This window comes from Enhydra lutris, unplaced genomic scaffold, assembly GCF_002288905.1.
Source record: "Enhydra lutris kenyoni isolate GAN:26980312 unplaced genomic scaffold, ASM228890v2 scaffoldscaffold116, whole genome shotgun sequence".
In the NCBI taxonomy this organism is placed as follows: Eukaryota; Metazoa; Chordata; class Mammalia; order Carnivora; family Mustelidae; genus Enhydra; species Enhydra lutris.
In genome coordinates this window covers 219,042-324,059 of record NW_019154200.1, presented here as the reverse complement: position 1 = coordinate 324,059, position 105,018 = coordinate 219,042, and the positions used below count along the sequence as shown (strand labels likewise).

The following is a 105,018-nucleotide window of genomic DNA, read 5'->3' as shown; positions in this document are numbered from 1 at the left end:
GCTGCCATCTGTCACCATATAGTGCTGTCAAAATAGCATTGAATATACTCCCCATGTTGTACCTTTCTCATGACTTACTCCACAACTGGAAGCCTGTACCTCCCACTCTTTCACTACTTTCATCCTTCCACCCCTTCCCTTCAGGCCACCACTAGTTAGTTCTCTCTATAGATGGGTACATTTCTGTTTTTGGTTCCACATATAAGTGCAATGATATGGCATTTGTCTTTCTGTGACTTAACTCCATTTAGCATAATGCCTTCTAGGTTCATCCATGCTTTTGAAAATTGTAAGATCGAATTCCTTTTTTATGGCTGAATAATAGTCCCTTGTATATATGCACCACATCTTTGTACACTCATCTATCTTGGGTTGCTTCCGTGTTGTGGCTATTGTAACTAATGCTGAAGGACAATCTCTTCTTGAATTATTTTTTTGATATCTGCCCCCTGCAGTTCTATATCTGGAACTCCTACTGTTCAGAAGCTAGACCTCCTTGGACCATTTCTTTAATCTTTTGTCTCTACGTTTCACTTATTGAGAGATTCTCTTAGTTTTATCAGTATAGTATAATAGTAAAATCTGGAGAAGCAGCGTAGATGCCTGCCAGCAGGGAACCGGTTAAGTCAGAAAGGAAGATACAGAATAGAGCAGAGTGTGCAATATTGTTTATAGAAACATTTCCAAATGTATGTGTATATGATTACTTGGATCATTTTTTTCTGGTAGTTTGTAACAAATTTGATAATATTGGCTCTAGGGAAGGGGGGTTGTAGGAGGGAGGAAGAAGACTTTTTATTCTGAATCTTACTGTAGAACTTGAAATGGACATACCACTTTTTTGTTAAAAATTTTAACTTAGAATGGTAGGTTGTATGGTTCACACCACCTTGTCTTCCCTTGGATGGAGTTTGAGGATTTGTTTTCATTATCATTAAGCCTGGGGTAACACATGGAAGAGTTTTATCATAAAAACCTAACTTGTGGCACACCTAGGTGGCTCAGTCAGTCAAGTGTCTGCTTTTGGCTCAGGTCATGATTCCCAGGGTCCTGGGATCCAGTCCTGCATCGGACTCCCCTCTCAGTGGGGAGTTTGCTTCTCCCTCTCTGCTGCTCCTCCTACTTGTTTTCTCACTCTTGCTCTCTCTCTCTCAGATAAATAAAATCTTTAAAAAACAAAACAAAACCTAACTGCCTTCCCCCTTTCACTAATATTTGCATTTCCACCTCATTTACAAAACACCCTTAACCTTTGTGATCTTACTGGATCCTCACGGTGGCCCTAGTGAGGTAGATACTGTTTGACATAAGATGGAGACTTTTGGAGACTGACTTTCTGAGGCCACTAGCAGAAGTGCCTGGGCCAGACTTCACTCTCTCAAGCGCAAATACAGCCTACCATTTTCTACAGTAGTTTTTCCTCTTCTTCAGTTCTCAGGTGCTGTTGCTTTTACCATATTTCCCATTGTTTTGCCCACACAGATGTTTTCGGTTCACTACTCAGTTTTGCTCTGGTTAACTAAACACTTTTTGAACTGCATAAACTGCACTCAGAGCTGTTGTCTCAAGGTGTAGTTGAAGTAGAGCCTGAAGTTGAGTTGGAGGACTCCTCCAGTGTAGGATGTGGAAAGCCTGAGGAAATAAACAGAACATTTTGAGGATGGAAAAAAAAAAGGATCTGAAAAGAAGTATTTCTTCTTTAAGTCCTAGTTAATACTACTCTATTTAGGTTCTATCCCTTCCCACCACACTATTATTTTAGTCTCTTGGAGAAGAGACTGGAGTCAGAAACTTCCTAATCCCCTATTTAGCTTATTGATCACTGGTTTTTAATTTTTATTTATTTTTATTTTTTTAAATAAAAGATTAATTAAATAAAAAAATTTAAAAGATGTTGTTTATTTATTTGACAGAGAGAGACAGCACAAGTAGGCAGGAAGGCAGAGAGAGAGTGGGGGAAGCAGGCTCCCAGCTGAGCAGAAACCCTGATGCCAGGCTTGATCCCAGGACCCTGAGATCGTGACCTGAGTGGAAGGCAGAGGCTTAACCCACTGACCCACCCAGGTGCCCCCTACATGTGTCATTTTATTTTATTATTTATTTATTTATTTATTTAAGATTTTATTTATTTATTTATTTGACAGCGAGATCACAAGTAGGCAGAGAGGCAGGCAGAGAGAGAGGGGGAAGCAGCCTCCCTGCGGAGCAGAGAGCCCGATGTGGGGCTTGATCCCAGGACTCTGGGATCATGACCTGAGCCGAAGGCAGAGGCTTTAACCCACTGAGCCACCCAGGTGCCCCTACATGTGTCATTTTAAAGGAGACTATCATTGACTTACATTAACAAAATACTTAAGATCTTACATTTATAAGATGTGTGTATATATTCTTGCATATATTTCAGATGTTATGATGTAGACCCTTGGCAATATGACACTTTTGGGGTAGAGGTATTCACTTGAAGATTATTGATCATGGTTTAAAAAAATGTATTATTAACCTTAGATTTTAACTCCCATTTTCTCTTTACTGTGTGGACTAGATTCAAGCTTACTAACACAGGCCAGCAGGTGAGCTGCTGCCAACAGGTGGGGAGGACAGCTGTGTGATACTCCATTTAGACAACTAAAATGTTAAATCTCAAAGTCCACAGTGGCAGTGCTTGGAGGAAAAACTACTTCGTGTAATTGGAGTTGTAATCATGCCAGTTATTCTCACTCTGTGTTGTATTTCTTGGGTAATGTCCATGTCTGTGTGCCAGCTAACCTATATATAGATGACTCATAGTTCTCTAACAGCATCCCTGTGTTCCTTCCTGTAACCCCTGTCATAGCTCTTTTGGGAGTGCCAGATGTGAATTTCCAATTGTCACTGGAAACCTTTAGCAATCTAACACTTGAGCACTTGTAGTTCAGTATGTTCAAAGGCAAACTGATCTTCTCTCCAAACTTTAATACTCCTTCACGTTGCCCTGTTTAATGACTTCCATAGGTCATCAAAGCTTGGACCTACAGAATCATTGTTGACTTCCCTTTGCTACTTCATATATTGTATAAGTCACAAGTTCCTATTGATTCAATCTGTGAAATGTCTCACATCTGTCTTACCTTCTTAATTTCTATTGTGGATATGCTGTTTCAGACCCCTTATCTCTCTCACATGCATTCATGTATTCATTCAGCGAGTATTTATTGATTGCTTTTTATGTACCAGGCATAGTGTGAGAGTAGGTCTCACTAGGTCTCATTCAGTAAAGGTTGAACAAGGTATGTCCTCTCTCTTAAATAGAATACAAAGATAGTCAATGCTGAGCATGTATCCTGGACAATGTGCTTACCTCATTTAGTCCTCACAACAGCTTTTGGAAGCAGATGAGGAGACAGAGGTGGACAAAAAGAGGTGCGGCATATGCATACCGTGATAGTACAATAAGACAATGTAGCTGGCTCACATTCTACCGTAAATAAGTGCATTAAGAAATAGACATCCTCAGGACACCTGGGTGGCTTAGTCGGTTGAGCGGCTGCCTTCGGTTCAGATCATGATCCCAGGGTCCTTGGATGAGTCCCACATCGTGCTCCTTCCTCAGCAGGGAGCCTGCCTCTTCCTCTGCCTGCTTCTCCCCCTCTTGTGCTCTCTTGCTGACAAATAAATAAATAAAATCTTAAAAAAAAAGAAACAGACATCCTCTCATGTAAAGTAATTAAAAAACAGGACTCAATGAGCCATATATAAGTTAAACCTAAGTTATAGTTTAGAGACAGCTATTTTAAAACACTTGCAAAGAAATCTGAGAGCAGAATCATGGATGCTTATGGGTTTTTTTTTTTTTCCTGTTGCGTTAGACACTGCTAACTTGACAGCATTTTTTTTTTTTAGTAATTTATCTTCAGAGTCTTTCCAGAGCCCACAAAGTTTTAATGGGAGCATCAACTGTCTTTAATTAGACATTTTGTTAAAATATTTATCTAAGATAATTGTAGATTCTCATGTAGTTATAAGAAATAATACAGGTGGATTCTGTGTACCTTTTAATTTCCTTCAGTGACAACATTTTGTAAAACAAGATACATATTACAACCAGGATGTTGAGATTGGTACAGTCAAGATAGAGAACATATCCATCACCAGAAGGATCCCTCATGTTGCCCTTTTATAGTATAGTAATGCCCATTTCCTTCTTGTCCCCATCCCCATTTAAGCCCTCACAACCACTGATCTGTTCTTTCTGTGACTTGTTATTTTAAGAATGTTATTTTTTTTAAAGTAGACTCCATGCCCAGCATATGAGCCCACAGCAGGGCTTGAACTCACAACCCTGAAATAAAGACTCAGATCAAGATCTGAGCTGAGATCAAGTTAGACACTTGACTGAGCCACAGTGGCACCCCATTTAAGAATGTTATATTAGTAAAACTTATATAAATGGAATCAGGTATTATGTCAGCTTTTGGGATTGGTTTTTTTCACTTAGCTTAATTCTCTGAAGATTTATCCTGGTTGTTGAATATTTCACTCCTTTTTATTACTCAGTAGTATTCCATGGTATAGATGTGCCAGTTTGCTTAACCACTGTTTTCCAGAGAGGTGGTAGTTTAAACCTCACCAAAATATATGAGTGATCCAGTTTCTCTGGTGTCACTTTTTTTTTTTTTTTTGTCTTTTCTCTTTATGTTATTGAATTAACTGTATCAGGCCTCTCCCTACTCTGAACCATCTTCAATGTTATCACAGCTCAGTTTTAGATATGTGCTTTAAAGGATTTGGTTTAGAAACATTTAGAAACAGAAACATTGAAGGCATTTGGATACATCCAGTTCAGGGAAAAAGATCTTGGTTAGAAGCAGTTTTGTGAGTTGTCCCTGTTGAGTTGATGGTTAAAGTTATATAAGTGGATGAAATGACAAAAGCAGGGGCCCCTGTGTGGCTCAGTGGGTTAAAGCTCTGCCTTTGGCTCAGGTCATGATCTCATGGTCCTGGGATCGAGCCCCATATCGGGCTCTCTGCCCTGCGGGGAGCCTGCTTCCTCCTCTCTCTCTGCCCGCTTCTCTGCCTACTTCTGATCTCTGTCTGTCATATAAATAAACAAAAAATCTTAAAAAAAAAAAAAAGACTCTAAGAAATGACAGAAGCAGAATGGGTTTAAGAAAAAGAAAGAGAAGAGGGCTGAAGACAGAGTCTTGAGACGCACCGGTGTTTAAGACTTGGGTGATCAAGTGAGCAATCAAAATATTACGAATATAGGGCGACTGGATGGCTCAGTCAAAGCATCTGCCTTTGCTCAGGTCATGATCCCAGGGTCCTTCGATGAGCCCTGCATCAGGCTCCCTGCTCAGCAGGGAGTCAGCTTCTCCCTCTCCCTCTGTGGGTGTGCTCTCTCTCTCAAATAAATAAATCTTTAAAAAATATTACAAATATATTCTTTAAAACAAGGAAACATTAAAAAAAAAAAGAAGAAGAAGAAGAAGAGCATATAATAGTGTCAGGTACCAGACAGAAATTTTCAGGTGAGAACTGAAAATGTCTCTTGCATTTGGTATCTAAAGGATCAGTGTTGGTTTTTGCTTGGCAGTTTTTCAGTGGGGGAAATGAGGGCAGAACCCTGGGGATAACTGACTGAAGCACAAGTAGAACTAAAGAAGTAGAGACAAGGAATGAAGACCATTCTTTGGAATAAAAAGTGAAAAAGAATGAACAATAATTAGCATTATTGGAGAAAGATTGTCTTTTAACTGGGGGAAATGTTTTTAGGCTGAGGTTGAATTGGTGGAGAGAAAGGGATTGAAAATATCAGAAAAAGTTTTACAAAATTGTTGGCTGTGAGCATATAATTACTCAAATTTTATTTTTAAATTGTTTTTTTAATAGAGTTTATTTATTTGAGAGAGAGAGAGCATGAGCAGGGGAGTGGCAGAGGGAGAGGAAGAGCAAGAAGCAGACTCCTCACTGAGCCCCTTTCCACGGGAGGGGCTCAATCCCACGATCCAGGGATCATGACCTGAGCTGAAGGCAGAGGCTTAACCAATTTAGCCACCCAGGTGCCCCTCAAAATTTATTTTAATGAAAAGTATATAGAAAAGTGAGATTTATTTATTTATAAAAGATTTTATTTATTTATTTGACAGAGATCACAAGTAGGCAGAGAGGCAGGGGGGGCACGGGGGGCGGGGGAAAGCAGGCTCCCTGCGGTGCAGAGAGCCCAATGTGGGCTTCGATCCCAGGACCCTGAGATCATGACCTGAACCGAAGGCAGAGGCTTAACCCACTGAGCCACCCAGGCACCCGAAAAGTGAGATTTATTGAGCAAGGTGCCAGAAGAGATGGAGAGAATTAGGTTCAGATTGGGGATAAGGAGGTGAATAGGGGTAAGCAGAGATTAATTTGTGTTTGAGTGAGTTGAGCCTGATGGCTTTGCTCATTTTTGCAGGGCTCCATGAGACAGGTAGGAGTTTGAGAAGAGTCTTGAGGTTGGGAACCGTTGCTGGGAAATGGAAGATGGTTCTGATCAATGAAGGAATAGGATTGTTGAGCCTAAGAAAAGAGTACACGTGTGGCACCTGGGTGGCTCAGAGAGCTGGGCATCTGCCTTCGGCATGGGTTGTGGTCCTGGGTTCCTGGGATTAAGTCGCACATTGGGCTCCTTGCTAAGTGGGGAGTCTGCTTCTCCCTCTGCCTACTTCTCCCCTGCTGTGCTCGCTCTCAGACAAAAGAGAAAAGAAAAAAGAACACACAGTTGTAGAAGTATTAATTTGCATAGTGGGTCAAGGGTAGACCTAAGTTGAATTGGGAGTTTCAAAGCAGAGAAGGATGTGTAGTCAGGAATGGGTAGACTAAGGATAACTAAAAAAGTAATGGAGTTGGAAAACAGGTGAAGAATTACTGGGGGAGAGAGAGATGGAAGAATAGGTCCTAATTTGAAAAGAGGACACTGGAGTTAAGATTTCAGAGGTCAAGGAGCTTTAGATTATCATTAGTTCCAAGAAAGTGGGTTAATGAAACAGTGTGGAGATGAAAGCACTACATTTCCCATGACCCTGGACTACTAAGCTAAGGAGTTTGAATATTATCTTAAAATTGATGGGAAATCACCAAGGAAGGGACATGACAGTATTAACCTTTAAGAAACATTACTCTAATGGCAATGTGGAGAATGGACTGACGAAGGGGAAAACTGGAAGCAGTAAGAGACATTGCCAACCACTAGGCCATTGAACTTTTTGGGCCAGATAATGCCACAGTGGGTGATAATTGTATAATTCTTCTTGCCTTTCACTACTCTTCTGAGAAGATACAGACATCTTTCAGAAACTCTCAGGCGCAATAGTTTCTCTGATCTCTTTATTTTCACAATTACTCTATAAATACTTTTACATTTGTATCTTTTGTCAGATTTTACGTTCCTTCATAATAACCTGCATGTCAGTAATCTTGCTATAATGTGGAACCTAAATATCTCAGTACTCTGCCCAAAAGCATGTTTAACAGATGTTCAGCGAATGAATGAATGAATGAATGAAGATGGCTCCCACAGACCAAGGAAACCCTGTCCTCCTATGAGCTAGATGATCTTAAGGTCCCAACAAGTCTGCCCTGGAACAGATTCAGTTGTGATGCCCAAACAGTTTCGTACTAACAAAAAGTGCCATTCCCTATAAAGAGATCTCGAGCCGGGTTGTTTCCTCATCTGGGAAGCAGGTGAGGCTGTTTTCCGTAAGGCAGCATGGCGGACGCTTGCCGTAGCTAGTGAGCGCGGTTTCCCTCCCGGGAAGAAGCCATTACTGTTTTCCGTACAGCAGCATGGGGGCAGCCTGCGGGAGCTGCCATAGCATCACGCCCTGAGGGAAGAGGCCGCCGTAAAGGAAGCGCCGCTTCCTCTTCTCGCTTCTCCCGCCTCCCACCGGTTGTCGTAAAAGGGTGAATGGAGAGCGAGTTGTGGGGGGTAGAAAGGGAGGACAGGGGGCGCGGAGTCAGAGTGGCGCAGCAAGTGGCTGCAGGTGGCGACGGTGGCGGGGGGTGGGGAGTGAGGTAGTCTAGGGGTCGCGGAGGAGGAGGCTGAGAGGATCAAAAGAAAAACTAAAGCTGCAGTCTGGCCTACTGGTCCGGGGGCCGCGGAGCCCCCACCCGGGGAGATGGACCTCAACCGGATCATCCAGGCTCTGAAGGGCACCATCGACCCGAAGCTGCGGATTGCAGCTGAGAATGAGCTCAATCAGGTGAGGAGCGGGCCTGCGGCGCCCCCCTGGCGCCCCCCGCGGGCTCACCGTGCTCTCCCTCCTCGGCGCCCCCGATCTCCACCCCAACCTGGGCTTCGGACCCCGACGCTCGTTCCGGCCCGCCCCCCACCCCCAGCCCCGGGGGCCAATTTAGCGGCACTCCCCGGATCTTTCCTGAACAACTCGCGCACCTGTTGGCCACCTTTGCATCTTTTCCTGTCGTTTTCCTAACACGGTGCAGTTTGTTCAGTCCACTGGATCGCTGAAAGAGGCTTTGGAAAGCTTTGCCAGTGTTCGCAGGATGTGTGATTTCCTGAAGTACGCTGATTTAGGGAAGAGGGTGGGAAATTTCACTTAAAATTCGGATCTGAGTTCAGCTTTTCTCCAGACCCAGCCTTTTTTAGGTGTTGCGGTGGGAAGCCCTCCCATCGCCTGCTTCTGTGGGGTTGGTAGGACTGTTTTGACACTGATTGGCAGAGTTTTGTTGGAGCTCTGGGAAAGGCTGCCGGGAGAGTACAGGGGAGAGGACAGGCAGTTTTCATCGTGGTATATTGTACAAAAGACACGTCGAGTAATGTGCGTTTGGAGGCATTTCTTATAAGCGCTAAAATGTCTAAGACTTTCTTTTATCTTCCATCCTCTGTTCTTACTGGCCCTAACCTTGTTCCAGCGTTACCACCGACATTTCGAAATTGTAGTGATCCCAAAATTTAGCTCATGTTTTCCTCCTCACCTGTAAGAATGAATGATAGACTTCTCACTAAAAAGTACGAATTAAGGTCTACTCCCTAGGGTAGAGTGACAACTGGTTAAGGTTGGGGTAATCCTTAAAATGTAAAGGAATATACCTAAATTAGTGGTTTTCAAGGTGCTGCCCAGGATGAGCAGAATCTACATCACCTGGGAACTTGTTGGAATTGGAAATTACTGGGCTTCACATTTAGAGAATCAGAAACTCTGGGGGTGGGTCCCAATTATGTTTTAATTAGCAAGCTGGGTGATTCTGTGCTTCCTGAAGTGTGAGAGCAGCTGTCTTAAGTAAAAGTTTCTGTGGGAGTTCACTAAGGTTTTCCTGGTTGGAGTTGACTTTAAAGTGCAACTGTGCATTTAAATCTTTGAAATCCAGTGGGAAATCTGGATGGCGTTTGGAGTAAGTGTGAATTCAGGATTCCAAGAGATAAAAGGGAGAGTGAAAGCACTGGAGGGAAGGTGGAGTTAAACAGAAGCCTAAAGAGCATGTGTTGTTACCTCGAAAAGAAAAGGACTCTCATTCAAAATAGGGGAATGTTAAAGTCAGTACCTGTCTCAGGATTTGTGAAGCAGGGTACTATATGTTGATTGGCTAGAAGAATAGTAATCCAGGGGTTGCTTAGAAGGAACAAAGCAAGAGCTGAACTTGGAATCTATTAGTATGTCCAGGGGCGTTGGCCTGTTTGTGACCCCCTTCTCTTCACAGTGAGGCCAGATGTTATTTTGATAGTGTCAATAGGGATTATATCTTTGCTATCATGTTGTACCTTCCTGCCTCTGTTCGCCTATCCTTGCTTTGTTTCTGATTCATCAATGTGTAAGTGATTCATCAATGTATAAGTGTCTGTCCCCAGACAGAAGGGGAAAGGTTGGTGGGAAAGCATGCAGAACTAGAAGAGACCCTTGGGACCCAAGTCTACATTTTTCTTCATGGGATTTCAGTTCAAACCCATTTCATCCTCACTGTGCCCTGCCCCATACCCACCCATTTCATCACAGACCATAATTTCCTCTGCAACTGCTCTAAGTAGCTTATTGCTATGCCACTCTTTGGCATTACGTTTTGTATAATGCTTTGGATTGTAATACGCTCTTACTAAGTACCTTTTTTTTTTTAATTGTAAGTAGAAGACAAGTATAATGTCGCATAACCTTATAGTAAAATATGGCTATAATATTGGGTTTTGTGTGCTTATTCTTTATCACCACTATCATGTCCTGCTTTGTTGGACAAATGGGTGGGGAATCTATCATAAGTGATTAGGATCCAGCTTGTTTATTTTAGTCTAGGTCCCCCCTCAGCAACTATGCTCTGCCTAGGAACTGGGGGCAACTTCTGCAATGTACTGATGATCTGTCAATTGCCTTGTAGAAGAGTAGGCAGTTTCAAAACATAACGGCCTCTGTTCTGAGGGATAGATTCTTGTTTGGAGTTATATTTTTCTGTAGTCAACATTTCTGTTACTAGTTATTGGTTCCTTGATTGCTGTGTGTGATACTGTTTCTGTGGGAAAATGCATTTTCATTTTTTCTTTTTCTTTTTTTAAAAAAGATTTATTTATTTGAGAGAGGAGAGCTTGTGAGCCTGGGGAGGAACAGAGGGAGAGAGAGAGAAACTTAAGCAGACTGTACTGAGCATGGAGCCTGAAACGGGGCTCAGTATCATGACCCTGAGATCATGACCTGAGCCAAAACCAGGAGTTGGATGCTTAACCAATGGAGCCACTCAGGGGTCCCCAGAAAACACATTTTCAGTTTTATCTCAGGATATTAAGAATGCATCCTTTGTGCATTCCTCCCTGTCTTTAGGCCCAGAAGTCCCCTTAGCAGCAGCAAAGGGAAGTAGGAATGGGTAGATATCTTGCTCCAGTAACTCATCCACAAAGGTATCTTCTTTTAATAAAACATTCTCCACATGGCCTTAGTAGCGAAATAAAAATAATTACTTTCTTTGCTGAGCTTTGGAATCCCTGCTTTTCTGTGCATCTGTCTGTATCATTTTTATTGCCCTTTAAGAGCATTTGCTTATATGAATAACATTTATTTATTTATTTTTAAAGATTTCATTTATTTATTTATTTGACACAGAGAGAGAGGCAAGGAGAGAAGGAACACAAGGGGGGGGGGCGAGATTGAGAGGGAGAAGCAGGCTTCCTGTTGAGCGGGGAGCCTGATGTGCGGCTCGAACCCAGGACCCTGGGATCCTGACCTGAGCCACCCAGGTGCCCCATGAATAACATATTTATTGAGTTCTCATGCAGACACTAATATAAGGCTCTGCTTTCACAGAGCTTGCAGTCTGGTGGGGGATAGAGATAAGTAAGTAGTATTAGGTCATAAGTGCTATAGTGCTATAGATAGTAAAGTCCTGGAGAGACAGTGTTGGAATGTATAAATAATGTGGTCATTCTCTGAAGAGTGATACTGAGCCGAGACCTAGATGTTGTGAAGGAGTGAAGCAGGTGAAGAACTGGGAGACAAACAGAGGGAAGAGCAAGTCCAATAAAGGCCTTCAGCTTGGCATGTTGGAGCACTTGAAAAGGTAATGTAGTGGGAGCCATGAGGCAGAGAACGGGAGGCAGCAGTCTTTGCTTTAAAATGAGTTCTGGTCAAATGCAGATTTATGCTAAGTAAATACACTATTTTCAGAAAACTTCACAGATACAAAGTAAATATCGAGAAATGTTTTCATTTTTTTCTTAGAAACCTGAACCCCGAGGCGGAAAAAGAAATTGGATAAATATTTGTGAGGAAAAATTGTATGAGACTTTATCTGAATTTACTTCTGGATGTTTTAGCTGGCCAAATTAACATAGTTTGAATCAAGGTTGAAAGGAGGAGACAAAAAGTTGCACAAGGTCATTAAAATGGCAGGCAGTTGCAAAAAATGGAGTTCCAAAATGTGTACAAAGGCAACAGTGTTGAAGTGAAAGCAGTCTCCACAATAACTACTCTAAAATAGATACTATTTGTCTAAGTGTACGGGTTATTTTGTACTTATGTGTAATAAGTATCTACACTGGAGAGATTAGAACTAAGCTATGGATGTTTTAGTCTTGGATTCACCATGGGATCTTTCTGTATCTGAAATGTTACAAACATGAGTTATTTTATAATAATGTACATGTAGAAGGTTAGAAGATTGGGCTAAATCTGTGTTAATTTTGACTCCTGTAAACTGCTGTTAGGAGAAATCTGTTTTCTTAAAAATTACTTTAAAATGGTGGTTTCAATTATGAATGAAAAAGAACTTTATGTACAACAGATTTAAGATTCTGAGGTTTAGATAGGATGAAAGGAAGAGCAATTATAAGATAATTAGGAATTTTTTTTTTTTAAAGATTTTATTTATTTATTTGACAGACAGATCACAAGTAGGCAGAGAGGCAGGCAGAGAGAGAGGAGGAAGCAGGCTCCCTGCTGAGCAGAGAGCCCGATGCGGGGCTCGATCCCAGGACCCTGGGATCATGACCTGAGCTGAAGGCAGAGGCTTTAACCCACTGAGCCACCCAGGAGCCCCTAATTAGGAATTTTTTTAAAAAAGTTTTATTTATGTATTTGACAGGTGTGAGAGACAATGAGAGAAGAAACACAAACGGGGAGAGGGAGAAGCAGGCTTCCTGCCAAGCAGGGAGCCCGATGTGGTTCTCAATCCCAGGAACCCGGGACTATGACCCAAGCTGAAGGCAGATGCTCAACGACTGAGCCACCCAGGCACCTGGATAATTCAAAATTTTATAGAAAGAATTGGAAAGCAAAATGTTCTTGGATGGAAAAGATCGATATTAAAATCTCGATACGAATTTTCCCCGAATTTTTTAGTCCTTTATCTTATTAATGCTGTTATGAATAAATGAGTAGGAAAGATGGTTAAATTAAAAAGTTGAGTGGTGGGCGTCTGGGTGACTCAGCTGGTTAAGTGACTGCCTTCAGCTCAGGTCATGATCCCAGAGTCCGGGGATCGAGTCCCATGTCGGACTCCCAACTCTATGGGGAGTCCGCTTCTCCCTCTGACCTTCTCTCTCATGCTCTCTCTCGTTCTCTCTCTCAAATAAATAAAGAAAATCTTAAAAAAAAAAAAAAAGTTGAGTGGTATACATAAACCTAGTGGTATGTTGAAAAAGATGCCACTGTAGGTCCAGGCTCCTGGGAGAAGGGAAGCTGAACAGATTCTCTTCACTGTTGGCTTTAGCCTTACTGAGAATTTGTGAGTCTTTTCTGGGAATGTCAGCGGGCAAGGCCAAGTGTAAGCTCTGGGAATGTGGCAGAAAGGTAACCTGGTCCAGGTACTTGACATTTGGAGGGAGTATTATCAAAAGGAACCGGCTGCTCTGTATCTTTTTTAATTTTTTTTTTTTTTTTTTACTTCTATAGTCAGCCTGTCAAAACTCAGGGGTAGGTCAAAGTAGAACCGGCTGGGGGAGGCAGGGAACTGACCCAGGCAGCACACACGTCAGCACAGACTTAACTTGGGTGTCAGGTTTAAAAGATGCTTCTTCAGGTGCCTGGGTGGCTCAGTTGGTTAAACGTCTGCCTTTGGCTCAGGTCATGATCTAGGGTTCCAGGATTGAGCCCCGGGTTGGGCTTCTTGCTTATGGGGAGCTTGCTTCTTCTTCTGCCTGCCGCTCCCACTGCTTGTGTTCTCTCTCTCTGACAAATAGATAAATAATATCTTAAAAATAAAATAAAATAAAATAAAGGATGCTCCACCAACAGGGCAGCTGGTGGTGACAACTTTCAACACTGTCTTATGAGGCACATTGTTCCAGCCTGGACTGGTTCTTCATAGCTCATGCACAGATAATTAACATTATCTTGTCTGGTTTCCTATGCTGGATCCATGTTTTCTATGTTTCTGTTTGACAAAAATACTATCAGCAAAATTAAAGCACAAATAAGCTGGGAAAAAACACTTGCAATGTGTAGGTCCAATAAAAGTTAGGATTTTAAATTTATAAATAGCTCTTAGGATTTATTAAGAATGAAACAAATACTCTTCAAAAAAGGATAAAGGGAATAATTTGTAGAAGAAAACAAATAGCCAACAGAAAGGATAAATTTTAACTTAGCAGAAATGTAATTTAAAATATGAGTCAATTTTGAAGGAATGATAATGCTAAACATTGTATTGGATAGATGGGTATATACTACTTTTGGGAGTGTAGATTGCTACACACTTTCTGGAGAGCATTTTAACAATATGTGTTAAAAACCAAAAATATTCATACCCCTTTATTCATCAATTTATTCCAATTTTGATTAGAAGTATTTCAGTAATCTTATTTTTGCCTTGGAAAATTTCTCTCACTTTAAAAGTTTTCCTTTTATTTGGATAGTAATGTATTCAGTAACAGTGCTAACAGTTATTCATTTATATTGGCCTATTTTATAAATATTTCTTTGTAATTTCAGTCCTACAAGATTATCAATTTTGCCCCCAGTTTACTTCGGATTATAGTCTCTGACCATGTGGAATTCCCAGTACGCCAGGCAGGTGAGTAGTTTTTTCATCCTTTATAAAATTATTTATATCTGTGATTTCTTTAAAAAATAGGAAGCACACTAAAGTATTTCTAATGGCTTAAAAACTCTCTTTTTCCCTGGAAATTTAGAGGTAGATACTGAGTTTTTACATCTTCCCTAGTTTTTCCTCTTCTCCTCTCCTTTTCACCTACTGATTTCCTTGCTTCTGTAATTTTGCCATTTTCCTCCTTAGTTTTCACAATTCCAGTGGCTTAATCTCCCTAATTCTTTGATTCCTGGTGGTCCACCCTTTGGGTCCATAGATGAAGACCATGAATTTATGTATGTGGATTTGAGCTCCATTCATAAGTCAGATCGTGGATGTAATATATGTGCACAGGTGTTCCTAAACACGTGTTTGGGGAACAGGACTTTCTTTTTCTTTTTTCTTTTTTTTTTTTTTTAAGATTTTTATTTATTTATTTGACAGAGATAGCAGCAGCAGAGGGAGAGGCAGAGAGAGGGAGAGAAGCAGACTCCCTACTGAGCAGGGAGCCTGATGTGGGGCTGGATCCCAGGACCCTGAGATCATGATGTGAGCCGAAGGCCGAGGCTTAACCCCCTAGCCATCCAGGCGCCCCAGGACTTTTGTTTTAAACATGAGACTTACTTTCAAGTGCTGTGGGACCTTATGGTAGTTCCATGGTGTTGTGCCTTCCTCTTTTTGCCTTTTTAATGAGCTGGTCATTACAGGCCAGAATGTAAAAAATGGAGAACGTCTTGGAGTGTCATGAGTCCTGAAAAGATAGTAATATCAAGATAAAGGGAATAAAATGATAAATGCTAATTTAAAAAGTAGATATTTAAAAACTCTTCTTTTAAAGCTAGGCCACTTGATATATATTCTTTTTTGTTTGTTTGTTTTTTTTGTTTTTAAGATTTTAATCATCTATTTGACGGAGAGAGAGACAGCGAGAGAGGGAACAAAAGGAGGGGGAGATGGAGAGGGAGAAGCAGGCTTCCTGCTGAGCAGGGAGCCTGATGCAGGGCTGGATCTCAGGACTCCTGGATCATGACCTGAGCCGAAGGCAGATGCCTAACGACTGAGCTGCCCAGGGCACCCCAATATATATTCATTATGAATAATTTGGGCAACACAGAAAAATACGAAGATGAAAGTAAAAAAATTTACTCAATATTCATTGCTCAGAAATGGCCATCATTAACATTAGGCAAACATTAGTCTTTGCAGGTTCAGGTAGGGAGAGATCAACAATTTTATACAGGTAAGATTATACTCTACATGCTGATAAAAGTATTTAATTTTCCTTGAGCATAACAAAAAAAGAGGTAAGGAATCATTAGCTTTGGGGAAATACTTGTAGCAATATATATGATTTCCTAAAAGATCCCTTTGTTATTAAGAAAACAGTGTGGAGATTCCTCAAGAAATTAAAAATAGAGCTTCCCTATGACGCTGCCATTGCACTACTGGGTATTTACCCCAAAGATACAGATGTAGTGAAAAGAAGAGCTATCTGTACCCCAATTATAGCCGCAATGGCCACGGTCGCCAAACTGTGGAAAGAACCAAGATGCCCTTCAATGGACGAATGGATAAGGAAGATGTGGTCCATATACACTATGGAGTATTATGCCTCCATCAGAAAGGATGAATACCCAACTTTTGTAGCAACATGGACGGGACTGGAAGAGATTATGCTGAGTGAAATAAGTCAAGCAGAGAGAGTCAATTATCATATGGTTTCACTTATTTGTGGAGCATAACAAATAGCATGGAGGACATGGGGAGTTAGGAGAAGGCATTTGGGAGAAATTAGAAGGGGAGGTGAACCATGAGAGACTATGGACTCTGAAAAACAATCTGAGGGTTTTGAAGGGGTGGGGGGTGGGAGGTTGGGGTAACCAGGTGGTGGGTATTAGAGGGCACGGATTGCATGGAGCACTGGGTGTGGTGCAAAAACAATGAATACTGTTTCGCTGAAAAGAAATAAAAAATTTAAAAAAAAGAGAAAAAGAAAAGCTTATGGAGAGACTCTTAATCTCACAAAATAAACTGAGGGTTGCTGGGGGGAGGGGGGTTGGGAGTGGGTGGTAGGGTTATGGACATTGGGGAGGTGAGTGCTGTGAAGTGTGTAAACCTGGCGATTCATAGACCTGTACCCCTGGGGCTAATAATACATTATATGTTTATAAAAAAATTTAAAAAATTAAAAAAAAAAGTTATGGAAAAACCTATATGTTGTAATTATTTGTAACTTTAACAAGGTGTATAAGACTTATGTGTAGATTTTTTGAAACTGTAACTCTGTTGTTTAATCTTTGTTTTATGAAATAGGGCTGTTCTGAAATCACATTTTGCTAAATGGAAACTATTTTAATAATCTAAGTGTTTATAGGGCCATCACAGAGTTCCTGTGAAGCTTTGTAGAAATAGTATTTTTAAAGATTTTAACAGTTTATTGATTTAATATGTCTTCTTTACATGACATATAAACACTACAAAAATTCATTGGATTGCCCCAATTACACCCCAGAGATACCTGCCATCAACTTTGGTGCAAGGTTCTCCAATTCCTTTTTTTCCTATAGATTTGATAGTTTTAAAATGTAACAAAAATATGTTTTTATTCCACATGGTGTTTTATACCTTTTTTTTCCCCATTGAACCATATACCCTTGGGGGGTGGTTCCATACCGGTGTATATGCATATAAATGTGCTTTATTCTTTGTAACAATTGTTTATTATTTGTTTGTACAGAACTCCTTTAGTTTATTTAAACAATTTGATATTGAAGGATATTTCCTTTATTGTCCCTTTTTGTTGTTATTGTTGATAGAGGCAAAGCTATAATCAGAATCCTTGGACATTTATCTCTGGATACTTGTGGAAATATTTTCAAAGAATAATAAGAAATGGAGATGCTGGGTAGATATTAATGATATTAAAATTTTCAATTTTGAATCTTCTCACCAAGTTGCTTTTGCTTATTTTTTGTGTCATAACTGCAATAATGCTAGGTTCCTCATATCCTCTATACAACTTTGAATCTTAATAATGTATATAACTGAGTTTTTTTTTAAGATTTTATTTATTTACTTGACAGAGAGATCACAAGTAGGCAGACAGGCAGGCAGAGAGAGTGGGGGGAAGCAGGCTCCCCACTGAGCAGAGAGCCCGATGTGGGGCTCAATCCCAGGACCCTGGGATCATGACCTGAGCTGAAGGCAGAGGCTTAACCCACTGAGCCACCCAGGTGTCCCTATAACTGAGTTTTGAAATGTAAATAGCATTTATAGGCAGTTTTTCTTCATAATTTATGTAGATTTCAAATCCGTTAGTCACAAGACAGAGTTTATCTTGGTGGTTAATTTTTTATTAGGACAGTTTTCTCTATTAGAGCATCTATTTTATCATTGAATATAAAATATACAGTGTAAAATTCTACATTATATTTCCCCTAAACTTAAAAATTTTCTGTCCTATTTAATCTATTATTAAAATACAGAGATACCCCAAGAACCTTATGGTGACACCAGACAGGTAATTTATCATTTTGTCATGACATTTAAAAAAGAATGATGTGATTTTTGCTTTAAAAAGAAGTCAGCCTGCATAAAACTATAAAAAATATGCTAATATTAAATGGAAAGACAGTTCTGCAGAATAGTCAGTTCTTGATTTTTTGGCTTGTGGGCAATCCTATAATATTCTTGTTACCATCAATCAAGCTCATTAGTGAATGTCCCTTATTACTTTACTGTGGAGAAATAGGGAAAAAATGTAATATTTTGATATTGATAAGCAAAACAAAATAAATCTGAATGTTCTGTTATTTTCTAGTATTAAGAGGCATAATAGCATTCTTAATATTATTATCCAATGTACAGAGAAAGGAGCCCATCTTAAATTTAGTATAGTTATGATTAAGAATCTCTCAGGTGGCTTTGTTTTCAGTTTTTTACTCCTTGCTTGTGAGGAGACCCTCTACTATACCTAAACCTAGTTTTAGAAATGTGGTTTCTTTAGTAAATTTTGGAGTTGCTATGAGCAGAAAAGTCGTTTGGATTTGAAAGTGGTAGTTGAGGGGCACGTGGCTGGCCTGGTCACTAGAGTGTGTGACTCTTGATCTTGGGGTTATACATTTGAACCCCATGTTGGGTGTGGAGATTACTTAAAAATAAAATCTTAAAAAAAAAGATTAAAAAGTAAATAAATGAAAGTGGTAGTTTAGGGTTGGATGTTACATTAGACCTGATGAAGTCATTGTTGGTGACTGGTGTGGGGAACCTCATTTGAAAAGTAGCATGGGTCTGTTTTCTGTAAGTTGCTTGCTTTTTTGTTCTTCTGACTTTTTGTATATATTTTTAAAAGATGGATGGGGCCGTGTGGGTGGCTCAATGGGTTAAGCCTCTGCGTTCAGCTCAGGTCATGATCTCAGGGTCCTGGGATTGAGACCTGCATCGGGCTCTCTGCTCAGCAGGGAGCCTGCTTCCTCATCTCTCTCTCTCTCTCTGCCTCTTTGTGATCTCTGTCAAATAAATGAATAAAATCTTAAAAAAAAAAAAAAAAACATGGATGGGGGTGCCTGGGTGGCTCAGTTGGTTAAAGCCTCTGCCTTTGGCTCAGGTCATGATCCCGGGGTCCTGGGATTGAGCCCCACATTGGGCTTTCTGCTCAGCAGGGAGCCTGCTTCCCCCTCTCTCTCTGCCTGCCTCTTTGCCTACTTGTGATCTCTGTCAAATAAATAAATAAAATCTTAAAAAAAAAAAGATGGATAGGGAGGGATATAAAAATTCAACCTATAGCTAAGTTATTCACAAGTTATTCTTTAAGGTTAACCTTAGTGTTCTAGAATACAGAACCTAGAAAAAATTGGGAAGATGCCTCTGATCAGTCCAGAAGCATGACAAGAAACTCTTTCATTAAAACCCATGTGTCGCGGCGCCTGGGTGGTTCAGTGGGTTGGGCCGCTGCCTTTAGCTCAGGTCATGATCTCAGGGTCCTGGGATCGAGTCCCGCATCGGGCTCTCTGCTCAGCAGGGAGCCTGCTTCCCTCTCTCTCTCTCTCTCTCTCTGCCTGCCTCTCCGTCTACTTGTGATCTCTCTCTGTCAAATAAATAAATCTTAAAAAAAAAAAAAAAAACCCAAAAAAAAAACCCCATGTGTCTTGTATGTAGGAAGCTCTTGGCTCTTACTCAGAATCTATTTAATCTTGTTTTGGTTATAATTTACATACACTATTCAATTTCCTAGCCTGTAACAGATTAACGAATAAGAGAGAGAGGGAGTACCAAATTACAATGAAAAATGGAAAAAACCTAGAAACGTTCACTCAAAAAGCCCAGCGTTGTGCTTCAGTGAGTTCATACTGGCATCCTTTCCCCTCTGAGGTTGTGGGACCGACTGACCTGTGTAGTTGTGAGTCTGGATTCCTGAGCATAGGGCTTACGTGATGATCTGTTGTGCTTGAGAGGGAGAGAACCGTGTGTATGCGTTAGAAAGTTAATTTTAGGCTTAAGATGCTTGGAATGGTGGATTTCACAGAAAAACAAAGTTTAATAATTTCCATATGACTGGATTAAGATGATATTTGTGTTTTGTTAGCTCTGGCAAATGGTTAGATAGATAACTTTAATTAAATGATGAAAGGAAGGTTTTTAGATTATTGATAGTTTGAATTATCTTTGGTACCTTTTCTTCATTGTTCTTAGCAATCCATGATTGTCTGTATGAGAAATTAATACTCTCTTATTAACTTGTAACAGGTTCAATTTTATTTAACTAATTGAGGATTTAATTTTTTAAAAAGATTTTATTTTTTTATTAGAGAGAGTGCACGTGTGTGTGAGTGCAGAATAGGAAGGGAGAGGGACAAGCAGACTCCTCACTGAGTGCAGAGCCCGATGAGGGGCTCAGTCTCCGGACCCTGCGATCATGACCTGAGCTGAAATCAAGAGTCAGAAGCTTAACTGACTGAGCCACCCAGGTGCCTCTAATTGAGGATTTATTATTTTATTTTTTTTGTTTTTAAGAACTTTAAAAAATATATTTATTTGAGAGAGAGGAAGAGTGTGCACAAGTGGGGGTTGGGCAGACAGAGAGGCAGAAGCAGGCTCCCTGCTGAACTCCTTGCTCAGCAGGGAGCCCCATACAGGGCTTGATCCCAGGACCCTGAGAGTGTGGCCAGAGCCGAAGGCAGGCACTCAACTGACTGAGCCACCCAGGCGCCCCGAGGATTTATTTTAACAATAACAAATTAGTGTGCCTTTTATGTAGGCTATCTTGTATGGTGCCCAGTAATAAAAATATTTTTTAGTTGTAAAATTAATGGTATTTAATGACTGTATTATAAATAAGACCATGATTTTACCATGTCTGTACCTTTGGTATCTGCAAGTTGCTGTTTGTCAAGTTCATAATTTCATTACATTTCAGTTGTACTATAGCCAACGTAGAACATGTTGGTTTATTCTCTGTGTCATAATGCTTCTGTGAACCAATTGAATTTTATGTAAAATTGGGATAAAGGTGGGGTGGGGAAGAATGGAGAGGAGAAACTCAAGGGAACAAAGTTAAAATGCTTTGCAGATCGCATCTCATTTTTATATATAAAGTATATATAAGTGTATGATGTAATAAGTATTTATTTCCATTAATGTTCATTTGGGATAGTTAGAAAGCTTCACATTGCCTATCAAAACCCTATCTCAGGGGCGCCTGGGTGGCTCAGTGGGTTAAAGCCTCTGCCTTAGGCTCAGGTCATGATCTCAGGGTCCTGGGATTGAGCCCCGCATTGGGCTCTCTGCTCAGCAGGGAGCCTGCTTCCCTCTCTCTCTCTGCCTGCCTCTCTGCCTACTTGTGATCTCTCTCTCTCTGTCAAATAAATAAATAAAATCTAAAAAAATTAAAAAAAAACCCTATCTGAAGTATTTTAGCTTGTTTCTTTCAGACGCCTTTTGCTAACTATTGAAGATGGTTAAATAGAATAGTAATAAAATTATTATGTATTTTGATAGAAATAAATAGATAAGAAATTCCCTGAGATTGTACAAAGATATTTGAAGGTTAATGTCTTTTTCCCTATTCTTCTATTTACAAGTGGTAAATATTTCAGAAGGGTAAGACAGAAATTAGCAATATTTTGGTGCAGGATAGTGGCCAGTGAGAAAAGATAAACAAGATAAAGATAAACAAGAAAAGCAGGGTACATGAAGGACGGTGGAATTTCACCTGTTGTGGACTCAGCTTTTGGCATTAGGAGCAGTATTATCTTTATGCCATCAAAATACTGTTAGTAGAGTTTTATTTAGACTACCTTGTATTTAGTCTAAGGATATATACTTGATTCCTAGATCATGTTTCTGTCCTCTAGACTCTGAAGCTTGATTTAATGAAAGGTTTTCTGCTTAGATTTGGTTTACTAGGTAAAGAGAAAGTTTAAATTCTTCTACATTTTCCCTTCGCCAGTTGGCTATTTATAATTGTAAGATTTTTCCATTTTTGCTGAGTATCATGTTTAGCGGTAAAGATATAACATGAAGGACTTAGCCTTTCATTCTCTGTAAAGCTATGTTAAAGCCATCTTTTCAGTATTGCTATGTTAGCATTTTTTTCTCCACCTTAGCTGCCATTTACTTGAAGAACATGGTGACACAGTACTGGCCTGACCGGGAACCTCCACCGGGAGAAGCAGTATTTCCATTCAACATTCATGAAAATGATCGCCAGCAAATACGTGATAACATTGTGGAAGGAATAATTCGGTCTCCGGATTTAGTGAGGTACATTATACTCTATATGATTAGTAGGGAGCATGAAATGTTTGGATGGGAGAGGTTGGATTTAATCATCAGCCTCAAGTTTGTATATCTGAAGAGGTAAAGTAATGAAGGTGGGCACTCAAAAAATATTGTTTGACTTATTTGTCTTTGAGTTTGTAATTCTTTGCCTCAGAGTATTTTGGAAAAGATTTAGTTGCCATAAGTTGCCCAAAAAAGAGTTAAGGCAAAAATCAAACTTAACTAAAATTGTATAAATCCCTGCTGTTTAAATAACCTATGTTCTTAGTTATGATCTCTTTACTTTTTACCAGCTGTTTCCCCCACCTCCCCATAATACAGGGAAATTGAGGCCTGGGAGTTTTAACCACTTTTCTTCCTACTTTACCTATGTTTTCATTCATTTTTTTAAATGAACTGAGTATCTTTTTCTTTGGAGAAGACAGGATAGAGTATGTATAGGCTAGAAGACTGGCTCCGGTTTTTAAAATTCAGGTTGGACGCTATAAGCAGCACTGGTCAGTAGGCCTTTCTGTGATGACGGAGCTCTCCTGTACCCACCCTGTCCAGTACTTAGCCACGTGACGTCCGTGGCTGTTGAGTGCCTGCAATGTGGCTGCGGCAACCGAGGACCCGGATGTTGGTAGGAGTGTGCACATAATGCTAGCGGCTTCCCTTCTCGCACCGCAGAGCTGCAGACTCACAGTTTGCACTTTCAAAATAGGAAACACAGATTCTTTTCCACGTGAGTTCGTAGTTAGAGTTCTGTTGAAAACGGAGGAGGGAAAGAGGTGAAACTGAGGTAGGGGAGCGAAATTGTTTAACATTAATAGATGAGCTATAACTTCAGCCCTGAGTGTCTCATGTACATTATGTCATAAGCAGCAGGAATAGGGAAGGTAGTGTGAGGGGAATAGTGGGGAAGGAGAACAAACATTGAACAACTCTTCATGCAGTTTCTTTGTTAAGAGGAGAAAGGATGGGTACTGATTAAAGAAAATCCCCAGTATTCTCAGCGGGTGCCCACATCCAGCCAGGCAGGGGCTCCCCTCTGGCACCATCGTGTGTCCGTGTCTTGTCAAAGTCTTTACACTTTCAGTTCTCTCTGAGTCTTGTGATGCTTCTGCACAATAACATAGGAAGGGACGGCTGCTCATAGCCATCCCTCCTTGCTTGCTGGGAAAATGAAGGCGTTGGGAGGTCTCCTAAAGATGAAATTTGAAAAAATGAAAAGTTTTAGTTTTTTTGTGCACAGATGTGATGTATTTATTGTTTAGGAACAACTGCTGGTGGCACAAGAGAAGAATTTTATCTTTATCGTGAGACAGTTGTTTCTTGTGTGTCCTGAAGGCTTAATTGTAATCACTCTTAAAGAACTATTCTCAGAGTTCATTTAAGAGTATGGCACAGAAAAATTTTCAAATGGATTTGATAACATAAAAGGCATTATTTTGTGTGTTTCATTTCAGTGAATGCAAATTATTAGCCAGTGGAACACACATTTTTTGGGGGGAGGAGGCATTATGGAATCCTAATTTAGCCAGGTTCACTTTCTAATCATTTGCAAATGACCATATAAGGACATATTGACAGTCTGTGGAGGAGAAATTTTTTTCCTCAATTTTGTTTTTCCCCCAATCCCAATTATAGTAGGGCTTCCATTGAGGAAATGGATACTGACATAAATGTTATGAGATCACGTTTTTTATTAACTTTGTTGTTTTATTAAAGAGAAGTTGGTTTTAGGTCTTTCTTATTGCTTTTTCCTTAATTTCTCTGCAAATAACTTAGCTTTCCTCTTCAGGAATTGCCAGCTAATACTTGCTTCTTAGTCTAAAAGACAAAAATTACTGTCTTAGGAAGCTTTGGCAGGAGCAACATACTGTGTTGGCTATTTACTGATAACGGATGGCTCAGGCTCACTGAGATGCTTCCCACTGTTATGTCAGCCTTTGTTTTACCTACTTTGACTATTTTTAGGCTGTTTTTCCAGTTGAAATGACAAAATACTTTGTTTTGTTCTGTTTCCCCGTTAGGATATGATAACTAAACTACAAAAGATGACAAAGTGGGAAATTTTGCAGAGCTGTGGTGGATTCATTCTTTCTTTCTTCCTTTTTTTTTTTTTGAGAATTTTAAAATGAATTTTTGTTTTTAAATTATTTTTTTTCTCCCCAAGGCTGTATTTAGGATAATCCCATTTGAAAGTTTTCATTCATTGTAGGAAATTACCCATTTTATTTATTTTCAGTAAGTGGAGCTACTGAAGAGATTTTTCTTTATAGGACTGTTCTTTTTTCCCCTGCCCAAGATATGTAACTATATAATATAGGTAAATAGAGGTTAGAGTGCTTTTGTGTAAAATATTAGAGGTGTTTGAAACCTGATATTTATAACTACTTAGATTGTGGACTTTTTTCCCCCCACCTTATAGAGTCCAGTTAACAATGTGTCTCCGTGCCATCATTAAATATGATTTCCCTGGTCACTGGCCAGCGGTAGTCGACAAGATAGACTATTACTTGCAATCACAGAGCAGTGGAAGCTGGCTTGGCAGTTTATTATGTCTGTATCAACTGGTGAAGACATATGAGTAAGTTGATTTCTACTGGCTGAAGATACCAGCCCTGTGTTACTTAGAAAGAACTGAATTGCATAGAGAGGTCTGCTATATGGGTGTTCTGCAGAATCAGGTTGGTTTGGGAAATGGTGGGTTAAGCACAAACATGTTTATTTACTATAGTTATTCAGAGAACCTTAAATCTGCTAAAGTACATTGCTAATCTCTAAGTCAGAGATAAGATATGCAGTGTTTCTTGAATTTATTTGCCAGTTTCAGTGGCCCATTTATTAACAGTTTTCCTTGGAAACTCATAGAGAGGTACCTTAATATTTAAGTTCTTCAAGTGAGCACATTAAGTAAACCAAACATTTAACTTTTTGGATGCAGGATAGAAAATGTTCAAGTTTCCTTGCTAGTGACGTTCTTTTCCATAGAAGTTGCTCAGGAGTTAGGAGACCAGTGAGCGTCATGTTTAATAGCATTGCTTTCTGGTTTCTGGGAGGGTTGTGCCTTATGCATGCAGAATCCTGTAGTTTTCCTTTTAAAAAATTGGTTAGTTCTGACTCTGTAGAATTTTTAGAAGATATTTGAGATTTGGAGCAATTGAAGTAATTTGAGAGCACCTAAGTTTGCAAACTGTTTTTAACATTTCAATTTAGTGTATTCTAAGAAGAAATTTTTTCCTACATTATTTATTATATGATAGGAATGTCTGTCAACTTATGTTTAATAGGAAGAATTGTGGTATGATGAAAATTACGTAGTAGAAAAAAATCACTTAGGAAATTTGCAAAATAGTCTAGAATTCTTTGAAATCAATTTAACCCCTTTTAGAAAGATTTTAGGTTGTTCTGCCTAAAAGAGGGATTTTCTTCCAAGTTTATTCTTAAAATCCAAACAGAAAATGTAAGCCATTGTTTGGAATGTTTTTGTTTCATTAGCTGTATCTAGTTTAAGCAATTTTTTAAAAATTCATTATTTATAGCTCTTTTGTAGGGGGAGAAATTATTTTTTTTTTCTCTTTTTTGTCTTTGCTCATGTAGATATAAGAAAGCTGAGGAAAGAGAGCCTCTTATAGCAGCAATGCAAATATTTCTGCCTCGTATTCAGCAACAAATCATGCAGCTCCTTCCCGATTCCTCACATTATTCTGTTTTACTACAAAAGCAGATTCTGAAAATCTTTTATGCACTTGTTCAGGTAAGTTTTTGTTGCAGAAGATAAATATGGGGCCTTGTATTTCTGCCTGATCTATGGAAAGTGCTTAATAAGTGTAAGTTATTATTAAAAATTATTATCTATTCCATATGTATTTCTTTTAAAAAATCCTATGGAAGAACAGGCTCACAGAAATTAACTTAATTGTCCAAATTTATCTTAGTGGCAGAGCTGAGATTCACTGACTGTGCCTTTCACTCCAGTGTCTGAAGTGCTGGCTGAGGAAGAACCAGAGTAATTAACTGACTGATATGACTTGACTCATCTGTCAGTAGCATCCTGCTTGTTGATAAGTTAGGATTATAGGAGAAGGGGAAGGAAAAGAAGAGGGTCCTTTTTTTTAGCGGGAAATCATACTGATGACAGTTTCTTTATAATTTGACCCAATGTAAGGCTAACAGTGAAGGTTTAGTGCTTCACTTTCCTTCGTTTAAAATCCTTCCTTTTTTTACCTGAAAGCTATAAAGAAGATTAATATAAGAGTCTAAAAAATAAGAAGAGGACAGAAATGGAATGTTTTAAATATAAAAATATTTAAAATTTAATCCTTGAAAGATTTAGATAAATTATTTAGATCTGGGTGGAGGAGGAATCACTTGTCAGTCTATAAAGTGTTTGATGACGAATGAGTCAAACCTCTATTACATGCTTTTTTACTAGATCAGTCATGCAAGAGGGTAGTGTTGTCAAGCTAGAGAGCCAGGACATTGGTTTTGTTCTTGGCTTCATGTCACTCAAGTACCTTTGTAGTGTTTCAGAATATTTCACTTCCATAAAGAATTATACTTTTAGACTCCTCTTTTGAACTTTTAAAAAAATATTTATTTATTTTAGAGAGAGGGAAAGAGAGTGAGGGGGAGCAGGGGCAGGAGCAAGAGGGGGAGGGAGAGAGAGGACCTCAAGCGGGCTCCGCATTCAGCATGGAGTCTGATGCGAGGCTTGATCTTAACACTCTGAGATCAAGACCTGATTTGAAAGCAGGAGTAGGACACTCAACTGACTGCACCACCCAGGCGCCCTTCATCTTTTAAACTTTTTTTTTTTTAAAGATTTTATTTACTTATTTGAGAGAAAGAGAGACAGAGTGAGAGAGCATGAGAGGGGGGTCAGAGGGAGAAGCAGATACCCCATGGAGCTGGGAGCCCGATGTGGGACTCGATCCCAGAACTCTGGGATCATGACCTGAGCTGAAGGCAGTGGCTTAACCCACTGAGCCACCCAGGCGCCCCCATCTTTTAAACTTTTAATAGAGGATGGTTTGAGGTAATTTTTTTTTTTTTTTCCAGCTTAGCAGGGAGAGGGAAGCGGGGAGGAAATAAATCTGAGGAGAGAAAAAGCTAGGATACCAGGAAACTATATTCCACCTCCCCCACCCCCCCTTTTTAAAAAGTAATAGGGAAGGAAGATATATGGTGCCTTTGGCTTTTTATTAAAGCACTGTTCAGAAGTTTTCCTCAGGACAGTCACTTTACTCAGAGGCAAACATTTTTTATTCTGTGAGATGTTTTGCTGTTAGATACAGTAATACCGCATTTATACAGAGTCTAGACTTCCCTTTCCCATCAGGAGAAGCATAGTAGGATTCCGGAAGTAAGACAGAGGCTCATGAAATAATTTTCCTAAAGCCTCCTCTTTTGTTTGATTTCCTAAGAGGGTGGAATCTAAAAAACCAGTGCAGAACCTCAACATTTTTAATCATTTTGGTGATCTATTATATGCTACCAAAGTAATATGCTCCCTCTGGGAATCCTGGAAACAAAACTTGAGGCAGCTTTAAGGGCACGATACAATAATAATGTAAGTAAAAATTTAATGTTTGGTAATTCAGGAAGAGGCAGAAAAGTTTGTTTTAAAAAGTGTGATAAGGGGGATGCCTGGGTGGCTCAGTGGGTTAAGCCGCTGCCTTCGGCTCAGGTCATGATCTCAGGGTCCTGGGATCGAGTCCCACATCGGGCTCTCTGCTCAGCAAGAAGCCTGCTTCCTCCTCTCTCTCTCTCTCTGCCTGCCTCTCCGTCTACTTGTGATCTCTCTCTGTCAAATAAATAAAATCTTAAAAAAAAAAAATAAATAAATAAATAAATAAAAAGTGTGATAAGGGACGCCTGGGTGGCTCAGTTGGTTAAGCAGCTGCCTTCAGCTCGGGTCATGATCCCGGTATCCTGGGATCGAGTCCCACATTGGGCTCCTTGCTTGGCAGGGAGCCTGCTTCTCCCTCTGCCTCTGCCTGCCACTCTGTCTGCCTGTGCTCACTCTCGCTCCTCTCTCTCTGACAAATAAATAAATAAAATTAAAAAAAAAATAAAAAATAAAAAGTGTGATAAAATTGAATTGATTTTGTCTAAGTAACATTTATTAAATGTTTATTGTGTACATGGCACGTGGATAGTCCATACATACTTCAGAATTCAATTTGTCCAGAAGTGAACTCCTCGTCACTCACTCAGTAACCCTGAATCTGTTCCTCCTGTGCTCCCTATCTCAAGCCCGAACAACTCATCATTGCACTTAAACTGGGAACTTCTTAACATAGACCATAAACCCGTCGTATCTCCACCTTATCTTTCACCATTCTTACCTTTGTACTTTACACTTCGGCCATGCTGGAATTCTTTCAGCTGCATGAATAGGTCATGCCCTCTGTCATTCTGAGCCTCTGAAATTCTGTCTGGAACACTCTTGTCCTTTATAGCTGGCCAATTCTTGCTCTTTCTCCAGGTCTTAGCTTGTGTGTCGCTTCTAGAAAGATGTCCCTGATACTCCCAGCCTGGATGAGGCGATCTTCTTGTGTGTGCCTTTAAAAATATTGTACTGTTTTTGTCTGTGTTGTGTATCATACCATATTGTAATTGCTTGTTCATATGTGTGTTTCCCCCAACTAGTGTGTAGGCTTTGTGAAGACAGAGACTATGCCTTGTACTTGTCATTATGTCCTTTGCATGTAGCACGTTTTGAAATGCATGGGCGTAGAAGCACTGTGTCTTACAGGAGTGTAACTCACAGTGTAGCAGGGAGACGCACAGTAATACGTAGTTGTGTGTGATGCTGCAGTGTAGAGAAAGTAACTGAAGAAAATGTTTATGAGGTAAAGATTTTCATTAAAGTAGTTAAAATAAGTTCTCACTACAAAAATGTAATTATGGGAGGTGTTGCCCTTATTTTAGTGATCATTTTACTGTGTGTGTGTGTGTGTGTGATTATCACATTGCATATCTTACGCACACACAGTTATATGTTAACGGGATCGCAACAAACCTGGGAAAAAAGTGGTTACAATGAAAAGTTTGACACACAAAGAGGGAAAATGGGAATGGGAAAAATCACTTTTCTAGAATCTCATGCTGGATAAATGAAATTTTACTGTATTAAAGTTTTTTTTTTTTTATTTTAAACAAGTAGCCCAGAGAAACAATTCATGGCATGCATATTTCACATATTTCTAGATTTACAAGATTTTAATTTACTTGCATATGTTTATAGAGCTATTTTAAGTTAAATTTTAGGTTAAGCCATATGAAATTACTGTTTTCATGGTCAGATGTTAGCCGTTTCATATATTCAACCTTTGAATATAGATGAAATTACTGGCTCTTTTGGAGGGGATGAATTATTGTTTGATGATGATATTCTTCTGTTTTCAGTATGCGTTGCCTCTGCAACTAGTGAATAACCAAACCATGACCGCGTGGATGGAGATCTTTCGAACTATTATTGACAGAACGGTTCCTCCTGTAAGAAAGGGCTTCTTGTTGAGAAAAATTGGGAAAACTTGGGTTTGGGATATTTGTGGTAGACTGATTTATTTTCCTGGCTTGCTGTTTGGATAAAAATTACTATTGTAATAAAAATAGTAATACATATTCATTTTTATAAAGTTCAGATAAGCAAAATTAATTAACTGTATTTTATCTTACTAAAGATAATAAAAACCATTTTTAAAACTTGGTATTTATTCTTTTGGCCTTTTTTCCCTCTGGGTCTATATACAGCCACATTTTATTTATAAAAATGGCATCTGTAGGTCCTGTTTTGAAATTTTCACTTAAAATCTCTTATAAATATTTTTTATGATTATGAATGTTTTTGTACTGTCACTTTTATGGAGTGTTTTATTTGCTGGACATTAGGTAGCTTTAGCGTGTTAGTGTAACTGTAAGGATGTAGTTAAATTTTTATGCACATACATGATTATTTTCTTTGGATAAACTCCTAGCAGTGTTTAGGGCTTTGACAGATCTTGTAAAGTGCTCTCGAGAAACATTGCTCTGGCTTATACTTTAATAAGTACGGACTGAGAAAGCCTGTCACATTAAATTCTAAGTTGGCCAGTTTGATAGGTTAAAGATGGTGTCTCATTTTTTTCTATAATAACAATGATGCTATATGTCACTTACCAAATTAATTCAATAACTAGTCAAAATAACTAAATTAAATTACATATTTTAAAATTTAAGTTTGTCTTCAAATGTGCAGTATTCTTTCTTTTACCTGTATCTTGGGACAAATTATGTTGAGGTTTACTTTATATACAAAATGTACAGAACTTAGGGAACAGATAAGTGAATTTTGACAAATACACACCTGTGTTACTATTACCCAGCTCAAGATATAAAACCTTTTTGTTGTCCCAGAGTTTCCTCAAGGGATGTGGTGTTTTGTATTTAGTTTCCCACTTATTTGGGCCTTTTGAAGATAGGAGATAAATGTGAACAACAGCATTAGTTAGTTGAAATTTGCTTTGCTTGTGTATTTTTTTTTCAAAATTTTAAAAGATTTTATTTATTTATTTGACACAGAGAGATCACAAGTAGGCAGAGAGGCAGGCAGAGAGAAAGGGGGAAGCAGGCTCCATGCTGAGCAGAGAGGGCGATGCGGGGCTCGATCCCAGGATCCTGAGATCATGACCTGAGCCGAAGGCAGAGGCTTAACCCACTGAGCCACCCAGATGCCCCTGCTTTGCTTGTTTAATTCCTGTGTAGCAATCTATAAGTAAGAATATGCATTTGCAATCTAACTCATGTGTAATATTACTTAATGTATAAAAAAATTTATTCTGCCTTTGTTGTTTGAATAAACCGTTTTATTCGGAAATGTAATCTGGTGTTTCTGTCCTCTTAGGAGACTCTGCAGATCGATGAGGATGATAGACCGGAACTAGTCTGGTGGAAGTGTAAGAAATGGGCACTGCACATTGTAGCTCGTCTCTTTGAGCGGTAATTCTGTTCATTAGATCTATGATCTTATGATCAATATTTCAGTATTGGATGTAATAAAACTGGATGGGTCCCTTGATACTCCACAGTAAATTATTATTTTTCTTTAAAAGCCATAGTGGGCCTAAAAAAAAAAGTCACCTTCTGTTTTAAGGTAGGCTTAACTGTGATAGTTGGCTTTGAGATCATAACGATGTGGACAGTCTTCTCTGGATCTTTCTGTTCTGTGAAAAAGAATGGAGAAATGACCTTGTTTAGCTCATTGGAAATCTGTAGACATTGTACAAGAAGGTGCATGGCTACTCAGCTCCATAGGAAAGTTAGTCAAATTGAATTATAGAAACATTTATTTAAAAAAAAGTCAGATATATTTTTTATTTGTAAAATGTGCCCTTTAGAAGCTTTTGGTTAAGTAGGTGGATTTAATTATGGGCCAGAATCTAAATACAAGGTCATCATGATTTCATCTTGGGGATTGTGGAAAAGGGGAAAGTGTTAGTTTTCTGCCCAAATAGATCTTTTAGCAAGGGACTGTATTTAAACAAGTGAGCATGCTTTTTAAAAAAAATTTATAATATTTAAATGTTTTCTCTTTGTATTTTAAGATATGGAAGCCCAGGAAATGTCACAAAAGAATACTTTGAATTTTCTGAATTCTTTTTGAAAACCTATGCGGTGGGAATTCAGCAGGTAATAAAAATATGCTTTTTAAATGGAAGGACAGTTATTATTGAAAGTAGTTAAGTTGGGGAACCGGGGTGGCACAGTCGATTAAGTGTCTACCTTGGGCTAAGGTCATGATTCTGGAGTCCCCGGATCAAGCCCTGCTTGGGTTCCCTGCTCAGTGGAGAGTCTGCTGCTTTTCTCTCTGCCCCTTTCCCCCAACTCGTGCTCTCTCTTGCACACACTCTCTCTCTCTCTCTCAAATAAATAAATAAAATCTTGAAACAAAAAAGAAAGTAGTTAAGTCATTTCTATGCATTTAAAAGTAGACTGTGAACATATTAATACATTATATGTTAATAGGGGATGAAGTGGCAGCTCTGGGAATCTAATACAGTGCAGTCACTTTTAGAACCAGATATCCCAGGGCAGCTTCCACAAGAAGTGCCCTTCCAAACTCCTAGATTCTAGACTCACACCTTTTAAGTTTGTTGATTCTGATGTCCCAGTGCCCAGTGCTTAGATTGGGTTTGTCTGTTCACTTTCTGACCTCTTATGAGTTTCTTACTCTCTACTCCTTTGATCCTCTCCTCTTTGTTCTAAGCTTTTATATCAGAAGATTTATGTGAGGAATTGATCTGTTTCAAGAGGGATGGAGCTCAGAAGTTAAGACCTTCAGCTGAGAACTTACCACATATTTTTGTGGAAGTTTGGGAACCATTTTGTACAGTGAAAATAGTTCTTGAGAAATAATCCAAGTTGGTATTAATATTTAAAACCTATATGGGGCACCTGGTTGGCTCAGTCATTAAGCGTCTGCCTTCAGCTCGGGTCATGGTCCTAGGATTCTGGGATCGAGCCCCGCATCGGGCTCCCTGCTCAGCAGGAGGCCTGCTTCTCCCTCTCCCACTCCCCTGGCTGTGTTCCCTCCCTCGCTGTGTCTCTGTCTAAATAAAAAATCTTAAAAAAAAAAAAAAAAACAAAGCCTATAGAGGACATTTGGGTGTGAAGATTGGTTGACCTGTATTGCCATTTAAGTCCCATTTTTGTTTGTATTTCAACAAATGAAATTTAATAACTATTCCAGCACTGGCTGTATCAAGACTGCAACAAGGAAGCAAGGATTAATTAAACATAGTAAAGGCCATTAACAGTATAGAGGGTGTTTCTAGTCTAGATTTGTATAAATCTGTGCATATTAGTCTTCTTTATTGTCAGTGATACCAAGTTAAATACTTCAGTGCTGTCATCATAGATGGAATACTTCCTTTTATGGATGATTGTTTCTAAGAAAGTACCTTGCAACAATTCAGGAAAGCTATGGCTGTAATTTTCTCACAAATTACTTTGTTGGCCCACAAGGCAGTCGGTGGGGGAAATTAGTGAATAATGATCTGTTAATGAACTAGTGAAAGTTAGTGAATAAAATGATCTGTTCAGCCATTCTCTGTGGAAACTAGGATAATCAGGAAGCGGGTCAGCTCTGTCTTCTGCTGTTTCCATGGCTATTAAACTCATTTAGCACCCTAAAGTTGATGCCCTCTTGAGGTGTGCTCAGCCCAGTTTTTCCGGTGCCACCTAAACGTGTGTATGTTGTACATACATACACTTGCAGATTTCATGGCCTTTCATCCATGTCTAAGCCATTTGTTCCTATATATTCCTGGTATTTAAAAATTGTTCTCTTACAAAAAACTATTCTCCTCTTAGCTGTTTCTCCTCTCCTACCACCTCCACCCCATAGAGGCCACAGTGGTCTTAGGAAGAATCGTGTGCAGTAGCATCCACTTGTAGCTCGCATCGCAGACAGGGCATCGAGGTGATGGCAGGAATTCTGACAACTTTGATAAAGTTGGTTAGAAGTGGGACAAGTGGCTGGGAATTACAGTGAGACATCCTTCAGTTCAATATAACGTGGACCTAATAAAATTGTGAGTTTTCTCGCAAGATGTTGATTTCCCCCCAAAATCTGTTGTTGTTGTTGTTTTTTTTAATCTCTAAGGATTCTGGGTTTTATGTCATACCTAAAATGCCCCTCCCCTTAACCTTTAAATTGTTTATGTTCTCCTGAACTTTTTTCCCCTCTTTTTCTGTAGGTACTACTAAAAATTTTAGACCAATATAGACAGAAAGAGTATGTAGCCCCCCGTGTTCTTCAACAAGCATTCAACTATCTTAATCAAGGGATTGTTCATTCTGTCACCTGGAAGCAGATGAAGCCACACATACAGGTTAGTGTCAGGGAATTGCTCTCCAAGATTTTCCTGTGGTTAAGTTAGGTTCTCCAGACAAGGTAAGCTACTAATCCTGTATTATATGTTTAATATATTTTTATTTCCATGACTAATTTCAAATGCATGCAGTTTTATATCTGATATGATGGGTGTTGAAATTTAAGTATTTGAGAAGAGTGAGACCTCCAAGTTTAATGAGTTGTAAGACGTGGATTCAGTTGGTCTCGCTTGGAGTCTCATTCAGCCTCAGTTTCCCTTCTGTTTAGTCAGGTAATATTTTTCTATCCTTATTATCTAAAGGTTGCTAGGTTCACATGTGGCATTTTATGTGATAACATTTTGAAAAGAGTCACCAAGGCTCTACTAAGTTATTATTATTTTGCAGGAAATGAAACAAGATCATTTTCTTTTGTATAACAAGATTTTTATCTCTCTTTGGGGATTAAGTTCAAAGTTTTCTGTTTTTGTATCGGTTGTTTACTTAAAGATAGAATTCAGCATCATTGTTTAATTAAAGAACAAATGAGGATGAAAATTATTGCCTATTAATAAATAAATTCTTATTTGCATATAGATAATTTTGGGTAATTCAAAGAGGTTAAGAACTGAATTTTTTTCCCTCTCAAACTAAGATTTCTTAAATTCTATCTCTATGATAGTATCTAAAAAGGAAAATAAATTCTTTTACTTTGCCTTTGCTGTCCAGGATAGACACCAAACAATAGACAAAAACAATTCGTTTAGTGTTACCTTATTGCTGGTCTTATAAATATAATATTTTTGTATTATTTTCTTTGGACATCTTAATAATATTTGTCTTATACCCTGGATCAAATAGTGGTAGTTTCTTTGCCATTAATAAAGATACCAATTCATTTTATATACTATGTTGTTACAAATAAAGAGTGGATTTTTTTACTTAATGCCTATGGCCTTTATTTTTTACATTGCTGAAATGTAGGAATAAGAAAAGTCCAATCCCTCGGTTGAAATTTTCTCCTAGAATTTAATTTGGAAAAAGTGAGAAGAGGTGATTCTATTTTTACATTTGTAGTTGTTAAAGCACAAACAGGCTTAGTAGAGCTTTAGCAGCCGTGTACACAGAGGTTATTAGATACCATTTTTTCCCCCACTGAAATCTACATTTCTAGAGTAGGAAATTTTTTTGAAAATGGAAGAGGAAAAGAAATTTTAATATTGCTGGTTCATTGACATTTATGGCCAAAAATGGAAATGTAAAAATGTTCACAATATAACCTTGGCTTGATACTTCCTTTTCTTCCTTAAAGAATTAAGGTGTGTTTAATATTGATTTGTTAGTAAAACTTAATTATCGCTGCTGTTGCTTCAAAGAACAGCATTTCCATTCATCTCTTTCCCTGTACTTTTAATCATTTATTGTTTAAAAACAATCTTAAGTTTAACTCTTTCTCCCCTGCTCCCACCCGCTCTTGCTTTCCTGCTTTCCCCTCAGTCAGTACAAGCTTACCACAAGATTAATTTAACAGTCTGGAAAACTAACATCATAAAGACTGTCAGTAACTATGTTATTAATATTCTCCAAATTTGAATAGCCCAAAGCCCATTTGTTGTTTTGTTTCTTCTCAGAATATCTCTGAAGATGTAATTTTTTCTGTGATGTGTTACAAAGATGAGGATGAAGAGCTGTGGCAAGAAGACCCATATGAGTACATAAGGATGAAATTTGGTAATTGAGATGATTTTATTCCTCACCAGTTCCTGCAAATGTAGAGTACTGTAACTAAATTTGTATTTTTAAGCAGATTTTATTCCTTTGTTAAATTCTGAAAGTTCTGTATTTCCTGATAAACTCTGAAACTCATGAGAGTTTGATGTTCTGTTGAGCCAGTGGACTTGAGGCCTTAGCATGTAGATGATGGAAAGCTTGTCTTGTTCATCCCTCTTGGGGGTGCCGAAGCAGTCAGGGAGCCATCTTCAACTTTTCCTGTGACGATGCTGAACCGGAGAGACCATCCCTTTTGGTACCTTTTGGGATACGCATTTCTAGATTGGGTTGTTCTTAGTCTGGGAGATTATTTGGATTTCTGCATATTTTGTGAGCACCCCAATTTAGTATGCTTCTTAATTTTAGTGGCTAAGTATTCCACAATAGAGAGTGAGAATATCCCTGCGTGACCCTGTTCTTTGGAGGTAACTTTTCCTTTGGATCTTTAGTTACTGAACCATGTAGGTTGGTTGAGTTTATTCCATTTTATCCCCAGTCTAAACTAATTGCTTCATGGAACGCTCAGGCATTTCACATAGCAGAATGTTTCTTGTGTACCTCTTTCTCCTACAACTTCTTGCTTTTTAAGGAGAGGGGCTTTATCTTGTTCATTTGCTTTATTTTGCATTCTCCATCCCTTCTCCACCTCTCCATTCCTCTACTAGTGTTTGGCTCTAGTAGCCATTCCATCAAGGTTGGAGTAAAGAATTGATAAAACTAGCACTGCCCCAGGCACATTGAAGATAGTGACAACACAGTGCTTTTCCCTTGTTGGGCCATGTGTCTGTGGCTACTTGAGTTAGGCCTGCTGGTGGAGGTGCTAGATGATTGGGTTATGTTGTTTTTATAGTGCTCTGTATTTAGTATCAGTTGGTTCAGTAACCAAGGGAGTGCCTCTTCTCTTGGGGACAAGTACCAGAGAGGCAAATGAAGGAGAAGGCAAATAAATACCATCTGCCTTATACCTTCATTCCACTGTTTCCTTTTGAAAATCATTTCACATATGCATGATTTATTATTTCCCCTTCGTAATGCCTTTTGTTTTGATTAGCCAGTCTTTCGTCTGTTCTCAAGGCATTATTTTAGTGTTTAGTTTTTCTATAATACCTGTGTGTTTTTGTAACAGCCAGAGTAGGCTCCATAGCTCAGGGGTTAGAGCACTGGTCTTGTAACAGCCAGAGTATTTGTTTAGTGTTCAGAAAGCTACCATTATTTCATTTACTCTTTATGTAAAATAGGATAGTATCTCAGTTTTTAAAAAATTTTTTATTTATTTTTTAAAAATTTCTTTTCAGTGTTCCAGAATTCATTGTTTATGTACCATACCCCATGCTCCATGCAATCCGTGCCCTCCACAATATCCACTACCAGGCTCACCTCCAGAATTCATTGTTTATGTACCACACCCCGTGCTCCATGCAATCCGTGCCCTCCACAATACCCACTACCCCCAACCCCCTCCCCTCCAAAACCCTGTATCTCAGGTTTCAGAAATATAATAATAAACAGCTGTGAGTGTTGATTGACAGAATTTACATTTTATTGATTAAAGAGAATATGGATAATTCAAGATGAACTCAAATGCTTTTTGGAAAAAAATCATTTTCTTTTGTGGACTAGGATATAGTGCCTATTATTCGATATGTATATTTTTCTTTTGGTAACTGTAGGGAAGAACAGTTATACAGTTACATAGTTTTCTTTTTATATTTTTGTCATTTACAGCTATTTATTGAACAAGGTATTCTTATCTAAATGCGTTGGCATTAATAATGTTTTTAGATTTGGTAAAAACTATGAGAGCATAGGCTCTTGATGTTAAGACAGTGTGGGTGCAATTCTGTCTTGGTCACTTACTCACTGTGTGTCTGTGGGCAAGTTACTTAGCCTCTCTAAGATGCACTATTTTCAGCTATAAAATCAGCGATATTAATAGTCTTGGGAGGAAAAAGTGGGATAATACATGTATTCTAACTTCCTTAACTGCTTAGAGTAGAATATTCGATGCTTGTAAAATCTCAGCAGAGTGCCTGCCAAAGAGTAAGTGCTGGGTGCAGTAGGTAGTCTCATGAGTATAGTGTCTGGCCCGCAGTACCTGTTAGTTATTAGTATTATTACATTTGTGTTTTATATATTGGCAAAGACTTAGATTTGGTCTTATTTTTATACTTAAATATGGACATATGATAGGAGATACTTTTCAAATACCTGCCTGTTCTGAAATTTGGAAATTTTCGTGATGTTCAGTTGTGCGTTTTAAAAGTGGTGTGTTATATATTCAGAAATACCCATTGAATACTGCTGAATCTGCCTGTTGATAGAGCCAAGCACTGACCTCGCAGTCCCGCAAGGCTTTTACACTTGCAGTTTCCTTTGTTTGGAAAGCTTTATCTTTAGATCTCCATGTAGAGTTTTCTCTCTCCTTCATTCAGTTTCTGCTTAAGTGTTAGCCCAGCAGAGAATTAAAGAGGCTTTCCTTGACACCATATTTAAACTAGCACTCCATATAACCTCGCTCTCTTCTATAACCTCACTCTCTTCTTCCTTACCCTGTTGTACCTGTTGTGTGTGTATGTGTATAATCTGTTTCTTTCTCTTACCTTGTGAATTCTGTGAGAACCCTTTTTGTTTGATCCTTGTATCCCCAGAGTCTAGAGCAGTGCCTGGCACATAACAAGCACTAAATAAATGTTTGTCTTAGTGAAATGGATATGCCTAATATATATTATTCTCTTTAATATGATTGTTTAAAAGGACAACATATAGAGATTGTTAAATAATTATTGTGCATGGGAGCACTGATGATATATCCTTAACATTTTTATACTGTAAACCAGGGTCATATGTGGGCACTTTTTATTTTTTTGTTTTGGAGTAGTGCTCTATTGGGTTTAAAATCTTTAATAAGAAATTGTATTTTTACTAATGTGGTTTAACCTTTTAAAATCTTAGATATTTTTGAAGATTATGCTTCTCCCACCACAGCAGCCCAGACTCTCTTGTATACTGCTGCAAAGAAAAGAAAAGAGGTATACAGTTACTCTTTTTAAATCCAAAGTTGAAAGATCGACTATGTTGCTTTGACACCAGTTATACACCTACTATTTAAAAAAAATTATATTATTTGTTTTAATCTAACACTTGAGTATTTTCCTGTCCTTGTTAGGGAAAAGGGTTGCTTTCTTAATTGTAATTGCTTGATAAAACACAATAAAATGGCTTCAGTTTTAAAAATTTGTGTATCACACTTAACACTGTAGTAGTAAGGCAGTGAAAGCTCACATGGACTAAAATGGATTCCTCTGTTTCTCTAGGTGTTGCCAAAAATGATGGCATTTTGTTATCAAATCCTAACAGACCCGAACTTTGATCCAAGGAAGAAAGATGGAGCCCTGCATGTGATTGGTTCCTTGGCTGATATTTTATTGAAGGTCAGGCTACTCATAATATAATTTACTTAATTTAAGCACAGTCAAATGAGAGAATATGAAAGTAGTGAATAATTTAAAACTTGTGACTGCTTCTGCATAATTGAGTTGACTGTAAACATCCTTTTTTCTGTCATCTGTGTCTTTATTTAAAAAGAAAATCTCACTTTGTCAGTTTTTCTGTATGAAACTGTTGCCAGGGCGCCTGGGTGGCTCAGTTGGTTGAGCGACTGCCTTCAGCTCAGGTCATGATCCCAGACTTCTAGGATCGAGTCCCGCATCGGGCTCCCAGCTCCTTGGGGAGTCGGCTTCTCCCTCTGACCTTCTCCTCTCTCATGCTCTCTCTCACTCATTCTCTCTCAAATAAATAAATAAAATCTTAAAAAAAAAAAGAAAAGAAAAGAAACTGTTGCCATATGAGAAAAGGATACAAAATGACTAGTGTTATTTGTTGCTACAAAAATCAGTGGGGGGCACCTGGGTGGCTCAGTTGGTTAAGCAACTGCCTTCAGCTCAGGTCATGATCCTGGAGTCTCAGGATCAAGTCCCACATCAGGCCCTCTGCTCAGCAGGGAGTTGGCTTCTCCCTCTGTACCTTGTCCCTCTCATGCTCTCTCTCAAATAAATAAAATCTTAAAAAAAAAAAAAAATCAGTCAGTACCAAATTATAGGTAAGGTACTATTTCTGTCTTGTTTTAAAATGCATAATATGTAGGTCAAATAATTTTATAAAATTGTACATAGAAGTATATTAAACATAAGTCATAATAAACATACTTTATTCGGTTGTGATTTTTATATGAAAATGCATTGCTAAGTTTAAACTTCATTTCTATTTCCTTACAGAAGACTTTATTCAAGGACCGAATGGAGTTGTTGCTGCAGAATCATGTATTTCCATTACTGTTGTCTAACCTGGGATACCTTCGGGCTAGAGTAAGTTTTCCATATTTCCATTATGTGTCTTAAAGTGTTCATTTGAGGGGTGCCTGGCTAGCTCAGTTGGAAGAGTATGCGACTTGATCTTGGAGTCACATAGGGATCATGAGTTCGAGCCCCACGCTGGGTGTAGAGATTATTAAAAAATAAATAAATAAACTTTAAAAATGTTTTTGGATAAAATGACCTTTTACCATATATTGGGATAAAATGAAGTCAATTAGAATGTCCCTTATGGTCACCTAAGCTGAATAAAAAACAAGCTAGTAAATAATGGATTTATGGATTTTAATTCCAGCTGCTTTAAATTTTCACCCTAGCCCTACTTGCTGCATTTGTAACACATGCAGGGAGAGGGATGATGTTACAGCAGTAATACAATGTAAATTCGTAGACTGATTCATTTTTAGTACCTAAAACAGCATGACATTCTAGTTTGGTTAAAAACTTGATTAGTATAAATCGTATATTAGGTCGATATATATGCCTTAGGAAAATGGAGAAAATAATAATCCACGTAAACTTATTCATGTTCTAAGTGTATATTACTTCTAAAATCAATATCTTTTATGGAGAAATAAAAATAGAACATTAATTCAAGAGCCTAGTATTTATCTTTATAAGTACATCAAAACAAAAAATGTCTTGCTATAAAGAACATATGTTAACAATGTCTTACACACTAAAGCATTTTATAAACAGAAGGTAATGTTCACTGGAGAAGTATTTGGGCGCATGTAGATTAGAGGTGCAGAGGGCGTACAAGTGTTTTTATAGGTAAGCTGTTGTCTTTGACAGCTGTATGAATTGTAACTCTCTTGCTAAAAAGTCTTTGGTAATTCAAATTACCATTACTTGTATGTTTTATGTATATAGAGAATTAAAGTAATAATAGGATTCTGTGGTCCAATGGTTTAAAATTTGGTAACCTCTAGAAGGTTTAAAATTCTTCATACCTTATATGAAAAAAATAAAAAAGGAAAGAAAGAAAAAAAGGAAGCTTGCTAATAAGAAAGCCTGATGCTAGTAAGGGAAAATAATGTTTCATTTGTTTGCTGTGAAGGCCAGCAAATGAAAGTCAAACACTGGTTTGTAGTAGCTCTTACATGTAACTAAATAACAAATTAATTATGAATCATAGTATTTATCAACCTTGAACAGGATTTCTTTTTTCAGAGACACTTCAACTTGGTTCCATTTTCTTTTCCTTGTGAAAAATGCATACAGATAATTTAGAAGTTACAAAACTGCCTTTTTATTTTTTTATTTTTATTTTTTTTTTAAAGATTTTATTTATTTATTTGACAGAGAGAGATCACAAGCAGGTAGAGAGGTAGGCAGAGAGAGAGGAGGAAGCAGGCTCCCTGCTGAGCAGAGAGCCCGATGCGGGGCTCGATCCCAGGACCCTGAGATCATGACCTGAGCCGAAGGCAGCGGCTTAACCCACTGAGCCACCCAGGTGCCCCCAAACTGCCTTTTTAAATAAAAAAATGGGAGATCCAGAAGTTAGCAACTGAGGCTAATATGCTACCCTCCCAAAACAAATAGTACTTGGTAGAGTTAACAATATTTTACTTAGTAAGAAGTTCCTTTATGCATGATTTTATTATAGAATGCCATGATCCTAATAGTTCCCTACTTAACTTCTTCTAACATAGTCCTGCTGGGTACTTCATGCATTCAGTTCTCTGAAGTTTCATAATGAGCTTAATCTAAGAAATGCAGTTGAACTGGCAAAGAAGAGCCTGATTGAAGATAAGGAGATGCCTGTCAAAGTTGAAGCTGCCCTTGCTCTCCAGTCATTAATTTCTAACCAGACACAAGGTAAAGCCAAAAATACCTTTTAGAAAGTTTATTCTATTTTTATTTTTACATTGTCTTCTCAAATAGTTGCTTTACTTACTTCTCTAATAAGGATGATTCTCGATGTCTTAAGGTTCAGGGTTTAGATTTCTGAACCTTTGCCCCCTCACAATTTCATAGGAGTTTATTCTTCCTCTTTTTAGGAGTTCCTATTGACTGGTTTCCAGAAAAGTTTTATTTATTTTATTTTTTTATTTTTTATTTTTATTTATTTTTATTTTTTTTTTAAAGATTTTATTTATTTATCTGACAGAGATCACAAGTAGGCAGAGAGGCAGGCAGAGAGAGAGGAGGAAGCAGGCTCCCCGCTGAGCAGAGAGCCCGATGCAGGCCTCGATCCCAGGACCCCGAGATCATGACCTGAGCCGAAGGCAGAGGCTTAACCCACTGAGCCACTCAGGCGCCCATATTTTTTTTATTTTTTATTTTAAAGATTTTATTTATTTATTTGACAGAGAGAGACCACAAGTAGGCAGAGAGGCAGGCAGAGAGAGAGGAGAAAGCAGGCTCCCCGCTGAGCAGAGAGCCCGATATGGGGCTCAATCCCAGGACCCTGGGACCATTACCTGAGCCAAAGGCAGAGGCTTTAACCCACTGAGCCACCGAGGTGCCCCTCCAGAAAAGTTTTAGATTAGGAAATAAGTTGGTTACCGTTGGGCCCTGGGGTAGACTGGGAATCAAGAGACCTGGTGTCTAGTTTTGATTCTGCTACTCGGTTGCTGTGTCAAGGGTTAGATAGCCATATATTTAAATTCAGGAGTTTGGACTAGATGGCCTCAGGAGTCCTTTCCACTCTAGGATTCTGTGATTCTACTAGTTCCGAAAGTAGCAAGCGGTATTTTTAGTGAGTGATAACACAGATAAATCATTTGTTTGTTTAGAAGACTATCATTCAAAGTTCAGGTAAACCTTTGGAAGTAAATTCAGTTTTATGAAGAACATGAGCCTAGTTTACTTTCATTCAGCAGTGTTTCAGTGAACATTGTACAAGGATATGTGGTGGGGAATGGGCGCCATCAATATTGGGCATAGTTTTTATCTACATGATTTTTTTATGCTTGTATCTTGATGTCATATATATGTCCTATAAGTCATGCTGGTGATAGAGCATTTGTATAATGAACATTTCTCAGTGAAAGTTCTTGGCATTTTGGGTAGGTCAGTTCTTTCCCATGTGTAGGATTGATTACTCCTAATTACTTACAGGGAGATGGATATATTGGTGAAGATCATTTTGGGATAGCTTTGTGTCTTACTTACCATAGAGCATGTATCTGCCAAGAATCTATTAGTCTATGTCACTTCATGTGACCATGTTAATTCCTTTAACCACTTGTAAATGCCTAAGTGTTTGCTGATTTTTGTTTGTTTTATTGCATTAGCTAAGGAATATATGAAGCCACACGTAAGGCCTATCATGCAGGAGCTGTTGCACATTGTTAGAGAGACTGAAAATGATGATGTTACTAATGTCATCCAGAAGATGATATGTGAATATAGTCAAGAAGTAGCCTCAATTGCTGTTGATATGACCCAACATTTGGTAAGAATGGGCAGAGGTTTATGTTAGTTTGAATGTAAATTCAGCCTTGAATAATAAAAATTAAAGCTTTGACTTACCTGAATAAATTAAATTCCAAAATTTGGAATTTAGTTTTATAAGCAATTGAAATGTTAATATAAATGTGTTTGCTCTAATAATTCTGACAGTTTGTTAGTTTCTGTAGTTAATTAGACTTAAATCTAATAACATTGAGATTATTTCATCTGTAATATTCTGAGATTTTATAATGATGTGCTTTGATATGAGCCTTCTAAATATTCACTTTCTGAGCTTAAATCTGGAAACTCATTTCTTTCAGTTTTGGGCAACTTCTTGAATTACTTATTTGGTTAATTTCTCCCTACCATTTTTTCCCCCCTGTTCTGTAAGTCTGATATTGGATATTGGGTCAGGACTGAGTCTTTATTTTTCTACCTTTTTTCTCCTGTCTTCCATGTCTGTCTGTCTTTTTTGTTTCATTTTCCTGGTGATCTCTTGATTTTGTCTTTTACCTTCTATTAAATTTTTCATTTGAGTATTGCTAGATTTCACTTTTCACAGACTTTGGGTTTATTTGTTTAATGATAACCAGAAGTTAAAAAATAGCTATCTAATTGTTGTAACTAATGTATATTCCACTCTAGTGATTAGTTAAGGAAAAAAATGTCACATATTTAAAACATGACCATTTCTATCATTGATTTACTCAGCAATGTGTGTAACTTAAGTGTGAGCAAGGCTGATACCTAGATGAGTGCCATTGCCCTTTTATTAACTTATAACAACAGCAAGGGGTAGGTATAACAGTACTGATTTTTGAATGTGTATATGTTATGTTCATAGGCTGAGATATTTGGCAAAGTTCTTCAAAGTGATGAATATGAAGAAATTGAGGACAAAACAGTAATGGCTATGGGAATTTTACATACTATTGATACTATCTTGACAGTTGTAGAAGATCATAAAGAGGTGCGATTTCTTTGTGTTTTATTATGTCATTTTAATAACATTAACTGAAATTTATGTGATCAATGGACATGACTTTAAACTAGCTATTTTGTTATTTTGCTAGATTTTAAAAGTTACTTTCAAATATCAAAGGAACATTCTAAAATAATTGAAGGGGGGAATATTAACATGTTGTAAGATACATAGTATATTCCTTTGTACTAAACTGAGTTTCGTTTATCATGTTCTAAACTAGGTTGTTGGGGAATATCAAATTGAGTAAGACATGAGCTCTGGCTTGTGGAACCCACAGTCTAGTCTTCTTGGTAGAGAGATAGCCATTCATTCACAGTGGCAGTTATTAAATAATGGAATGAAATTCGAATGTAACAACCATCATGAGAATGGAAGGGAAGAAGAGCTTTCTTTCCTAAACTGAATTCCAGAAGAATATTGGGAAAAGAATCTTTCCTAAACGGAATTCCAGAAGAATATTGAGAAAAGAATTTTTGCAGATAGTTAAGAGCTTTCCCCTGTATTAGCGGATAGAATTTTACTAATGTTACTTTGAGATCACTAGAGCAGGTAAATTGATGGTGTTCTTGTGCAGAAGTGGAAAACAAGTTCAGGTAGTATTGAGGAATCTGCTCACTGCCACAGACTTTTGGGTTTATAGTCAGATTATTCTGATAATATATCCATTCATCTCCACCCGAGACCTTCTGCTGTCCTTCCCAGGCATTACATAGTCTCTCCTTAAATCAGATTTGAGTTTGTTACTTCTGTGAGCTTAAGCTGACTTGCTTAAGCAGAATGGCAGAAGCTCCTGTTTCGTACAGTGTGACTTAGGAAGCAGGTGCCGGTTCTTTAAATAGCATTGTTAAACCCTGTGGCTGTTGATTTATCCTGTGTTTATCATGTACCAATGGAAGATTACCAGATCCTTTTTAAAAAAATATATTTTTAGGGGGCGCCTGGGTGGCTCAGTGGTTTAAGCCACTGCCTTCGGCTCAGGTCATGATCTCGGGGTCCTGGGATCGAGTCCCACATCGGGCTCTCTGCTCAGCAGGGAGCCTGCTTCCCTCCCTCTCTCTGCCTGCCTCTCTGTCTACTTGTGATCTCTCTCTGTCAAAATAAATAAATAAAATCTTTAAAAAAAATATATATTTTTTTATTTTAAAAGATTTTATTTGTTTATTTTGACAGAGAGTGAGAGAGGGAACACAAGTAGGGGGAGTGGGAAAGGGAGAGAAGCAGGCTTCCGACTGAACAGGGAGCCCAATGAGGGGCTCGATCCCAAGGATCGATCATCGATCATTAGATCATGACCTAAGCTGAAGCAGACACTTAATGACTGAGCCATCCAGGTGCCCTGATTACCAGATTCTTTTTTTCGTTCGTTTGTTTGTTTTTAAAGATTTTTCTTTATTCGACAGACAGAGATCACAAGTAGGCAGAGAGTCAGGCACAGAAAGAGGGGGAAGCAGGCTCCCCACTGTGCAGAGAGCCCGATGCGGGACTCGATCCCGGGACCCTGAGATCATGACCTGAGCTGAAGGCAGAGGCTTAACCCACTGAGCCACCCAGGTGCCCCCCTGATTACCAAATTCTTAAAAGCAGTTTTGATAGTCTTCTCCTGGGCAGGCCTCCTTCACCTAAAAGGCTAAATGTGAATTTTTACTTCCATATTCGTTATTTTGTTTTATTTTTGTATCTTTGTTAAAATTGTATGGGCTATTCAGAACAGTGAAATGCTCCAAATTAAATTAGAACAAGTATACTTGAGGATAATTCTTTTGCCTTATATGCAGAACTTGTATTTTAAATGTGGCGATGCCTGAGAAATCCCCTAGTCCAGTTTATAGAGTATGTGTGTGTGGAGGATAGGCAGTAGTAAAATGAGCCTCAGGAAGAAAAATGAGCAGCAGGATCAGTTTGAAAATAAAATTGTATTTTACCTTTCCTTTCAATTTTTTTACTTTTGATGTTAAATTTATTTTGCATTTCAAGTAAAGGAGATGTGAACTTACTGTGATTATCAAAGGAGGCATGGTTTAAAGTTGAGCACTAATCAAATCCAGCTTCCTTACCTACAGATGGAAAAAAACAAAAACAAAAAAACAAACCTGAAACCTTTAGTAAGTGGCTTTACCAAGATCATAGACAATTAGAGGCAAAACAAGGGCTGGAATCTTGGTCTCCTGACTGCCTGTTCTGATCTTGAACTTTGACTTATTAAAAGCAAACGTTGAGAAGAATCCTTCCTTAAAAGGAAAAATCACTTGTGTATGAATAAATGTACAAACACTTAATGTATGCAGAACAGAATTAGAAATTTAAACCAGATGCTTATGCATATGCAGTTTTGCTTTAATGGTTTTAAATATATTGACAAATTTGTAAACTGGGAGAATTTTGGAGCATTTGAACTTTAAGACTGTACTTTATTTTTTTTTTCTATTTATTTTTTTTTAACATTTGTTGTTAGCATTTATTGTATATTCTTCCAGATAATGTTACTGCACATATATCTCTTTCCAGGGCTGGTTTTCAGGAGTATGCAGTGATAAATAAGCGTATCAATTATTTACAACTGGCAGCCATTCTGATGGTTTCGTGTCCACGATGGCAACATATGTTGATTATTTAATACAGTATTTAAAACTGAATATTCAGAGAATATGCCCCAAACTTGAAATAGGAGACTCAGATGAAAAATGTAACCCATGATGGAGTTTAATTTTTATTTACTTAAAAAATATTTAGTACAACATATGTTGAAAAATCCAAAAGGTGTGAAAAGACAGTGAAAATTCACTTTCTCCCTCAGCTCCCCAGATCTAGTTCTTTCTGGAGGTAGCTCCCTAATGAGGTCTTTGTATCCTTCCAAAGATTTTTTTCTATTGTAATAGCTAAGCAAAAGAATGTGTATATTTTTCTTTTATGAAAATAAAATAGCATAAAGTTTTGGTTTTTTTAAAATTTTATTTCTTTTCAATGTTCTAAAATTCATTGTTTATGCACCACACCCAGTGCTCCATGCAATCCATGCCCTCTGCAATACCCACCACCAGGCTCACCCAACCCTCCATCCCCCTCCCCTCCAAAACCCTCAGTTTGTTTCTCAGACTCCACAGTCTGTCATGGTTCTTCTCCCCCTCCAATTTCCCCCAACTCACTCCTCCTCTCCATCTCCCCATGTCCTCTGTGTTACTCCCTATGCTCCACAAGTAAGTGAAACCATATGGTACTTGACTCTCTCTGCTTGACTTAACTTCACTCAGCATAATCTCCTCCAGTCCCATCCATGTTGATACAAAAGTTGGATATTCATCCTTTCTGATGGAGGCATAATATTCCATTGTATATATGAACCATATCTTCTTTATCCATTTGTCCGTTGAAGGGCATCTTGGTTCTTTCCACAGTTTGGTGACTGCGGCCATTCATACAGATGACCCTTCTTTTCACTACATCTGTATCTTTGGGTAAATACCCAGTAGTGCAATTGCAGGGTCATAGGGTAGCTCTATTTTTAATTTTTTGAGATCTCCACAATGTTTTCCAAAATGGCTGCACTAGCTTGCATTCCCACCAACAGCGTAAGAGGGTTCCCCTTTCTCCACATCCTCTCCAACACATGTTGTTTACTGTCTTGTTGATTTTGGCCATTCCAACTGGTGTAATGTGGTATCTCAGTGTGGTTTTGATTTGAATCTCCTGATGGCTAATGATGATGAGCATTTTTTCATGTGTCTGTTAGCCATTTGTATGTCTTCATTGGAGAAGTCTATTCCTGTCTTCTGCCCACTTTTTGACATGATTATCTGTTTTGTGTGTGTTGAGTTTGAGAAGTTCTTTGTAGATCTTGGATATCAGCCCTTTGTCTGTAGTGTCATTTGCGAATATCTTCTTCCATTCTGTGGGTTGCCGCTTTGTTTTGTTGACTGTTTCCTTTGCTGTGCAGAAGCTTTTGATCTTGATAAAGTCCCAAAAGTTCATTTTCGCTTTTGTTTCCTTTGCCTTTGGAGACCTATCTTGAAAAAAGTTGCTGTGGCTGATGTCGAAGAGGTTACTGCCTATGTTCTCCTCTAGGATTTTGATAGATTCCTGCCTCACGTAGAGGTCTTTTATCCATTTCGAGTTTATCGTTGTGTATGGTGTAAGCGAATGGTCGAGTTTCATTCTACACATAGCTGTCCAATTTTCCCAGCACATTTATTGAAGCGACTGTCTTTTTTTCCACTGTATGTTTTTTCCTGCTTTGTCGAAGATTATTTGCCCATAGAGTTGAGGGTCCTTATCTGGGCTCTCTACTTTGTTCCACTGGTCTATGTGTCTGTTTTTGTGTCAGTACCATGCTGTTTTGGTGATCACAGCTTTGTAGTAAAGCTTGAAATCAGGCAATGTGAGGCCCCCAGTTTTGTTTTTCTTTTTCAATATTTCCTTAGCAATTCAGAGTCTCTTCTGGTTCCATACAAATTTAGAGTTGTTCCAGCTCTTTGAAAAATGCCAGTGAAATTATGAATGAAAAGGGAGAGATCACAGCAAACATCAAGGACATAGAAACAATCATCAGAAATAATAAATAAAATCTTAAAAAAAAAAGAAATTATTATCAACAGTTATATGCCAGTAAGTTAAGCAACCTAGAGGAAATGTATGCCTTCCTGGAAACCTATAAACTTCCAAAGCTGAGTCAGGAAGAAATTGACAACCTGAATAGACCAATATCTAGTAACAAGATTGAAGCAGTGATCAAAAACCTCCCAAAAAAGAAGAGCCCACGACCTGACAGATTCCCTGGGGAATTCTACCAAACATTCAAAGAAGAAATAATACCTATTCTCCTGAAGTTGTTTCAAACAACTGGAGCAGAAGAAAAACTTCCAGACTGTTTATGAAGCCGGCATTACTCTGATCCCAAATCAGGCAAAGACCCCACCAAGGAGTCTTAGAAGGGGGAAATTCAGACCACTATCCCTGATGAATATGGATGTTAAGATTCTCAACAAGATCCCCACTAATAGGATCCAACAGTACATTAAAAAGATTATCCACCGTGACCAGATAGGATTTATCCCTGGGATGCAAGGGTGGTTCAACATTTGCAAATCAATCAATGTGATAGAACAAATCAATAAGAGAGAAAAACCACATGGTCCTCTCAATTGATGCAGAAAAAGTATTTGACAAGATACAGCATCCATTCCTGATTAAAACGCTTCAAAGTATAGGGATAGAGGGAACATTCCTCAACTTCATAAAATCTGTCTGTGAAAACCCCACGAGTATCATCCTCAATGGGGAAAAGTTGACAGCCTTCCTTCCCTTTAAGATCAGGAACACGACAAGGATGACCACTCTCACCACTGTTGTTCAGCATAGTATTAGAAGTCCTAGCAACAGCAATCAGACAACAAAAAGAGATAAGAGGTATTCAAATTACCAGTGAAGAAGTCAAACTCTCTGTCTTCACAGATGACATGATACTTTATATGGAAAACCCAAAAGACTCCACCCCCAAACTACTAGAACTCATACAGCAATTCAGTAACGTGGCAGGATACAAAATCAATGTACAGAAATCAGTTGCTTTCTTATACACTAACAATGAAAATATAGAAAGGGAAATGAGAGAATCGATTCCATTTACTATAGCACCAAGAACCATAAGACACCTGGGAATAAACCTAACCAAAGAGGTAAAGGATCTGTACTCAAGGAGCTACAGAACACTCATGAGAGAAATTAAAGAAGACACAAAAAGATGGAAGAGCATTCCATGTTCATGGATTGGAAGAATAAACATTGTTAAAATGTCTATATTGCTGGAGCAATCTGTACTTTCAATGCATTCCCAATAACATACAGTTTTTATCTGCCATTTTTGAATTGTATCTTGGTGATCCTTCCATATGAGTCACTAATGTTAAATATTTTTAGTAGTTGCATAATATTCCTTTATATGCTATGTCAAGGGTATTCAACTGGTCCCTCATTAATGAATATAAATTAACTGTCCCTTTAACTGTCCATAAATGGAGCCTTGGTGGATACTGATCACAAACGTTACTGTAGTTAGTGGCCTTTTACATGTCATTTGCACAGGTAATAATATATCTGGAGAGCAAAGTCCTTGAAGTGGAATTGTTGGGTCAAAGGATATATGTATGAGTCAGCTTAAGAGATAACTGCTGACTTGGCCAACTTACACTTCCCAAATCAATGGACAGCAGTGTCTCTCTTCCCGGCCACGTACTTTTTAATCATTACCAGTCTGATAGGTGAAAAGTGGTAATCTGGAGCTTAGAATTTGTACTCTTCCCATGTATTTGAGTGAACATCTTATTAAAAGCTTAAGGTCTGTTTATATTTCTTTTTTATAACCTTTGCCTTTTTTTCTGTTGATTTGATTTCATGGAAGGGAATTTGATCTTTGTGATACTATTTGAAAATAATTCCCTCCATTTTTCATTTATGTTTGATTTCCCCCTACTCCATGCAGATACTCATTTTTGAAATGAAGTGCTTCGATATATTTATTTCTGATTTCTGTGCATTGAGCCATTTTCCATCTTCAGGATTATACACAACCTCTTTTCCTTTCTTTTAATAAATATATATATATATATATATATATATTTTTTTTTTTTTTTTCTTTTTTTACTACTGTGTAATGTGTTATTTGCCCCAGGGGTACTGGTCTGTGAATTATCAGGCTTACATATTTCACAGCACTCACCGTAGCATATACTCTCCCAATGTCCATAACCCAGCCACCCTCTCCCTACCCCCCTTCCCCCTGCAACCCTCAGTTTGTTTTGTGAGATTAAGAGTCTCTTATGATTTGTCTCCTTCTCAATCCCATCTTGTTTCATTTTTTCCCTCCCTACCCCTCCCATGATCCCCCACCCTGCCTGTCAAATTCCTCATATCAGAGATCTCATATAATAATTGTTTTTCTCTAATTGACTAATTTTGCTAAGCATAATACTCTCTAGTTCCATCCACATCATTGCAAATGGCAAGATTTTGGGGGTTTTTTGATGGCTGCTTAGTATTCCATTGTATATATATACCACATCTTCTTTATCCATTCATCTGTTGATGGACATCTAGGTTCTTTCCATAGTTTGGCTATTGTGGACATTGCTGCTATAAACATTCGGGTGCACATGCCCCTTTGGATCACTACATTTGTATCTTTAGGGTAAATACCCAGTAGTGTGATTGCTGGGTCATAGGGTAGCTCTATTTTCAACTTTTTGAGGAACCTCCATGCCGTACCTCCATGCAGTCATGCAGAGTGGCTGCACCAGCTTGCATTCCCACCAACAGTGTAGGAGGGTTCCCCTTTCTCCGCATCCTCGCCAACATCTGTCATTTCCTGACTTGTTAATTTTAGCCATTCTGACTGGTGTGAGGTGGTATCTCACTGTGGTTTTGATTTATATTTCCCTGATGCCGAGTGATGTTGAGCACTTTTTCATGTGTCTGTTGGCCATTTGGATGTCTTCTTTGCAGAAATGTCTATTCATGTCTTCTGCCTTGATTGGATTATTTGTTCTTTGGGTGTTGAGTTTGATAAGTTCTTTATACATTTTGGATACTAGCCCTTTATCTCACATGTCATTTGCAAGTATCATCTCCCATCCTGTCGCTTGTCTTTTGATGTTGTTGACTGTTTCCTTTGCTGTGCAAAAGCTTTTTATCTTGATGAAGTCCCAATAGTTCATTTTTGCCCTTGTTTCCTTTGCCTTTGGAGATGTTTCTAGGAAGAAATTGCTGTGGCTGAGGTTGAAGAAGTTGCTGCCTGTGTTCTCCTCAAGGATTTTGATGGATTTCTGTCTCACATTGAGGCCCTTCATCCATTTTGAGCCTATTTTCATGTGTGGTGTAAGGAAATGGTCCAGTTTCATTTTTCTGCATGTGGCTGTCCCACTTTCCCAGCACCATTTGTTGAAGAGACTGTCTTTTTTCCATTGGACATTCTTTCCTGCTTTGTCGAAGATTAGTTGACCATAGAGTTGAGGGTCTGTTTCTGGGCTTTCTATTCTGTTCTATTGATCTCTGTGTCTGTTTTTGTGCCAGTGCCATACTGTCTTGATAATGACAGCTTTGTATTAGAGCTTGAAGTCTGGAATTGTGATGCCACCAACTTTGATTTTCTTTTTCAACATTCATGCTCTTGCTATTCAGGGTCTTTTCTTGTTTCATATACATTTTAGGATTTTTTGTTCCATCTCTGTGAAAAAAGTTGATGGTATTTTGATAAGGATTGTGTTAAATATATAGATTGCTTTAGGCAGCATAGACACTTTCACAATATTTGTTCTTCCTATCCATGAACATGGAATGTTTTTCCATTTCTTTGTGTCTTCCTCACTTTCTTTCATGAGTACTTTCTTTGCCTCTTCGGTTAGGTTTATTCCTAGGTAGCTTATGGTTTTGGGTGCAGTTGTAAATGGGATCGAGTCCTTAAGTTCTCTTTCTTTTGTCTTGCTGTTGGTGTATAGAAATACAGCTACTTCTATGCATTGATTTTATGTCCTGCAACTTTATTGAATTCCTGTATGAGTTCTAGCAGTTTTGGAGTGGAGTCTTTGGGTTTTCCACATAAAGTATCTTATCATGTGCAAAGAGTGAGAGTTTGACGACTTCTTTGCCAATTTGGATGCCTTTCATTTCTTTTTGTTGTCTGACTGGTGAGGCTAGGATTCTAATACTATGTTGAATAGCATTGATGATAGTGGACAGTCCTGCCGTGTTTCTGACCTTAGGGGAAAAGCTCTCAGCTTTTCTCCATTGAGAATGATATTCCTTGTGGGTTTTTCATAGATGGTTTTGATGATATTGAGGTATGTACCCTCTATGCCTACACTCTGTGAAGAGTTTTGATCAAGAAAGGATGCTGTACTTTGTCAAATGCTTTTTAAGCATCTATTGAGAAAATCCTATGATTCTTGATTTTTCTTTTATTAATGTCTTGTATCACATTGATTTGTGGATGTTGAACCAACCTTGCAGGCCAGGAATAAATCCCACTTGGTCATGGTGAATAATCCTTTTAATGTACTGTTGGATCCTATTGGCTAGTATTTTGGTGAGAATTTTTGCATCCGTGTTCATCAGGGATATTGGTCTGTAATTCTTTTTGGTGGGGTTTTTGTCTGGTTTTGGGATCAAGGTAATGCTGGCCTCATAAACTGAGTCTCATAAAATATGTTTGGAAGTTTTCTTTCCATTTCTATTTTTTGGAACAGTTTCAGGAGAATAGGTATTAATTCTTCCTACATGTTTGGTAGAATTCCCCTGGGAAGCCGTCTGGCCCTGGGCTCTTGTTTTTTGGGTGATTTTGGATGACTACTTCAATCTTCTTACTGGTTATGGGTCTGTTTAGGTTTTCTATTTCTCCTGCCTCAGTTTTGGTAATTTATATGTCTCTGGGAATGCATCCATTTCTTCCAGATTGTCCAATTTGCTGGTGTATAGTTGTTCATAGCATGTTCTTACAGTTGTTTGTATTTCTTTGGTGTTGGTTGTGATCGTTCCTCTTTCATTCATGATTTTATTAATTTGGGCCCTTTATCTTTTCTTTTTGATAAATCTAGCCAGGGTTTATCAATCTTAATAATTCTTTCAAAGAACCAGCTCCTAGTTTTGTTGATCTGTTCTACTGTTCTTTTGGTTTCTATTTCATTGATTTCTGCTCTGAACTTTATGATTTCTCTTCTAATGCTGGGTTTAGGCTTTCTTTGCTGTTTTCTCTCCAGCTCCTTTAGGAGTAGGGTTGGATTGTGTACTTGAGACCTCTCTTATTTCCTGAGAAAGCCTTGCATTACTATATACTTTCCTCTTAGGACTGCCTTTGCTGTGTCCCAGAGTTTGGACAGTTGTGTTTTCATTTTCATTTGTTTCCATGAATTTTTAAAATTCTTCTTTAATTTCCTGGTTGACCCATTCATTCTTTAGTAGGATGCTCTTTAGCCTCCATGTATTTGAGTTCTTTCCAAATTTCCTCTTGTCATTAAGTATTAGTTTCAGAGCACTGTGGTCTGAAAATATGCCAGGAATGATCCCAGTCTTTTGGTACTGGTTGAGACCTGATTTGTGATCCAGAATGGGATCTATTCTGGAGAATGTTCTATGTGCACTAGAAAAGAATGTGTATTCTGTTGTTCTGGGATGGAATGTTCTGAATATATCTGTGATGTCCATCTGGTCCAGTGTGTCATTTAAAGCCTTTATTTCCTGGGGCGCCTGGGTGGCTCAGTGGGTTAAGCCTCTGCCTTTGGCTCAGGTCATGATCTCAGGTCCTCAGATCGAGCCCTGCTGAGCAGAGAGCCTGCTTACCGCCCCCTCTCTGCCTACTTACGATCTCTCTCTCTCTCTGTCAAATAAATAAATAAAATCTTTAAAATAAAAATAAAGCCTTTATTTCCTTGTTGATCTTTTGCTTAGATGATCTGTCCATTTCAGTGAGGGGGCTGTTAAAGTCCCGACTATTATTGTATTATTGTTGATGTGTTTCTTTGATTTTGTTATTAATTGTTTTATATAATTGACTGCTCCTATGTTAGGGGCATAGATATTTAAAATTGTTAGATCTTCTTGTTGAACAGACCCTTTAAGTATGATATAGTGTCCTTCCTTATCTCTTATTATATTCTTTGGCTTAAAATCTAATTTATCTGATACAAGGATTCCCACCCTAGCTTCTTTTGATGTCCATTAGCATGCTAAATTATTTTCCACCCTCTCACTTTAAATCTGGAGGTGTCTTTGGGTCTAAAATGAGTTTCTTGTAGACAGCATATCGATGGGTCTTTTTTTTTTTTTTTTTTAAAGATTTTATTTATTTATTTGACAGAGAGATCACAAGCAGGCAGAGAGGCAGGCAGAGAGAGAGGAGGAAGCAGGCTCCCCGCTGAGCAGAGAGCCCGACGCGGGGCTCTATCCCAGGACTCCGAGATCATGACCCGAGCCGAAGGCAGCGGCCCAACCCACTGAGCCACCCAGGCGCCCTGATGGGTCTTGTTTTTTATCCATTCTAACACCCTGTGTCTTTTGATTAGGGCATTTAGCGCATTTATATTCAGGGTAACTATTGAAAGATAGGAATTTAGTGCCATTGTATTATCTGTAAGGTGACAGTTACATATATTGTTTGTTTCTTTCTGGCCCATTACTTTTAGGCCCTCTCTTGGCTTAGAGGACCCCTTTCAGTATTTCCTGTAGGGCTGGTTTGGTGTTTGCAAATTCTTTTAAATTTTTTTGTCCTAGAAGCTTTTTATCTTTCCTTCTATTTTCAGTGACAGCATAGCTGGATATAGTGTTCTTGTCTGCATGTTTTTCTTGTTTAATGCTCTGAATACATCATGCCAGTCCTTTCTGGCCTGCCAGGTCTGTGTGGATAGGTCTGCTGTCAATCTATTATTTCTACCATTGTATGTTAGAGACCTCTTGTCCTGAGCTGCTTTCAGGATTTTCTCTTTGTCACTGAGACTTGTAAGTTTTACTATTAGATGATGGGGTGTGGACCTGTTTTTATTTATTTTGATGGGGGTTCTCTGTGCCTCCTGGATTTTGATGCTTGTTCCCTTTGCCATATTATGGAGATTCTCTATTTTATAATTTGCTCCAGTATACCTTCCTCCTCTCTCTCTTCTTCTTCTGGGATCCCAATTGTTCTAATACTGTTTCATCTTATGGTATCACTTATCTCTCGAATTCTCCCCTTGTGGTCCAGTAGTTGTTTGTCTCTCTTTTTCTCAGCTTCTTTATTCTCCATCATTTGGTCTTCTGTATCACTAATTCTCTCTTCTGCCTCATTTATCCTAGCAGTAAGAGCCTCCATTTTTTATTGCACCTCATTAAAGCTTTTTTGATTTCAACTTCGTTAGATTTAGTTTTTATTTCTCTAGAAAGGGGTTCACTAGTGTCTTCCATGCTTTTTCGAGCCCAGCTAGCACCTTGATAATCATCATTCTGAACTCTACTTCTGACATATTGCTGTCTGTATTGATTAGGTCCATAGCCATCAATACTGCCTTTTGTTCTTTTTTGTGGTGAGTTTTTCTGCCTTGTTATTTTATCCAGATAAGAATAGATGAATGAGTGAACAAAATACTAAAAGGGTAGCAACAACCCCAGAAAAATATACACTATATTTTTGGAGACTCCAAACGGGGTCGTGTGCCAGAGATAGAAACGCTCCATCACAGCCTGTGAGCTTGGAGTGGGGCTGGGGACCAGGGAGATAGGAAGGAAATATCATCAAATCAGAAGAGACCTGAATCTGGGGGGAGAAGATAGGGGGAAAAAAAGAAAAAAATATATATATTAGACTGGTCAATAGAACAGAGCCACATACTTGATTTTGGGTATATTTTGGTTTGTTAGAAGAAACTACCTCCCAAAATTTTAAAGAAAGGAAAACTTATATATAAAAATAAGGGTAAACATGATGAAGGGATGGAATATGAGTGTAAAGATGAAAATTTAAAAAAGGGTGACTGTGTGGCTCAGTCATTAAGTGTCTGCCTTTAGCTCAGGTCATAATCCCAGGGTCCTGGGATTGAGGCCCGCATTGGGTTCCCTGCTTGACGGGAGGCCTGCTTCACCCTCTCCCACTCCCACTGCTTATGTTCCCTCTCTCTCTGTGTCTCTTTGTCAAATAAATAAAATCTTTTAAAAAAAAATTCTAAAAAAGGAATTGGTAAGAAGTTGGTTGAAAAAGAAAAAAAAAAAGAGGAAGGAATGATCAGGCTGGGGACTAGAACAAAGTCATGTACTAGATTTAGGGTATATTTTGATCTGTTAGAAGAAATTGTATCCCAGAATTTCAAAGGAAAAAAGAACCTATATATACAAAAAATAAGGTTACATACAATGAAGGGATAAAATATGACTATAACAATGAAGATTACAAAAGATTTTTAAAAAGGTTTTGATAAGATAAAATAGTTAAAAAACACTAAAATAGGAAAGAGGATAAATTAAAAAATAGAATAAGAAAAAAATAAAATTATTATTTTTAAAGATTTTATTTATTTATTTGACAGGGAGAGATACAGGGAGAGAGGGAACACAAGCAGTGGGAGTGGGAGAGGGAGAAGCAGGCCTCCCGTCGAGCAGGGAGCCCAATGCGGGCCTCGATCCCAGGACCCTCTATCATGAGCTGAGCGAAAGGCAGACACCCAACCACTAAGCCACCAAGGTGACTCCTAGAAAAAATTAAATTAAAAAAAATTAAGTTAGAAAGACTAAAGGATCATGGGAAAAAAGCCATGAATTCTATAGTTGCTTTCCCGTAGCTCTGGAGTTCATAGTTCCTCTAGCTCTGGTGAACTTGGTCTCAGCTGGATGTTTTTGCTGATCCTCTGGGGGAGGGGCCTGTTGTAGTGATTCTCAAATGTCTTTGCCCGAGGCGGAATTGCACCCCCCCTTGCCAGTTCTGGTTCACTCTTGGTAGCTTTTGTTCCCTGACCACTTTCCGTACAGATTTGGAGGATGGGAATGAAAATGGCGGCCTCCCAATCTCCGGCCCCGTAGGACCTGAGAGCTTGGGGCCCCACTCCTCAGTGCGCCCTCAGAGAAAAGCAGTCAATCCCTCCTATCTCCCTGGTCCCCAGCCCCACTCCAAGCTCATAGGCTGTGATGGAGCATTTCTATCTCTGGTGCACGACCCCATTTGGAGTCTCCAAACGCAGCCAATTCCTGCCATGCGCTCCCGCCCCACTCCTCCCTGGGGAAGAAGGAGGAGTTCTTTCTAGATCTGCCACTTGTGGGGTCCCTGATGGAAGAGCAGTGGCCCGACTGTGCCTTGGATTACAGTTTAAGATAACCCAGAGATGAGAGCTCACTCCTTGGCTCCGGCTCTGTCTCTGGAGCCAGCTTCCCTGCTCGGATACCTGACAGGTCTGCCACACTCAGACACTGTGGTCTTCTTGTGACCTGAGTCCTGAAGGGTCCTGAGTCTGCACTGTCCCCTCAAGGGCTCCATCCCCGCTTAGCCTTTAGAGCAGTGTCCCTCAATGGAGCAGACTTCCAAAAGTTCTGATTTTGGGTTCCTCTGCTCTCTCACTTGCTGGGAGCTGGCCCTTCCCCCAACGGTCTATCTTCCTGGAGCTTCAGATTCACTTCTCTGTATGTCCTGCCTTCCGGAAAGTGGTTGATTTTCTATTCTTAGAATTGTTACTCTTCTTTTGTTCTATCTCCTGTTGAGTTTGTAGGTGTTCGGAATGATTTGATGACTATGTAGCTGAATTCCTGAGACTTGATGATATTTCAGTCTCCTACTCCTCCGCCATCTTGCTCCTCCCCCTCCTCTTCTAGTATTCTTTTTTTTAAAAGATTTTATTTATTTATTTGACAGAGATGATACGTAGGCAGAGAGGCAGGCAGAGAGAGAGGAGGAAGCAGGCTCCCTGCCGAGCAGAGAGCTCGATGCAGGGCTTGATCCCAGGACCCCGGGATTATGACCTGAGCCGAAGGCAGAGGCTTTAACCCACTGAGTCACCCAGGTGCCCCTCTTCTAGTATTCTTATGGCCCACGTTTTCACATTGAAATCTTTCATTCGTTAGGAACTTATTTTGGTATAAAATATGAGGTAAGGAACTAATTTAATTTGTAATTTTATTATGGACTTAACTCCCACTTTTATCATTAGTTTACTTTTCAGAATTTCTTGGTTATATTTTTCTCTTGAAATTTAGAATTGTCAACTTCTCTCAAGAAAATCCCTTTGGTATTTTTATTGGGCTAATATTAATAGATTAAGGGTTGTCATGGTGAATTTTAAACTAAATGTTTAAATTTATCTTTAGGTTACTCAGCAGTTAGAGAATATCTGTCTACGGATCATTGATCTTGTTTTACAGAAACATGTAATTGGTAAGTCAAAGATAGAGTGAAAAGGTAAACTGATATTCTTTAATTTGGTGAACTTAAAGTACACTTTTAGCCCTTCAAATTCAACAATATGGATAATTTTGAGGAAAAAAAGATTGCATTCTCTTCTGTTTCTGGATATACTTTCTAGTATTAGATATCTGTGTTTTCATTTAGGGAAAAATTTAATACATCCAATAAAGAATTTTTGTCCTTGAATTTTTAAAGGACAGAGAACTTTAAGTTTTTACATTTTTAGAAAGGAAGAACTGGAATGAGATTTAGGTGAGGTTACTTTACTCTGGAATTGAAAAATGTGAAATGACAGACCTATGTCCAATCAGAAGTATGAAATGATTGTTGTTCTGTTATATTATAGTGCCTGACTTCTGAATAGAATGAGTAACTAATAGAATCAGGATGTTACAGACTGATGGGGAATTTGTAGAGGAGGCTTGTTTTTCCATATATCCAAGCATTTTGAAGGTGGCAGCCCCAAGTCATGTGGGCATGTATACACTAAAGAGGCAGCCTCTATAGTGTGCAAACAGAGGTGGAAGAGAAGTAGGTGACTGTTTAAGACCAGTTGTCTCCCAGCTTTTTATCATTCATACCATTAGTAACAAATTAAGCATGCACTTCTAATATAGGTGGATAATATTTGAATGCATATTGTAGGCAATATACATATGTTAGCAAATTACATTTACATCCATAAAAATAGAAATGTAAAAGGATGGGATTAAACATCTATATACATAAAGTATTGTAATACATTATTTTCCCTCCTGAGTGGATTATCTTGTACACTGCTGAGGGTACCTCCTCCTTCCTTGAAATCATTGCTTTAAAGCACTAGTTCTCAAACTTTGGGGTGCATAAAGAATTCCCTGGAACCAGTTAAAATGACATATCTGGACCATAACCCTAGAGATTCTGATAAGCAAAAAATATATTCACTGATGCCCTTATTCATGGAAGAGATTGTAACTGAAGATTTTCCATTTAAATTTAAAGTAAAGTAACCCTGAGGAGTGAAATCATGCAGTAAGGCAAAGAGAAATAGTTTATACCAGCCTTCTAATCTGCCTAAACCAGCTGTTTGATTTGAGCAATTGCAACATCAGCATGTTAAGGAAGTGGGCTGAGTTTTGGATGCAGTGGGTAGAGGAGAAAGCATGGCCCCAATTCCTGTCTGATATCCCATCCCTAGCCCTAAGGTGATGGATGGTCTTTTTTACATTTTTAGCTGTAATGTAATGTTAATGGCCCATTTTTTTTCTTTCTTTATTTTTTAAAGATTTTATTTATTTATTTGACAGAGAGAGACAGTGAGACAGGGAATATAAGCAGGGGAGTGGGAGAGGGAGAAGTAGGCTTCCCGCTGAATAGGGAGCCTGATGTGGGGCTCAATCCCAGGACCCTGGGATCATGATCTGAGCTGAAGGAAGACGTTTAATGACTTAGCCACCCAGGCACCCTGTTAGTGGCCCATTTTGAACCGATATTTGGCCATATAGGATCTTAGATTAAAAAAGAATATGTTATGTATATTCTGTAAGATGTCATGGGATGACTTTGTTATTCCAGGACCTTTACCCCAGCAGCCTGACTTCATTTGTGTCCATGGTCTACTCTCTTTCCATTGTCCCACTTCCCTTTTTTCCCTGGCCTGTTTTCATTGCTAATTTACTCCTAAAATTTCATTTATTATTAGAAGCCAGGATTGACTGTTACTGCTTCAACTGTTTTATCTTACGCAGGGAGTCAAAGTCAGTACAACCATCCTTCCCTAACAGTTAGTCTTCTTGGTTGAGAATAGTTGAAATAACTTTTGGTGCATTCAGGTGTAAATGGAATTTAGCTCACTGAACCCATGGGGAGACTGGAGTTGACTGGAGCCAGCACGACTGTGCCTGGGTAGTGGTCTGCTGAGGAGACCTCTTGGGGTCCTGTACTGCTGTCCACCACAGTCAGACTCCAGTATGGCCACGAAAAGTAATCTGTAACAGCTTTGCGCTTTCTCATTTCTCTATCAAGTTTCAAAGGCCTGGTCTTCAGCATCAGGGTGGCTGGGTCTTGCACACATGCTGAAGCTGTGACGGGTGTGCAAGGAAATCTTGGCCACATTTCTGTCTTTAGGCTTCATGTTAGGAAGAGGCATTTGCTCTCCTTTCATCATATACAAAGTGTGGGATGGTGATAAACAGAACTTTCAGATATTTCATATTCAGATAGTGCTGCTTTTCAAGTGATTGTCTTATGTAACAAATTATTTCCCAATATCTGTGATTTCCAGATTGCTCTTGGTAAGGCAAGTATCTGTCTACTAGCTTTTGAATATGTTGTTTTAAATAATGTTACAAAAAAACTCCAAATGCTCCCAGGGTGAATATTAGTTTCTTTTATTTTTTTAAAGATTTAAAAAGTTTTTTTGAGAGAGAGAGCGCACAAGTTGCAGGGCAGTGCAGAGGGGGAGGGAGAGAGAGAATTTTAAGGAGGCACCACGCTCAGCACAGAGTCTGATGTAGGACTCAATCTTACGACCCTGAGATCGTGACCTGAGCCAAAAGGAAATCAAGAGTCTGATGTTTAACGCACTGAGCCACCCAGGTGTACCTAGTACCTTTTAAAAAAGAGGGGAAAAAACCTTTGAAGTTAAAAGACTTTTGCTTAGTGACGTGGTAGGATTTATTTGAAAATTTTGTATTGAGAATTGTGTTTTCTCATTGTGTGTTTAGATATGATTTCCTTTTGACAGAGGGTAATAACAAAGACATATCTGCAAATATAAGAGCATTCCTTTGGATTTTTTATAGTGGGTATAATTGTCTTGTAAATTGACAAAATACGGTCCAGAATATAGTTTGTAAATATATGTGAGGCTGGAAGATATTTTAGCCTAGCATAATTAAGCTTCCCGAAGAATATTAATTATTTATAATTTAAAAATTCTGTGCATGAGAGATAGACAACAGTCTCTTTCTTCTTGTATCCATTTCTGATATAACTTTAGAAGTATAAACTATATTTTATTTATTACACAGTATCAAAAATATACATATTCCTGGGGAGCCTGTGTGGCTTAGTCAGTTAAGCATCTGTCTTCGTCTCAGGTCATGATCCCAGGGTGCTGGGATTGAGTCCTTCATGGGACTCCTTGCTCAGCAGGGAGCCTGTTCTCCCTCTGCCTCTGCCTGCCACTCTCCCTGCTTGTGCTCTCTCTCTCTGACAAATAAATAAAGTCTTAAAAAAAATACACACACACACACACACATACACACACATATTTCCAGTATTATGGGTGAGTTTAGCAAAAACAAATTTTTGTGCCATCTGACTGGGTAGGGGGCAGATCTTGGTAAGAAAGGGAAGGTGGCAAATAGAGGTAGCTGAAGATGGGAATGCCGATGGGGGGGTGCTCGACGTATGTTATGTGTGAGAGGAATGTATGCGAGTGGATAACCTAAATCTTCCTATCTGTGGTCTCTGTGGTTAACTTTTGCTCTTTTTTAGCATTCTAACTAGAGATTTTCTTCCTTCTAGAATTCTATGAAGAAATTCTTTCACTGGCATATAGTTTAACCTGCCATGGTATTTCCCCTCAGATGTGGCAGCTGCTAGGTATATTATATGAGGTTTTTCAGCAGGATTGTTTTGAATACTTTACAGGTATGGCTTTGACCATCTAACATTTTTGCTTTTCTATGTCTAGACATTATTTCCTTTGGCGGTTGACATAAAGACTCACATGATTCCACTACTAATTAGAAAATCCTTGTTCTTTCCCTGTTGAGTAAAGGGTGGTGCTATCGGAGCAGTGTTTTGCAGCTCCAGGAATACAGGCAGTAGAAGGGGTACTGTTTCCTGTTGTATCTTAAATCAGTTTGCAGTCAGCACATATACCCATACATTAATTGAATTACTATTTTCTGAATGCTGTCTATATTCCCAGAACTGTTCTAAGCATAGCAGTGTAGCAGTGAGCAAAATAGTGCGTGCTCTTTTGACACTTCCCTTCTAGTTGGGTGGGGGGAACGGGGAAGGTGGGGAGCACACAGACAAGCAAGAAAATATACAGTTTGTCAAATGGTGATGACTCCTATGGAGAAAAAGACAAAATTTGAGAACAATCACTATAATAAAAGATGAGCATTTTAATCTTTCTGATCCACATCTTCCTCGTCTAGGAATAGCAGATCTGTCACTGTTGTTACTAGCATTTTGTGGTTGTGAGGGAAAATAGTAATGTGTGGGTGCTACAGAATGTGGTTTCAGTGGGAATAATTTATTTCTATTCATGTCACTCAAGTCTCATTGGGCTTTTGAATTTTTTTTTCCAGATATGATGCCTCTCCTGCATAATTATGTGACAATAGATACAGATACTTTATTATCTAATCCAAAGCATTTAGAAATACTTTTTACAATGTGTAGAAAGGTAAGTGTGTCCTAATCAGTTGTTATAATGGTTCTTACTAATGTTTAAGTGTTTTACCTCAGGACACTCTTTCAGTTTGTTTCTTATACTTTAGTTCTGTATTGACTTCAACATTTACTTTTTCAATATTTGCTATTTTTTATTTTCTAATAGACCTTGGAATTGTAATTTGATAGTTTTTTATTGTGTGTTGTGCTTAAGACTATTTGCCATTTTTATTTATTAATTTTAAAATTTTTATTTATTTTATTTTTTAAAAATCTATTCATCTATTGGAGAGAGAGCAGGGGGGCGGGGCAGAGGGAGAGGGACAGAGCACATCGCCAGCAGATTCCTTGCCAGTGTGGGGGCTTGATACCATGATCCTGAGATCATGACCTGAGCTGAAATCAAGAGTCTGAGGCTTAACTGACTGAGCCACCCAGGCGTCCCTTATTTATTTATTTATTTTTTTAAAAGGTTTATTTTATTTTAGAGAGAGAGAGAGAGAGAGAGGATGCAGGGTGGTAGGGATGCCAAGCATACAGCCTGATATGGGGCTCGATCTCATGACCCCAAGATAATGACCTGAACTGAAACAGAGTCAAATGCTCAACCATCTGAGCCACCCAGGCACTCCTGACATTTGCCACTTTTATAGCTGTGAACTTTATAATGTTTAGGGTAAATAATTTTGTTTATGTTTTTTCTTTCAAAAATGCAAACTTGCTACTTGATTCAAGACAAGTGCTAAAAAACCAATAACAGAAAAGCAAAATGCTAAGAAAATAACCACAGTTTATCAATCACTGATTTTTTAGTTGAATATGTATATTGGAAAACACTAGATATATATTTTTTGAATATAAATAATATAAGATAGAAAAATTGGAATAGTTGGAAAAACAGCATCATTTAGCTCAGTCCAAGATGATTTATTAGCCATCTACTGGCTACTGTTATATTTACATACAAACAGGATTGTCTACTATTCTGTCTTTGTCACAGGTTAGATTTCGCCCTCTGTTGGTAATATTGTAGAATCATTGTTGAATATAAATAATGTTTTCCTTCTCTGTTAGGTGAATATTTATACGTACATAAATATAAAACTGCATTGCATAGAGGTGCCAGATACTTAAGTTTGGTCTTGGGTGTAAAATATCTAGTGTACAGCCTGTCTTCCTCACTAGAGGAGATGTGTGCTGAGATGTTAAGAGCTCTGAACTGATAAATCAGTGCATCTGATTCAGGTCTCAGTTCGGTTGTAAAGAGCCTGGAGATTTGGGGAGGTCACTAAGTTTCATCACATATAAACTGAAGGAGTAGAATCATGATTTTTTAAAAAAGATTTTATTTATTTATTTGAAAGACAGAGATCACAAGTAGGCAGAGAGGCAGGCAGAGAGATAGGGGGAAGCAGGCTCCCTGCTGAGCAGAGAACTCCATCCCAGGACCCTGAGATCATGACCTGAGCCAAAGGCAGAGGCTTAACCCATTGAGCCACCCAGGCGCCCTAGAATCATGATTTTTGAAGACCCATTTAGGTCTGTAATAAATAACCTAGCTTATTAAATCATAATCACTTGGCAATCTTTAGTATCCTCTCCTAAGTGGAGACCATTGCTAGTGAGGGAAAAGGGAAGAGAAAGCAGCAAGCAGAAAATGTAACAGTCCTACACCCCTTAGTACAGCTGCTCTGTATTATAGCAGCTGGGGTAAAAGCAATGTTCATGGTTATGGCCTTAGACTTATCAAGTGGTGAAAATATATGTCATAATCTTGGTTTTTATTAATAGCTAATACTTACTGAATTCTTACTATGTATGAGGTATTTCCCAAGTACTTTATACATACTAACTTACTTTATCTTTACAACATTATGAGGAAAGTATCACATTTTGGTCAAAGGGGAGACTGAGGCACAATTTTTGGCATCATGCCTAAGGCAAATTGTCCTAAGTCACAGAACTAGTCTACATTGGAGCCATATTTGAAGTCAGGTAATCTGGCTCTAGAGTCCTTTTTTTTTTTTTTAAAGATTTTATTTATTTATTTGTCAGAGAGAGAGAGGGAGAGCGAGCGAGCACAGGCAGGCAGAGGCAGAGGGAGAAGCAGGCTCCCTGACGAGCAAGGAGCCCGATGTGGGACTCGATCCCAGGACGCTGGGATCATGACCTGAGCCGAAGGCAGCTGCTTAACCAACTGAGCCACCCAGGCGTCCCTAGAGTCCATTTTTAAAATTACCAAAATATATTTTGTTTTTTTCTCTTTCTGGAGGTAGGGACTAAAATCAACCAACCAACCAAGAAAAAACCCAAGTAAATGCAATTTGGGGCAAAGGGAGTGATTTTTTTTTTTTTTCTTTCTGTATTCTACAACCCTACCATGTAAGTGTATTATTATCCTCCTTTTACAGATGGGGACAGTAAGACACAGAGGTTAATTAGCTTTTTTAAAAGCACAGATAAGTGTCAGAGCGGGAATTTGAACGAAGACATTCTGGTTCCATAGCTCATTCACATTTAGAATCTAGATGTAGATATATTATCCTAAGAGGTAGAATTTTAAATTTTATGTAAATAGGGTTGATTTTTGGCTTTGCCAGCTACCTGCTTGTGATTCAGTTCACTGATCCATCTGTTTTCGTTTCCAAAATTTTATAGCTGTCTTCTTTTTTCCTTTTCTCTGTCTTTGTGGATTTATGCCTCTAAAACCTCTTTATTATCATTTTAATGGTCTTTTGGGAAGTAATAAAATTAAATGGGAATGTTCAATCTGTCTTCTTTATCAAGAATTTCTTTTTAATTCAGTTTTCTTAAGTTGTATTTGTCTAGGAAGTTATCCAATTCATCTGAGCTTTCAAATATGTAAGGGATATAATGTTCTCCATAGTATTTGCTTATTTTAATCTCTCCTTTACCTGTATTTATGTCTTTTTCAATTCTAATATTTTTATAATTTTGCTTTCTACTCTTTAAGAATAATTCTGACAAAAGTCCATTTTGTTGTCTTTATTTAATGAGTCTGTCTTTTGTTTCTCTCTGTTACCTCTTTTTGTCTGTATTTTTAATTTCTGTCTCCTCTTTAGGTTAAATCTGTTCTTTTTCTTGTAGCTTATGTTTGGACTCTTATTAATTTTTCCATATTTTCTTATTTCCAATATAAGCATGGCTCTACTCTATAAATCTCTTTTCTGAGAACCTTATTGTAAGGCAATTATATTCCAAATTTTATGTATGAACATGTGCATTGTAAAATTATTTATAATAGTAGAAATATAGAATTAACAATAGAGGAATGGTCTGGTAAACTATTAAACTTATGTACTGTAATACTTATAGTCCTAAATGATTATAACATCCATGGGAAATGTTTGTAGTTATAAAAATCCATATGGAGAAATTAAAAGGTGTGTGATAGTAAATTATGACAAAAATGAACTCAAAATAAACAAACTACAGGGTTTGTTTCATTGTTTAAATGAAAGGTTTTTAAGAATTTCTTTTGATTTCATTTTATTGTTTTGTTGCCTTTAAAGGGAATCTTTTCTTATCTGGACATTTAACTCATATATCTTACTTTATTGTAATTGTGATGATTGCAATGCTGGGCTTGATCCTAGGACCCTGGGATCATGACCCGAGCTGAAGGCAGACACTTAACTGACTGAGCCACCCAGATGCCCCCAAGCTATGATTCCTGAATTTTTATGGGATATTTGCTTCCTGTAGACTCAAGTTAAATTCTATACAATGGTGTTCACTGCTGAGCTGAATTGTAATTACTGTAGGTTCTATGTGGAGATGCAGGAGAAGATGCAGAATGTCATGCAGCCAAACTTCTTGAAGTCATCATTCTTCAGTGCAAAGGAAAGGGAATTGATCAGGTAATACATGTATGGAAAGGTTGTACTGGATGTTTATATTGAAAATTTACATGCTTGAATGAATTTTGTTTATATTATGGTGGAAAATTAAAAAATAGCTTGTGGTTTGTGCTTGCTGGTACAAATCCTATTTAAATGACAAAAATACTCATGCAGTTTGAAAATTGCACCTTGCATTCTAGTTGAGAAAGAAATAAACAGGAAATGTAATAATTTAAGAGGCTGTCAAGCAAATCATGAAGAAGATAAATATGTAAATTCTACTCAACAGGTTTTTCAGAGATCTTCATTCTCCCTTTGCTTTTATGGATTCTCTTGAGATGTTCTTGGATATCTTCTTTAAACCAGAATTGAAGATACTGTACAAAAAAGAAAAAGTTTCTTTTACTGATTAAAAAAAAAAAGCACTATACATTTTCAACAAAGATTAATTTGACGTTTGATATAATCATGATGTGATAGTTACTGAGAAAAGTGTTGAAGTGTTAAAGTGAAATTGTGGAGTTATCTTTTTTCTTTCATTCTGTAACTTTTGCTCCGTGTACTTTTTTAAATAGCTTTATTGAGCTATAATTCACATACCATATATTTCACTCCTTTACAGTGTACATACTTATGTGGATTTTAGTATAGTCACAGAATCATGCAACTATTATGACGGTTTTAGAGCATTCCCTCACTACTCCCCAAAGAACTCCATACCCAGAAGTAATTACTTCTCATTTCCCCTTAACACTCACCCCCCAGCCTAGGCAACCATTATTCTACTTTCCTATTTAGAGATTTGCCTATTCTAGACATTTCTTTTTTTTTTTTTTTTTTAAGATTTTATTTATTTATTAGAGAGAGACACAGCTAGCGAGGGAACACAAGCAGGGGGAGCAAGAGCGGGAGAAATAGGCACCCTGCTGGATCCAGGACCCTAGGATCATGACCTGACCCAAAGACAGATGCTTAAGGACTGAGCCACCCAGGTGCCCCTATTCTAGACATTTCATATAAACAGGATCATGTGGTCCTTTGCGAATGACTTTTCTCACTTAGCATAATGTTTTAAGGGTTCATCCATGTGTGAGTATGTATACTAGTACTTCATTTCTTTTTATTGCTAAATATTCCATTGGGTGGATATGTCACATTTATTTTAGCTATTCATCAGTTGATGGACTTTTGGATTATTTCCACTTTTTTTAAATTATTATTTTTTAAAAATAAGTTCCATGCCCAGTGTGGGGCTTGAACTCAACTCTGTAATTAGGAGAGCTCTACCAACTAAAACAGCCAGGTTCCCCTGATTATTTCCTCTTTTGACTTTTATGAATAATGTTATGAACATTTGTATGCAGATCTTTCTGTGGACATGTTTTCATTTCTCTTGGTATGTATCTACGAGTGGTAATTCTATGTTTAACCATTTGAGGACCTGCCACACTGTTTCTCCAGAGCAGCTGCACCATTTCCCAGTCCTACTAGCAGTGAATGGGAGTTCCAGTTTGTCTGTATCCTCATCAGCTCTTACTTTGTCTTTTTGTTATATCTGTCCTTACAGATGTGAAGTAGTATCTTGTTGTTTTGATTAGCATTTGCTTGATAGCTAATGATGCTGAGCATCTTTCATATGGCGATTTGTTTATCTTTTTTTGGAGAAATGTCTATTCAGATTCTTTGTTCATTTTAATTGGGTTGTTTACTATTGAGTTATAGAAGTTATTTATAGATTCTGAATTCAAGTCCATTATCAGATAATACAGTTTGCAAAAATTTTCTCCCATGGGGCACCTGGGTGGCTTAGTAAAAGTTTTCTCCCAATTTGTGAATTGTCTTACCACTTTCTTAATAGTGTCCTTTGAAGCAGTTTTTAATTTTGATGCCCAGTTTATCTTTTTTCTTTTGCTGTTTGTGGTTTCTGTTACATTTAAGAACCCATTGCTAAATCTGAGTCCACGAAGATTTCCTTCTTTCATCTTCTGAGCATTATAGTATCCTGAGCTTATAGTATTAGCTGTAATATTTAAGTCCTTAATTCATTTCGAGTTAATTTTTCTGTGTGGCATGAGGAAGGGGTTTAAATTCATTATTCTTTTTTTTTTTTTTTAATTTATTCATTTGACAGATAGAGATCACAAGTAGGCAGAGAGACAGGCAGAGAGAGAGGAGGAAGCAGGCTCCCCGCTGAGCAGAGAGCCCAATGCGGGGCTCGATCCCAGGACCCCGGGATCATGACCCGAGCTGAAGGCAGAGGCTTCAACCCACTGAGCCACCCAGGTGCCCCTAAATTCATTATTCTGCACGTGGATAGAAAGTTGTCTCAGTACCATTTGTTGAAAAAGCTATTCTTTCCCTATTGAATTGTCTTGGCACCCTTGTCAAATGAATTGACTATAAATGTGAGGATTTATTTTTGGACTCTCATCTGATTAATTTTTTAATCCTTAATCCAGGACTATACCGTCTTTATTATAACTTGGTAGTAAGTTTTGAAATTAGGAAGTTTGAGTCTTCTAGTTTTGTTCTTTTGTAAGATTGTTTTGGCTATTCTGGGTCCCTTGAGTTTCCATATGAAATTTAGGATCAGCTTGTCAGATCCAGCAAGGAAGTCAGCTGGCATTGTGTTGAGTCTGTAGATCACACTGGGACGTGTTGCCAGGGCTCAATCCCATGTCCATGAGATCACCACCCGAGCAGAATCAAGAATCAGACACCCAACTGACTGAGCCACCCAGGTGCCCCAAGGTGTTTGTATTTTTGAATCTAAAGTGTGTTTCCTATAGATAGCATTTGGTTGAATCTTGTTTTCTTGCTTTTTTTTTTTTTTTAAAATCCAATGAGACATTCTCTCCTTTTGATTGTTTATCTACTGATATTTAATATTGTGGATTTAGTCTGCTATTTTATTTATTTTTTTGTCTTACTATTTTTGTTCCCCTATTTTTTTTTACTGCTTTCTTTTGAAATAAGTAAATACTTCGAAATAAGTAAATATTTTCTAATGTCACATTTTAATTGCTTTTTAATTTTTGTCCCCACTATTTAAAAAATTTGCTTAGTGGTTGTTCTAGGGCTTACTGTAATAATATCTAATCAGAATCTATTTCAGATTTAGATTAACTTCATTTTAGTGAGATATAAGATGCATTTCTCCTATATAGCTCTATCTCCTCTTCTTCCTTTTACTGTTAACTGTTCTATATGTTACACTTTATATATGTTATAAAGCTAGTAATACACAGTTTATAATTACTATTTTTTTGTAATTTTATGTGTTAAGCTAAGAAAAGCAAGCAAGTATATATAGAGTTTGTCATATTAACCTTCTTATTTACCATTTCTCAATTCTTTCCATTTGTTCCTTTGGATTGGAGTTACCATCTGGTGTCGTTTGCTTGCTCCAGTACAAACTTGCACCTATCTCCTTTTTATTGTTAATGTTAAAAATACTATATTTCTATATTTTATAGTTTCAGTGATATAATTTTAAGATGTTATTTTATGCAGTTGCTTTTTCTTTTTTTTTAAATTGCCATTGTTTTTTAAAACACTAAGGGAAGAAAGTCAAAGGAATAGTGTTTTTCTGTTTTTGAAAATTACATAATTACCGTGTGTGTGTGTGTGTGTGTGTGTGTGTGTGTGTGTGTGTATTTGTTTTTGAATTCCCTTCTGGGTCACTTACTTGCAGCTTGAACTTCCTTTAGTATTTCTTATAAGGTAGGTCTGCTAGCAATGAAATCTCTGTTTTTGTTTTCTGAGAATGTTTTTATTTTATTTTCAGTTTTGAAAGACAGTTTCTACTGAATTCTTGGTCGACAGGTTTTTCTTTCAGCAATTTGAACATACCATCTTTCTGGTCTCTTGTTTAACAGTTGTTAATCCCATTAACATTCCCTTGTACTTGGCAGTGGTGTATGTTTTTTCTTATGCTGCTATCAACATTTTCTCTTTGTCTTTTACCATTTTTACTATGGAATGTCTTTGTGTTTATCTTACTTGGAAGTTGTTGACTTTCTTGGATGTATAGATTGTTTTTTGTCACATTTGGCAAGTTTCTAGCCATTTCTTCAAATATTTTTTTTCTTCTTTCTCTTTTTTCTCTCCTTCTGATGTTCCTGTTAAACATATGTTGGTGTATTTAATGATGTTACATATTTCTTTGAGACTCTGATCATTTTTCTTTATTCTTTCTTTTCTCTGGTCTTTGGATTGAATACTCTTTTTCAGTCTATCTTTAGGTTTGCTGATTCTCTCTTCTGCCAGTTCATATCTATTGTGGGGTCCCTGTAGTGGATTTTTCATTTTGTTTATAGTACTTTTTTTTTTTTTTTTTTTTTTTAAGCTAGGTTCTGTGTCCAACATGGGGCTTGAACTCAAGACTCCAGGATCAAGAGTTGCATGACCTACTGGCTAAGCCAGCCAGGCACCCCTATAGTACTTTTTAACTCTAGAATTTCCATTTGATTCTTTTTTATAATTTGTATGTCCTAATAGATGTTTTATATTTGATGAGACATGGTCATCATGGCTTCCTGTGACTTTAAAAATGGCTTCCTTTAGGCGCGTGGGTGGCTCAGTCTTTGGCGTCTGCCTTCGGCTCAGGTCATGATCCCAGGATCCTGGGATCGGGTCCTGCATTGGGTTCCCTGCTCAGCGGGAAGCCTCCTTCTCCTTCTCCCAAGGGAACAAACGCTTATGTTCCCTCTCTCTGCCAAATAGATAAATAAAATCTTAAAAAAAAAAAAAAAGAAAGAAAGAAAACTGTCCTTTAAAAAAAATATATGGCTTCCTTTATTCTGTAAACATATTTTATAATGACCATTTTGAAGTTTTCAAAAGTTCATGTTTGAGTTTCTGACCCCAGGAGGGTTCTTCATGACCATCTCTTTTCTTGCTTTTCCCACGTGAACTGCTAGCTTAGGATTTGTCTTCTTATTTTAATTAGGAGAGCCACCAAAAAAAGAAAAGCAATTTTTGTTTACCTCCAAATTCTCCATTATTTTTAGAGTGACCCTTCAGGCTCCTTTTTTGTATTGATAAAGTTTTACATGTATGTTCAAAGGCTCTGATTTGACAGAAGCCAGGATTGCTGTTAGAACCCCAAAGAAGGCTTCAGTGAGTAGTGTTTTAGGTGAAAACAAAATAAGGAGGTAGTAAAGCACAGGACTTGAGTGAGAGTAGCAAAGGGTTTTGTTCTGTTGACTGGCTTTTGGAAAGTTTTGAGCAGAAGGTCAAAAGCCAGAAAGGTGGAGAATAAATCCAGCCAAAGAGTTTAGAATCTCTCCTGTAAGCCAGAAGTAGGCAAACTATGACCTGTGGGCCAAATCCAACCTGTGACCCGTATATATGGCCTAGGCATAAAGCATGGTTTTTACATTTTTGAAGGGATGTTTTAAAAAAAAAGTATGCAACAGAGACCGTATGTAGCCTACAAAGTTGAAAGTATTACTAAGAATTTAAAAAATTTTTTCAATGTATTTATGTATGTATTTATTTATTTTTGAGAGTAAGAGAAGCCATGAGCAGGAGGAGGAGCAGAGGGAGAGGGAGAGAGAGAGAGAGAATGCCAAGCAGGTTCCATTCCCAGCATGTAGCCCAACATGGAGCTCCATCTCATTACCCTGAGATCATGACCTGAACCAAAATCAAGAGTTGGTTGCTTGACTGAGCCACCCAGGCACCCCGAAGTTGAAAGTATTACTAAATATTGACTAAAAGTTTACCAACCTATGCCATAAGCAATTGAACAGAGAATCCACTAAGCAGAGAAATGATATGATCAAAGATAGGCACTTAGAATGATGAATCTTCTAGAAGTATCCTTAATCTAAACAGGTCTTCTGCATACACTGGGCTATGAAGATGAGCGAGGAGGCTGTCAGCGAATTAAAGTCTGAGGGTACTGGTTCTGCTCTAGGCTAAAAGGATTGGGAATAGAAGACTAGAACAAGATTTACAGTGGGGACCATTGCAAACATTGCACAGAAAAGACCTGAAAAAATAAGTTGTTAGATGAGGAGGGCAGGGGAAAGCCCAAGGGCACAGGTTTACCCTGGAAAGTTATAAAGATGACTTTTCCCACAAATATAGAAAATATGGATACCAATAGATAGGAATAGAGTGATATTAATCAAACGGTGATCATCTAATGGTGTTAGTAGGTGTTCATGACAGAAAGTATTCAGTGGTCAGATAAGCCTTAGGAATACTGGATAAAACAAAATTCAACAGATTTCATTATTGCTTGACTTCTAGTGCCTTTATCTGAAAATGTGTCTAAATGGGCGTTGGTATCTGTGTGTTTCAAATTAATTTAACTCTGGGATGTTTTTGTTTTCCAAATCCAAGGAATGTCTATTAACTGTTGTAAAAGTGCTGTTTGGATAATGCTGATGTACAGATGTCTTGAGGTAGAAAGAAGGGGTATGGAAGCTTAAATTCAGTAGCCTTATATTCTCAGTAAAAGAGGAAAGGTTGTAGAAAGTGGAAAAAGTTGACATTTCAGTTTGGAGGAGTCTAATATGTAATAAAGAGTTGGATAAAAGAATTGCTTTTATTAAAGACAGAACTACCCTACAATCCAGCAATTGCACTAGTAGGTATTTACACAAAGAATACAAAAATACTAGTTTGAAGGGATACATTCATCCCAATGTTTATAGCAGCATTATCAACAGTAGTCAAATTATGGAAAAGGCCCAAATGTCCATCAACTGGTGAATGGATAAAGAAGATATGGTATATATACAGTGGAATATTACTCAGCCATAAAAAAGAACAAAGTCTTACCATTTACAATGACATGGATGGAGCTAGAGAGTATGAGGCTAAGCAAAATACGTTAGACAAATACCATATGATTTCACATATAGGTAGAATTTAAGAAACAAAAAACATAGGGGGAAAAAGAGAGAGGCAAACCAAGAAATAGACTCTTAACTATAGAGAACAAACTAATGGTTACAAGAGGGTGGTAGGTGGGGGGATAGATTAAATAGGTGATAGGGATTAAGGAATGCACTTGTCAAGAGCACTGGGTGTTGTATGTAAGTATTGAATCACTAAATTCTATACCTGAAGCTGAAGAAAAAGGATAGCTTTTAGTTGGATGGACCCATTTGAAGGTAATAAGTAAAAATTTCTAGTGTAATACAGTGGGTTTCTACCCCTAAAACTAGGTTGCAGAAGGATTGGAAAATTGGTATTCAAGAATTTTTGTCAGAAATTTAGGGTTCCTGGGGAACCTTTAATGTTAGGGAGGTTACAGCTGTGGTGCACTCAGTAGAGCTAAAGGAGTATAATGCCTGGAATTACAGTCCTCTGTACTTCCTGTCACTAGGGAGTTAGGTCTAGGGATTTGGTTAGATTCATTTGTGATTCTTTTGGCAAGAATACTTCATAGATGGTGGTTTGTATTTCTACCAGGAGGCACAGAATATCTGGTTGTCTCTCATGTTAGGATGTTAGTTGTGTTGGTGGTGATTATTCTATCATTACTTTTTCATGTATTAGCTGAAATATTTCTATGAAGAGAATGGTTTTTTATCTATTACCAGGTTACTCTGAGGAACAGTTGGAGAATGTCTGTTTATTTACTATGATTCAAGATAAAAAGTTTGTTTCCTAACATTCTCCAAAGATGACCGATGAGGTTTTTTTTTTTTTTTTTTAAATATTATTATGAACTTACAGATTCAAATTTGTTTAATGTGTTTCAGTATATTTCAGCTTTGGCCAGTGGGAACTTCTTGAATTTATCATATGAGTGCTTTTGACCTGACCCTGGTAGTGTTTGGTAGTTTTCTTAATGTCTGATATGAGAAGATGTTCCAGGTTCATCTTGTACATTTCCTGCCCTATGCTGGGAAGTGGTATTTTAAGACTGCAAGCACAAAGGATATTCATTGCTATTGAGTTGGTCATTATTTCCACAGGAGAGCCAAGAAATGCATATTGTATCATTTTAAGATTTGCCCATCATTAGTACAGATATTTCCAATTCATATTCAGTACTACATTATTTTTAGTTAGCCTAATTATCAGAATCTATATTGGCTGCACCAAAATCCTGGTTCTCCTTATAATTACTCACTTGCTGTATCCTACTAACATGTATATAGAGTGTCAGAATAATTATACCAATATTATCACCAACATGTGATTACTATTAACTGTTTAAGATTTTTAATAGCTCTTTTTATCTTCAGGGTATATCCATATGCTAGGGATATATAGAGCCAGAATATAGTCAAATCATAAATTTTGAAGTCCTTTAAAATAATCCCTCTTTGATTCATTTATTTTAACTTTTAGAAAGGCTTTAAAATTTTTTCTAAATATATAACATATATGTAATTCTAAAGTCTAATTTACAAAACAGGGTGTATTCAGGGAGGTCTAGCTTCCATCCCTGTCCCTTCTGCCCTTATTTTTTTTCCCCTTCTCCTCCACTCCCTTTAGTTTTTAGTTCATCCTTTCATTTTTTTTTAAAGATTTTTTAAAAATTTATTTTATTTATTTGACAGAGATCACAAGTAGACAGAGAGGCAGGCAGAGGGGGAGGGGAAGCAGGCTTCCTGCCCAGCAGAGAGCCCGATACAGGGCTCGATCCCAGGACCCTGAGATCATGACCTGAGCTGAAGGCAGAGGCTTTAACCCACTGAGCCACCCAGGCGCCCCTCATCCTTTCATTTTAAAAAGTAAGCAAATAGGTGTATTCATTCTTTCCTCACTTTTTTCTTTCCTCACCTTCTTAAATAGTGGCATACTATACATATATTTTTTTCCCATCTTGCCTTCTTCACATAATCATATATCCATCCTGTAGATCACTCCATAGTAGTATAGAGAAGTATTCTGCATAAGTAGTCTCCGGAATTGATTGTTTTAATGTAAAAGGGTAATTTTAGTTTTATTCATTTTAAAACCTCAAAGTTTCTTTGTATTCTTTTTATTTTTTTAAGATTTTATTTATTTATTTAAGAGAGGGACAGTGAGAGAGAGCATGAAAGGGGAGAAGGTCAAGGTCAGAGGGAGAAGCAGACTCCCTGTGGAGCTGGGAGCCCGATGCAGTATGCGATCCCGGGACTCCGGGATCATGACCCGAGCTGAAGGCAGTTGCTTAGCCAACTGAGCCACCCAGGCGCCCCTATTTTTAACTTTTTGAGGACCCTCCACACTGTTTTCCAGAGTGGCTGCACCAATTTGCATTCCCACTAATAGTGCAAGAGGGTTCCCCTTTCTTCCATAGTAATATTTTTTAATATAGCCTGTATCCTATATGTGTTGTGCTACCTGAATGCTCTGCATCAGAATTAGAGAACAATTCAGTAGGATTTTTTTTTTTTAAGATTTTATTTATTTGAGAGAGAGAGCGGGCACAAGCAGAGGGAGGGGCAGAGAGAGAGGGAGAAGCAGACAGGAGCCGGGATTGTGACCTGAGCCGAAGGCAGACACTTAACTGATTAAGCCACCCAGGTGCCTCATCAGTATGGTTAATCAAACATCAAACTAGTCATCTCTTTATAAAAAAATCTTTTTTTTTAAAGATTTTATTTGGCAGAGAGAGAGATCACAAGTAGGCAGAGAGGTAGGCAGAGACAGAGGGGCGTCCCCCCGCTGAGCAGAGAGCCCGATGTGGGGCTCCATCCCAGGACCTTGAGATGATGACCCGAGCCAAAGGCAGAGGCTTTAACCCACTGAGCCACCCAGGTGCCCCTCTTTATAAAATCTTAATCTTAAAAGTACCATGTGTAGAGGCGCCTGGGTGGCTCAGTCAGTTAAGTGTCTATATTGCTATAGTTAGTACAGTTATTAATATGTAGTTTAAAAAAATCCTGGGGTGCCTGGGTGGCTCAGTCTTTGCCGTCTGCCTTCGGCTCAGGTCATGATCCCAGGATCCTGAAATCGAGTCCCGTGTCAGGCTCCTGGCTCAGTGGGGAGGCTGCTTCTCCCTCTGCCTGCCGCTTCCCCTGCTTGTGCCCTCTCTCCTCTGACAAATAAAATCTTGAAAAACAAAACCCAAAACTACCATGTGTAGTTGTGTGTTTTAATTTTATATATCCTACTAAAGAAGGCTAGTATTCTGCTGATCTTAATATATTTATAGTTTTGACTTCAAAAACATATCAAATTTAACTCAAAATTCTACACAAAACTTTAGTTTTTCTTTCAAAAATGTTTAAATTCAAGTTAGTTCCCATATAGTATATTACTAGTTTCAGAGATAGAACTTAGTGATTCATCAGTTGCATGTAATATCCTGTGCTCATTACATCGCGTGCCCTCCTTAATATCCATCACCCACTGACCCCCTCCCCTCACCCACCTTCCTTCCAGCAGCCCTCAGACAAAACTTTCTATTTTGATAGACTATTTTTTAGAGCAGTTATAGGTTCACAGACTTGAGCATACAGAGATTTCCCATATCCCCCTGCTCCACATGCGCAGTGGCCTCTATTATCAACATGCGCACTGGGTGGTACAGTGGTCACAGCTGAGGGGCCTGCACTGAGAATGCATATTTCACCCGGAGCCCGCAGGTTGCTCTAGGGCTCCTTTGTGGTGTCGTGCATTTTATGAGTTTGGACAGATGTGTAATGACATGTGTCTACCATTTCAGTAACATACGTTGGTCTTCACTGCCCTCAGACTCCTCTGTGCTCTTCCTAGTCCTTCAATTCTCCCCTGAAGCCTTGATTTTTAACATTTTTAAAATGAGCTTATATTAAGACCTCAGAATTTTGTTTTACACAAATCATTTCAGCCCATCCCTTTCAGTGATAATAACTATTAGGAAATACTTCTAATGAAGGTAGTTTATCAACATGGTAGAATTGGAGTCAGACGCCTTCATTTTCATGTGTGAAGTCCACCATTTTTGCTTTAGTCTTATACTAACAGAAATTTTATTTTTATTGAGATGTTGTTGAGTAGCATGTTAGATTTAGGTGTATAACAATGATTTGATATTTATGTTGTGAAATGATCACAGTAAGTCTAGTTAACATACAGCACCATACATAGTAACAATTTTTTTTACTTGTGATAACTACTTTTTAATATCTACTTAGCAACTGCCAGATATGCAATACCGCATTATTAACTGCGGTCACCATGCTCTTCATTACATCCTCTGACTGACTTAGGAATTTTCTTTCTCAGGAGAAATTCCAATCACATCTTGATTATTTTCAGTCCCATTCAATTTGATTTAACAAAGAAAAATTCTAACCTGGTCATTTTACCTTAAATGTGGAAATGGTGGAGTCTACATTTAGATTATTGGCATCATTTGATTGGGGACTCTTGAGGGACAGTCTTCAGCTAACTGTAATCTGCACTCAGGAAGGAAGGAGACTTCCTCACACTGCTGCCCTCAGACCTCTTTTTGGCCGTTTAATATCTGGGTTTTATGAGAATATAAATTCGTTGAATAACTCTAAAAACAATTTAAGCAAAGGTATCATTAAGTATCATTAAGAGTATCTTTATTTATTTATTTATTTTTCAAGATTTTATTTATTTATTTGACAGACAGAGATCACAAGTAGAGAGGCGGGTGGGAGGGGGAAGCAGGCTCCCCACGGAGCAGAGAGCCCGATGTGGGGCTCGATCCCAGGACTCTGGGATCATGACCTGAGCCGAAGGCAGAGGCTTTAACTCACTGACTGAGCCACCCAGGCGCCCCAAGAGTATCTTATTTATTGATGACATGCTCTACCTAGTTTCTAGGTGTATGGTTGACTTTTTCATTTTTTCCTCTAGTGCATTCCACTCTTTGTTCAACTCGTTTTGGAGAGATTAACCCGAGGAGTCAAAACTAGTGAGCTCCGCACCATGTGTCTTCAGGTTGCAATTGCCGCCTTGTACTACAACCCTGATTTGCTGCTACATACTCTAGAACAAATTCAATTGCCTCACAACCCTGGACCTATAACTGTACAGTTTATAAATCAGTGGATGAATGATACAGATTGTTTTCTTGGGTATGTGTCTTTTGGATTTTATTCTACATTTCTGTTTCTGGAAAGTTGACTTTTAAAAGTATATAATAGCATATAGAAAGATAATTTTCATTTTTAAGGATTAATATTTAGTGTATTAATGTAATATTTAATTTTTAGAGAATTAAGACTGTGTTTCAGTAGTATAATCTAGTGGAAAGAATCCAGTCTCTGAAAATTAGGTATAGCTTGTCCCTACTGGTTTTTGACTTATGTGCTATCATTGTATCTTGAGGCAACAAGAATTAAGTGTACATCTGGTTCCCTGACTATTAAGTGTCGATAGGCAAAAACATTCTAAATGGGGTTCAGTTTCTAGGGGAAATGCCAGTTTGGTGACAAGACATTGAACCCTGCAGATCTCAGGGGAGCTTATTCTCAAACATGAGGTCAGAAAGGAGGATTGTTCATTGTAGCCCAAGTGCTGCTCCTGTGGGAGAGTCTGTCTTTATGTGAAGTACTTTCCTAGTGTCCGAACTTAGAAAAAACGAGATGTCTTATAGTATGTATGTGCCCTCCTCAAATGACTGAACTCCTGTTCGTGACTGTGTTACGCTAGAATTTCAGTTCTGACAATGGCTTGCTGGCAGTGTTATACCAAGTATAGCAGTCTTTACATTCTTAATATTTTTAAACAATATTTTAGAATATTTTAGAAGACTATTTCTATACAATATTTTAGAAGAAACAAAAATGTATATAATGTATACTGGTCAAACTTTTTTCCTTCAAAATCAAATTTTCCTTATTATATGTTAAAGCAGAGAACTTTTTTTTTTTTTAAGATTTTATTTATTTATTTGACAGACAGAGATCACAAGTAGGCAGAGAGGCAGGCAGAGAGAGAGAGGTGGAAGCAAGCGCCTTGCCTAGCAGAGAGCCCGATGCGGGGCTCGATTCCAGGACCCTGGGATCATGACCTGAGCCAGAGGCGAGGCTTTAACCCATTGAGCCACCCAGGTGCCCCAAAGCAGAGAACATTTAATGGATTTAGTTAGAGCTGTCAAGTTTCCCTTATATGCTGAGTTTCTGAATAGCTTTTGGCACCCGGGGTTAGTGTACAGTATATGTGCACTATATACCTTGTATCCAGTCTAATACAGAAGATAGAGTCTAAATTTTTCCTTTTTCCCTGTTGGTTAGGAATTTCCTGCTGCCAAATGTAGGTGTTCTTGCTTTAACAGAACTTGTATGCCAAGGCCCAGATATAGTATTCATATCAGTGATAAATTGATATTATAGCAAGATTGACCATATTAATTGCAGACTTCTCTAGCTCTTTGATGATAATTGGTTTACAAAACATGATTTATGTAGGATTTCATACGGTACAAAATGGGGGATACCTCTGTATAATTCTATTGAATGAATCCTAAGATACTACACTGGCCATTTTTTCTTGTAGTTTTTCAACTGTCCTCGTTTCTCATGAACACATTTTTTTTCTTTGTAATTTGTAGGCATCATGACCGGAAGATGTGTATAATAGGACTGAGTATCCTTTTGGAACTGCAAAATCGACCTCCTGCTGTAGATGCTGTAGTGGGACAGATTGTGCCCTCAATTCTTTTCCTTTTCCTTGGCCTAAAGCAGGTCTGTGCTACCAGACAACTGGTAAACCGTGAAGATCGCTCGAAAGCAGAGAAGGCTGATATGGAAGAAAACGGTAAAGTCTTCTAATTGCAATGAGTGCTAGAATTGATACTGATTTGAGCATGCATTTTTAAATTTTAGTCTATTTGGAGTCATTAAACAGAGTTACATTCTTTGGCTTGTTGCACATTTAAAAAATATTTTGGGGTGGATTTACATATCCTGACATGTAACTTTAGATAAGTTCATTTTTTGACATTTAAATAATTATTGAACTTAATGTTATACCTTGGGAAATACAAATACATCTGTAACAGAATCAAATGGTTTTGATGATAAGTTAGCAACCAGTTATTTCTTTTTCTTATTTGTGCTAACAATGTCAGTGAAGTCAGCAGCATGAATTATTAAATGAACCACTTAGTTAAAAGCAGAAGTGTCAGTATAGCAGATTAATAGAGTGCCTGGTACATTTTTTTTTTAGGTTTTTTTTTTTTTTCTTAAGATTTTATTTATTTGACAGAGAGAGAGAGAGAGATCACAAGTAGGCAGAGAAGCAGGCAGAGAGAGAGGGGGAAGTAGGCTCCCTGCTGAGCAGTGAGCCCCATGCTGGGCTCGATCCCAGGACCCTGGGATCACGACCTGAGCCTAAGGCAGAGGCTTAATCCACTGAGCCACCCAGGCGCCCCTTTTTTAAGGTTCTTAATCAGAAACTATTTAGGAGAGACTTACAGTTTATGTATTAATAAATTTAGGGTAAAATACACAAGTGAAGGTTATTTGCTTAATAGAGATTCAGAATAAGATTGTTAGGGTCAAGCATATTAGATCTTTATTTAATGATACTGCAAAAAACTATTTACTTGGGCCCAGGAAGTAACGTTATTGAACTCCAAGTGGAGTTTTTCCTCTTCTAGTTAAAAGCAGACATTTCTTGGGGCGCCTGGGTGGCTCAGTGGTTAAGGCCTCTGCCTTCGGCTCAGGTCATGATCTCAGGTCCTGGAATCGAGTCCCGTATCGGGCTCTCTGCTCAGCAGGGAGCCTGCCTCCTCTTCCTCTCTCTGCCTGCCTCTCTGCCTACTTGTGATCTGTCAAATTAAAAAAAAAAAAAAAATCTTTAAGAAAAAACTTTAAAAACAGACATTTCTTTAAATGAGAAAAATCAGAACTTTCATGGAAAACCTACATCTTTCTTTTTGATGCTAAATTCTATGATTTCAGCAAGTGTAGATTTAAAACATTTTACATTTAATTGGCATCGTTCTGGTTTGTTCATGTATAAGAAATGGTACCCTTCCCTAACCCCTAACACAGTACACTTCTTCTGATTGAATTTCTTCCTCTCAAAATAAAACTTAAGACAGAGAGAGAGAGTATGCACACATGCGTGCTGTGGGGGGAGGGGCAGAGGCAGAGAGAAAATCCTAAGCAGGCTCCATGCGCAGCGTGGAGCCTTATGAGGGGCTCAATCTCTTGACCCTGAGATCATGACCTGAACTAAAATCAAGAGTCAGACACTTAACCAACTGAGCCTCCCAGGTACCTCTAATTTCTTTTACTGAATATCATGTACAACTTTTACAGTAATGCTTCTTTAGTAGAAGTGTTTTGTGTTTTTGCTAAGTATAGGCCAACAGTTATGGAATTCCTTTTTTCAGAATGTTACAATATTCTCCAAGTCTTTATTTTGTAAATTGTTGGTTTATAACTAATATGGCTTGAGAAAAAATTCTGTAGTACTTTCCCAGATTTTCCTGTTGTATTTCCACTGAAGTGTAGAATGATTAACTAGGAAAGGTATTTCTTGTTATCTTTGTAATTATACCTTTGTCATATACACACACACACACACACATATATATGATCAAAAATGTATGTATATATGATCAAAACCAGGGTTTTCTGTCTTACCCCCAAAACTACTTCAGTTTAATTCAGTGTGGTATGTTTTATAGAACTATTTTTGGAATAATGTTGTCTAGTTTGGGTTTACTCTAGGTTTTTACCTCTTAGTAAATGCAGAACAAAATCAACCTATCTTTTGGTTATTTACGGTACTGGGCTAACTGCTTAAAACAGATTGGCATTGAAAATAAAGCAGAATCCATGATACACAATTCAGATTTCAACTTTTCAACCTACATGTAGCTAATTTTTCTCTATTTCTGTATTTTTCTGTTTCTATTAGCAGAAACAATCTCCTCATTTGAGTACTTCTAAGCAGTTCATAATCAACTTAGGTAACTTGTTAAGAGACCAGATTCTCAATGGGAGGTCATTGTTATTTGTAACATGTGCACTGACTGTACAATTGTCTTTTTTTTTGTACAAAAAAATTTGGGACTCTGATTAATAGCATTTTTATAGTAAAGAGTATGAGGCAGCCCTAGCAAAACAGTAGTAATGTCCAGAAGACTTTAGATTTAGGGACACTTGTTTTTAGGAAGGAGGATAAAGTCATTTTCAATTTAGCAAATTACGATAAAGATTTATTTTTAGAATTTCATATATAAATAGGTGGTAGTTTTTCCATTTCCAGAATGTTTTGTCCTTTTGTGTTTTCATTTCTTCAATAATTAATGGATTCACAGAGGAGATTTCAAGTGATGAAGAGGAGACAAACGAAACTGCTCAAGCAATGCAATCGAATAATGGAAGAGGTGAAGAAGAGGAGGAGGATGATGATGACTGGGATGAAGAAGTATTAGAAGAAACTGCCCTTGAAGGATTCAGCACACCACTTGACCTTGACAACAGTGTGGATGAATATCAATTTTTTACACAAGCTCTGCTAAGTAGGTCTTTACTTGCTAAATCTTCAGATATTTTCTCTGAAGTTGATCTTCATTTCCTTCGGTTAGAAGTTGTTTTGGGATCTGCCCCAAATTGGTTTAGATATTAAATTTGGATTCAGTTGTGTTGTGTTTGTGGTGTGTTGTCCACATGGAAAAACGTGGGAGACTTAGGGGATGGTTTTGCCTAAAGCACCAATTCGAGTTCTTGGTGTGGGACCGACGTTGAAGCTGCAGGTACTGTGAGAATCTGGAGGAAAATGACAGCACCTGAGTAGAGGTGTATGTCAAGATCTGGAATTCAGGGATCATAGTTAGTAAAACCTCAGGAGGAAGAGAGGGCGAAGGCAGGAGAGAACTGGGCAAAGCAGAGATTGGCAAGTCTTAACCATCCTCTGATAGTCCCACATGGTTGGATACAGAGTGGGTAGGGTACTCAGGAATAATCCTTTGGTGGAGTAAGTTTTACTACCTTGGGTTTGTTATGGTGTTGAACTCTTTCTCTTACTATCTGTAGTCATCTCATTGTACTTTTATTATCATGTCACTTTTCTCTGAAATGATCATTGTCACTAGACTCTTACCTTTTTCTTCTTCTACAATGCAACAGCTGTGCAGAATCGGGATGCTGCCTGGTACCAGCTGCTCATGGCACCACTCAGTGAGGACCAGAGGAGGGCGCTGCAGGAGGTGTACACCCTGGCCGAGCACCGGAAGACAGTAGCAGGTCAGCTCTCCAGATTTCCAGATTGGAGTGCACGTGTGAGCGTGCCAGTAGTCAGCCTTATTAATGAATCTTGTGGCACCTGAAGACTGTTTTAAAAATTGCTAGAGGCCAACCTTTAGGGATAATAACGAATTATTATTGTATGATTTTTAAAAAAATGTTGCTTTTTATTCACTCGTGATATCTTAGATCTGCAAAATCCTGTGCATTAATATGTGTCTTTCAGTGGTGGTTATTCAGGAGTACTTACGCTGTATTGTAGAGCCCAAGATGTAAAAAGGTGGGGATGAGTCTTGCCGAGGGAGAGTTAATCAGTTGGATGACCCATCTAAACATCTTAACCCCAGATAGACTGAAGGTACTTCATGAGTTCTGGCAAAGGGCTTGTCTTCCTGGAAATGAAACACTCTTCATTTCTTTTTGCTGGGCTTTACGTGATTCTTGTTGATTTTCAGTTTTTTGACCTGGAGAAATTATTTTATGCAGACATTATTGTGGTTACTCTTAGAAAACCAATGGAAAAGATTTTGTAATTACAAAAATATTTTAGTGGAAAACATCATGGAATAGGTACCTGGGATTTGGGGCCTAAGTTCTGCGGCATGGATTTGAATTTTCAGCCCTGCATAGTCTATGTCAGCCCCCCAATAGGAGAATTCTGGGCACACTTCTAGCAGTAGACTATGGAACTGTTAAAACATAGCTCTGAGACTTGTTTTCATTTTGCTTATTTTTTCTAGAAGTTGAGATAGGGGAGGTAAAGTTTTCTTTTTAGCAGTTTTTCTGTGATAGTAAACATAACTTCTTACTCACATAGCCCTGTTAAAGGTTAATGCTCAGGGACATCAGGGGAAGATGGCAGAGTAGGAGGACCATAAGCTTACCTCATCTCACAGATACAACTAGGTAACACTCACATTAGGGTATATAACCCAGAGAATGACTCAAAGACTGGCAGAACAAACTTCACAACAAAAGGTAGAGAAGAGTCCACATCAAAGGGGATAGGAAGGGCGGAGATATAGTGGGGAACCAAATGGATGGGTCTGTCCACTGGTGGAAGGGACCTGCGGGCATGGAGAGAGGAGAAAAACAGATCATCATACTGTAAAAGCCTGCATGGAAAGATAATCCCCGCAACACCTGGCTTTGAAAACCAGAGGGGCCGGATTTCGTTAGTTCTTACAACCAGGGTGATTTATAGCCTGGAACTTTAAAAAGCAAGTTCAGTTCCAAGAGAGCCTTGAGGGCTATAGAAAACTAGGTGCCCACCCCCCATAGCACAACAAACAACCTACAGAGATACAACATAGAGGCAGTACCTTGAAAAATGCCTGGGGCATACAGGAGGGAGAATTATTTACTAATCTCAGAGTATGTCCCTGAGGGACAGAAATTACTGAAAGACTCCACCAGGAACAAAGTTGCTGGTAGGTGCCATTTCTCTTCCTCACTCTCCCAACCCCCTGCCCCAGCATAAACACTAAGATACCTGCTGGAGCCAGCCTGGAACTTGCCTTCACTACCTAGCTTGCTTACACTATGCACCAGCCTTTTCAGCTGGGCCTGTCTCAGTCCTGGTGCTGTCTTTAGTCCCCCAAAGACTAACGCAAACCTTGCCACCACTGTGTTTCCACTGTGCACATTGTGGGGGTCTCAGTCCCAGCAGCGGTGGCCAGTCTTGTTAAAACTGTGCACGCCTTATGGACTGGCCCGGTCTCAGAGACAGAGATACATCTGTGGCAGAGGGCCAGCGCCACCTTGTTAAAACTACTTGCTCCACCCATTACTTTCAAGACAAGATACGTAGCTGAATTTCCTAACAGAAATAAACACAGAAAGTCAGACAAAATGAGGAGGAAGAAGAAATGTCCCAAATAAAAGAACAGGACAAAATAGCAAGACACCTAAGCAAAACAGAGGTAAATAATATGCCTGATAGAGAATTTAAAATAACCGTCATAAAGATACTTACTTACTGGACTTGAGAAAACAAGGGAGGATTTCAGTGAGCTTTTTACCAAAGAGAAAACATTGGAAAAGAACCAATCAGAGAAAAGAACAATAATTGAAATTAAAAATACACTAAATGGAATAAATAGCAGACTAGGGGAAGCAAAATGGATTAGCAACGTGGAGGACAGAGTAATGGAAAGTAATCAAGCTGAGCAGGAGAGGGGAAAATAAATTATGCAGAATGAAAATAGACTTAGGGAACTCAGTGTCTCCATCAGGCATAACAACATTTGCTTACAGGGATCCCAGGAAAAGGAGAGAAAGAAGGCAGAAAATTTATTTGAAGAAATAATAGGTGAAAAGTACCTTAATCTGGAGAAGGAAAGAGAAATCCAGATTCAGGACATATAGACATTCCCCCTGACCAAAAAATCAACCAAAGAAGGTCCCTTCCAAGACAATAATTTAAATGACACAAAGTGGTGATAAAGAATTTTAAAAGCAGAAAGAGAAAAGAAAGTTATGTACAAGGCTGTCAGTGGATTTTTCAGCAGAAACTTTGCAGGCCAGATGGGAGTGGTAAGATATATTCAAAATGCCTGAAGGAAAGTATCTGCAACCAAAAATACTCTCTCTGGTAAGGCTATTATTCTGATTAGAAGGAGAGATACATTGTTTTCCAGACAAACAAAAGTTAAAAGAATTCATGACCACTAAACCAGCACTATAAGAAATGTTAGTGGAAAACAAAAACTATGAATAAGAAAAGTAGGAAGCACAAAGGAAGTGAAAATAAGTATATCTGTAAAAACCAGTCAAGGGATTCACAAAATAAAAAGAAATGAAGTATGACACCATATACCTAAAATATGGGAGTGGGGGGAGTGACATGTGTAAAGAAAGTTCAAACTTAGGTGACCATCAACTTAATAAAGACTACTATACACAGAAGATGTGGTATACAAACCTAATGATAACCACAAATCAAAAACCAGTAACAGATACATAAAAAGTAACAGATACACAAAAAATAAAGACAAAGGAATCTAAGTATATCACTAAAGAAAGCCAGCTTATGGGGACAGGAGAGCAAGGGAAGAAAGGAATGGAGAAGAACTTCAGAAACAACCAAAACCAAATCACAAAATGGTAGTAAATACATACCTGTAAGTAAGTGCTATGAATGCACATGGACCAAATTCTCTAATCAAAAGACAGAGGGTGATGGAATGGATAAAAAAAAACAAGACCCATATATATGCAGTGTTTCACAACATATGGAGACTGAAAGTAAAGGAATGGAAAAACAATTATCATGAAAATGGAAGTGAAAAGCAAGCCAGGATAGCAATACTTAGATCTTAAACACTGTTAAAATAGACAAAGAAGGATGCTACATAATCATAAAGAGAACAATCCAACCAGATGATATGACAATTGTAAATATTTATGTACCCACCATGGGCGCTCCCAAATATATAAAGCAGCTCTTAATGAACAAATAAAGTAATTGATAGGAATACTAGAATAGGGGACTTTAACATTCCACTTACATCAATGGATAGATCAAAAGAAAATCAAGAAGAAACATTGGCTGATTTAAAGGACACATTGGGTCAGATGGCTCTAACAGATATATTCAGAACATTCCATCCTAAAATAGCAGTGTGCACATGGAACATTCTCCATAATACATCCCATGTTAGGTCACAATGCAAGTCTCAACAAATTCAAAAAGAAGTCATACCATGCATCTTTTCTGAACACACTATGAAAGTAGAAATCAATGACAAGAAAAAACCTGGAAAGGACACATATACATGGAGATTAAATAACATGCTAGTAAACAATGAATGATTTCTTGGTTGACCCAAAGAAGAAATTAAAAAAGATACATGTAAACAAATGAAAATGGAAACACAATGGTCCAAGATTGTTGGGAGCAATAAAAGCCATTCTACAAAGGAAGTTCATAGAGGCCTACCTCAGGAACCAAGAAAAATCTTAAAAAACTTAATGTATACCTGAGGGAGCAAGAAAAAGAAGAATAAACAAATCCCCACACCAGCAGAATGAAGGAAATAATAATTAGAGCAGAAATGAATGATATAGAAACTAAAGTTTAGAACAGATCAACGAGGTCAGGAGCTGGTTTTGTGAAAAGATCAACAAAATTGATAAACCCTTAGCCAGATTTAGAGTAAGAGAGAGAGAGGGGACTCAAACAAAATCATAAATGGAGGAGGAGAAATAACAACCTAGACCACAGAAACACAAAGGATTGTAAGAGAATGGTGCAAAAAATTATATGCAAACAAACTAGATAACCTAGAAGAAATGGATAAATTTCTAGAAACATATAATCTCCCAAAACTGAACCAGCAAGAAATAGAATGTTTGAACAAACCTAATTATCAACAATGAAATTGAATCAGTAATCAAGACTCCCAACAAACAACAGTTCAGGACCAGATGGCTTCACAGGTGAATTTTAACCAAACATTTAAAAACTTAGTATCTGTTCTTAAACTTTTCCAAAAACTTGAAGAGGAAAGAAAACTTCCAATTCATTCTGTGAGGCCAACATTACTCTGATATCAAAATGAAATAAAGACACCACAAAAAAGAACTTTAAGGCCAATATCTGTGATGAACATAGATGCAGAAATCATCAACAAAGTATTATTAGCACAATAAATCCAACAATACATTAAAAGAAATCATTTACCACAATCAAGTGGGATTTATTACCAGGATGCAAGAGTGGTTCAGTATTCACAAATCAGTGTCTTACATTACATCAGTAAGAGAAAAGATAAAAACCATATGATCATTTTAATAGATGCAGAAAAAGCATTTGACAAAGTACAACATCCATTCATGATAAGAACTGACAACAAAGTTGTTGGAGATGGAACAGAGCTCAACATAATAAAGACTATATATAAAAAACCCACAGTTAACATCATACTCAATGGTGAAAAACTGGGAGCTTTTCTCATAAGGTCAGGAACAAGACAAGAATGTCCATTCTCACCAGTTATTCAGCATAGTACTGGAAGTCCTAACCACATCAATCATGTAAGAAAAAGGAATAAAAGAAGAAGGAATAAAAATTGGTGAGGAGGAAGTAAAACTTTCACTATTTGCAGATGGCATGAGACTGTATATATGGCAAACTCAAGAATCCATCAAAAACCTACTGGAACTGATAAGTGAATTCAGTAAGGTCACAGAATACAAAAGCAACATAGAGAAAACCATTGCATTTATACACACTAGTAATGAAGTAGCAAGAGGAATTAAGAAAACAATCCCATTTGCCATTGCACCAAAAAGAATAAAATACCTAGGAATAAACTTAACCATGGAGGTAAAAGACCTGTACTTTGAAAAGTATAGAACATTAATGAAAGAAATTGAAGATGACACAACCAAATGGAAAGCTACTGCATGCTCATGGGTTGGAACAATGACTATTGTTAAAATGTCCATACTGCCTAAAGCAAGCTACAGATTTAATGCAATCCCTATGAAAATACCATCAGCATTTTTCACAGAACTAGGACAATCTTAAGATTTGTATGGAACCACAAAAGCCTCCAAATAGTCAAAGCAGTTTTGAAAAAGAAAAACAAAACTAGAGGTATCACAACCCTAGATTTCAAGATACACTACAGAGCTGTAGTAATGAAAACAGTATGGGTACTGGCACAGAAATAGACACATAGATCACTAGAATAGAATGTAGAGTCCAGAAATAAACCCATGATCATATGGCAATTAATATACGACAAAGGAGGCAAGACTATGCAATGGAAAAGAGTCTCTTCTGGGAAAACGAGACCACTTTCTTACATTATACACAAAAATAAACTCAAATGGATTAAGGACATAAATGTGAGATCTGGAACCATAAACTGCTAGAAGAGAACACAGGCAGTAATATCTCTGACATCGGCCATAACATCTTCTAGACAGGTCTTCTGAGGTAAGGGAAACAAAAACAAAATAAACTGTTAGGACTACATCGGAGTGAAAAGCTTCTGCACAGTAAAGGAAACAACCAACAAAACTAAAAGACAACCTATGGAATGGGAGAAGAGATTTGCAAATGACAGTCCAATAAGGGGTTAGTATCCAAAATATATAAAGAACACACACAACACCCAAAAAACAGTCCAATTAAAAAATGGGCAGAAGACATGAATAGATATTTGTCTAAAGACATATAGATGGCCAACAGACACGTGAAAATATACTCAGCATCATTCATCACCAGAGAAATGCAAATCAAAAACCACAATGAAATATCACCTCACACCTGTCAGACTGGTGAAAACACAAGAAACAAGTGTTGGTGAGGATGTGGAGAAAAAGGAACCCTCGTACACTGCTGATGGAAATCCAGTTTGGTGCAGCCACTGTATGAAACAGTATGGAGGTTCCTTGAAAAGTCAAAAGTTGAACTACCATGTGATCCAGTAGTGGCACTACTGGGCATTTACCCAAAGAATACAAAAACACTAATTTGAAGATATATGTACCCCCATGTTTATTGCGGCATATCAGCCCAGGCATCTATCGATAGAGGAATGTATAAAGAAGATGTGTGTGTGTGTGTGTGTGTGTGTGTGCGCGCGCGCACACACACACATAGGAATATTGTTTGGCTACAAATAAGAATGAAATCTTGTCATTTACAACAGTATGGATGGATCTAGGGAGTATAATGCTAAGCAAAATAACCCAGTGAGATAAAGACAAATATCATATGATTTCACTCCTGTGCGGAATTTAAAAGGGAAAACAAGAGAGACAAACCAAAAAACTGACTCTTAACTAGAGAGAACAAACAGATGGTTAGTTACTAAAGGGGAGGTGGGTAGGGGCTCGGGGGAAATAGGTGAAAGGGTTTAAGAGTCACTCATCTTGGTGAGCACAGAGTAATATATGGAAGTGTTGCATCACTATATTGTACACCTGAAATTAACACTGTATGTTGTGAACTACACTAGAATGAAAACAAAAAAAGGTTGTTGCTCAGTTGGGCAGAACAGCTAATATGAGTCACATTCCTTCACAATGCTAAGTATAAAGAAATCTAGCTCCTTTGAGGTTATTTCCAACTTTGTCACCTTAAATACTCTTTTTCTTTTCCCCCCTCTTTCTCTTGGCAAACACTAGAGGCAAAGAAGAAGATTGAACAACAGGGAGGCTTCACCTTTGAAAACAAAGGAGTCCTCTCGGCATTTAACTTTGGGACAGTGCCCAGCAACAACTGAAAGAAGGAGCAGCAGCCTACCAAATGTCATCACTACATTTTACTTCACCCGGGGAATGTGAAGGTCAAGGGGAGGAAAAGAGTGGGCTGCTCTTCAGCACCCTCCTGCTGTGCCAGTTAACTCTGGCTTCAGGCTGCGGTTTCATCCTCTCCCTCCTCCCCTTTGACTTTTCTCCCCACCCCAAAATACACATTCTAAGCAGCTACTGTAATGTATGAAATTCAAGGAAAACAAAATCAGTGGACTGAAAAGGACAAATCATATTCTCCAAAGGATGAATGACCAAGGTGGTTTTAGAGGATTGAATTGAATTGCACGTCTCAGGTTTTTGCCATGCAGAATCAATGGATTTATGCGGATAACAGTGCCTTCTGTTGTACATGAATTATCTGAAAAATTTTTTTGGAGTGCATTGCAATTTTTTTTAAAGCATAAAACCTATTTCTAGATATAATGTAAACCTTGGCTCTATGTTGACTTACTCTGCATTTTACTATGTGAATTTACTGTTAGGCAGTTAGCTACAAGTCACTCTGGTTTCAAAAACATCACTGCTCCCCTTGCTCACCCTGCTGCTGGGGGCTCTCTTCAGGGGTTGTAAAATATGCACTGGCTCTGGTTTTTCATCACATGTTTTGTGGCTTTCCTAATAAGTGTCTTATTCCCTCTTCCATCCTATTCTTGAGCCCTGAAAGAGGTGGTATTTCTTTTGGAGTCAGCAAATATGGATATAAATTTCATTTATAACACGGTGAGTTGAGGACTCAAAAGTTTCTTGGCAGCAAGTGACGGGAACTCTTTAGTCCCTGGAATTAACAGTAAGTCCGAGGATAGTCTGAATCATGTACTTAATTACGTAATGAACGGATTATTTTACTAAAGCACATTGAACTCTTGCAAGAAGGGTGCTACACAAGCACGTGGTCTTTCTGGATGGGGGCTTGCATTTTCAACAACGTATCATTCCAGCTATGTTGGACCTGGGTCCAAAACATTTTCTAACAAAATTTTTTATCTGTGATAAAGACCCAAATGATTTTAACTGCTACTTTTCACACATCTGAATTTTCTCCTACCTTATTCATTCTAGCCTTTCTTATAGTTAAGTTCAGCTTGTTCTATTTTTCACGGGTTGGGGTGTTGTTCAGCTGCCCTCTTAGATGGTAATGATGGATGCCTATGAGAAATATTGCAGATGGAGGTTCCGGCTGTTTTTCTGAACAAATTCAACACTAAAACATGGATCACAGTGTTTTCATACAGTAAAGTGAAAGTGTATTTCCAAAACCTAATGTATTACTGGATGTGATAACAGTTTTCCATTTTTGTGAAATGTCTGCAGCATATATTTCCCCTCAGTGACTGGAGGAATTTTCTCCAGGTGCTTCCTGTATTACCATCCCTTGTTAATATTAACTCCCTTTAGAATTTTAGGTTATTTAAGTAGTTTTTACATAAGTAGCCTAAGAAGCCATGAGTTTCAGAGTTCAATATCCCTTGCTTTCCTCTGTCCCTTTTCCCAAGGCATGGATATTGAATGTGCCAGCTGGCAGAAGAGAAGGGTGGCACTGGGGGACATCTTAGATATCTTAAGCTTTGAAACTCTTCTTATTCTCCCCATGTCCAAAATGATTTATTTTAACATAAATAATATGCCTTCACACTGGATTGTAAAAGGCATGTGATTTTATTTTTGTGAGGTATTGTCTTCTGCAGTATTAAAGGGAAAGAGATGTTAATGTGTATCATCCTATCTTGTTTTTGAAGCCAGGGTAGTTGTATAATTTTGTTACCAGCAGTGCTAACCTGAATGTGATCTGGTTAACTTGGAAATGCAGGAACTTATATGAATGTACTGTAAAATAAAACACGGACTGATTCCCAGGATTCTGAACCCCTCTGTGTGAAATGTTTTCTGGAGTATGGAGGTACTTTAAGCAGATGATAAAAATCCATCAGTATGTTTTCTTGATTTGGGGAGGAGGTGGAACAAGGTAGCTGTTGGCTTGGGAGGGTAAGAAGGAGAAGTTAGAGTGGAGAGTGGTTGGAAGCTAAAGCCTATCTCATAAGTCATGGTGTCCCGATGGGAAAGATAGGTGCTCTGAAAAAGCAAATGTCGTTAAAGCCACATCAGGACCTTGAAGGAAAACAAAAAAGATGCTGGAAATAGAGCCCTTTTCTGATTGCCTTCTTCTGATCTGATGACAGCCTAACTTGAGTGGAATGGGGACTTCCAGGTAGATGGCAGAGTAGAAAGATCCTTAGCTCACCTACACCCTCAGCTACTCCTAGATAAAACCTACATCAGTGTGATTAACTGAGAAAACAACCCAAAGACTGGCAGAACAGACTCTCCACTGCTAAATGTAGAGAAGAGGCCACTTCAAAGAGAATAAGAAGGGCAGGATACAGTTGGAAACCAAACTGCCCTTCAAAACTGATCATGGGAGGGACATCTCAAGCATGGATAGAGGAGACTATCAGACCCCATGCCAGGCACCCAGGCATGGGGGACCTGCAATAGAAAGACTAATCCCCATAACATTTGCCTTTGAAAATCAGAGGGACTTTATAAGTTTTTACAGTCAATGGGGCTCAACATTGGGAACTTTAAAAATCAGCAGGCTCTGCTTGGAGAGCAAGAGGCCAAGAGGAAACTGAGTCCCCACCGTAAAGAGCATAGCAAACAACCCCACTGGGATGTGGCATAGAAGCAGCAGTTTAACAAACACCCAGGGTGTGAAGGAAGATATATTTACTAATCTCAGGATGTGTGCTGGAAGGGCAGAGATTCTTAGGAGATTTCTACAAGAACAAAAGAGCTGGCAGACACCATTTCTCTCCCCCGGCCCCTAGTCTACGCCTGCAGGAACCAGCACAGCATGAACACTCCACCTAGCTTTGCTAACAAGTGCACCCACTCCTCCAATCTACACTCAGAAGTCCATTCCACAGCAGTGCCACAAGCTTGGTGGTATGAAAGTAGCTCCAACAGGGGCCAGCATGACCCCAAAATGACACCTCCCCTGAGGGGAGGGGAAGAAAACCACACATACTAGTCTGAATGTGGTGAGAGCAGTGGCTGTGGGCAGACATCCCATCTGATTATAGGCCCTGCCCACCAGGTAACATCTTTCAGGGGACAATAGGGAGAGTGCCCTGCAGTTAGGTGCTACTACAGCTCTGGCAAATGCCTCATCTGACCCAACTCAAGCTGAAGGTAGTCCCAGACTGGCCCATTAACAATACAGGGACCAAACCCTCCCCACAACAGGCTAAGAGAGCCGTTGCTGATGACTGAAAGCAAATGCAGCTCAGCCATAATAATAGAGCATGCAACACACGTGAAAGACATCCCTAAAACACCAGGTTCTGGTAAACAGGGGACACTGCATTGCAGGGCATCAAAGGACCTTTTCTTCATAAGGACATTACTTTCAAGAGCAGGAGATTTAATTGACTTTACTAACACCCAGAAACAGACCCAGAGTTAGACAAAATGAGGACACAGCAGAATATATACCAAATAAAGGAACAGGACAAAATTATAGCAGAAGAGCTAAGGAGATGGAAATAAATAATATGCCTGATAGAGAATTTAAAGAATGATCATAAAAATACTCATTGAACTTGAGAAAAGAGTGGAGAATCTCAGTGAGACCCTCAACAAAGAGATAGAGAACATAAAAGAGAACCAATCAGAGATGAGGATCTCCATAACTGAAATTAAAAATCCACTAGAGGGAATAAAACCACAGAAAGCAGAGCAGATCAGTGACCTGGAGGACAGAGTAATGGATGGAGGTCAATTATGACAAACAGGACAAAGAAAAAAAAATGAGACTACATAAAGGGAACTAAGTGATACCATCAAGCATAATAATACTCACATTTTAGGGGTCCTAGAAGAGAGAAAAGGGAGCAGAAAATCATTTGAAGATCTAAGAGCCAAAAACTTCCCTAATCTGGGGAAGGAAACAGTAATTCAGATCCTGGAGGCACAGAGAACTCCTAACAAAATCAACCCAAAGAGGTCCACACCAAGACACACAGCAATTAGAGTGGCAAAAAGTATTGCTAAAGAGAGAATTTGAAAAGCAACAAGAGAAAAGAGTTATGTATAAGGAAACCCCATAAGACTATCAGTTGGTTTTTCAGCTGAAACTTTGCAGGCCAGATGGGAGTGGCCTGATTTATTCAAAGTGCCAAAAGAAAAATCCTGCAACCAAGAATACTCTATCCAACATGGCTATCATTCAGAATAGAAGGAGAGGTACAGAGTTTCCTACAATAACACAAGTTAAAGGAATTCATTACCACAAACCAACCTTACAAGAAATATTAAAGGGGATTCTTCAGAGAGGAAAGATCATAGGCAGGCATAAGAAAAATGGGAAGCAGAAGAGCAGTAAATCAAGTACATCTATAAAAATCAGTCAAGGGACTCACAAAATAAAAAGATATAAAGTATGACACGATATACCTAAAATATGGGAGAGAGAAGAGTAAAACTTTAGTGCTCTTAGAATGGGTTCGAACTTAAGTGACCATCAAATTAACATGGACGGCTATATATGTGTTATATATAAACCTAATGGAAACCGCAAATCAAAAACCAGTAATAGATATGCAAAAAATAAAGAGAAAGGAATCTAAGTGTTACAAAAAAGAAAGCCAAAGACTGCAGAAGAAAGGAATAGAGAACTTCAAAAGCAACTGTAAAGTAACAAAATGCAATAAGTACATACCTATCAATAATTACTTTGAAGGTAAATGGACTAAATGCTCACATCAAAAGACAGGGTGACTGAATGGATAAAAAAGCAAGACCCATGTATATGCTGCATATAAGAGACCTAAAGAAACATGGAGACTGAAAGTGAAGGGATGGAAAAACAATTATGAAAATGGACGTGAAAAGGAAGGCAGGGCAGCAACACATATATTGGACAAAATAAACCTTAAAACAGACTGTTAAAAGAGGGAAAGAAGGACCCTACATAATCATAAAGGAAACAATCCAACAAGAAGATATAACGATTATAAATACAGACCCAATATAGGAGCCCCCAAATGTATAAAGCAGCTATTAACAAATCGGTAGGAATACAGTAATAGGGGACTTCACACCCCGCTTACATCAATGCGTAGATCACCCAAACAGAAAATCAAGAAGGAAACATTGGCTTTAAAGGACACATTTGACCAAACAGATGTAACAGATATTCAGGACATTCCATCCTAAAACAGGAGAGTACACATCCTTTTCAAGTGCAGATGGAACATTCTCTATAATACGTCCCATGTTAGGTCACAAATCAAGTTTCAACAAATTAAAAAATATCGAAGTCATACCATGCATCTTTTCTGAACACAATGCTATAAAGCTAGAAGTTGACCAAAGAAAAAAATCTGAAGAAAACACAAATACTTGGAGGTTAAATAACATACTAGTAAACAATGAATGGGTCAGCCAAGAAATCAAAGAATAAATATAAAATATACATGTAAACAAATGAAAATGGAAACACAACGGTCCAAAATCTTTGGGATGCAGTAAAAAGTGTTCTAAGAGAGAAGATTATATAACAATACCAGTCTACCTCAAGAAACAAGAAAAATCTTAAATAACAACCTAACCCTACACCTGAGGGAGCAAGAAAAAGAAAACAAATCCCCAAACCAGCAGAAGGAAGGAAATAATAGATTAGAGTAGAAATAAATGAAATAGAAATTTCAACAACAAAACAACGAAAACAAAATGACAAAAGAAAACAACGGTATAGACCAAGGGAAATAGGAACTGGTTCTTTGAAAAGATCAACAGCCAGACTCATCCAACAGTAAGAGAGAGAGAGAGAGAACTCAAAATCAGAAATGAAAGAGGAGAAATATCAACCAACACCACAGAAATATAAACAGCTGTAGAAGAATATGAAAAACTGTATTCCAACAAACTGGATAACCTAGAAGAAATGGATAAATTACTAGAAACATATTACCACCCCAAATAGAACTAGCAAGAATATTTGAGCAGACTGATTACCAGCAATGAAATGAAATCCATAATAAAAAAATTCCCAACAAACAACAGTCTAGGACCAGATGGCTTCACAGATGAATTTTACCAAACATTTAAAGAGTTAATACCTATTCTCCAACCAGTCAAAATACAGAAGAGGAAGGAAAACTTCAAATTCATTCTGTGAGGCCAGCACTACCATGATACCAAAACCAGATAAAGAGAAAAATACTACAAAAAAAGAGAATGGCAGGCCAATATCTCTGATGAACGTAGATGTAAAAATCCTCAAATTATTTTAAGCACACTAAATCCAACAATATATTTTAAAAGACATTCACCATGATCAAGTGGGATTTATTCCTGGGACGCAAGTGTAACTCAATGTTTGCAAATCTATCAACAGGATATACCACATCAACAACATGTAGGCTAGAAACCATATGATCATTTCATTAGATGCTAAACATGTGCTTGACAAAGTGCAACATTCATTCATGATAATTACCCTCAAAGTTGTTGCAGATGGAACAGAACTCAACATAATAAAGACTATATATAAAAAACCCACAGTTAACATCATACTCAATGGTGAAAAACTGACAAGAAAAGAACGTCCACTCTCACACTGCTGTTCAGCATAGTACTGGAAGTCCTAGCCACAGCAGTCATGCAAGAAAAAGGAATAAAAGACATCCAAATTGGTGAGGAGGAAGTAAAACTTTCACTATTTGCAGATGGCATGAGACTGTATATATGGCAAACTCAAGACTCCATCAAAAACCTACTGGAACTGATAAGTGAATTCAGTAAGGTCACAGAATACAAAAGCAATATAGAGAAAACCATTTCATTTATACAAACTAGTAATGAAGTAGCAGCAAGAGGAATTAAGAAAACAATCCCATTTGCCATTGCACCAAAAAGAATAAAATACCTAGGAATAAACTCAACCAAGGAGGTAAAAGACCTGTACTTTGAAAAGTATAGACCACTAATGAAAGAAATCGAAGATGACACAACCAAATGGAAAGATACTCCGTGCTCACGGGTTGGAAGAATGACTATTGTTAAAATGCCCATACTGCCTAAAGCAAGCTATAGATTTAATGCAATCCCTATGAAAATACCATCAGCATTTTTCACAGAACTAGGACAAACAATCTTAAGATTTGTATGGAACCACAAAAGCCTCCAAATAGTCAAAGCAGTTTTGAAAAAGAAAAACAAAACTAGAGGTATCACAACCCTAGATTTCAAGATACACTACAGAGCTGTAGTAATGAAAACAGTATGGGTACTGGCACAGAAGTAGACACACAGATCACTATGAAAGAATAGAGAGCCCTCCCCCACCAAAAAAGAATGTAGAGCCCAGAAATAAACCCATGATCATATGGCAATTAATATACGACAAAGGAGGCAAGAGTATGCCATGGGAGAAGGTGTTGGGAAAACTGGACAGCTAAATGCAAAAGAATGAAACTGAGCCATTTTCTTATACCATACATAAACTCAAAATGGATTGAAAACCTAAACATGAGATGTGAAACCATAAAAATCCTGTAAGAGCACAAGCAGTAATTTCTTGGACATCTGCTATCACATTTTTCTAGATAGGTCTCCTGTGGTGGGGTAGAAAAATTCCAGGAGTGCCCAGGTTGGCTCAGTCACTTAAGCATCTGCCTTCAGCTCAGGACATGATCTCAGGATCCTGGGATTGAGCCCCACATCAGGATTGCTGCTCAGTGGGGAGTCTGCTTGCTCTTCTTCCTCTGCCCCTTCCTCCCCCTCCGGCTCCTGTTTGGTTTTTCTCTCAAAAAATAAATAAAATCTTAAAAAAAAAAAATTCCAGATGAACCTTAAATGGTAATCCTTCCTGATCCTGTTTCATTCTCTCCATTAGGTTCAGTGTACAAGTGCTGCCTCTAGGTGGGTTGGAAGTTTCTCAGGCAGTCTAATAGAGAGTGAGGCCACAAAAATCAATGAACAAAGGGTTGGAAGCAGCCCAGACAGCAGGGCAGCTGTCACTGATCTGAGAGCCAAGAGAGAGGCATGTGCAACAGAGAGGGAGTAGCTGGGCAGCGGGAGAGTCTGGGGCAGTCTGGGGCAGACAGCGGTGATGGTGGAGGGAGAGGAGGGCTGTGTTGAGGAGAGGAAGGAATGCAAGGCTCTGCCATGGACAGAGCAGGTGAAAGAGCGCACGTGCTCCCTGCGGGTCATGTGAGGAAGCTCACCCTGGAGATCACCCAACTTGAAAGAGATGTCGCAGGTAGATGTATGTTCCTCTCAAGAGCTAGAAACTGGAGGCTTCTCAAAGGGTTTGGAATGTGCAGGAAGCAAAGAGCAACTCAGGCAAGAGTGACTTTTTCCCACAGGACCCCCTTTGGCATGAAGGGATGAACTGGGACAAATGGGAACTAAGCAGCAAGGCTTTACTTTATGGGGCCCAGCGTTCCCCACGCAACTCTCTTGTGTATAGTGACCCCCATTCCAACAACCTACTGAGTGAGGAAAGTACCTTCATTTCTCTTGCTTGCTGTCAATGTCTCTGGAAACTTCCACGGCTCTGCTCTCACTGCTGATTTCCAGACTGTCCAACTCCACTGGTCTCTTCTAATTCAAACTGGTAAATTAGAATTCCTTCACAGTGGATGACCTCTGGTCTTGCTGTTAGCGCCTCCCTCTTCTTTTTCACAGCACTTGTATGTTTTTCTGTTCTGCCTTGAATTGCTCATGCCGCTGCTTGCAAATCTGAGGGCAGGTACTGTGTTTTACATAGTTTTTTTGGTACACATTTTGTCTTCTTTACACACTCCGCAACTGGTGGCCACACATGGTTAATGTGAACAAATGAATGGATACTTGAGGTTCTGCTATTGTGCTTAGAATGCAGAACTTTTAGGAAGCTAAATAAGAACTCAGAAACGGGTAGCAGGCAGCTGGCTTTTAGAAGGACAAAACAAGCGTACCGCAGCAGCCACCTTGGCTGCTGGATGATGAAGTAGAGAATATGCCGCCAGAGGGAAGCTGCTGACTGGGGATTACTCTGGTCTCTACTGTAAGAAGGTCAGGGAGGGACAGTAGGGAATCCCCCAAACTGAGAAGGAAATGAAGCAGGTGATGCCATACAATTTACACGGCTTTATCAGGGTAACTTACTGACAGCGGGGATCAGGTGGAAGACGATCCAGGCTCTGGACAGTTATTCTCTGCAAAGGCTGGACCTTCGTGTGTAGACTTTTTAGAGTGAGGAGGTGCGCAGAAAGGCACTGTAAGAGATCAAAGGGTTCACATGCACTTAATTGGCAGCTCACCTTTCATTAGATCTCGTGGCACCACCTGTGTATCAGGAAAGGGAGAGGCTATGTTATCTCTAACAAATTCATGGGAGGCCAAAACAAGCCTCCTTTCATCCTGGCTTTGGTGGGCATTTCTGAAGCGGAAGCCCAGTTTCTGATGTGCAAAGTGGTTTTTCAGGATTACAAAAGACATTCCTCGTTACCTTCAGTGACAAGGCTACAAGGCTTCAGGATTCAGATGTTAGGTCTAACAGGTCATCATTTCCCTCTTAGTTACTGGTCATCCTTGCTCCCAGGGATGGCTATGCAGCAGACCTCATGGAACACCAACACAGATCTCAGCAAATATGGGGATAGAATTTCCATTTCTGCATAGCTCCTTGAATCTGTGCCTATTATAAAGAAAGAATGAAACTGATCAGTTTGTTATTACCCTCTGTGGAATTCCTCTGTAAAGCATGGTTTTGCTCAAACTCCCTCATTGTCTTCAAAGGCAAGATACGGGTGTGTTAGGCAGTGATGAGTGGGGCACAGCTATTAATTCAAGGGGAATGACACAAGTGACTCTGCTCTTGTGCTGTGTTCCCTGATAATAGTAAGTATACAGGCTGACAGGTTTTATTTTTTGTTTTTATGGGTGGTGTTTTTTGGGGCACAGTGTAACCCTGCTATCATAGGTGTTCTTACAATTTTTTTAAAATCCTTTCGAGCATTACAGGACTTCTGGACACTTATTTTTAATTCCCCCTTGATACACTGTTTCTCTACTACATTCTCTCAGCTTTGCTGCTCATCATGTATTGATCCAGAATTTAGCCAATAAAGGAAGAGAAACGTCCATGCTATTATTTTTTAAATGACTCCAAGCCCATTTCAAAAGTAGCGCTCATATGTAGTTCTCACTTATCATTATGTGATAATGATAATATTATAAAAGCCGCTGAAATAATCATTTAGAAAATCATACAAATTACCATTGGGTATATTATTACTGTATTTTAGAGTTTCATGAAAAAAGTTTGGAAAGAATCTGGTCTGTAACTCAAGGTTTATTTTCAAAATAAAAAATATATTATTTAAAAATATATTTTAAGGACGCCTGGGTGGCTCAGTTGGTTGGGCGAATGCCTTTGACTCAGGTCATTATCCTGGACTTCCAGGATTGAGTCCCGCATCCGGCTCCCAGCTCTTTGGGGAGTCTGCTTCTCCCTCTGACCTTCTCCTCTCTCATGCTCTCTCTCACTCATTCTCTCTCACATAAATAAATAAAATCTTTAAAAATATATATATATTTTAATATACTACACACAAAGGGAAAGTCATTCCTGTTTTATTCAAAGTAACTTAATATCATTCTATTCTGTAACACTGTTATAAAGAAAAATTAGTAGCTCAAGAGCTGTACTGTAAGTATAGCAATTGTGGTTGTTGTTGGAATTCAGCTATCTACGAACTACTTCATCACATTGAACTAAATCAAAGCCTATACAGAGCACTGTGGAATCAATATAGGATTAAGAAAGAATTGTTCACATTACATCACTTAAGTGATAGATCCTAATCCCTATAATAAAGTCAAACATTGCCATGCTTGCAAAAGAATGAGATCATCGGACTGACTTTTTCATCTAAGATTAAAGAATCCGTCTAGAACGATCACATTACCACAGCAGCCCTTTATGTTGCCATTCATCCCATCTTGGCATTCTATGTTAGACCTTCCCATTTTGTCTTGGTGAGTTTATCAGGGGCTATTAGCACCACACGGAGGGGCCAAGAGCTATTAAGTAGCCATCTACACTGTGATTTGGAGGATCATGAAAATGATCACTGTCCACAAATATATTTCCACTACCCTCTGTTAGGATAGCTACCATCTGGGTGGTGAAAGCTTTTCAGAAATCTTGACATCTTTGTTACTAAAGAAGTTGGTTGTTTCTTTCTCCAAAGCACAAGACTTGCAGAGCAACCTTGTCATCTGGTCAGTGGTGATGCGTACAGTACTAGCAAATCAATGAATTTGGAATAGATAACTGACACACAATGAGGTTCATAATCTGGTCTTTTGTGGCTTTTCTGTTAAAATGAGTACTAGCTAAATGCTCACTATAACATATATAAGAAGATTTAAAGGAATTACATGATACTTCTTCAATTTAAAGTTTATCAGTTGTACCTTGACCTACTCTTGGCTTACAATATCACAAGGCTTTAAAACTTTGTTTTACATCAAAAACTCATTTGGGGAAGATTGTAAAATAGGAAGATCCTAAGTTCACCTGGTCTCATGGATGCACCTAGGTAACACCCACATCAGTGTAAATAGCCCAGAAAATGACTAGCAGACTCCACTGCTAATCATAGGGAAGAGGCCACACTGACAAATGGTAGGAAGGGTGGACATGTGATTAGGAATCTAAATGAAGGGTGAAGATGCAATTAGGAACCAAACTGACCTGTGAGACTGGCCATGGGAGGGAGGGACACCACAGACACAGAGAAGGAGGGGGAGAAGACCCCACAGCAAGCACCGGAGGCACAGGGGACCCACAATGGGAAGACAAATCCCCATAACATTTGACTCTGAAAACCAGAAGGGCTTAATTGGTGAGGTATTACAATCAATGGGGCTCAACACCAGAAACTTTAAAAACCAGTGGCTCAGCTCTGGGAGAACGAGGGGGCAATAGAAAAACAAATCTCTGCCCTTAAAGGGAAAGCATAACAAATCACACTGCAGAGATAGAGCACAGAAGCAGTAGTTTGACAAACACCTGGGTATATGGGAAGATCTATTTAGTAATCTCCGAATGTGTGCCAGAGGAGCAGGAATTTTTAGGGTACTTCTCTAAGAACTAAAGGGGGGGTGGGCACCACTTCCCTCCCTGTCCCCCCACTCCAGATACACAGATACTTGTGGGAACAAGTGTAGTGTCAACACTCTACACCTAGCTTGCTAACAGCTGCTCATCCCCATGCTCTTCTCCAGACTCACTCCTTGGCTGTCCTCCAAAGTAGCAACAGATCACCTCCCACAGCAGACCTACAAACACAATGCTAACACCCTGTGTCCTACCCCCATATTTTCCAGTGGACCTGCTCCCTTTAACATGACCTCCTTAGGAGTTCTCCAAAGTGGCTTCAGGTCTCCTCCAGCAGAAGGTGCAAAGCTTGCTAAAATTGTGAACCTCACCCCCATGTTCTTCTGCAAAGCCAACTTTTCCAACCTGCCCTCAGCAGGGGTTCATCCAAAGCGGTGAGACAAGTCTGGAAGTGTGCAAGCAGCCCTGACAGGAGTCAGCATCACCCCAAAGTGACTCTTGTCCTGAGAAGAGGGGATGATACCACACACACCATTTCCACTGCAGCCCTAGCGGTGAGCTGGAGGCAGACATCTGGTCTGACTGCAGACCCTGCCCAGCAATGAATGTCTCTTAGAGGACAACACAGGGAAAATGCCCTGCAGTTCAGTGTGACCACAGTTCTGGCAAATGCCCAGTCTGACCCAACACAACTCAAGCCCAAAGCAGCCCTAGATCCACCCATTGACAACCCAG

At 38.4% G+C, this 105,018-nt stretch overlaps 1 protein-coding gene across 1 annotated transcript; it reads left to right on the top strand.

Moving 5' to 3' along the window:
- Positions 1-7,925: 7,925 nt before the first annotated feature.
- LOC111139760 (importin 8) lies at positions 7,926-94,024 on the top strand. Its single transcript, XM_022492123.1, has 25 exons — positions 7,926-8,213; positions 14,376-14,457; positions 22,077-22,233; positions 24,665-24,823; positions 25,837-25,993; positions 29,650-29,739; positions 31,127-31,221; positions 31,827-31,911; positions 33,981-34,115; positions 35,727-35,826; positions 38,818-38,894; positions 39,180-39,296; positions 40,140-40,229; positions 41,891-42,056; positions 43,478-43,638; positions 44,482-44,607; positions 59,419-59,485; positions 63,029-63,154; positions 63,826-63,923; positions 67,696-67,791; positions 79,546-79,766; positions 81,245-81,450; positions 83,969-84,172; positions 84,780-84,896; positions 92,040-94,024. The coding sequence occupies exons 1-25, from the start codon at positions 8,130-8,132 to the stop codon at positions 92,135-92,137; spliced, it is 3,114 nt and encodes a 1,037-aa protein (XP_022347831.1). The 5' UTR covers positions 7,926-8,129; the 3' UTR covers positions 92,138-94,024.
- The last annotated feature ends 10,994 nt before the right edge of the window (positions 94,025-105,018 follow it).

Excerpts from the sequence above, each read along its gene's own strand:
- LOC111139760 (XM_022492123.1), top strand. The coding sequence starts at position 8,130 with ATGGACCTCAACCGGATCATCCAGGCTCTGAAGGGCACCATCGACCCG. Across the intron at positions 79,767-81,244 it reads GATACAGATTGTTTTCTTGG|GCATCATGACCGGAAGATGT; the intron begins GTATGTGTCTTT and ends TGTAATTTGTAG. Across the intron at positions 81,451-83,968 it reads GGCTGATATGGAAGAAAACG|AGGAGATTTCAAGTGATGAA; the intron begins GTAAAGTCTTCT and ends ATGGATTCACAG.